The sequence below is a fragment of the Jaculus jaculus genome, chromosome 14, assembly GCF_020740685.1.
Source record: "Jaculus jaculus isolate mJacJac1 chromosome 14, mJacJac1.mat.Y.cur, whole genome shotgun sequence".
In the NCBI taxonomy this organism is placed as follows: domain Eukaryota; kingdom Metazoa; phylum Chordata; class Mammalia; order Rodentia; family Dipodidae; genus Jaculus; species Jaculus jaculus.
Genome location: NC_059115.1, coordinates 14,889,570 through 15,032,950, shown reverse-complemented (window position 1 = coordinate 15,032,950; position 143,381 = coordinate 14,889,570). Strand labels below are relative to the sequence as shown.

The 143,381-nt window shown below is 45.8% G+C and overlaps 4 protein-coding genes across 4 annotated transcripts in view; 2 read left to right on the top strand and 2 right to left on the bottom strand.

Moving 5' to 3' along the window:
- Positions 1-30,274: 30,274 nt before the first annotated feature.
- On the top strand, positions 30,275-36,883 carry LOC101614953 (natural cytotoxicity triggering receptor 1). Its single transcript, XM_004672676.2, has 7 exons — positions 30,275-30,308; positions 30,385-30,420; positions 30,588-30,872; positions 33,924-34,202; positions 34,643-34,690; positions 36,532-36,579; positions 36,711-36,883. Exons 1-7 carry the CDS (start codon positions 30,275-30,277, stop codon positions 36,881-36,883), a joined length of 903 nt encoding a protein of 300 aa, XP_004672733.2.
- A 17,973-nt stretch (positions 36,884-54,856) lies between these two features.
- LOC101615243 (NACHT, LRR and PYD domains-containing protein 7) lies at positions 54,857-87,127 on the bottom strand. Its single transcript, XM_045133335.1, has 13 exons — positions 87,074-87,127; positions 77,726-78,014; positions 74,674-74,760; positions 72,441-74,013; positions 71,644-71,664; positions 71,025-71,051; positions 70,710-70,862; positions 65,412-65,585; positions 62,210-62,380; positions 60,994-61,164; positions 58,741-58,908; positions 55,832-56,002; positions 54,857-54,998 (listed from the first exon to the last, which is right to left on the bottom strand). The coding sequence occupies exons 1-13, from the start codon at positions 87,125-87,127 to the stop codon at positions 54,857-54,859; spliced, it is 3,201 nt and encodes a 1,066-aa protein (XP_044989270.1).
- Positions 87,128-96,741: 9,614 nt separating this feature from the next.
- Positions 96,742-139,522, top strand: LOC101615521 (NACHT, LRR and PYD domains-containing protein 7). The gene is made up of 10 exons (XM_045133334.1): positions 96,742-96,919; positions 100,695-100,708; positions 104,606-104,909; positions 120,803-122,375; positions 123,336-123,506; positions 125,388-125,555; positions 128,141-128,311; positions 128,994-129,164; positions 134,942-135,112; positions 139,384-139,522. The coding sequence occupies exons 1-10, from the start codon at positions 96,742-96,744 to the stop codon at positions 139,520-139,522; spliced, it is 3,060 nt and encodes a 1,019-aa protein (XP_044989269.1).
- A 2,165-nt stretch (positions 139,523-141,687) lies between these two features.
- The window catches only part of Gp6 (glycoprotein VI platelet), a 32,115-nt gene continuing 30,421 nt past the window's right edge, over positions 141,688-143,381 (bottom strand). The window contains exons 7-8 of the mRNA XM_045133333.1: positions 143,157-143,207; positions 141,688-141,911 (exon numbers count right to left, since the gene is read on the bottom strand). Of these exons, the coding sequence (XP_044989268.1) occupies positions 141,688-141,911; positions 143,157-143,207 (275 nt within the window). The remainder of the gene's footprint in view (positions 141,912-143,156; positions 143,208-143,381) is intronic.

Here is a 143,381-nt window from a genome sequence, read left to right as displayed (position 1 = left end):
GGGAGGCAACCAAGGGCCTGAGCTGATCCTGGTGGTGGTAGGTGGAGGTCTTGGGTCCAGTCTACTTAGTGGACAGTGTCAGGGAAACTTTGAGGAGCTGCTTGTGCAGCTGGAGGGACAATTGGAGAAGAACCAAGATCTGGAGCCATTGAGAGGGTCTAAGGTGTATGGCTGAGCAAAGGAGTTTGTGGGGTGGGAGGTTATATGAGGAAGGTTAGATGAATTGGGAAGCAGGTAGTTTAGTTGAAGGGTGCGTTAAGGATGGGCTTCAAGAGTGGTGATGCCTGCAAGGCTTAGATGGAGGGACAGGAGAAGAACAGGGAGCTTATATGCGGTGGGGGTCAGAGAATTGGCTGAAATGTGAATTGAATCTTCAGTTCTCTTCTCATCACTTCAGCCTTTGGCCCATCTCTGGGGCCAGGACTAATAGGGGCATGATTGGGCAAGGTGGGCAATAAGCGCAGGTCCATTTGGCAGGAGAAGGAAGAGGCAGAGAAGGCTGGGGTAAGAGTCCTATCCCCTCTACTAGTCTGTCTCCTCTTCTCAACTGCACCTCCATCCTTCTCCTCTGCCTGTTCATCTTCTGATATCCTCCCATGAGTGTAAGCACCCAAACAGGGGATCAAATGGAGACTCCGAGCATGGGCAAGGCTAAGCAAAGAAGAGATTTGGGCTGGGTCCAGTGAAATAGGAATCAGGACTGGACAGCTGCATGGGTGCTGGCATGTTTGGGGAAGAGTCAGGGAAGGAATTGAGAAAAATGCACATGTCCCCTGAAGTGGTGGTGCACACCTGTAATCGCAGCACTCTGGAGTCAGACGTAGGAGGATCACTATGAGATCCAGGCCAACCGAGCTCCCCACTCTGGATTCTGTGCCTCTTCTCTCTCCAGACCCTTGCCAAAGTCCTGGGTCTTGTCGAGAACAACATTGGGCACATGGCACAGCTGCAGGAGGCCCTGGAGTTGCAGGGAGTGGAAATGCGCCAGCTGCGGGAGCACCGGGCATCCCTGCTCGGGCAGATGAACCAGCTGGAGCAGGATCTGGCCACTGCTCAGCACCAGCTGAATGATACCAATGAAGCCAACTGGAAGCTGCAGCAAGAGCTTAAGAAGGTGAGACTGGAGCCCCTGCAGGGCTGCCCACTGTCCCCCTGCCCAGGTTTCCCAGCTCTTGGCCCAGAGGAGATGAGCTCATGAGCTCCTGAATGATGTGGAGCCTCGATGCAGTGCCCAAGTTGTTTGGATTCTCTTCTCTGAAGTTCAGTTTGCTCACTTGTCAAATGTAAGGTCCGGCCTCGGGGAAAGAGCATAGTTAGGGTCTTTGTGGCCCTTATGCCCAAGCCCTTCTATGCCCCTGTCTCTTCCTCTCCCAGAGTGAAGAGAAGAGGCATGAGTTGGTGGAATTGCTGGAAGAGTCTAACGTGAAACGGCAAGTGATGCTGCAGAAGGCAGAGCCCGTGCCTGAAGTTGAGGCTCAGCTGGCACAGGGAGCAGAGGCTCTGCACAAGGTGAGTGGCGGGGCCTGCCTGTCAGGGGCGGGGCCTCGAGACAGGCAAAACAGGAGTGTGAGGTGGTCCTGGTGAGGTTAGTTAGAGGTGTTGGGTCCAGTACACAGAGTGAGCAGTGTCAGGAGAACCTTGAGGAGCTGCTTGGGCTGCTGGAGGCACAGTTGGAGAAGAACCAAGAGCTGCAGCCATTGAGAGGGTCTGAGGTGTGTGGCTGAGCCAAGGAGTTTGTTGGGAGGGAGGTAACATGAGGGAGGTTAGATGAATTGTAGGCAGGGAGTTTAGTTGCAGGGGGGTCAGGGAAGGGTTTCAATGAGGGGTGGTACCTGCAAGCTTATATGGAGGGCAGGTGAAGAAAAGGGAGCTTAGATGAGGTGGGGGTCGGGAATTGGCTGAAGTGTGTATTGAATCTTGAGTGGTCTTAACATCACTTGAATCTTTGGCCAGCTCTGGGGCCTGGACTGATGGCGGCATGGGTGGACAAGGTGGGCAATAAAGGCAGGATCATTTGGCTGGGGAAGCAGGAGGCAAAGGAGGCTGGGATAATAGTCCATATCTCCCCAACTAGTTTGTCTCCTCTTAACTCCTCCTCCATCATCCTACCCTATCTTTTTATATTCTGATTTCCTCCCATGATTATGAGCACCCAAAAAGGGGGGTCAAATGGAGACTCCAAGCATTGGCAGGACCAGATAAAGAGGAGATATGGGCTTGTTCCAGTGAAATGGAATCAGGAATGGATAGCTACATGCGTGCTAGCACGTATTGGGAACATTCGGGGAAGGAATTAAATGCACATATCACCTGGAGTGGTGGTGTAATCGCTGCACTCTGGAGGCAGACATAGGAGGATCACTGTGAGATCTACGGCAACCCAGCTCCTCACTCTGGGTTCTGTGCCTCCTCTCCCACCAGACCCTTGATAAAGTCCTGGAAATTGTCGAGGACACCAATGCACGTATGGCACAGCAGCAGGAGTCCCTGGATTGTCAGCAAGAAGCAATGAGCCAGCTGTGGGAGCACCAGGCATTCCTGTTCAGGCACATGGATCAGCTGGAGAAGGATCGGGCCACTGCTAACCACCAGCTGTATGAGACTAACAAAGCCAACTGGAAGCTGCAGCAAGACCTCAAGGAGGTGAGGCTGGAGCCCCTGCAGGGCGGCCTGCTGACCCCCTGCCCAGGTGTCCCTCTCCTTTGGCCCAGAGGTGATCACCTCATAAACTCCTGAATGATGTGCAACTTCGATGCAATCCCGAAGCTGTGTGGATTCACTTTTCTGAACTTCAGTTTACCCAAGAGACAGAGAGAACCAGAAGCTTGGAGAGAGAGAGATTTGGAGTGCTAAGGCTCTGCCAAGGAACTCCAGATCCATGTGCCACCTTGTACATCTGGCTTTATTTGACTAGTTGGAAACCAAATGAGGGTCCTTCGGCCTTGAAAGAAGGCACCTTAACAGCTCAGCCATCTCCCTGCCCTTAGTTATTTTAAAAATAAGTTGAGCAAGGCTTGATGGTGCACGCCTTTAACCACAACAATTGAGAAACAGATGTAGGATCACCACCGTAAGTTTGAGGCCACCCAGAAACTGCAGTGAAAACCAGGTCAACCTGGGGTACACTGAGACCTTCCTTCACAAAAACAAAGTAAATAAAATTAAGTAAAATAAAGTTAATTGAACAAGGGCACTATACCTTTGCAACCAAATATGTTTAATTGCCAAGTCATCTCTGCACCCATAAAATCAGATTTATGACCGGCTACATGGCCCTCAGTACTTGATTTATATGTCACTGCAGGTACATTCTCCTCTTTCCCCACCACAGGCCCATTCTCTATCTAAATTGAACGCATGTGTAAGTGTGTATGTATTTTTGTTTTGGGGGTGTAGTACTGGGCATGGAACCCAGGCCTATAAACTCTAGGCCCATGCTCTGCAATGAGCCACACCGCCAGCTCCTCACTGCCACGAATGACGCTCTACTGCTGAGCCACTCTTCCAGGTTTCAACTGGAGGAGGGTACGCACCTTTTATAGCTATACCCCAGTCCTGTTAAAGTTTTGTTTTGTTTGTCGAGATAAGCTGTAACTCTAGCCCAGGCTGACCTGGAACTCAGTTTGTACCCCCAGTCTGGTCTTGAACTCACAGTAGTCTTCTGAAGTGAGCCTCCATAGTGCTGAGAATAAAGGTGTGTGCCACCACACTCAGCTCCTCCACTTTTAATTTTTCATGTTTTTTTTGTTGTTGATGTTCACTTATTTATTTATTTGGGAATGACAAACAGAGAGAGAAAGAGGTAGAGAGAGAGAGAATGGGTGCGCCAGGGCCTCCAGCCACTACAAATGAACTCCAGATGTGTGCACCCGTTTGCGCATCTGGCTTAAGTGGGTCCTGGGATATCAAGCCTTGAACCGGGGTCCTTAGTCTTCACAGGCAAGTGCCTAACCGCTAAGCCATATCTCCACACCTCCTCTACTTTTTCTGTTGAGACAAGGTCAAACTAAATTGCCAGTCTGGCCTTGAACTCACCCTGTGGCCCAAGATAGTGTGCATATTCACTCTTCCTGTCTCAGGTTGGTGAGTTGCTGGGATGCTCGCGAGTTGCTGGGATGTCAGACCTCTGCTACCATGCCTGGATTTTTTTTTAAGTTCATTTATTAATATCCGTGCAGAGATTAAATGAGAATGGGCTGGCTAGGGCCTTTTGCATATTTGTGCATATATCTTTATGTGGGAACTGGAGAATGAAATCAGGACCATGAGGCTTTGCAAGCAAGCCTCTTTAAGTCCGACCCATCTCCCCAGCCCATGTCTGCATCCTTGCAGTGATTGAATGGCAAGATAGAATGATCTCTTATTTTTCTTCCTCCTTAATGATTTTGCCGATGGTGGGAATCTGTGGCCCCACTCTAAGACTTCTCACAGAGACTCCATGATGTCCCATCTCCCAAGAGACCCTGGGGTTCCCTTGTGGGTTCTACACCTGTGCTCAGCTAGTGTCTCTCTCGAGGGTGCTGCTGTGCAGATGCGAGGGAGCTTTGTTTTACGGCAGACACTGTGTCATGTGCTAGACTTGTGCTGTGGCCAAATTGTGGCTGGAATCTTCACATCCTTGGGATGTTTGAACCTTTTTTATTTGTTAATTGTGACTGGTTGCCTGTACGTACTGTGGCCTGGAATTTGGATCCCCGGTACTTCACCCTGTAAGTGCTGGGATTACGGGCATTCACCACCATAGTGCCTTGTACCTTCATCCAGAATTGCTTTAAAGTGGCAACACTCAGCAAGGCAAGCATTTCTTTTTCCAGAAAGCCTAGAGGGTTCCTTGCCTGGGGTTGTCAGCCTAGGCTACCCCAGGGCCTTCTGGGAATAGTGGTCCACCTAGACCAAGGAGTCCAGGTACTGACAGGTGAGGGCCTGCCTGGGGGAAAGAGCATAGTCAGGGTCTGTGTGACCCTTATGCCGAAGCCCTTCTACTCCCCTATCTTTCCCTTTCCCAGAGTGAAGAGCAGAGGCATGTGTTGCTGGAATTGCTGGAAGAGTCCAACATGAAACTGCAGGTGATGCTGCAGAAGGCAGATCCCTTTCCTGAAGTTGAGGCTCAGCTGGCACAGGGAGCAGAGCCTGTGCACAAGGTGAGGGGCGGGGTCTGCAGGTCAGGGCGGAGACTCCAGGGAGGCAACCAGGAGTCTGAGCTGATCCTGGTGAGGTTAGTTAGAGGTTTTGGGTCCAGACCACAGAGTGAGCAGTGTCAGCGGAACTTGAGGAGCTGCTTGTGAAGCTGGAGGCACAACTGGAGAAGAACCAAGAGCTGCAGCCATTCAGAGGGTCTAAGGTGTGTGGCTGAGCCAAGGAGTTTGTTGGTTGGGAGGTTTCATGAGGATGGTTAGATAAATTGTAGGCAGGGAGTTTAGTTGCAGGGGGGTCAGGGGAGGGCTTCAATGAGGGGTGGTGCCTGCAAGGCTTAGATGGAGGGACAGGTGAAGACCAGGGTGCTTACATGAGGTGTTGATCGGGGAATTGGCTGAAGTGTGTATTGAATCTTGAGTGGTCTTCACATCTCTTGAGCCTTTTTCCACCTCTGGGGTCTGGACTGAGAAGGTCATGAGTGGACAGGGTGGGCAATAAAGGCAGGTTTATTTGCCTTTGGATGGAGGAGGCCGAGGAGGCTGGGATAAGAGTCCATGTCTCCTCAACTAGTCTGTCTCCTCTTCTGAACTGCATCTCCATCATTCTCCCCTACCTGTTTATCTTCTGATATCCTCCCATGATTGTGAGCTCCCAAGGAGGGGGATCAAATGGAGAGTCTGAGCATGGGTAGGCCCAGGCAAAGATGAGAATTGGTCTGGGTCCAGTGAAATGGGAGACAGGGTTGGACAGCTACATGGGTGCTGGCATGAATTGGGAAGATTCGGGGAAGGAATTATGAAATGCACATATCACCTGGATCGGTGGCGCACACCTGTATTCGCAGACTCTGGAGTCAGAGGTAGGAGGATCATTCTGAAATCCAGGCCAAACTGAGACTACGTAGTAAGTTCCAGGTCAGCCTGGGCTAGTGAGAGAACCTACCTCAATAAACAGAAGAAAAGGCCGCACACCTTTAATCCCAGCTCTTGGGAGGCAGAGGTAGGAAGACTGCCATGTGTACGAGGCCACTCTCAGTCTCCATAGTGAATTCCAGGCAAGCCAGAGCTAGAGTGAGACCCTACCTTGAAAAAAAAAAAAAAACAGAAGAAAAATGAGTTTTGGCTGAAGAGATGTCTCTGAGTTAAATGCATTTGCATGCAAAGCCTATGGACTTGGGTTTGATTCCTCAGTGCCCTGGTAAGGCTGGAGGCACAAGGTGGCGCGTAGTGCATGCATCTGGAGCTCACTGGCAGTGGCCAGAAGCCTTCTCTTTCTTTCTCTGTCTCCTGTCCCTCGTTGTATATGCATTTCCTTGCAAATAAATATATGAAATATTTTTAAAAGAAAGAAAGGCAAGTGGTGGGTGGGGAGAAAGGCAGACAACTGTTAAGAATCTGGCTGGGGGGCTGGAGTGATGGCTTGGTGGTTAAGCGCTTGACTGTGAATCCTAAGGACCCCGGTTCAAGGCTTGATTCCTCAGGACCCACGTTAGCCAGATGCACAAGGGGACACACATGCATGAAGTTTGTTTGCAGTGGCTGCAGGCCCTGGCAGGCCATTCTGTGTCTAACATTTTCTCTCTGTGCCTGCCGCTCTCAAATGAATAAAAATAAAAATTTTCTTACAAATAGGAAAAAAAGAATGTGGCTGGGACCAGGCATGGTGGTGCACGCCTATAATCCCACCATTCAAGAGGACGTGGTAGGAGGATCACTATGAATTCGAGGCCACCCTAAGAATACATGGTGAATTCTAGGTCAATCTAGGGTATAGCAATGCCCAACCTCAAAGTACCAAAACAAACACATACACACAAAAAAAACAGTGTGTCTGGGCAGTACCTCAGTGGTAGAGCACTTGGCTCTCATGTGTGTTTAGTCTTTGGTTGATGCAAAGCAGCACGCAGCCTTACTATATTGCTGTAACCTGGCTTTACCATTCACAGGACTGAAACTCCTTGAATTTTCTGGGACAATATGCCCTACTCCTGCACCACAAGCAGAGCCACACCCAAGGGCTTCTCCAGCCCCAGGGCTCTACAGTCATTGCCTTATGGCCCTGGCTTCTTCTAAATATTTCAATTAGTACTCAAAACCAGAAACAACCCAATGTTTCATAGTAGACACCATTAAGGGGAGTCTCCATTATAAGCCTATAAGTGAATTCTGCATGTGTGCATCTCTCTCCAGAATCCTGTCCCCAAGGAGGAAGCTGGGTATCCACCACCCTTAACAGTAGACACCCCACCAACCACTCTCTACTGTGCTCATCATGATGGAAAGACCCAGGCCTTGACATGGGTGGAAGACACCCTGGAAGATGCGGGACCCTCCCATGAAAGGTCAGCAGGGGTGAAGGTTGAGAATATGGAGGGTGACCTGGGAGGGGGTGAGGACATGTAGGGACAATGGTATCCCAGAATTTGCCCTTTCTCTACTTGCTCCCCCAGGAAGGGAACCCCAGATGCCCTCCACAAGGATGGTAAGAAGAAGGGCATGAAAACTTACCTAAGGAAACTCTTTGGAAAGAAAAAGAAGGGGAAGATGGGACTTCCAGGGCAGGACAGCTCTTCTTTGGGTGAGAAATTCCTCTTCTCCTCCCAATGTCCCTCCTTTCCCTCCATCCCTCCCTTTTTCCCATATTAATTGTACATTCATCCCATTTTTCTTTCATTTTGAAATTGAGACCCTTTTGTCTCATAGTCTTCAGTGCGTGGAAACCAGATGTATGCTACCATTCCTGGCTATAAATTCAACCTTTTTTGTTTTTCTAATATTTATTCGCTTGTGTGCAGATATGTGCATGTTTGTGTGTCAGAGCACCAGGTCCTCTTGGCCTCTGCAAATGAACACCACCCGCTTGTGCCACATCTTCCCTTTTGTAGTTGTTGTTTGTTTGAGGTAGGGTCTCACTCTGGCCCAGGCTGACCTGGAACTGCCTCTGTATCTTTAGGCTGGCCTCAAATTCATGGTGATCTGTGGAGAACTCTGTCTCCCCAGTGCAGGGACCAAAGACGTGCACAAGCACACTTTGTTAATTTTTTGCCTTTTTGCCTCTGGTTTTGGAGGCAGCTTGGGAACGGAACCTGGCTCAGCAGGCTTTGCAATCAAGTGACTAATGGTGAGCCTTCTTCTCTGCCACTCCTGTTTCTTTGCTTTTCCCAGTACTGTGGATTGGATTCAGCGTTTGCTGTGAATTAGGCAGGTGCTCAATCCACCCCTCCCTGTGGATTCCAGTCCAGCACTCTACCCATGAGTGACATCTCTAGTCCTCTTTACACTTTTGGCTGTTCATGTGGTTTCTAAGTTACCGTGGATGGACTTGAACTCAACATGGTGCCCAGGATGGCCTGGATGACCTTGAGCTTCGGGAGCTCCTGCCCCTGTGTCGTGAGGAGCTGAGATGGCAGACCTGTCCCTCCCGTTCCCTTATGTCTTTCGTTTGTTGTCAGAAAGGGTTTTACTTCGTAGTTGAGTGGCTTGAGCTTCTCGCAATCCTCCTGCATCACATTTATTTTATTTATGATTTTGCTTATTTATTGCTAAGAAACGACAAAGAAAGAGAATGGGCATTCCAGGGTATCTTGCTACTGCAAGTGAACTTCAGATGCATGCATTCTTGGTGCAGGTGGTTTTAACATGGCTACTGGGCAAATGAACCCAGGCCATCAGGCGTTGCAGGTCATTGAGCCACATCTGCAGTCCACCCCATCTTGCCACACATTTATCTGTGTGGTTTTTGTTTGTTTGTTTGTTTTGTTTTGTTTTTTCAGTACTAGGACACAGAGAAAAGAGAGAGCGAGAGAGAGCGGTAGGTGAGCAAGTCCAGGTGGTGACGTAGGGAGGGACTGAAGTCCAAGTCCAGGGGAGGAAGCCTGGGGTTGAGGCCAGGGTGACGAAAACCATGAGACTCCGACCCTGCGGTGCTCCCTGTCACAGCTACCCATGAGGTGGAGGCTCTTGGTCTACCAGGCTCTGTGTCGTCCTGAGCCAAAGAGCGAGTTTAGAGGAGCCTGGAAAACTCAGTGAGACACTGCCTCAAGATAAAAAAACAAATCTGGGGAGGTGGCTCACCTGGTAAATTTCACATCCATACACTAAAGTAAAAGCAGGGGCAAGAAAGCTGGTTGAACCAAATCGGTGAGCTCCAGGGGCAGGAAGGTCCCGTCTCTAAATATACGGTGGAGTGGGAATGAGGAAGACAGCCTACGTTGATCCCTGGTTTCCAGGTGCCCACACCTGCACACACACCAGGGCTGGGCAGCTTGCTACCGGGCAGAGCTCCTCTCCAGGACCCAGTGAGGACTAGTGCCATGGCTCAGCGGGTGACTGCTCGCTTGCCAGTACCGAGTGTAAAAATAAAATAAAATATGACAATTAGAAATTCCTAGCAGGCATGTTGGTGCACACCTTTAATCCTAGCACTTGAAATGCGGAAATAGGAGGATCACTGTGAGTCCGAGGCCAGTTTCAGTGAATTCCAGTCCAGCCTGGGCTAGAGTTAGATCCTACCTTAAAAAAAAAAAAAAAAAAAAAAGCCCGGGAATGGGAGAGTCAGCAGTTAAGGCCCTTGCCTTCAAAGCCTAAGAACTTGGGTTCAGTCCCCAGTCTCATGTAAAGCGAGATGCACAAGGTGGCACATGTGTCAGACGCACAAGATGGTGCAGGTGTCTGGAGCTCCTTTCCATAGGCCAGAGGCGCTGGTGCACACAGTCTCTCTCTCCTCTCCCACCCTCCCTCAAACAGTATTACTTTTTAACTCCTAGGTAAATACAAATATATATATATATATATTGGTTTTTCGGGGTAGGGTTTCACTGTAGCTGAGGCTGACCTGGAATTTACCATGTCTTCTCACGGTGCCCCAAACTCAAGGCTTTCCTCCTTCCTCTGCCTGCCATATGCTGGGATTAAAGGTGTGTGCCACCATGTCTTGCTTAAAAAAAAATAATAATAAAAATACTGAAGACATGGCTCAGTGATAAAGGTGCCTGCTTACAAGGCCTAATGACCCAGGTTCTATTCCCCAGTACCCACATAAAGATAGATGCACAGTTTTGCATTCATCTGGAGTTTGCAGCTGGTATAATGCCTTGGCACACTCATCTTTCTTGCTCTCTCTTTCTCTCCACTTGTAAATAAATGAAAAATATAAAATTGCTAAGGAAGTCAGGTGTGGTTCCCCCAAAACCTCCCCAAAATCCGAAGGAGTCAGACAGCCTGGCACATGCCTTTAATCATCTACTCCCAGCACTTGGGAGACAAAGGTATTAGATTGAAGTGAGTTCAAGTCCAGCCTGGAGCTACAGAATGCAATGCAGGTCAACCTGGGCCACATTGAGACACTACCACCCAATAAAAAACAAACTAAAAGCAAACATTCCTAGGTAAGTCATAGGGTGGGTTTTAGGCTGAACAACTGCTGCTTTCCTTCCAGGGCCAATTTCAGGCCAATCCCGGGCTGATGAAGAGTCAGGCCGGACCTGTGAATTTTATATTGCCTATCCAGGTGAGGATTGTGCCTGGAGACCCAGGGGATGTGGGGTGTCATGCTGGATAGTTCCCTTCCATAAACTGCTGGGCCTGTGTGCAGGTGACCTCAGGGTACTGAAGAACTCCCCGGGCTGGGGCGACTCTCCATCCTGCCCCAGCACCACTGCGGGGAACAGAGCCCAGGGCTCTCCTGAGGATTGAACCACCTGCCCACCGGCGGAGGGCGTGTCCCCTCCTCCCAGGAGGACTTTCCTGGACCTGCCACCAGAGGTGGACTCCTGGGAACTTGGCAGAAGAAGAGATGAAGAAATCCCTCCCCAAACTTCTACCTCCCTTTTCTCTATTGTAATTTATTGATCACTTTTAGGAAGGAGGCGCTGGGAGCCCAGGTGGACTCCAGGCAGCCAGCCTTCTCCCTGTGCCTCTCAGCCCCGCCCCGCCCCATCCCCAGGCCTGTCCCTGGGGTCATTGTCACTTGGGACCCCTGTCCCTCTCCGTGTGCCCGGGTCTCCAACCACGGTGACCCTGTCTGTGCCCAGCACTGACCTCCTGGTCCAACCTTGGATCCAGGGTTTGGGTGGAAAAAAATACCCTCTTTCCACTCTACAGCTGAACAACGTGATGTGGGGAGGGTGGGCGGCAGGGATCCTGCGCACCCCGACTCTCAGTTGGCTTTGACATTACTACTACAGCTACCACTGATAAAGAACTTTTTCAAAAAGCTGCGTTGACTGGCTTTCGTGGTCAAGACCAAAACTCTCCTCCCCACTCGTTCCTCAGGGCCACCAGCTAAGTCCAGTCGCCACCCCCTTCCTCCATCCCGTGAAGATGGACCCCTGGTCTGACTCTGAGGTTTCGGGGAGGGGGCCAATTCTTCAGGGAGGTAATCATGGCTCGTGGTAAGGTGTCTAAGGGCCAGGGAGGAAATTGCTTTGCAGGCAAGTGTCTTAACCACTGAATCATCTTTTTTGAAGCACATAGTATGATGGAAACTTTGCAAATGAGATGTGTGGACAGCTGAAAGTTTAGGAAAACACAATCAGTTTGTCAGAGAATAGGGAAATGAAATAAGTATGAAAACTGAATTCCACTATACATCCATTAGGAATTATTTTAAAAAATTGAATGTTTCTAGAGCACCTTGGATGAGGTAACAAATTCATAGTTGTTGTCTTTTATTGTTGGGGGTATGTTATATAGGGTAACCAATTTAGAAACAGTCTGGAAGTTTCATTTAAAATTCAATGTGCAGCTGCCATATTTTCTAGTCTTTTCTATATTGTCTTAGAAATTTGTGGCTATGTATGCTTTCATGCAAACGTACATAGTCTATTGATAGTATCCCCTAACTGGAAGTAATCTAAATATCCATCCAGATGTAAGTGAGGCCTGGAGAGATGTCCCAATGTTTGGGGTGCTTGCCTGCAAAGCCTAAAGTCCCAGGTTCGATTCCCCAGTACCCGTGAAAAGCCGTATACATATGGTGGTACATGCGTCTGGAGTTCCATTACAGTGGCTGGAGGCCCTGTCACAGCCATTCTATCACTCTTCATTTCAAATACATTTATAAAAATAAAAATATTTAAACAGCTGGCCTGGAGAAATGGCTTAGTGGGTAGGGCAATGGCTGTGAAGCCTAAAATCCCAGGTTTGATTCTCCATGTTCCACATAGGCCAGATGAACATCTTGACACATGCATCTGAAGTTTGTTTGCAATGGGTAGAGGCCCTGGTGCGCACATTCTCCCTCTTTATCTTTCTCTCGCTCATAAGTAAATAAAAATTAAAATAATTTTTAAAAAATTTAATAATTTGTAGATGGATAGAATTTCTGCATCATAGAGATTATTGTAATTATACAGCTCCTGCTCAAGACATACAAAGGGTGTGGTGGTGGCATACACCTTTAACCCTGGCACTCACTAGGGAGGCAGTTATAGGAGGATCACTGTGAGTTCAATATCAGCCTGAGCTAGAGTGAGATCCTAACTTGAAAAACCAAATAAATACATAAATAAAAAGGCAGAGAGGAGTTAAATGACAGGTGAAGGATGTATGGTTAGGGAGATTGATAGATCATTGGTAGATAGATGAGAGATAGATGGATGGATGGATGGATAGATAGATGGATATAGATGGGTGGATGGATGGATAGACAGATAGATAGATGATAGATAGATAGATAGATAGATAGATAGATAGATAGATAGATAGGAACGCACACATACAGTCAGTGGATCTCTCCTTAGCCTGGTAGCTTACCAACTCAGCTAGACTAGCTAGTCAGGAATTATCAGACACTCCTCTCCAATATCACCTCCAGCCAGGTCTCCATCTTCTGGCATCAGGATGACAGACGTGTGCCTCCACATCTGGCCTTTTTATGTGGGTACTGGGGATTTGAAGTCAGCTCCTCACATGTGGGAGGCAACCACTCCATCAGCCATCTCTCCAAGCCATTACCATCCTGTAGTCCACGTGGCCATTACTGGGTGTGCAAATCTTACTGAATTTATCATGCTCAAATTCCATGTGAGAAAAGCAAGTATGTCTTATTCTTGGAAATTATGTGGATATTTTTGTTAAATTATTTATTTGCAAGGAGACAGAAACAGAGATAGAGAGAGAAAGAGATACAGAGACAATGGGTGTGTCAGGTTCTCTAGCTGCTGCAATCAAACTCCAGACACATGTCCCAGCTTCTGCATTCAGTTTTACTATGGTACTGGGGAATTGAACCTGAGTACTTAGACTTCACAGGCAAGTGCCTTACTAATGAGCAATCTGTCTTTCCCCTAATGATTTTTTTATTGGTATTTTTGAATTTCATCGTTCATTCGGGTCACTTGTTAAGTGTAGATTTTTTCCCCAAAATGTCATAGAAGATTTGGTAGCATAGGGTAGAAACATTTCACTTTTATACATAAACTCTGTAAAGTGTCTCGTGAAGCTTTAGAAAGATACTGTACGGAAAGTGTAAGAAAAAGCAAAAGACAACATCAGACTTGATCTCTACAGACAGTCTGTTTATTGAGAGAAACAGCAAACAGCGAGGGGCCTCAGCTTGCCCACGGGATGAAGGCTGAAGCACTGGCAAGGCTGGGGTGCAAGCTTATAAGGGGATCTTAAGAAAACCAGACTATACCAGCTTCAGGTCTAAGGGAAGTAGACAAGGAAACCTAGGTATCAGAATAAACGTTTCTAGCAAAATTGTCCATGGAGGATAACCCACCGGACGGTTTCTGCTACCTCACGGTTTTCTGAGCTGATGAAGGGTTAGCTTATCATCAGGGAGAGGACAGGCCTGCCAAGGCCATGCTGCTAAAGGTTTTACTGCTTGTTGGTCTTAGGGACAGTTATTAACTCTTTAGTTCCCTCTAGTCCCCAGGGAGATCTAAGGAAATGTTGAGGTTCTGACAATAATGTTTCCCATGGGTCTAACACTCACAGGCTCTTAATCGACCACCTTCTCATCTCATGGAAATGTCTGCGGGAGAGAATGTCGATGGGAGATACAGAAATATAAAATGAACGAAAATAACATGTAATGTCTATAATAGCTACCAAGAACATTCATGGATATCTGGTATCTATTTTCCTTCCAAATATTCAGAAGTAGCAGTATTGATTTTTCACCTATCGCCCAGTAGGGGGAGAGAGAGATAAAGCAGCTCCTGGCCTATGCTCTGCATAAATTAGTTGAAATATTCTCTCCCCATTAGGGTAATCAATTAAATTCATATATTTTTAAAACAGCATTTTATTTTCTATGTATTTATTTGAGGGAGAAAGAGAAAAACAGGCAAATAGAGACAGCGAGAGATGGGCACTGCAGGGCCACCAGACACTGCAAATGAGTTGGAGACACATGAACCACCTTGTGCTTCAGGTTTTCATGGATCATGGGGAATCGAACCTGGGTCCTTTGGCAGTTGAATTAAATTCATATATTTAAGACCCATTGTTCCCATTTTTTTATGATGATCTTTAAATCTAGTGTGAAATGTTTTCCTCAATACCAATTATTATTAATCACAATGGGGCTCCATAAGTCCGGCTGGCTCCAAAGATCAGAAAACATTTAGTTGCTTTAACAACATGGGTAGCTATGTAAACGTCTTGAGCAGTTATTGATATTCACAAAAATAAACCCCATAAGGGACATTATCAAAGGAGGGAAGGAGAATGGCGTTATCTCAACAGAGGCATGTGTGTCAACAAGTATAACTTTTAACAGATGGGCACATTATTTAATATTTCATAAAAGAAAATAACTAAATGCCTTGAAACTTAAAGGTCTTCAAGCCATGTTACCTACAAGATAGAATCTAAACTGTTGTGGGCTTACTTTTTAATCCCCCATAGGCTCACGCGTGTGAGCACTGTTTGTCCAGCAGGGGGCGATGTGTGGGAAGGCGGTGGGACCTTTAGGAGGCTGAGCCTGTCTGGAGGAAGAGCATCACTGGTGAGCTGGCCTTGAGGGTTGATTGACACACCCCACTTGCTGTTCCCCTCTGTTTCCTCCTGGACTGGATGAAAAGAGAAAGCCACCTGAGCACCAGCAGGAAGCCCAGTGTGGGAAGGTGTTGGGACCTTTAGGAGGTGCAGCCTGGCTGGAGGAAGTGTGTCACTGGGAGTATGGGGGGGGCGGTTGGGGTTGATTTTTCACACACCACTTTGTTTCCCCTCTGCTTCCTCCTGGACTGAGTATGGGGTTTGGGGGAGGGAGGAATGTAAAATCAATGAAAATAAAATATATCAAAGTGATCAAACAGATATAATCAGTGCTTAGAGGAAAAATTATGGCTGCAAAAGCCCATATCAGGATAAAAGAAAAGCCAGGTATGGTTTTGCATGCCTATAATCCTAGTTGAGATAGGAGAATTGTATGTTTGAGGTCTACTTGTCTACATATTAAGACCCTGTCTCAAAAGCTGATGGAGGGCTGCAGAGATGGCTCTACTATTAAGGCACTTGCCTGCACAGCTTAAGGACCCAAGTTCGATTCCCTGGTACCCCCGTAAAGCCTGATGCACAGAGTGGCACATGCATATGGAATTTGTTTGCAGTGGCTGTGGCCCTGGCATGCCCCTTCTTATGCTCTCTCTAATAATTTATTTTGTACTTTTTTATTTTTTGGATTTTTAAAATAGGGTCTCATTCTAACCCAGGCTGACCTGGAATTCACTGTGTAGTCTCAGGCTCATCTCAACCTCACAGGGATCCTCCTGACTGCTGGGATTGAAGGTTTGAACCATCATGCCTTGATTCTATCCCCAGTAAATAAATTAATAAAATAAATAAAGGAGGAAGGTGGCTCAGCAGTTAAGCGCCTGCCAGCCTTGGTTTGATTCCCCAGGACCCACACAAAGACAGATGCACCAAGTGGCACTTGTGTCTGGAGGCTGGAGCTGCAAGAGGCCCTGATGCTCCCCCATTCCCTCTCCCTCACATAAATGACACAATACCGAGCAGGAGGGGGGAGTCTGGGGCAGACGTGGAGGAGGGCGGGGTGCGCTCTGGGGGAGCGGGGCGCTGTGGGCGGGGCGGACGGGGAGGCGGGGCTCATCAGCTCTCCCTCTGCAGCACAGGACATCGCGCTCCCTCGCTTGTTCTCCTCTCACCGGGTCCTTCTGCTCAGCGTCTCCCCGACTCCAGTGACCACGGAGGCTGCAGGGGAGGCAGGTCCGAGGTGAGCCCCGCGGGTCCTGCCCCACCCCGTCCCCGGGACCCGCGAGGCCTCCGCGCAGCGCTGGGCGGCGTCCCGGGCTGTGGAAGGTCCGCGCACCGCGCTCTCGCTGGGCGCCGCCACCTCCGAGGTCCGCGGGGTTGTCCAGCGGGGCAGCGGCGTCAGGGCGGCGGCGGACATGCGCAGTGGCTCCGCGGACACGGACCGGTCACGGGCGCGACGGCGGATGGAGGCGGAGGTCAGTGGACAGCTGGGCCGGGAAAGCGTGGGGACGCGGAGACGGGCGCAGAGCTCACAGGCTTCTCCAGCGTGGCGGCCTCGGCCTCGGCCTCAGGGTGGACAGCACTTGGGCCTCGGCCTCGCGTGGGGCCGAGTCTGCGCTGGGCCCGGGCGGCCCATCTTCCGAGGGAGGAGCTGGGTGTCCATCTGAAGAAAGTCAGGGACCGCTGACCACTGCTGGCCCAGCCCTGACCTCCATGGTCCATCCCTGGCACCTGGGTCAGGCCCCGAGGTGGCCTTGGGTGGGAAGGGTTGAGGGGTCGGCTCAGGACCGCGGCTTCCTTCTCCCAGAGCATCGCACTTGCTCCTGCCCTGCTGGCTGAAGATGATCCCGCTCCTCGCCCCGGGCGCCCTGCTGCTTCCCGAGGGCCTGGGGGAGGCAGGGCCCATGCTTGGGATCACCCAGAGCAGCGTGGGATGGGTGCACCTGCCCAGTCCACCAAGGCACCTGAGAGGAAGCGTCAGAGACAGAGAGAGACAGGGAGAGAGAAAATGAAATTGAATGGGCAAACCAGGGCCTCCAGCCCCTACAAGGGAACTCCAGACACATGTGCCTCCTGTGCATCGGGGCAATTGAACTGGGGTCATGAGGCTTGTCTTAACTGTTCAGCCATATCCCCATCCCTATTACACAATTTTTGGTGAAAATTGACACTTCAGGCAAAGGGGGAAATGGTAAACTAGATCAGAGAACAGTTCTCATTGTTAGCCTAACCATTCCAATTGTTTTCATCCTAAAAGGGAAATCACATAGTTATTATTAGTAGTTTAGTATTTCCCATTTTAAAAGATAGACTATTGTGTCATATATATGTGTGTGTTTATGTATCATTGTATATACAATAATAGCTATAGCACTGAGGTTGAAAATAAATCTTAAATTAAATTTGTGGTTGATTGATAGTGTTTGTAGAATTATTAAATAGGTTTATGATTCACAGACTGACTTAGAATTTGTACAACATAGGTGAGCAATGCTTATTGTGAAAGCTAATCCATGCTTTACCTATTAATTCTTAACTTTCTATCTCCAATTTTCTATCACCTTACTAAAACTTGATTTTTGTTTGAACATAAGTATAAGACAGAGAAAATTTCAAAACAGAGTGGCATGTTAATGAAGAATAATAAATTACTTCTAGAACTATTACAAAGCATTAATAGAATCTCTTCAGTATGTGGTTGAAATATGACTGCTCAGTTATGTGAAGGAACAGAATATATTTTAAAAATTTATTTATTTTTATTCATTTATTAGAGATAAAGGGAGGGAGTGAGAGAGAGAGAGGGGAAGAATGAGCATGCCAGGGCCTCTATCCACGGCAAAGGAACACCAGACACATGCGCCACAATGTGCATCTTTCTTATATGGCACCTGCAGAATCGAACCTGTGTCCTTAGGCTTCACAGGCAAGCGCTTAACCGCTAAGCCATCTCTCCAGCCCTATTTTTACTTTTGAGACAGCATCTCATGTAGCTCAGGGTGGTCCTGAACTTATTAGTTAGCTAAGAATGGCCTTGAACACTTGATCCTCTAGCCTTAGCCTCCTGAGTGCTGGGACCACAATCATGTGGCACTGTGCCTTACGTGTATATTTAAAGGAGCTTGCTTGCAAAGCCCACTGGTGGTTTTGAGCGGAAGTGACATCGCAGCTGGGAAAGCATGGCAGGCAGCAGCCTGGGTGCCATCACCACATAGCCGGGAAGGGAGGGTCTGAGTGGGCTAGCTCTGGACATGCAGTGGGCTGGAATAATAAGCCTCAAAGTCCCCCCCAAATGACACACCTCCTCCACCAAGACTCCACCTCCCAAAGGCCCTACAACTTCCCAAAATTGCCACCAGCTGGCAAACATTCAAAACACATGAGGCTATGGGAAGCATTTCAACTAAACCACCATAGACAGTCTTATAGAAATAGAATTAGTCAGGCTAGAGTAATGGCTTAGTGGATAAAGAGCTTGCCTGCAGAGCCTAAGGACCTATGTTCCATTGCTCAGGACCCACATAAGCCAGATGCACATGGTGGCACATGTGTCTGAAGTTCGTCTGCAGTGGCTAGAAGCCCTGGTGTGCCCATTCACTCCTGCTCTCTGTCTCTCTCACAAACAAAATTTTCGTTGTTGTTGTTTATTTTTATTTATTTCTTTGAGAGCGACAGACAGACAGAGAAAGAAGCAGATAGGTAGAGAGAGAAAATGGGCGCGCCAGGGCCTCCAGTCATTGCAAATGAACTCTAGACGCATGCACCCCCTTGTGCATCTGGCTTAATGTGGGTCCTGAGGAATCGAGCCTCGAACTGGGGTCCGTAGGCTTCACAGGCAAAAGCTTAACAACTAAGCCATCTCTCCAGCCCAAATAGTTTTTTTTTTTTTTAATGTAATTAGTCAGTGAAACTACCAAATGAGGCAAAAGAACAAGACATAATCTCTCCATAACCACTTCCTACTCTGAGACTCATCATTTGACTCACCTTTGGCCTTGGGCTTTCATACTGTAAGTATGATGCCTTTGAATACCTGAGCTCGCTCAGGAGGGGGTCTGAGTAGGACGCATTGTAGCAAGTGGATAGGGAAATGAGTCCCCCACACCAGAGCTATGGGCGTGGGATGGAACCGTGCAAGGCCAACAGTCATTCATTGACCTCCTTCATTTACGTCTCTAGACTCCAGGAACCAAGGTCACACTATGGAGAACTTGATCCTGATGGGCATGATGGGAATGGTCTTCTTGCTGCTCCTGGCGATATTTGCTGAAAACTGGTCCAGCCAGGGGACATCGTCCAAGGAAGGCTGGAAGGATGTGGCTACCCACAGCCAGAACAAACAGGAGTGTCAGACCTACTGGCTGTAGCTCAACAATTTGGCTCCCAGAGTTCCAGTGTGCAGGATGCAAAGCCCTGGGAGGCTTCTGTTCTGCAATGATGTGAATACACCTAACACTACTGAACTGTGTGTTTCAAAAAGCTAAAGAGGGCTGGAGACATGGCTCAGCGGTTAAGGTCCCTGCCTGTGAAGCCTAAGAACCTAGGTTCATTCCCCAGAACCCATGTAAACCAGATGCACGTGGTGGCACATGCGTCTGGAGTTTGTTTGCAGTGGCTAGAGGCCCTGGCATGCCCATTCTCTTTCTCTGTCTCTCTCTCTAGTAAGTAAATGAACACATAAAAATAAAATATCAAAAAGCTAAAAGAATTAAGTCACTCTCATAAAGACCGATAACATATCTTCTGTTACATGTGTAATTTAAGGAGGGGGAGGAAATAAATGTAAAGGAGGAACTGTTAGGATCATGGAAGGGAAGTGGCAGGGGTAATAGAGAGTCATAGAGGTGAATATGATCGCAGAACAGTATATCCATGTATAGAGATGCTGTAATGAAAGCCTTACTTTGTGTAATTAATATATGCTAATAAAGATGAGGAAGAAAGTATGGAGAGACGGATCAGCAGTTAAAGGTGTCTGCTTACAGAGCCTGATGGCCTGGGTTCTATTCCCCAGTACCTATATAATGCCAAATACACAAAGTGGCACATGTATCTGGAGTTTATTTGCAGTGGCAGGAGGCCCTGGAATGCCATTCTCTCCCTCCCCCTTTTTCTCCCCTCTCTTTGCAAATAAATATTTTTTTAAATGATAAAAAAAATTCAAAGAAAGGAATTTTTATAATTTGCACCATAAAATAAATAACTAGAAACTATAGGCAGTTATTGGTTGCTTGGGAGAACATTTTCTAAGACTATTATTTAAGAGAGATAGACAAAGGCAGAGAGAGGGAAGGAGGAAGGGAGAGAGAGAGAGAGAGAGAGAATGGCCTCACTAGGGCCTCTAGCCACTGCAAAGGAACTCCAGACATGTGTACCACCTTCTGCATCTGGCTTATGTGGGTCCTGGAGAATTGAACCTGGGTCCTGCAGTTTTGCAGGTAAGCACCTTAACTGCCAGGTTATTTCTCCAGCCCCAGTGCGAGAATATTTTCTGCATTGCTATAGCCACTTGTAGGACCCACAAATTTGGGTAAATTAACCCCCACATGTGCTCATGTAGGCAACCTTAATTAAATTCAGTTCTTTATGCCACCACATACAAAGGGAAAAAAGACTTCAAATTAGAAGGTCTAGTTGGAAGAAAGGATTAGCAGAACAGGAGAGGGGACAGAAAAATCAAGGTAAGATAATGATAAGGGATAAATACCAAGATACAATATATACATGGATAAATGAAAAAAAAAAACTGGGGAGATAGATAACTTTGTTCTGATTTAAATATCACATACTGTGTACATGTGTTGAAACATCACCAGCACCCCATAGAAAAGCAATTTGTTGTTGCTGTTTTTTAAGTTTTTAAATTTGTGTGTGAGGCATGTGTTCACTTGCCGTGGTACATGTGTGGCAGACACAAGACAACCTTGAAGTGTATTTGCCCTTCTTTCTTCTTGAGAGCAGACCTCCCAGCGGAACCATCTCCCCAGCCCCTCCTTTGTTGGTTTTGAGACAGAGACTTAGGTACGGCAGCTTGGTGTCAACCTCACTATGTAGTGGAGGATGACCTTGAACTTCTGATCCTCCTGCCCACTCCTCCTAGGTGCTGAGATTACAGAGTGCACACCATACCTGGTGCTAGGTGTCAAACCTAGGGCTTCATGCATGCCAGCTAGGCAAGCCCTGTACCAACTAAGCTACATCCCCAACCCAAATATGTAACACTATTTTAACTTTTTAAAAAATTAAATTATTTTTCTTTATTTGAGAGAGAGCGAGAGAAATAGGCGGGGAAGAGGGGCAGAGAATGGGCATGCCAACGCCTCCAGCCACTGCAAACGAACTCTAAATGCATGTGCCGTCTTGTGCATCTGGTTTATGTGGGACCTGGGGAATCGAACCTGGGTCCTTTGGTTTTGTAGGCAAGCACTTTACCCACTAATCCATCTCTCCAGCCCTATTTTAACTTTTTATTGACAAGTTTTATACCTGAACACAATGTTATTTGATCATAACCCCATCCCATTACCTTCTTTTGTCCCCCTCACCCTACCTCTCTCACTGAATCCCCTTTTTTCCAATTAGTCCCTCTTCTGATTTGCTGTCTCTTTTCATGTTGCCCAGCTACATCATTCATGCCAAAATGCTGATGGGCTCAGTATTGTGCAGGTCCTGTAGAAGTAATGACTATTTTAATGTTTTTATTAATATGACAGTTTAAAATCTACTTAATTCTAAACTTTTTTTGAGCCAGGTGTGGTGGTGCACACCTTTAATCCCAGCACTCAGGAGTCAGAGGTAGGAGAATCGTTGTGAGTTCGAGGCCACCTTGAGACTACATAGTGAATTCCAGGTCAGCCTGGGCTAGAGTGAGACCCTACTTCAAAAAACAAAAACAAAGAAACAAAAAATATTTTTTTTGAGGTTAGGTCCAACAGACCGTCCTTTTTTTTTAATGTGCGCACACGTGACAGAGAGAGAACTGGTGCTCCAGGGCCTCCAGCCACTGCAATTGAACTCCAGACCCATGCACTCCGTTGTGAATATTTGTGACATTGCACACTTGTGTCACTGCAACTGGCTTACGTGGGACCTGGAGAGTTGAACATGAGTTCTTAGCCTTCACAGGCAGATTTCTTAAGTGCTAAGCCAATCTCTCCCACCTTACTTAATTTAAAATTTAAAAGTGGTGGGCTGGAGGGACATTTGCCTGCAAAGCCCAAGGACCTGGGTTCAATTCCCCAGGACGAACGTCAGCCAGGTGCACAAGGGGGCGCATGCATCTGGAGTTCATTTGTGGTGGCTGGAAGCCCTGGCATGCCCATTCTCTCTCTCCCACTTTCTCTGTCAAATAAATAAATAAATAAAATAGGTGGTTTTATGTTGTACATATTTCATGACAATTATACCTGTACTTTGTGGTTGACAGAGAGAAAGTGGACTGGTGTTGCCTAGGGCTGCTGCTGAACACATTCTAAAATTAGATTGTGGTTAAAAAACATTGCGCCACCTCTGAACATATGCTATGCCTAGTTCTTGGCACCCCAGTAACCACCAAGGAGAACCAGGCACGCATGCAAAAGCAAGGAGCTTTATTTTGGGCTTAAGCTCAGACTCTTGACTTCACCAGCACAGTGGATCCGCACAAGAACCCTGAGCAGCAGTGGGGCGGGGTTTTTATAGGGATTTGAACAAAGAAGTAGGGGAATGGTTACGTGATTGGAAGATTTAAGCAGTAACTGCACCTGTATTTTTCTGATAGGCCTAGGATGCTGGTGGGCAAAGCTCATGGGCAGGAGCCTAGGGATATTCCAAGCAGATTAGGTAACCTTTATTGTGATTGGCTATGTGTAGTTGAGGAACTTTAAGCAAACTTATGAGCAAACTTATCTATGACCACAGGAACGCGTGGTGCAGACAGTCCATTCCCTTATCAGGAGACTGACCTTGCTGGGAAGCAGCAACTTAGGGCTATTGATGCTTCTGAGGCCTATCATTGCTTCCTGAGTCCCTCACATACAGTTTAAATCACTGAACTCTGTGCATCTGGAGTTCATTTGCAGCAGCTAGAGAGCCTGGTACACCCATTCTTTCTCTCTCTCCCTCTGTCTCTCTCTCTCTCTCTTTCTCTCTCTCTTTCTCCCTCTCTCTCTCTCTCTCTCTCTCTCTCTCTCTCTCTCTCTCTCTCTCATAAGTAAAATTCAAAAACCCTGCAGAAACATAAAAAGCATACTTCAACATGACAGGGGCTATGTGTGACAAGCCTATAACCAACATTATGCTAAATGGTGAAAACCAAGAGTATTTCCTCTAAAACTCTCAAATGAGAAAAAGTATAATCAGTCTCTGTACTCTTATTAAATGTGGTGCTTGAAGTATTAGCTAGACCAATAAGAAAGAAATAAGAGTACAAGTAGGAAAGGAGGAAGTGAGATTATCTCTATTTACAGACATTGTCCTTAAAGACTTCCTCCGAAAACCTTTAAGACCTGATGCACACTTCCAGCAGAGGAACAGGATGCAAAATAAGCCACTTTTCTATGTGCCAACTAAGCTAGAGAAACTGCTCAGTGGTTAAAGGTGCTTGCTTTTCTATGTACGAAGTAAAATTAATTAAGATAGCTCAGTAGGTAAAGGTCCTTACTTGCAAAGCCTGACAGACTGGGTTCAAATGCCTAGGCACCCACCAATCTTAAACAGAAAGAGCAATGCTGGCGGTATCACAATGCTTGATCTGAAATTATCATGGTAAAAAACAAATTAAAAAAAACAAAAACAAATAACAAAAAACATCATGGTGCTGGGACACACACAGACACACACACACACACACACAAATAAATAAATAAATAAATAAATAAATAAATAAATAAATAAATAAATAAATAAAACATCTGTAGACCAAACAAATAGAATTGAGGTCCAGAAATAAATCCACACAGCTACAGGTTTTGACAAAGTTGTGAAAAACACAATGATGGATTTCCACATGTAGATGAGTGAAACTAGTTACAATGTCTCTCACCCTGCACAAAATCAAAATGGATTGAACACCTTAATGTATGTGGCATCTAAAACGCTCACACTGCTACAAGAAAGCATAGGGAAACAGTTCAAAACATGGGTATGTACAAGAACATTCTGAAAGGGACTCCAGTGACATGGGAAATAATCCCAAACTAATAAGATAACATGAAATTTAAAAGCTTCTGAGGGCTGGAAAGATGTCTCAGTGGTTAAGGCATTTCAAAGCCTAACTACCTGGATTCAGTTCCCCAGTACCCACACAAAGCCATATGCTCAAAGTGGCGCATGCATCTGGAAATCGTTTGCATCAGCTAGAGGCCCTGAAGTGTCATTCTCATTTTAATATTTTAAAATTTAATTGTGAAAGAAAGAGGAAGACAGAGAATGGACATGCCAGGGACTCTAGCCACTTCAAATGAACTCCGGATGCTTGTGCCACCTTGTGCATTTGGCTTATGTGAGTCCTGGGGAATTGAACCTGGGTCAATTAGCTTCACAGGCAAACACCCTAATTATGAAGTCATTTCTTATGCTTTTTCTCTTGTTTTAATATTTTTAATTTAATTGAAGTTTATCTCTCTGTGTGCCTCTGTGCTTATAAGTAAATAAAAATATTAGATATTTTTAAGAGCTTCTGAATAGCAAGAAAAAATGGGCTGATTAATTGAAGACTTCTCAAAAGAACAAATACAAATGCCCAATAAATACTTGAAAAGATTTTGAGCATTCTTAGCCATTAGGGAAATAGAAATTAAAACTGTTTTGAGATTCTATCTCATCCCAGAAGGAATGACTCTAATCCATATAACAAATGAAAGATCTGGAGAGATGAATCAGTGGCTAAAGACACTTGCTTGCAAAGCCTGAAGGCCTGGTTTTGATTCCTCAGGACTCACATAGAGCCAGATATATCTGGCTTTTTTTTTTTTGTATACAAAGTGGCACATGCATCTGGAGTCTGTTTGTAGTGGCAAGAAGCCCTGGTGCACCTGTTCTCTCTCTCTCTCTCTTTGTCTCTCCCTGCCTCTTTCGATCTCTCTCAAATAAATTAAAAAAAAATTGGTGCATGAGTGGGACCCTACTTCAATAAAGAAACAAACAAATAAATAAACAAATAAAAGATAAATGGTAACAAATGCTGTCCAAAATGCAGGGGAGGGGAGCCCTTATTTTTATTGTTGGTAGGAGCATAAACTTGTACAGCCACTATGGAAATCAGTGTGGAGTTTTCTCAAAAACCTGAGATTTTCCAGGCATGATAGCACAGGCCTTTAATCCCAGTACTCAGGAGGCAGAGGTAGGAGGATCGCCATGGGTTTGAGGCCACCCTGAGAGTACATAGTGAATTCCAGGTCAGCCTGTGCCAGAGTGAGACCTTACTTCACCCCCCATCCCCCCACCCCAAAACACCCTGAGATTAGCACTACCATATGACCCAGCTATTCCATCCTGGGTATTTACCCAAAGGACAAGTCAACAGCCACAGAGCTTCTTTCTTTCTTTCTTTCTTTCTTTCTTTCTTTCTTTCTTTCTTTCTTTCTTTCTTTCTCTTTTTTAAAAAAAACTTTATTTATTTATTTATTTGAGAGAGAGAGATATAGACAGAGGAAGAGGCAGAAAGAAAGAGAATGGGCACACCAGGGCCTCCAGCCACTGCAAACGAACTCCAGACACATATGCCCCCTTGTGCATCTGGCTTATGTGGGTCCTGGGGAATCGAACAGGGGTCCTGAAGCTTCACAGGCAAACACCTTAACCGATAAGCCATTTCCTCAGCCCCCATAGAGATTCTTTCACACCATGTTTATTGCTTCATGGTTTACAATATCCAGGAAATGGAACCAGCCTAAATGTCCATGAGCAGATGAATGGAAAAATAAAAATGTGATATACATGCACAATGGCATGTTATATCACCGTAAAGCAAACGAAAATCATGACATTTGTAGGAGAAATGGATGCAACTGGAAGTCATTAAGCTAAGCAAAATAAGCCAGACTCAGATATGTGGGTATGTGTATTTATATATTGTCCAGTTGGTGGGCACAGGCCTGGAATTGCAGAAACTGACTCTTGAATTTGTTTGCCCCACAGGGAGCTGGCTGCTCTTTAGAGCAGAGGCTAAAGGAAGGAAAACTAACCCTTGGGGTCATTTACCCAAGCGCAGGCTAGCTGCTTCTAGGAGCAGAGCCCCCCAAAAGAAAACTGGCCCTTGGAGTTACTTCAATCAAGAGGGAGCCCACAGCTTCTGCTCTGCTGTTTTGGCAGATGTGCCTCTGTTGACAGACACTCATTGATTTTTTTTTTACTAAAGTGCAAAAAGCAGTAATACGTGAACAATTTGAATATCACATGGCAAAAGGCAAGGAACCTTTGGACTTTGAATAATCCTTAAACATTTGTCAAAGGAAGGGATTTAGGGGTTAGTCTCTGTTGATCCCCACCCCACCCCCATTCACGAAGGCAATCCCACTAAGTCCACCCATTATCTTCAGCTGATCTGTGGCAGCTCTGTGGGCAATTCGTTACTGACCACGTTGTCTCAATGCTGTGGTCAACGCTTCTCACACATGCACGCTAGTTCTGGGCCGCTGAGGAAGAGCGTATCTTAAGATCAGTCAGCATCTCCAAACACCAAACACCGCTTGTCAGTATTGGTCATCTGTGCTATTCAGGCCAAAGGTCCACCAAGGCAGAGGAAACCCAGTCGCATTGTTCTAAGCGGGGGAATTCCATGGTTGTAAGATTAACTTCAGGGCAAGTTACAAGTCAGGTATTTAGCAGATAAAGCAGCTCACAGCAATATTCTCAGAGAAGTTATTTGTAAGTTCCACATGACATAGCCACCTAGTTCACTCCCACAATATATGAGTGCAGGTCACAAAAGTAGAAAGGAGATGATGAGGTTGGAGGAAGCAATCGCAAGGGAGGTGGGAAATTGAGAAGGTAATGGGATACATGCCAGAAGGAAGCCTGGAGAGAGGGCTCGGTGGCGAAAGGTGCTCGCTGTCAAAGCCTGATGGCCCAGGTTCAATTCCTGGGCCCCACATAAGCAAAGGTGCCAAAAATGGTGCATGCATCTGCAGTTGGTTTGCAGTGGCAAAAAGCCCTGAGATGCCCATTCTTAATCTCTCTCTCTCTCTCTCTCTCCTCACAAATAGATAATAAATAAAAAACTTATAAGAAAGCAGAATGGTGTACTAACATGGAAAGGAAGGTAAGCAACCAGAGTGGGGGAAGAGGAATGAATGAATGACACAGATGTATGAAGATCTCATGATGAAACCCATTATTTTGTATGCTAACCAAAAAAAAAAATTAATAAAATAGAATAATGGAATTTTACTGAAACAAGAGAGCAAATCTTTGAAGATTATATTAACATTCGACTCTGATGACATTGTGAAGCTTATCCAAGTGCCTTCATGCTATCCACAGGGGAGTCAAGATTAAAAATCCTTCCCCCGTGAACTTCTTTCCTGCCCTCCCTGCGAAGATTCTAGAGGTTTGGTCTATTAACCCTTGTCCTATCCAGGCTGACTCCTGTCCCCTCTGTCCTGAAGGTCTCTTTTTTAGGCTAGTTTTGAATGAAGACTGGGTTTTCAAATATGACATCTTAAATCACTTAGTGACTATTGATAACACCAGCAGTTTAGAGGAATAATGAATTATTCTATCGTGTTTAAAAATAATTTCGGAATTGCTCATGAAATTACTTCTTCTAGCTGAGAGTGGTTGCTCACACCTATAACCCCAGCACTCGGGAGGAGGCGGTAGGAGGATCACATGATCACACGTTCAAGGCCATTTTGGGCTTCAGAGTTAAGTTCAGGTCTTCCTAGGCTAGAGAAATCCTGCTTCAAAAGAAAACATTTCTTACTGTAAAAGCAGCCACAGTATAAGCAGGTGCTGTAGAAACATGTCCCAAGTTCAGCACTGCTCGCTTTTCTGATTCCTGGACATAGTTTTGTCACCAGTCCCTTTCAGTCACAAGGCTGCTGTATCTACCCAGCTTTGCATCCTTTGGCCTGGTGATCTAGTTAAGGGCTTGCCTGAAGTCACAGGTAACTCCAGACTGTGCCTACTTCTTGCTGTGGCCCATTTTTTATCTAGGAAGTAGTACTTGAGGCTGTGCGCTGTTTAAGGTGTAAGGTTCTTGAGTTTGGGTTAAACGGCTGTGCTGGGGATGAGTATATATGCTCTACCACCGAGAGACATCTAGCCCCTGCTTTGTTTTATCTTTAAAGGTTTAGAGAAACTTTATTAGCTTAAGAAAAGAAAATGGGGCTGGAGAGATGGCTTAGCGGTTAAGCGCTTGCCTGTGAAGCCTAAGGACCCCGGTACGAGGCTCGGTTCCCCAGGTCCCACGTTAGCCAGATGCACAAGGGGGCGCGCGCGTCTGGAGTTCGTTTGCAGAGGCTGGAGGCCCTGGCGCGCCCATTCTCTCTCTCTCCCTCTATCTGTCTTTCGCTCTCAAATAAATAAATAAATAAATAAATAAATAAATAAATGAAAAGAAAAGAAAATGAGGAAGTATAGAGAGCTCCCACTATGAGGGAGACGAGAAGGGGTAAAGCCCCTGCATTTTTGCAACAGAATTGATCCATAGTTTAGGCTGCTCTGGAACCCACAACCCTCTTGCCTCTCTTTCTCCAGTGTTGAAATTATTATTGTGTGCTACCACGCTTGGCATAAATTAAATTTTATGATACCATATTAGACATAGATAATATATTTATAGAACATTCAGTTTTATGATAAAAGGTTATTACGCTGGTAGGATCTGTCTGTGAATTTAATTTGTTGTACAGTATGCTGGTCATGTGATACTTTAGGAGAATGTTGAAGAGTAAAGGATACTAAAGACAGAAAATAGGTTTTTTTCCTTTCATATCTCCTTTTTGTATTGCTAACTTTTTTGAGGCAGTGTCTTACTCTAGCCCAGGCTGACCTTGAGCTCCTTCTGTAGTCTCAGGCTGACCTTGAACTCATAGAAATCTTACCATCTCTGCCTCCCAAGTACTTGACTTAAGGGTGTATGCCACCATGCCTGGTTTAGTTTTATTTTATTTTTTTTCTTTTCGGCTTTTGTTTTTGTTTTCTGGAGGTAGAGTCTCACTTTAGCCCAGGCTGCCCTGGAATTCACTATGTAGTCTCAGGGTGGCCTCGAATTTATGGTGATCCTCCTACCTCTGCCTCCTGAGTGCTGGGATTAAAACTTGCCTGGAAGTTTTAATTTTCTTAATGATATAGTAGTATGTATAATCAATCGTAAATATTACATAAAAGTTGGGCAGCATAATACTTGGTATATTATTTGTAGTATTTGAAAATTGCTTGTTTCTGTTTTGTGGTGCTAGGAACTGAACCAGGGCCTTGTGCATACTAAGCAAGTGTGGTAACCACTGAACTATATCCCTAGCTCCTGCTTAAACTTCTGAGTGTTGTTGTGTTGCACATACAAAATGGACAGGTTGCACAGTGTACATATAATATAGTTTTTTGTTTTTTTTTAATTTTTTATTTATTTATTTGAGAGCGACAGACACAGAGAGAAAGACAGAGAGAGGGAGAGAGAGAGAATGGGCGCGCCAGGGCCTCCAGCCTCTGCAGACGAACTCCAGACGCGTGCGCCCCCTTGTGCATCTGGCTAACGTGGGACCTGGGGAACCGAGCCTCGAACCGGGGTCCTTAGGCTTCACAGGCAAGCGCTTAACCGCTAAGCCATCTCTCCAGCCCTACATATAATATAGTTTTAATCTATTCTGCTTACTAAAAAAAAAAAGATTACCAATCCTATTTGATGAGATCATCAGGCCTTTTGCTCTGTGGACCACCCTCACCCCTTGCAACCCTCCCCCACAGCCACCCCCCAACGCCCTGGGCAGGACTTCCTTACAGAATTCAGAGACTGATCCAGAAAGGAGTCTCAAGCTAGGCAGATGATTACCAGAAAAACCTTTTAGTTCCTCTGTGTGGTTAAAAGTGGTACAAGAACTGTGCCCTTGCCTCAGGCTCAAAGTGTAAGGACAGCTATGAATCTTTTTTTTTAAGGGGTGTGAAATCTCCATGGTGATTGGTGCTGGGCCTCACCTGCCACATCCTGTGCTTCTGCCTGGCCTGGTGGACCCCGAAGCCACAGGATGCTCATCGTGGTCCTCACCTAAGCTATGCTGTGGACACTCACCGCCCTGCTCGGCCTTGGTGAGAGTCCTGCGTGGAAGGGAGGTGGGGCTCGGGGGTGAGAGGAAACATCGTATATCTTTCTGCTGTTTTCCAGGGCTGTGTCTGGGCCAGAGGACCAGCACCCTAAATCGTGAGTCCTTCCTTCAGGTCCCCAGAGCCTCTCTTGCCCCTGAGAATATCTGGGGACAGAGGCAAGCCCTTGGCCTTATGGGGAAGGTGCTTCGGGCTCATGACTGGGGGAGAAAAGTGGGGTGGGAAGGATTTCACTGGGAACTCCAGCTTTTGTTTCCCTTGCAGAGTCTCTCTCAAAACCCACCGTCTGGGCCAAACCGAAAAACATAATCCCAAAAGGAAAGCCGGTGGGCATCTGGTGCCAGGGCACTCTGGAGGCTTCTGAATATCAACTGTTTTTGGAGGGAAGCATTGTAGACTTGAAGAGACCACAGCCACCTGGATCAGTGAGCAAAGTCATGTTTCTCATCCCAGCCATGTCCTCGCACACTGCAGGGCGGTACAGCTGCATCTATCAGAGTGGGGAGCTGTGGTCAGAGCCCAGTGACCCCCTGGACCTGGTGGTGACAGGTAAGTGTCCCATTTTCTAGGTATAGAGCCAGGGTTGCAGGAATCATAGGAACGCCCATACTCGTGGATCCAAGATGCTCTTCCAAGCCCTCCTCAGACACTGCTCAGCTCGGCAGTTTGAGAAAGAGGTCAACCATAATCAGTTCCCAGGAGGGTCAGCTGCAAGCTCATCTGTGCTCCAGGAGCAGACACGCCTTAGATGAAATTGTCTAGGAAACAATTCTGTAATGGGTCACTGTTTGCCTGATAAGTGTCCTCAGAAGTACCTGTGATGAGGGAGGGCGGCTGGAGAGATGGCCCAGTGGTTAAGGCCCTTGCCTGCAAAAGCCTAAAACCCCAGGTTCGATTCCCCAGTACCCATCTAAAGCTAGATGCACAAAGTGGCACACATATTTGGAGTTCATTTGTAGCAGCTAGAAACCCTGACATACCCATTTTCATTTATCCTCTCCTCTTTCTCTGAAGTAAATAAATAAAATAAAAATATTTTTAGCTGGGTGTGGTGGTGCACACCTTTAATCCCAGCCCTCAGGAGGCAGAGGTAGGAGGATTGCCATGAGATCAAGGCCATCCTGAGACCACATAGTGAATTCCAGGTCCGCCTGGGCTAGAGTGAAACCCTACCTCGAAAAGCAAACAACAAAAAAAAAATTATTTACTTGTTTGAAAGACAGAGAGAGAGGGAGAGAGAATGGATTCGCCAGGGTCTCCAGCCACTGCAAACAAACTCCAGAAGCATGTGCCGCCTTGTGCATCATATGGCTTGAGTGGATCCTAGGGAATCAAACCTTGGTCCTTAGGTTTCACAGACCAATACCTTAACCGCCTATCAATTTCTCCAGCCCCAAAAGTAATTGTTTCAAAAAGAAAAACCTGTGATGAGTGAGGAAAGCAAACCTGGGCGGGAAGAGTTTGACCTGTGATGGAGTTTCACCAGCAAACTCAGCCAAGCACATGGTTCTCAGATATAATCGAGAATTGGAGGCCCCTGAAGGGCTTGTAAGAGCACAGATAGCTTTTGCACATGCATGTTCATGACAGCATTAAAGGTGGAAACAATGCAAGTGTCCCTTGGTATAAATGGACAAAGAAAAGATGATATTTCCATGCAGTGGAAAATTACACATGTTTACAAAAGAAAAAATGCTGGCAGGAGCTGTAGCATCGCTGAGCCTTGAGGCTGTCATGCTAATTGAGTCCATCAGCCCCAAGACAAATATGTTCAATTCCACTTATCTGAGGTACCCAGACTAGTCACCTTCAGAGAGGCAAAAAGTAGAATGGTGGCCGCCAGAGCCTAAGCGAACAGGTGAAGGGGAGTTGGAAAAAAAAAAAAATAGTGTATTATTTTGCTTGTTTTTGACATTAAAAGAGTTGTAGAGATGGATGGTAGAATGTTGATTGTCAAGTGTACATTTAAAGGAATGTCTCACATGGTAAGTTTTATATCATATGTACTCGGCCACAATGAAACAAAACCAATTGTTTAAACTACAAAAGGCAAGCTGGAGAGATGGCTTAGTGGTTGAGGGACTTGCCTGAAAAGCCAAAGGACCCAGGTTCAATTCCCCAGGACCCATGTAAGCAAGATGCACAAGATGGCACATGCATTTGGATTCTTTTCTTAGACGCAGGGTCTCGCTGGAGTTCAGGCTGGCCTGGAATTCACTATGTAGTCTCAGGGTGATCTCGAAAGCATGGCAATCCTCCTACCTCTGCCTCTCAAGTGCTGGGATTAAAGATGTGTGCAACCATGCCTGGCTGCATCTGGATTTTTATTGCAGCAGCTGGAGGTGGAGACGCTGGTGCATCCAATCTCTATCTGCCTTCCCACTCTTTCTTTCAAGTAAATAAATTTTTAAAAAAACTTAAAAACTACAAAAGACATGGGCTAGAGACATGGCTCAGTGAGTAAAGTGCTGCATGGGTTTGATGGCCAAAAAACATATTTAAAAAGCCAGGGGGCTAGCGAGATAGCGCAGTGGGGAAGGTGCTTGCCTGCAAAGCCTAGTAACCTGGGTTTGATTCTCCAGTACCCACGTAATACCAGATGCACAGCATGGCACATGCATTTGGAGTTCGTTCACAGTGGCTGGACTTCTAGTCTGTCTGTCTCTCTTCTTGCTCTCTCTCTCTCTTTCTCTCTGTCTCTCTCTCTCTCTCTCTGTCTGTCTCTGTTTGCAAATAAATAAATAAATAAATAATTTTTTTTCAAGGTAGGGTCTCACTCTAGCCCAGGCTAACCTGGAATTCACTATGTAGTCTCAGGGTGGCCTCGAACTCACAGCGATCCTCCTACCACTGCCTCCCGAGTGTTGGGATTAAAGGCATGTGCTACCATGCCTGGCTAAATAAATAAATTTTAAATGCCAGGTATGGTAGAATGTGCTTATAATGCCAATTCTGGGGAGATGGACTTGCTAGACAGCCATTGTACCCTACTCATCAAGTTCCAGGACAATGAGAGACCTTGTCTCAAAAACAAGTGAATGGGCAGGGCGTGGTGTCACAGGCCTTTAATCCCAACACTGAGGAGGTTGAGGTAGGAGCATTGATGTGAGTTTGAGGCCAGCCTGAGATTACATGTTGAATTCCTGGTCAGCCTGGGCTAGAGCAAGACCCCACCTTGAAAAACAATAAAACAAATAAACAGTGAATGGCACCTTAAGAACAACACCGGAGGTTGTCTCCTGGCCTCCACACACATGTGCACGTATGCTGTGACTATTCTGTCCCTGGGCTTCTGATTCAGAGGTTCTAGTTGGAACCAAGGCATGTGCAGTGTTCCAGATGATGCTGATGTTACAGGATCCAAGGATCAAAGTCAGAGCCCTTGGCCTGAACACAGATTCACAGTCCCAGAATGGTGAGCTGAGAGCCTCTATCCTGAAGGAGAGAGTATGGATAAACCCGTGATAAGTGAAGTCTAGGAAACACAAGAAGGGGTCCAGGTCTGAGAGGCTCATGTCTGGTCTTGGGGACAGGGAAATGGGAGACTGTGGAGGCAGGCTATAACAATGCTTCCTACCTATCAGCCCTCTTCTCTCACAGGATTATATGATACACCCAGCCTCCAGGTGTACCCAGGGCCTCAGGTAACCTTGGGGGAGAATGTGATCTTCCATTGCCACCTGAACACTGGAACCAGAACATTCTTTCTGCTCAAGGAGGGAAGATCCAACCCTGTACAGCATGGATATGGGAATAGCAAAGCAGAGTTCCCCATGGGCCCTCTGACCAGAGCCCACAGAGGGACATACAGATGTTTTGGCTCCTATAACGATTACATATGGTCTTTCCCCAGTGAGCCTGTAGTGCTTCTGGTCACAGGTGAGGACATCTTTGTTTCCCTCCTATCTTTCTTTCTTTAATTTGTATTTATTTATTTATTCATTTGAGAGAGACAGAGAGAAGCAAATAGAGAGAATGGGCATACCAGGGCCTCTTGCCACTGCAAATGAATTCCAGATGCATGTGCTACCTTGTGCATCTGGCTTATGTGGGTACTGGGGAATTGAACCTGGGTCCTTAGGCTTCACGGGCAAGTACCTTAACTGCTAAGTCATCTCTTCAGCACTGTTTCCCTCATATCTTGGAGCCCTAGGGGAATGTCTAACAGTAATGAAGAGAATAGCAAAGGGGACCCATACACTTCTTAGAGACCCATTTGGCCACCCAGAGAAAAACTATTTAAGAGGCAGAGAAAAGAGTTCAGAGAACAGGGGAGGAGGCCTTGAATCCTTAATTTTTAAGGTTACTTCCACTTCTAGGGGATGTTGAGAACAGCAGCCTTGTACCTACAGACCCTACTTCTTTTGGTGAGTCATTTCTAAATTCATGAGGAAAGGGGTGAGGAGACAGCTCAGTCAGTAAAGAACTTGTCACACAAGTGCAAGGACCTGAGTTCGATGCCTAGCTCCCATGGAAACAGCTGAGCATGGGGGCACACACCTGTACTCCCAGCCCCTGGGAGGCTGGGGATCCCTGGCGCTTCGTGACTTGCCAGGCTAACTGAATCAGCAAGCTCCAAGTACAATGAGAGACTTTCCTCAGAAAGTAAGGTGCAGATGGGCTAGAAATGGCTCAGTGGCTAAGGTGCTTGCCTGCGAAGCCCGAGGACCCATGTGGCATTCCCCAGATCCCATGTAAGCCAGATGCACAAGGTGATGCATTAAGCAAGGCTGCCCATGCGCACAAGGTGGCACGCACATCAGGAGTTCGATTACAGTGGCTGGAGGCCCTGGCGCACCAATTCTCTCCTCTCTGGTCTCTCATAAAAAGAGGCCAGTCTATTGAGCTTGCCTCAAAAAAGAAAAAAAAAGAGGAAGAAAATAAGGTGGAAAGTCACTAAGGAAGACACCCAACATCAACCTGTGTCTCCTAGATAGGTGTGTACAAACATGCAGGAGGACCTTCACACAAACGTGCACACACAGTAAAAATCATGGGAAAGATCAAAGCACCCAGGGGCACTAAAATGTACTATTTTCTCAGAATGTGTGATAATATGGAAGAAGATTGAGTGGGTTAAATTGATTTGGAGGGAAGATGAAACATGCTTGACCATACTGGGAAGCTTCTGAGATGGAGGCATTTGAGAAACTGCCTGGAGGAGTGGAGGGAGGGAAACCCATGGCTATCTGGAGAAAAAAAATGGCTACAGAGAAAGGGAACTGCCACAGCCTAAGGCAGGGTAGTGACCCAAGTGGTACAAAGACAATAAATCAGTGTTAGGGAGGCAATAATGGAGAACGTGCGGGGGGGCGGGGGGGGGAGCTGGGGCAGTTCATTTCAGACCCTGAATGAAAACAGCATGTTTATGAACCTGGCTCTGTGTGAAGAAAGGGAAGTGATATCGATGATATAAGGAAAATGAGCCCCCCATGAGGATCTGCCTGGAATAAAGTCACACATGTGGGCTGGAGAGACGACTCAGCAGTTAAACTGCTTGCCTGCAAAGCCTGACAATCTGGGTTTAATTCCCAAGTACCCACATAAACCAGATGCACAAAGTGGCACATGCAACTGGAGATTGTTGGCAGTGGCTCTGGTGTGTCCATTCTCTCTCCCTCCCCCACCCCCGTGTGTGTGTGTGTGTGTGTGTGTGTGTGTGTGTGTGTGTGTGTATCTCTACTTGTAAATAAATATATCACTCCTTTTCTAAAAAAGACCCGTATGTATTGATCCTAGTGGTGAATGCATCCTTGAGTTAGCCTGTTTATTCCACCCAGCCTGCCAGGTGAAGCCTTTGGGATCTGGAATTTTCACTGGGGATCTTGGGAAGCCATGGAAAGTCACGGGACTTAACCAAATAAAGAAGGGCTGGGGGGGGGGGGGGGCTGGAGAGATGGCTTAGCGGTTAAGCGCTTGCCTGTGAAGCCTAAGGACCCCAGTTCGAGGCTCAATTCCCCAGGACCCACATTAGCCAGATGCACAAGGGGGCGCACGCGTCTGGAGTTCGTTTGCAGAGGCTGGAAGCCCTGGCGCGCCCATCCTCTCTCTTCCTCTATCTATCTGTCTTTCTCTCTGTGTCTGTCACTCTCAAATAAATAAAATATAAAATAATAAAAATGAAAGAAAGAAAGAAAGAAGGGCTGGGAATGAAGAGTCCAACGCCATCCTCCCTCCGTTCCTCATTTCTTTCTTTCCTTATCCCCAGAGTCCTGGGATCCCTACCTTCTAACCACAGGATCAAGATTCCAGAAAGGTAAGCAAACAGCTGGAATCATGGGCCGAGGAAGTTCACGGGGCACAAGATGGACGTAGGAAGGCGGAGCGGGTGGACGGGGACAGAGGAGCGTCTTTGTGCCCGTCAGTCATCATCACCCTTTCTTCCAGACCCCGTCTTCTGGGATCACACGACCCAGAATCTCATTCGGATCGGTCTGGCGTTTGTAGTCCTGGTGGCTCTGGTGTGGCTCTTGGCTGGAGAGTGGCTCAGTAGGAAGAGGGCCCAAAAGGAAGACAAAAGAGGTACAAATCGGCAGTTCAGGAGAAGGGGGGGAATTTAATGTTCCCTTGCAAATCAACCAAGAGGTTCAGTGTCTGTGGGGGCACTGGAAGCAGCTCCTCTAACTAGGGCCTTGTGGGCTCCATGCTGGACCTGTAGAGGGGATCCGCCCCCCTCACCCCATCCCCCGTGTGGCAGTCATCCTAGAGGAGGTGGCGTGTTGAAGCTGCCAAACTTCTTCTGGAAACAAGTTTTCACTATCTCTGCAAGATTTTAAGTACTTTAGGCATATTTACTGCAACCCATACCTTTCACGCTCTGGTCTTTCCTGTAAGCTTTTCCTCTTAACAAGATTGTCATAACACTATGTCCTTCCTACTTTGGTCATCATAATTTCCACTTCCTTTCTCTTTAGGGTGCCGTTCAAAGTACCAACCAACAGTTAAATGGGCATGTACCAAACAGTTCAGAAGTCATTATAGCAGGCAGCAATCAGCCCGAAGAAATGGACAGTATTAGAAAAATAGTTTACTAGCCGTGCATGGTGGCGCGCGCCTTTAATCCCAGCACTTGGGAGGCAGAGGTAGGAGGATCTCCGTGAGTTCGAGGCCACCCTGAGACTATGTAGTGAATTCCAGGTCAGCCAGGGCTAGAGCAAGACCCTACCTCAAGAAAAACAAAGTTTACAGATAACATGGCAAATGTTCTAGCTGCTTCTCAAGCAAACCTAGGTCTCCGCTCTCTTGCCCACCCTGGACTTCAGTCTTTTCTTCTTCATCTACATTTTGATTTGTTTAGGAGGGTCTCTGAGTAGATGCTATCTCCTCCAAGAAAGTTTCCCAAATCCTCCCAAATTGGCAAAGCCTTCAGAGCCCTTTCCATTTCTTTATAACAGCACCCAAACCCTGGCAGTACATTTTACCACCTGCACTGTGAGAAATAAATCAGTATCCATTTAATCACTGTGTTCAGGGTTTCTTCTACTATTAAGGCAGGTATCAGGAGTCAGCATTTTAAATAAATTGGAGCTGGCTCACAACTTGAAACTTCTTCTTCTTTTTTAATATTTTATTTACTTATTTACTTGAGAGAGAGAGAGACAGAGAATGGGTACAGCCAGGGCCTCCAGCCACTGCAAACAAACACCAGATGCATGTGGCCCCTTGTGTATCTGGTTTATGTGGGCCCTGGGGAATTGAACTGGAATCCTTTGGCTTTGCAGGCAAATGCCTTAACCACTAAGCCATCTCTCCAGCCCACAGCTTGAAAATTCTAAGCCGTGACATGGAGTCTGGCTCAACACCCCTCCTCTTTGAGGTCACCTACTTCACTGACTCATTAGTATGCTCATGGTCTTCCTCGTTCTTCTACCACGTCATACAGGTCAAATCCATTTTCCAAGTGTGTTTTCTGTTATGTGTCAGGGGTATGTCTAATCTCAGAGAGATAGCAGGAAGCCATTTCATTGGTGGTGGTGAATTTTTGTTGGTTGGTTTAATGGATGTTTAGTTGTTGCTGTTTTGTTTTGTCTTTTGTTTGTTTTGAGATAGGGTCTTACTATGTAGCCTAGGCTAGCCTCAGACTCTTCAACCCCTGGCTCAGCCTCATGAGAGTGGAGATTATAGGTGCCTGTCTTAACATAAAAATTTAATGAGGGAAAGAATAGCAAAAAAAAAAAAAAAGATCCTAGCCAGGCATGGTGATGCACACCTTTAATCCCAGCTCTCAGGAGGCCAAGGTAGGAGGATTGCCATGAGTTCAAGGCCATCCTGAGTCTACATAGTAAGTTTCAGGTCAGCCTGAACTAAAGCTAGACCCTACCTTGAAAAACCAACAACAACAACAAAGTCCTAAGCTTGGACATAAATGTCACCATTGCATTGCATGGTAACTATTAATAGTCCTAGTACTATAGACAATTTGAAACTGTCACCCATCACCAGGTGTTTGCAAAGTAAATTCTCCTGTTTTCCACATATACCAAGTGTTTTGAGGTCCAAAATTTCTATCTTAGTGTCAAATTTGAATCTTCCAACACAATCCCCACCACAAGATTAGCTGGATTTATTTGGAGTGAATTTATGACTCTCCAAATTTTTCTTGTTATAGTTTTGGGCAAAAAAAAAAAAAAATCTAGAATCTTAAGGAAAATAGGGTATGAGGTACAAGATTTTGTCCCTACATTTGGATGCCCGCACTTGCGCTGGTAAAGGACCTTCCTCAAGCGAGCCAGCCACCGCCCTGTACTGCCTTCACTCACTCAAATCTAAATCTCTCAGATTTGTCGTGGAACAAAGCCAAGTGACTGTGGGCTGCATTTACCTACCAAAACGAGAAACCAACGGTGAATTGGGAGAAAAGTAGATAAGGGGAAAAAAAAAAAAAAAAGCATTAGGTGCCAGTTCCCCAAGCTGATAAGAAAAGTAACTTGAGGCTGGGTGGGTGGCACACCACTTAAATGCTGGCACTTGGGAGGCAGAGGTAGGAGGATTGCTGGGAGTTCGAGGCCAGCCTGAGACTGCAGAGTGAATTCTAGGTCAGCCTGGGCTACCGTGAGACCCTACCTCGAAAAACAAAGTAGGTCGTCCTTATATGAAAATGAAGGCGGTATTGTGAAGTTAAAGCCCAGAAAGCAGTGATGGAAGAGATGAGGCTGAGGATGCAAGACACGCCATGGTGGAACTTAGACTTCATCCTAGAAGCAAAAGCTAGAGCAGTGACTGTAGAAGCCTAGGACCAGATTTGGTCATGTGTGTGCATACATACATGTGCATGTGTGTGCGCGCATGCTTGCGCGCGTGTCTGTGATAATCCCTGAGTGATGTGAGAAACTGGGAAATGAGAAAGAGCATCTATAGCGTGGATGGTGAGGAAGTGCCTACCGTATTCTACATGAAAGTGGAGTGCCACATGCAAAACAGACTATGGATGCTTCTGACCCCATCCCGACACGCCGCCTCCTTCTTTCCTTCTTCTTCCTCCTCTTCTTCTTCCTCCTCTCCTCCTTCTTCTTCTTTTGCTCCTTCCTCCTCCTTCTTTTTCCTTCTTCTTCCTCCTCCTGCTGATACCTTCTCTTGTTCTCCTACTCCTTTTTTTGCTTGGTTACTTTTTCTAAAAGAGGAATGACCTATTTTTAATTAAACACTTTAAGTTTAGTGAAACTTTTGTGATGATAAATCTTTGCAGAAGTCAGATTTATTTTATTAGTATATATGAACTGTACAAATGGGTCTCATTATGACATTTATATAAGATACTTTGACCTTTTTTTACCACCTCCTATAGCCTGTACCTAGCTGCTTCCTCTTGATCTGCTTTCTATTCCTTAATAGTCCTGCTTTAATGTTTGTTTTTTTTTTCTTTTTTTCAAGGTAGGACCTCACGTTGGCCCAGGCTGGCCTCAAACTCACAGTGAATCTACTACATCTGTCTCGAATGCTGGGATTAAAGGCGTGCAACACCATGTCTGGCTTTTCCATGTCTTTTATTTTTAATCACAATTCAACATATGTGAAAAACTACATCATACTTGTCTTTCTGCATCTGGCTTATTTTGCTTAACATGATCGTCTCAGTTCGTCCATATTCCTGAAAATGATATGATTTTCAATGGCCGCATGACACTTTGTTGGGTACATATGCCGCTGTTCTTCATTCCCTCAGCTGACAGACACCTTGGCTAATCCCATGACGTGGCCATGGCAAACAGCGCAACAATAAATATGGGTGTTTGAATGCCTCGAAGGTCTGTTGTCTTTGATTCCTTTGGATACATTCCCAGGAGTAGAATGGCTGGGTCGTGTGGTAGAGGGAGCAGCGTGGTCAGTGAGTGTGAAGTCTGTAGACTGAGGATTCTAGGGGATCCTCGTGTTCCTGCACGTCTGCCCATTGGCATAAGTATCACAGCTGATGCCTCAGAGGTACAGGAAGGAGGTAAGTTTGAGGCAGAGTTGGACACACATTAATGACCTATCTTCCCAAACTAAGGATTTATATTTTGTTTTTATTTATTTATTTACTTTTAAAATATTTTATTCTTATTTATTTGACAGAGAGAAAGGGAGGGAGAGAGAGAGAATGGGCACACCAGGGCCTCCAGCCACTGCAAATGAACTCTAGACATATGCGCCACCTTGTGCATCTGGCCAACGTGAGTCCTGGGGAATGGAACCTGGCTCCTTTGGCTTTGCAGGCAAATGCCTTTACTGCTAAGCCATCCCTCCAGCCCCCCCCCCCTTTTTTTTGAGGTAGGGTCTTGCTCTATCCCAGGCTGACCTGGAACTCACTATGTAGTCTCAGGATGGCCTCAAACTCATGGCAATCCTACCACCTCTGCCTCCCAAGTGTGGGGATCAAAGGTGTGCACTACCATGCCAAGCTAACCCAAACTAAGAATTTTTATGCTTTTCTCAGACATGTCGGGAATATAATTGACAAATAAAAATAGAACAGGATCTGGAGAGGTGGCTCAGAGGTTAAAGCACTTACCTGCAACGCCCAACACTCTGAGTTTGACTCCCTAGTCCTACATAAAGCCAGATATCACATGCATCTGAAGTTCATTTTCAGCAGCTGGAGGCCCTGGTGAGCCCAGTTTCTCTGTCTCACTTCTCTTTATCTTTCTCTACTTGCAAATAAATAAATAAAATTTTTTTTTTAAGTGGAACAGGGTGGGCAGGAGAGATGGCTTAGCAGTTAAATGCTTGCCTGTGAAGCCTAAGGACCCCGGTTCGAGACTCGATTCTTCAGGACCGACGTTACCCAGATGCACAAGGGGGCGCACGCATCTGGAGTTCGTCTGCAGTGGCTGGAGGCCCTGGCATGCCCATTCTCTCTCTCTCTCTCTCTCTCTCTCTCTATCTGCCTCTTTCTCTCTCTGTCGCTCTCAAATAAATAAATAAAAATGAACAAAAAAAATTTTTTTTAAAGTGAAACAGGGTCTGGAGAGGTTGCTCAGTGGTTCAAAGTGCTTGCTTGCAGAGTCTGATGGCCCAGGGTTTGATTCTCCAGTACCCACAAAGTGGAACATGTGTCTGGAGTTCATTTACAGTGGCAGGAAGCCCCGGCACACCCATACTCACTCTCTATCTGCCTCTTTCTCTCTATCTCTGTCTCTAATAAATAAATAAAATAATACTTTATAAAATAGAACAGGGCAGGAGAGAGGCTTAGTAGTTAAGGCATTTGCCTGTGAAGCCAAAGGACCCAGATTCGATTCCCCAGGACCCATGTAAGCCAGAGCAACAAGGTGGCACACACATCTGGAGTTCGTTTGCAGTGGCTGGAGGCCCTGGCACACCCATTCTCTCTCTCTCTCCCTCTTTCTCTATCAAATAAATAAATAAATAAAAATAAAATATTTTTTAAAATATCCAGACTACTCAGGCTAGCATAATCGGTTAACCCTGGGTTCACCCAGAAATCCCGTCTCAAAAAATCAGGTGGAAAGCATCTGAGGAAACATCTAACATCAACCTCTGGCCTCCACATATACACACATGCATGCACACTCACGCCCATATGTATGCCCACACACATACAAACATGCATATACATGTGCATGCATACCATACATACACAGACATATACACACATAAAAAAAATAAAATAGACAGTGTGTTAGTTTGAATATTGTCCCCTGATAGACTCAATTTTTTTTTAAGCTATAACATGGATTTCTAGCCCCTTGGCTGGAAGAGGTGTTACTGTGGGCACATCCTGGGGTCCACTCCTAAGGTGTTACTGGGGGTGCATCTGAATACTGTGGGCAGATCCTGGGAATCCATCCATAAGGTGTTACTGGGGGCAGATCCGCATTCCAGCCTAAGGGTAGGCAGAGTGCTTGAGATCTGCCTGGGCTCCCTGCTATTTTGAGGTATTGGTGGTGATATTTTTTTCTCTCTGCATGGATCTGTGAAAGGGGAAAAGCTTCTTCCACCATTATGGAACGTCCCCTGGATCTGTAAGCTTCAAATCAAACCCTTCCTCCCATAAACTGTGCCTGATGTGGAAGTTCATCCTAGCAACGTGGAACTGACTAGGACAGAAAGGAATGGAGAAAGACACCCAATATTGATCTCTGGCCTCTACATGTGCACACACAGAAGCACTTGAATGCATGCACACATACATATACAAAAATGGACTATCATCGCAAAATTCCAGAAGGCAATGCAGCATCATGCCATACACTGACCCCCCCCCCCAAGAACTTACCCATCTTCTAACAGAGTTTGTGCCCTCTGACAAGTGTCTCTCCCTCTGCCAACCACCATACTCTGCTCCTGTTAGTTACTTCATTGTGATAAAACACCTGAAAGAGAGCTGGGCATAGTGGCGCACGCCTTTAATCCCAGCACTTGGGAGGCAGAGGTAGAAGGATCGCTGTGAGTTCAAGGCCACCCTGAGACTACAGAGTGAATTCCAGGTCAGCCTGGGCTAGAGGGAGACCCTACCTCAAAAAACCAAAACAAGCAAACAAAAACACCTGAAAGAAACAACAAAGGGGAGGAAGGATCCATTCTGGATCGTGGTTTGAGAAGACACAGCCCATCATGGTGGGGAAGACATGGTGATGTTCATGGCCACTCACAGCTGTGGCAATGGAAGCAAGAGGCTGGGTTACATCATGGCAGCAGTCAGCAAGGACAGAACTTAGGTCAGAACCAGAGCTGGGTCTAAATCCCCGGACCTCTGAGTGACCCATTTCCTCAAGTTAGGGACTTCCTAAAGGTCCCTTCCAAAACAGTACCACCAGCTGACCCTATGGGGGACATTTTATATCAAGCCCTTAACAGCTTCTATAAATCTAACTCATTTTAAAATTTTAACATCTTACTTTAGACAGAGAGAAAGAGGGAGAGAATTGCACCAGGGCCTCAGCCACTGCAATTGAATTCTATACGCTTGCACCACCTACTGGGCACATGCGACCTTGTGCTTGCCTCACTTTTGTGTGTCTGGCTTGTGTGGGATCTGGAGAATCGAACATGGGTCCTTATGCTTTGCAGGCAAGTGCCTTAACTGCTAAGACATCTCTCTAGCCCCCTAACTCATTTTATTTATCTGGGGGGGAGGGGATAAAACTTTTAATATATTATACTCTATAACTTTTATTAAATGATAAATTAAAAAATTATCCTTGGTATATTGGGCCTTGAGAGGCCCGGATGTGAGGCCTAGTGGAACTTCCGGAGCCTAACTGCCTCAGCCCAGCTATGACTCAGCAGGGGCCCAAATGGCCTCTGGCCTGCTACTTCCACACAGGAAATTAGAATTCCTGCCCATGGGCACTTAGACCTCAGCAGGGGGCCAAATGGCCTCTGGCTGCCACTTCCACAAAGGAAGTTAGAGTCTCCACTGGTGCAGGCTTGGAACCAATCATCTCAGAGGTCGCAGTATGCTATGGGCCCTTACATCTCACCCCACCCTGAAGTCTCCGCCTTCCTTCCCAACATTATATAAATACCTGCCTGCTACAATAAAGTGAGTCCCTGCTTCGAAAAGACTCCCCAGTCAGTGTGGTTTTTCTCCGCATTATCCTCCCTCAACCCCTAGGGAGGAACCAGCAGGCCTGGTTCTTCCCTTCGCACTACCTGAGCGGGAAGGAGCCCAACATTGGTGTTGATGGAGTACTTGCAACACAAATGAAAGTCACTGGCATATATGATGCTCAAAGCACAGTGTTGCGAATTTGTATATTAGTATTTTAACACATGCAAGTTTATACAGAATTTAAGAGAAACATTTATGCTAGGTTTCATGCTCTTGCCTATTCGGAAGGCTTAAGCTGGTGCTATAATCATCCAGAAAGATAAAGGTACCATAAGGAATTATAAACAATCTTCTCTTGTAAGGTTAAGTTACATGAAAGTCGGGTACCGCAAACACACAGAGTGTCAAATGTTGTAAAAAAAAAAAAAAATGATTCAGGAGATCATTAAATAAATTCATTAAAACAGTGTTTATGCTAATTGAGATACTACAGGTTATGATAGTGATCACCAAGATACAGTCAAATGTAAAGAAATCATGCAACAAAAGGTGTAACTATGTAGCTTCAACAAAAAGAAAACCCTTTGGCGTGATTAGGAGCACACATGCGTTGCACAAGTGGGAAAAAACTTAGATAACAATACAATTTCATAAAAGAATAGCATTGTACTAGGAACTCTGCCAATTTTTAAAAAATCTTTAACCACTTAAGACAATCAACTGAATGCAATGCCATTCCTACAGTTGAAATTGTCCTTAACTTCTGTCCCAGAATCTGGAACAAACAGGTTAGGGACTCTGGGCTTGAGGAACTTGAACTCACCAGTCCAGAGTCTCCAGTCACACACCTCATACTGGGAGCTCCAGGACAGCGTCCCTGTCCCGCTGACGCCCACCACAAGTTAAGAAAAGAATCAGTAGTTCATTGTCAATATTTAGCTGAATTCTAAACTATTCCTGAAACTGGGGTTTGCATCATGCACTCTTTGAACTCTGAACAAGAAAGTTGGACATAATGGGCTTCAAGAACTTGAACTCACTGGTCTCTGAGCCTCCAGTCAGACACACCTCATACTGGTAGTTGTGGGACAGTGTCCCCGCCCCGCTGACGTCCACCAGGTGTCCAGGAAAGTGGCCCCTCAGGCAGAGAGCAGCCACCCAGTGGGGACACCCTCCTCCTGAGCAGGGGAACCCTAACTCACTTTGGATTCCTCATGTAAAGGAAATCAGATAGCATGAGTCTTCTGTGTCTAGGTTATTTCATTTATGTCTCTAGGATCAACTATGTGGCTGCAAATGGCAGAATTTTGTCTATTGTTAAGGCTGAATGACATCCCATTACATGTGTACACTGCATTGTCTTGACTCTCATTCATCGATGGACATTTAGGCTGCTACTGCGTGTTGGCTGTTATGAATATTCACGCAGTAGAACTGGGAGTGTTGACATCATTCCAGTTCATGAAATAAGCCCGTCACCTGAGCAGTGCAGGGAGAAGTGACTGAATTGAACCACCATTAATAACTGTGTTGCTGGGACAACATACTTCCATTTCCACCCCTGCTTACCAAAAGAAATGGAATGCCCTTCTGTTGTGGAATGATGTCCTCCAAGCGTGACGGCCCTTGTCATCTTCCACAGCTGTGACCACTCACGAGATGCCTCAGCATCAGATCTGTTGATATTCCCTCACAGAACGAAGGGAGAGGCGCTGGATCCTCACCAGACATGTCAGCCACTCCTTCCTCACACCTCTGTGTAATTCTGCTAAGTGTGGCCACATGCTCTTGGGAGGTTCTAGAGATTATAGTTGGTATGTGGAAGGCTAACTGACAAGGACTCCATGTATGCAGGTATGGGGAAGTCATCTAAGCTAGGGTGAGGTGTTTTGGTGATGTGGCTGCTCTGGAGTCACCCACACTCCTGTAAGTAAGCCCAGTAAACTCACAGGCTTACCAAGCGAGGCTCACGTGGAAAAGCTTCTTTGGTCTATTATTGACCTTTTTAAATTTTTTTTAAAATTTTTTTGTTTACTTTTTAATTATTTGAGAGCAACAGACACAGAGAGACAGGCACATAGAGAGAAAATGGGCACGCCAGGGCCTCCAGCCACTGCAAACGAAATCCAGACGTATGTGCCCCCTTGTGCATCTGGCTAACGTGGGTCCTGGGAATCGAGCCTCGAACCGGGGTCCTTAGGCTTCACAGGCAAGTGCTTAACCGCTAAGCCATCTCTACAGCCCTGCTGCCCTTTTTAAGGGGAGCATTTATTCAAATCTCCCCTGGCAAAGTTCAAACGCCACCTTCTTGATAGTATAAGAAGGGAAGATCATCCTGAGGATTTGTTAATGATTTATAAATAATTACTATCCTACCACAAAGCGTGCCTAGCTGTCCAACTCTGAAATCACCAGCATCTGGCTTATGTGCATAGTAGGGAATTGAACTGGGATCCTTTGGCTTTGCAGGCATTCACCTTAAACACTAAGCCATCTCTTCAGTCCCATGCAATGATGGACATCAACTGGGGAATATTTTAGTCCTTTAAAGCATATTTGGCAATGTCTGGGGACTTTCACTGTGGTAAAATGCACATACCATCAAATTTTCTACTTTACCCCTTTTTTTATTTTAAATTATGTATTTATTTATTTATTTGAGAGCGACAGACACAGAGAGAAAGACAGATAGAGGGAGAGAGAATGGGCGCGCCAGGGCTTCCAGCCTCTGCAAATGAACTCCAGACGCGTGTGCCCCCTTGTGCAACTGGCTAACGTGGGACCTGGGGAACCGAGCCTTGAACCGGGGTCCTTAGGCTTCATAGGCAAGCACTTAACCGCTGAGCCATCTCTCCAGCCCCTACTTTACCCCTTTTAAGGTGAACTTTTAACTGGCTTTTTGCACTCACCATCACATGTTACCATCACAACTATCTATTTCCTGGACTTTTATAATCATCAACAATAAAATTCTACTTGTTTGCAGTAGCTGGAGGCCCTGGTGTGCCCTTTTCTCTTTCTCTCTTTCTCTCTCTCTCTTCCTCTCTCCTGTCTGTCTCTGCTTACAAATAAATAAAATATTAAAAATGAAATTTTAGCCAGGTGTAGTGGTACTCAGTTTAAATCCTAGCACTCAGAAAGCAGAGGTAGGAAAGGAAGATCTCTGTGAGCTCAAGGCCAGCCCAGGACTACAGAGTGAGTTCCAGTTCAGCCAGGGTTAGAATGAGACCTTCCCTCAAAAAAATAAAAATAAAATTCTATAGCCATTAAATAAATCTGAGGGTAGAACAGCTTAATCCAAGAGGACAGGAAAAGGAGGGAATTGAAGACATGAAAATGCCACACAGAAACCTGCTTCTTTGTTAGCTAATTACAACAAAATTTAAGAAAAGGAAAAGTCACTCTGAATTTCCCCACCTAGAAACCACTAATAAGTTTCTTTTGCATTTGAGTACTTCAAAACTTTTGGTCTCACTGGCTCTACCACCTCTTAGGCAGAAACCACACAGTGCAGATAAACATCTTGCCATGTACAGGCCCTTGAAGTTCATCATACTGAGGCAGAAACCTATGCTGTAGAGGACGAGCAAGTGTTTCTTGTCTGAAATAATGCTCCCAGGATGACGCCATGAGTTTATCTCTTCCGGTAAAGAGAGCTGTTGTTAGAAGCTTCCGTTTCAGGTTTGGGAGATGGCCCAGTGGTTAAAGGCCCTCGCTAGCAAAGCCTGCCAACCCTGAGTTTGATTCCCCAGCACCCACGTAAAGCTGGACACAAAGTGACACTTGCGTCTGATCCCCAGGGACATTCCACAATAGGAGGTAGAGCCAGGAGAATCCAAAGCCCAGGGACCACCAGATTGGCGTGTGTTTGTAGCTGCAAGGGGTCTTGTCTCAAAGAAAGTGGGAAAAGATCAGACGCATCGAGGTTGTCCTCAGACCTCCACACATGTGCTGTGGGATGCGTGAGTGCACACGCGCACGCACACACACACCCCCATGCACACACACAAAAAAGAAACTTTAAGCCTCAGCATGGTGGCACTTAGTGGTCCCTATTTCCCACATCCTGTATTCCAGCACCTGGACTGCAGGCTTTCCAAATGGTGCTACTGAAATTTGAAGGAAGACCTTCTTTGCTGAGAATGGGGGATGCCGTCCTTCACAGCAGATGTAAGCAGCACGTGCCTGGACCTGCGCCTGGTAATGCCAACAGCACCCTACTTGTGCCAACCAGAAACCTCTGAATATGGTGCAGTTTTTCATGGACATCAAACTCACCCATTGTTAAGAAATGACCTAAGGTGCCCTAAACTCACCCCATGTCCCCTTTCCCTGGTAATGGGAGGAAGGAGGAGGTATCAGAGGCTTATTGAAAGAAAGCTACTTACTCCTAATTAAAAGAATAAAATTTTCTGGGTATAGTGGTGCACACCTTTAATCCCAGCACCCTGGAAGCCAAGATAGGGTCATCATGAGTTCAAGGCCAGCCTGAGATTACGTAGTAAATTTCAGGTCATGGGCTACAGCAAGACCCTACCTCAGAAAAATAAAATAAGAATAATAAATGTGATGGACTGGAGAGACGATTCAGGGCTTAAAGGAGCTTGCAAAGTCTGACAGCCTAGGTTCAATTCCCCTCCCCAGTACCCACGTAAAGCCAGATGCACAAAGTGGCACATGCATCTGGAGTTCATTTGCAGAGGCTTAAGGTCCATACTAGTTCTGCCTATAATATAAAATTTGAAAAAACTGGAATTTGAGCTTGACCTCTGGCCCTATATGGAGACAAGACATGCTAAGCTATCCAAACACAAGATCACGGTCCCCTCCCTTAATCCAGGGCTGGGGAGGTGGCTCCGTGGTTAAGACTGCTCTCTACAAAAGCATGAGGGCCTAGGGGTCCTGAGACCACCTGAGCCTCCAGAACCCATGCAAACAGCTGGGCATGGCCACACACACATCTGGAACTCCAGTCTTATGGGTAGCAGAGACACGAGGATCGCTGGAACTCAAGAATCGCAAGCTCTGGAATGTGTAGGAGACTCCATCGCAAGGAAAGACAGGCAAGTGAATGGTGGGGAGAGACACCCAGTGTTCTCCTCCGGCCGCTGCAGGCAAGCCCATGGAGTGCCCCGTGAGCACAGACACATGTGTACACCACACACACGTGCAACTATCTGCACATATACTTAAAAGTCAATCCTACAGCCTGGTCCCTTGATCTCCCTGGCCTAGAGACCATCCTTCACCTAAAGACATGCTAAGGTCGTGGAAAGATTATCCCTTAGTGAGATAATACACTTAAACCCACAGAAGCCCCTCCATCGAGGCACACACAGATCTTCACTGCTAACCCTCACACTTTTCTAGGTCTCACTCAGAAAGGACACTTCCTTTTGTGCATTATCACTTCTTTGGATTCTGGCCAAAAGCCTAAGTGCGCCTGCCCGGATCCTCCGGGCTTCCTGCTTCTCTGACCATTCCACCCTCCCTGTCTCACCACACACACGCTCACCAGGCAGCTGCTTGCCCACATCCAGGGCCCAGCCAGCCTACTTTACGGACCCTGACTCAAAACCCTTGACTTTCTCCCTTCTTATTATCTGTTCCCCTCCTCCCTGCAGCTGCCAAGATTTACAGCTTGCCTTTATGGTTTCTTTTTTCTTTTTTTTCTTTTTTGGAGGTAGGGTCTCACTCTAGCCCAGGCTGACCTGGAATTCACTATGGAGTCTCAGGGTGGCCTCAAACTCATGGTGCTCCTCCTACCTCTGCCTCCCGAGTGCTGGAATTAAAAGCATGTGCCACCACGCCTGGCCGCCTTTTTTTTTTTTTTTTAACTCACAAACACTAATAAAAATGTTGAGATTTTAAAAAGTAAGATATTGAGGATGGAGAGATGGCTTAGTGGTTAAGGCATTTGCCTGCAAAGCCAAAGGATCCTGGTTCAATTCTCCAGGACCCACGTAAGCCAGATGCACAAGGGGGTACATGCATCTGGAGTTCATTTGCAGTGGCTGGAGGCCCTGGAGTGCCCATTCTCTCTCTCTCTCTCCCAAATAAATAAGATGCCCTAAACTCTATGCTGTTTTGTCCAAATACTTTAAGATTTAATTTTTGCCTAGCTGAGTTACAAGATAAGCCACCCACTTGGCATCCTCATGAATTTTCTTGGTCTAGCTTTGGAGCCTGTGCTATATCAAGCCATTAAATCTTCTTAGCAATTAATAAGTAGATACCTTGGGGGATAAAGGTAACGTTATGGGTATAGCGCAAAGGTAACATTCTTTGGTTAGAGAACCTTCTCTTTTCAGATGGCGGTGGCCTTGAGATGACTCAGAAGACACCATGGTGCTGAGAAGCAGTGACAGAGGAATGCTCAGCACTGCAATATCTCTATCACACCTTCCAAGGCTCAGGGTCCATTGCGGAAGAAGTGGTAGGAAGAATGTAAGAGCCAAAGGAAGGGTAGGACTCCTTACAACTTGCTCCTCCAGACACAAAATGGCCTGGATATCCATGACCTCACAGTGCCTGACACTACCTACTCAAGACCATCATAATAGGAGGGAAAGATGATGACATCAAAATAAAAGACTAATTGAGAGGGGGAGGGGATATGAAGGAGAGTGGAGTTTCAAAGGGGAAAGTGGGGGGGAGAGAATTACAATGGGATATTGTTATCATGGAAGTTGTCAATAAAGAGATTTTAAAAAAAAAGATAACATCTTCTCAGGCTGCCTGAGGCCCAGGGACCAAACCCCAGCATCACAAAAGAAATACCATTAAAATATGCAGAAAGTCTAAGCCTGGAGTCTCAATCTAAATTCACTATCTGAATCTTTGTCTGCAATGTAATTTTAGGTTCCCCATGGGATAGCTTTAATTCAAATAGAACCCAAAATTGTGACTCTCTCCCATGTCAAATTTCTAAGTCTCCATTTCTCCAACATATTTTCCACCGTTAGGAACTATGAATCTGGCTTCTCTGCCTGCATCCCGCTGTAGTTACTCCAAACCCCAATTTAACACCAAGTAGAACTCTAAGCACAGGAATCTGAAGCAAATGAGACTGTTTGCCTTGCTATGGGCCCACTGAAGATGGCTATGTGACTGCTAAGCTTGGGCCTGCACGCAGTCATCGAGTGACTTAAGCCACTCCACCTCCATCCTGGAGATGCACATTGTTCCAGGCTTTCCACCTACATCACTAGGGATCGGTCAGAACATCAACGCAGGGACATGTTCAAAGTGCTGTGCCACCTACTAAGTTATGGGAAAATGTGAGGATGTGGACTGGTTTGTTGCCAGGGCCTGGGAATGAGTTCTAAAAATAGTGACTTGGAACTTTGTTTCCTAAAGAAATTTCTAAAATGGCTTTGAGGTTTTTTTTTTTGTTTGTTTGTTTGTTTTGTTTTGTTTTGTTTTGTTTTAATTTTTTTGTTCATTTTTTATTTATTTATTTGAGAGCGACAGACATAGAAAGACAGATGGAGGGAGAGAGAGAGAATGGGCGCGCCAGGGCTTCCAGCCTCTGCAAACGAACTCCAGACGCGTGCGCCCCCTTGTGCATCTGGCTAACGTGGGACCTGGGGAACCGAGCCTCGAACCGGGGTCCTTAGGCTTCACAGGCAAGCATTTAACCGCTAAGCCATCTCTCCAGCCCTTGTTTTGTTTTTTAATGTAGGCTCTCACTCCAACCCAGGCTGGCCTCAAACTCAGCGCTCCTCCAATCTCTGCCTTCCAAGTGCTGGGATTAAGGTGTGTGCCACCATGCCCAGTATTTGATAGGTTTTCTATCAGCAGAAATGGGATTGTAAATAACTTTCCAAACAAAAGCTTGTGACCCTTTTGGACAGAAAAACTTTTTTTTTTTTGGCAGTTGGCAGTGGTTACTGGGGAGACTCAAAACTCAGAGTGCTGAGAAGTGACAGTTGAGTACTCATCTCTCAGTGAGACATCTGTCACATAGTCCAAGGCTCAGGGAACATCGAAGAGGTGGTTTGAAGAATGTAGGAGCCACAGGATGAGAGGAAGAGTTTTGAAATGCTGTCTTCCAGGCATAAAGTGGCCGTTGCCTTTGTGACTGTCATTACCTACACAAGACATGCACAGCATTGAGCCCAACATGTCCCCATAGATGAAAGGCAATGAAAAAGATGACAAAGTAGGATGGGTTTTGAAATGATTATGATCAAAATACATTGTGTCTACGTACGAGTATTGTCAGTAAGCTTTAAAAATTGTGAGGGAGGGCTGGAGAGATGGCTTAGCGGTTAAGCGCTTGCCTGTGAAGCCTAAGGACCCCGGTTCGAGGCTCGGTTCCCCAGGTCCCACGTTAGCCAGATGCACAAGGGGGCGCACGCGTCTGGAGTTCGTTTGCAGAGGCTGGAAGCCCTGGTGCGCCCATTCTCTCTCTCTTCCTCTGTCCGTCTTTCTCTGTCTGTCGCTCTCAAATAAATAAGTAAAAAATTAAAAAAAAAAAATTGTGAGGGAGAAGGACAGACCCAGAAACGGACTCAGACATCATTGAAAATGTTAAGTCAACAGTGACAGTCAAATGTTTCTCCGAACTGGGTGTGGAGGCACACATCTGCCACCAACACTAGGGGAACGGAGACCTTCATGAGTTCAAGGCTAGCCTAGGCTACACAGCAAGCCCTTGCCTTGGGGGAAAAAAAAATCAGTTGCAGCCGGGCGTGGCAGCGCACACCTTTAATCCCAGCACTTGGGAGGCAGAAGTAGGAGGATCGCTTTGAGTTCAAGGTCACCCTGAGACTACATAGTGAATCCCAGGTTAGCCTGAGCTAGTGAGACTCTACCTCGAAAAATCGAAAAGAAAAAAATCAGTTGCACTTCCTGAGCAACGAGATAGGTTACAGCAGGTTTGATAAAGCTATGGCCCTTGGGCAAAATCTGTCCAGCTGCCCATTTTTTTGTAAGTGAAGTTTTACTGGGACATAGGTTTTACCCATCGTGATTGCTTTCACGCTACAAGGACAAGATCCTTGTGGTCTGCAAGCTTGGTAACTATCCAGCCTGCTGGGGGAAAAAAAAAAAAAAATCAAGTTGCCAAGGCTGGAGAGATGGCTTGATGGTTATGGCATTTGCCTGCAAAGCCAAAGGATCCAGGTTCAACCCTCCAGGACCCACATAAGCCAGATGCACAAGAGGATGCATGCATCTGGAGTTTCTTTGCAGTGGCTAGAAGCCCTGACACGCCCATCCTCTCTCAAATAAAATTTTTAAATGTTGCCAAGGAGTTGGAGTGATGGGTCAATTGCACCAGCATAAGGACCCAAGTTCAGACTCCCAGCACCCATGTAGAAGCTGGGCACAGCGCTGCACACGTGTAATCCCAGCTCTGAGCAGGCAGAGAGGGGAGAACCCCCTAGGGCTTACTAGACAGCTAGTCTAGGCAAATCAGTGAACTCCAGGTGTAAGGCTGGAGAGGTGGCTTAGCGGTTAAGGTGCTTGCCCACAAAGGCAAAAGACTAAGTACCCACGTAAAGCCAGATGCACGAGGCGTAGAGGTCTTCATTTGCAGGGACTAGAAAGCCTACTGCTCCCATTCTTTGCCCATTGTTCTCACCCAAATAAATTTAAAATAAGATGGTGAGCAGTTGAGGGAGACATCCAGTTTAAACCCCTGGTCTCCTACATGCACCCTGATAAAAACACAAACACACTAAAATGTTGCTAAGTCTTAGGTTGGAATATAAAAGTTAAGTCCTAGGTTAGATTATGAAACTTGTAACAAGGGCTGGGGAGAAAGTTCAGCACCTGCCACACAACCCCGAGGAACCAAGTTTAGATCCCATGTAAAAGCTGGCAGCTGGGCTGGAGAGATGGCTTAGCAGTTTAGGCGCTTGCCTACAAAGCCAAAGGACCCACGTTCAATTCGCCAGGACCCAGTTAAGCCAGATACACAAGGGCAGCGTGCATCTGGAGTTCGTTTGCAGTGGCTGGAGGCCTTGGTGCACCCATTCTCAGTCTCTCAAAATAAGTTTTTAAAAAGGCAGGAAGCTTTGGCATACACATATTTGCACTCATATGAGCATGCACACACATACAAATTCAAAAAAATGAAACTGATTTAGGGACAACAAAAACACTAATCTTCAACAAGGAGGGGCCAAGGGGAGGGGTAAGTCATGGATGACCCAAACTGACTGTATTTGCTGGATACAAAACTAAATAAAAATAAAAAATAATACTAATCCTGTAGATTCATCAGGCAACTGTTAAACCAGGCTAAAATACCCAAGTTAGGGAAATAATAGAATTCGACACTTCTGTAAGGACTTCCTGGTTATCCTCTTTTCCTAGGCTAAGCCTAACATTGCCAAATTTATAGGCTTATTAATTACATTGTGAATTATAGGCTTGTTAATAGATGCAGTTTCAAACAAAGTGCTTTAACTTTTATTATGCTTGTGAGGATACACTGATCAGAAGTGGGTGTGACATGCAGAATTCACTACAAAGCAGAGAGGGAAAAAAAAAAAATACATCTCAGGGGCCACCATGCCCAGATGTGGAATCAGAGGATCTCCGGGTGCTCAAAGAAGTCATGGTAAGAGGGTGCAGCCACGCTGGCAACATCAATCTTCAGGCTGGGATTATTCTCCTTCACATCCTTCAACAGCGTCTGAATTTTCGCATTCGATTTATCTATCTTCAACCTGGAGGGCCAGAGAACATTCATGTCTCCACAGTATTGTCTGTCGTTTCCCAGGAAATTCATGCCCAACTGCTCCCCCACATACACACCCGGAAGAGAATCTGTTTAAGGATACTGCTAAATAGAAAATTTGGAGATCCAGAAAATGGGTTTTCTTGTGAGAATCAACTCCCCCCCCCCCGCACTGTTGAGCCACCTCTTCAACACCATAATCTCTCAAATGAAAATGAAGCTGGGTGTGGTAGTGTACACATTTAATCCCAGCACTCAGGAGGCAGAGCTAGAAGAATCACCATGAGTTCGAGGCCACCCTGAGACTCCATAGTGAATTCCAGGTGAGCCAGGACCAGAGTGAGACCCTACCTCAAAAAAGAAAAAAAAAAAAAAAAATGACTGAAGAAAATTTCAAGAATCCTTGGAAGTAGCTTGCATAAAAGCAAAGAACATGAAGATGGATTACTTAAGCTACTGAAGTGATACATATGGTTCACACAACAGAAGAAACATCTGTAGGATCAGTTTCGAAAATGGACACCTGAGAAAGTTCTGGAGATACAAGTCTACTTTATTCTCCTTGGGATGCAGTGAGATAACTGTGCCTGTGAGCATGAATGTGCCCTCACACACGCCGTTGGCATTTCTAGCGCTGGGTGTTTTAGGAATGCTGCGCATCACTCAATTCTAAGGAGAGGGTTTTGGGAAGGTGGGGAATACAGACACCCCCTAAGGGAGGAGGATAGGCTCGATGCCTTCTCGTGGTGTGCACTGCCACCCAAGCTCCCCAGAGCACTATTCTCTGTGGAAAAGTTACGGTGTCAGACAGAAAGGTCATACCTGAGTGTCTTCAGGGGCCCACTGTTATCTTTTAACGCCTCCAAGATCTCTGCCACTCCAGTTGGTCCCAGGCAATTCTGTCCCAGGTCCAGAGTTTGTAGCTTCTGGTTGCTCGCAAGGGCAGATGCGAGCTCCTGACAATACAGAGGACTGAGGGAACATCCCCAGAGCCTGTTGGGGAAGAATATACAAAAAAAAAGGTCACTCAAGAAAACCCTTGCTAAGGATGTACCGCCAGATACCACTTTCCTGGAGCTCCAGCAAGGAGGAAGCGAGTGGGAGAGTCAATAATGGATCTTCATGGAGTTTCCTTCTGTTGTTTTCATTTTGTTTTGTTTTTGAGGGTTGTTTGTTTTTGAGGTATAGTTTCACTTTAGCCCAGGCTGCCCTTGAACTCAGCAATCCTACCTCTGCCTCCCAACTGCCAGGGTTAAAGGCATGAGCCACAACACCTCATGGAGCTTTAAAAAAAAAAAAAAAAAGTCACATGGAAGACTGGTACTGACCATTATTCGTAATTACACTTGCCTCATTCCGTATGGCCAACCAGAGAGGGAAGTGTGTAAATTCTACTTAGTGGTCATAGAAGTCCTTGGGAAAATGATTTTTTTGAAAGAGGCTAAAGGAAGGTAGATCATGAGCTACTGTGCTAGTTGGGGAAGAAAGGCAATGTGGCTGAAAAAACATTTGCTCTAGGAGAAAATGGGTTTAGGTCAAGTTGGGTGTTGTATAATTCTTACTCGGGAGGCTAAAGCAGAATTGCCATGAGATCCAGGGCAGCCTGGGCTACATAACCAAGCCTTGTCTTAAGCCCTTAACCCAACTCACCCCGGAGGGCTTGCCTAGAATCCACCAGTGAAGGGCTGGGGGTGTGGCTGGGCAGTAAAACGCTTGCTTAGCATACCTGAGGCCTTAGGTTCCACCCCCAGCACCCAAAGTACAAACCAGTGCTCGCCTATGAAGTACGTGGTTCACAACTAGTAAGTGAAATCCCCAAGACGCTACGGGATATTCACTGTCAAGATGTGTAGATTTTATCTGAGACAAATTTGGAGTCTTCAGAAATAAAAGTGATGTGACCTGGCATGCAACTTGAAATGTGATAGGTTAAGTAACTAGAGCAGGTGTGGTGGTCCATGCCTTTAATCCCAGCACTCAGGAGGCAGAGATAGGATTGTCATGAGTTTGAGGCCAGCCTGAGACTACATACTGAATTCCAGGTCAGCCTGGGCTAGAGCGAGACCCTACCTTAAAAAAAAAAAAAAAAGTGCAACACTTTAGGTAATGAATAATTTAAAAAAACCTCAATATCAAATCAAGTCAATTTAGAGATTATAGAACAAGCCAGGTGATAAAGGCTTTCTACATGTGCTTACAGTAAAGGGGACAGATGATGGCTGGTGCCTCAGAGGGACCAGAGGCCAGCCTTAGACCTTTGAAAGGAGATTTTAAAAATGGTTTTAAAGCTGGGCGTGGTGGCACACACCTTTAATCCCAGCACTTGGGAGGCAGAGGTAGGAGGATCGCCATGAGTTCGAGGCCACCCCGAGACTCCATAGTGAAGCCCAGGTCAGCCTGAGCTAGAGTGAAACCCTACCTAAAAAAAAAAAAAAAAAAAATGGTTTAAAGGTGAGTTAAGTAAGTGCCTCAGATCCTTAGGGTTATCAATTGAACTTGATTGTTTTGATACATGACATGTTATTCCCTCCACATCCCCCACCTCTCCCCACCCCGAAAGTCCCTGGAAACAAAGTTGCCTTTGCCCATGGATGGTAGAGAAGATTCTGTGGAAGAAGATATGCGTTCCACCAGCTTGTATTCAATTCCACTCAGGCCTAGCCCACAAGAGTTCCCTTTGGCACAGCCTGAACTAGATGAGAAAGCATCCCACACTTTAGTGTTTTCTCTCATCTCTGCCAAACTAAGTCATTTTACCACCTAGGTTTTTGTCAGTATGGTTCTGGCTCCAAGGTAGTCTGCATCAGTGAGATGCATTTGGCTGAATGCCAGAAGGGAGAAGTGGCATTTTATTTAAGTTCTCATTGATGGGACGAAATGCCTGACAAAGGTCAGTTTGGGGGATGGAGGGCGTGGGGGCAGGAGCTGCTCACATGCAGGGCAGTGAGGAAGCAGAGTGATGAAGGCTGTTGCTCAGCCAGCTGTCCTTTCCATGTAGTTCAGGATCCTGGCCCATGAAATGGTACTGCCCAGTTAAATTGGCTCTTTCCACCTTGATTAACCTACCAAGGTAATCCCTCATAGATATATACAGGGCTAACCTAATCTACATAAACCCTCAGGTGATTGTTTTTTAAGTAGATCTTATTTACTTGAGAGAGACAGAAGGGGGAAAGGGAGTATGAATGGGCATGCCAGGACCTCCAGCTATTGCAAATGAACTCCAGATGCATGTGCCCCCTTGTGCATCTAGCTTACGTGGGTCCTGGAGAATCGAACTGGGATCCTTTGGCTTGGCAGGCAAATGCCTTAACCACTAAGCCATCTCTACAGCCCGAGGTGATTTTAAATCAGTATAAAACATCACAGGCATAGACCTCACCTCTCCACCATCATTACCACAGAGCTCAACTATTTATGAGGTCACTGTATTTACTGGGCATAGCATCCCATCCACAGTGGCCTGTATACTAAACAGAATAGGCCCTTTGTTTTCTGCTCGTGGAATCCCAGCATAAGCAGTGCATTCCTGAATTCCACCTCACCGGGAGTCATTCACACCTACACACCACATCTCCAAGCCCTCCGGACAACTTGGCAAGTACCTACTTACCTAGAGTCAGTCTCTAGAAGGGTTTGGCTCCTAAGAGAACCAGGATAAGATACCACTGCAAGCAGATATTTAGAAATCCAGATTACTGAGCACTTTTCATCTGGACACCCATACCTACCCTAGGAATTTTAGATTAAAATTTGGATTCCTTAAGGCATCACAGAACATCCACAGTCCGATAGCTATGGGATTCAAACTTAGGTCCAAGTGCGTCAAGCTGCCATCTCCATGGAAGAGCTTTGAGAGATATTTGCAGCCATGGCTAGATATGTTGCACTGCTGTAACCTACAGGTAAAAATAAAATAAGAGATGCAGATAGAATGAGCACACCAGGCCCTCTGGCCACTGCAAATGAGGTCCAGATGCATGGGCCACCTAGTGCATCTGGCTTACATGGGTCCTGGGGAATTGAACCTGGGTCCTTAGGCTTCGTAGGCAAGTGCCTTAACCATTAAGTCATCTCCGGCCCAGGTTTCTACTCAAAATCCAGAAGACAATACACAGCATAATGTTTCTCATCTTTGCCTAGCTCAGAATTTTATTTATAAATTAATAAAAGTAAAAGAAAAATTCCTTAGCCGCAATAAAAAGTTATGTCTTCCCTCTGACTTGCACTCTTGGCTCCTGCACAACTTGCAAGTACTGTGGAGATGGTAGATTCTCCTGTCCCCAGTGTTTGTTACAGATTAGATAACCTTGGGTAGGTCGGAGGGGAGGGGGAGATGGGGGAAGGGTCTTAGGAATTTAAGCTCATTGACTTAGAGTCATAAGGAACTAATGTTTCAATTTGGAGGAGACAGTCTCTTCACAGTCAAGGTCATCACTGTTCTTTGGGGTGGTCCTCCTGATCATTTCTGCCTTGGAGGGATCTCATCAAGCTAGTAGCTTCCAAGCAGGGTTGCACAAAATAGAATACACTTTAACTGAATGTTTTTTCACTTAGCATGCATAGAGGGTTAAACCAACCTTTTCCTACCACCTTTTATAATCCTTTAAAAAAAAAAAAAAAACAAGACAAAACAAAACAAAAAAACAGCTCCTAATATCCGGGTTTTCCTGGAGTACAAAGGCTGTCTTAAATGCTAAGAGCTGGGGCACTGGGTTCAGACAACCAGAGATGGGTTGGGTCTCACTTTTATTTACTTACTTATTGCATTATTTAAGTAGTGAGGTTCCATCTGTCTTTCCCGTTATATTTCCAGATCTTGAGTTTAATTAGCCTAGCAAAATTACGACACATTGTTTCGTTTCACCCCCCAAAACAAAACATTGTTCAACGGCTCTGCTTCACATTTAAATGTGGTAGATCTTCCGATAAGCTTAGACCTCCTTATATATTTCTAAGGCCACAGAGGAGAAGAATGGAGACATGGAACCTTCCGGCAAGTGTATCTCCAGCCAGTCTTCAATCTGTGCCCAGGCATGGCTTAAGATCATAGAACCTAGGTGACATTAGTGTTCAACTTCTATAAAGAAAAAAAATCGGGCTGGAGAGATGGCTTAGTGGTTAAGTGCTTGCCTGTGAAGCTTAAGGACCCTGGTTCGAGGCTTGATTCCCCAGGACCCACGTAAGCCAGATGCACAAGGGAGCACATGCATCTGGAGTTCATTTGCAGTGGCTGGAGGCCCTGGGGCAACCATTCTCCCTCCCTCTCTCTGCCACTCTCAAAAAACAAACATTTAAAAAGAACAAAATATCCCCCCAAACCTCACAGTATTTACCATCCAGCCCTTTATATTAGTAACATTTTATTTGTTTTTCCAGGTAGAGTCTCACTCTAGCATAGGCTGATCTGGAATTCACTCTGTAGTCTCAGGGTGGCCTTGAACTCACAACAACTCTCCTATGTCTGCCTCCAAAGTGCTGGGACTACAGGAGTGTGCCACCACATCGAGCTTCAAGTAGTAACTTTGAAATTATTTGCAAGCACAGAAAGAATGAACACACCAGAGCCTCTAGCCATTGCAGACTCCAGATCATGCACTGCCTTGTGCAATCAGCTTCCTGTGAGTACTAAGGACTTGAACCCAGGTCGTTGGGCTTTGCAGGCAAGCATCTTAACTGCTGAGTCATCTTCCCAGCTCTGAAGTAGTAACTTCTATAGGCTGTGCCTTAACTATTCATCAAGGAATGCTGTGTCATGTCATCTTTAGAACATATGCACCCCCCCCAAAAAAAGATCTGAGAACTAATTGTTTACCCCAGGTCCCCACAATAGAGAGGGTCTAAGAGGATGAAAATATTAATAACCATCTGGATTCTGTTTTCATAATTTTTGCTAGGTTTCGTTTCATTTGAAAGGAATTTCTAGGTACCTTCATGTCTGCCGTGTTAGAATCCAGTTGCAACACATACACACAGGGACTTACACAAGGATCTGTAGTTTAGAGCCAGGGTAGCACAAACCCTCACACAGGATCTTCACTCCAATATCCCCGAGGTTGTTCTTGGCCAAGCTCAGGTGTGTTAGCCTCTGGTTGACCATCAATGTGGAAGACAGGTCCTTGCAACAGGCATCTGTAAGGTGGCAGTTCTCCAGCCTGGGAATCACAAGATGAGGAATGTGACAAGGACACTTCCAATGCTCCACCTTCTCCAATGGGTAAAGTACTACAGTCTTTAATTCCCTCCCCCACACACACACACACCTGGTGACTGATCACATGAGTAAGAATGGGAAGGTCAAGATGCATGAACCCTGCCCAGAGGTCAAAAAGGACACAAGTTCAATAGTGGGACACAGCCTTGGTGGGAAACCAACTGCTCTTGATTTGGCTAACTGATCCCCTCAGTGGTACGGGACTCATAGCTAGAGCTGGGAAACAAGTCAGAACCATATCCAAACATGAGCTCGCTCTCCATTATCAAGCTACTACCAATTGTGGGCTACAAGCAGGCCTACACCTATCAAATTCTCTATAAAAAAAAAATAAGGGTTATCCCATCTGTCTTGGTGCTAACTTTACTCTCCATTGGAGAATCTGCTTTTTCAGATAGATGCAGATCCTAAGGTGAGAACCACCCCATCATACCTCAAAAGGGACCTGGCTGAAACTAAGAATAGCTGGCAAAACAAGCACGGGTGCTGTTTCCTTGTTGAACTGGATACCAGTACAAGGGTGAAGGAGACCAACACAGAGAAAAATCAACTCCTACCAAATCAGAGAGCCAGAGACCCAGAGGCCCCCAACACCTCATCACTGAAGCAGACCAAAAATGAACACAACATGGCTCAGGGAAATTTTGTAGAAGAGGGGGCAGAAAGAATGTCAGAGCCACATGTTGGGTCATGATATGCAGAGACATTTATCATACCTGGAACTGTGGGCTAACTCCACAATGCACGACCCATATACCTCAACAAGGAGGGACCAGGGGGAGGGGTAGGACATGGACGAGCCTAACAGTGGTACCAACTTGACTGTTCACTGAGTACAAAATTAAAAAATAAATAAATTTTAAAAATAAGGAAGTGTTTGCATCCATGAATGGTTCCATGCGGGATGCCCAGCAAGTCTGGGGTTACCATGTGCCCCAATCTCCAGCCTCCGAAATCAGAGGCTCCACAGGAGAGGAGATACTTACGACAGCCTCTTCAGGGAGCACCGTGGGTACCTCAGGGTCATGCACAACATCTTTGCACTGTCATCCTGCAGGTTGTTGTCCGTGAGGTCCAGGCACGTCAAGGACTGGTTGGAATGGAAACTCAAGAAGAAATCATCCCATTGCTGAGTGGAGGCAGAGTAAGATTTCAGCCTGTGGCACAAACATCATAAAGACTCTTCAGGGAGGACAAGGACTCCGCTTGTGATTAGTCTCTTCTCTAAAAACTGCCTTGATTTGCCTCGCACCTCTCACGTGTCCAACTCTGGCCTGAACTATTAAGCGATAATGCAGTCTTTGATCCAGTCAAGTAATCTCCATGGCCATTTGGTCCACATCTAGCCTCATCTCAAAAAAAAAAAAAAAAAATTTCTAGGGGCTCAAAGTGCTTCTTGTGTAAGCATGAGGACCTGAATTCAGATTCCCCAGCACCCATAGAGTAGCCAGGCTGGGTGTAGTGGGATATGCTTATAACCACAGCACTGGGAAGGCAGAGAGGATCCCCGGGGCTTGTTGGATCTGTAAGCTCCCTGATCAGAGAAAACTTGTTTCAAAAAAACGGGCTGGAGAGATGGCTTAGCCGTCAAGGCATTTGCCTGCAAATTCCAGAGGACCCTGGTTCAATTCCCCAGGACCCACATAAGCCAGATGCACAAGGGGCTGCCCGTGTCTGGAGTTAATTTGCAGTGGCTGGAGGCCCTGGCATGCCCATTCCGTGTGCCAAATAAAGTATATTTTAAGAAAAAAGATGGTGGGGTCTAGGGAGATGGCTCAGCAGCTAAAGTCACTTGCTTGGTCTGTTGACCCAGCCCCCATGTAGAGCCAGATGCAAAGTAGAACACAGGTCTTTGTTCATGTTATGATGAAAGCACTCAAAGTTATATATATCCCAAGTGCCAGGACAAGGCATTTCCAACTTCACATACAATGGTTATGTTGTGCCCATTAAGTTGCCCTTTATGGGTTATGCTTATGCCTATAGATAAAAAAAGAACAAACAAACAAACAGTACTAAAGAGAGCAAGTGAGAGAGAGCTAGAGAACTGGCATTCCAGGGCCTCAGTCACTGCAATTGATCTCTAGACTCTTTGTGCCACCTAGTGGCCATGTGCATGTGACTTGTGTGGGATTGAGAGAGCCACACACATAGGTCCTTAGGCTTCACAGGCGAGCACCTTAACCACTGAGCCATCTCTCCAGCCTTGTTCTCACCTTCGGCTACAGAAGCATTTTTGCTGATAGTGAGTACTCAGGAAACTCAAAAGTGCTGAGAATAAGTGACCGTTGAATGTCCAGCATGAAATGAGGTCTCTAGCATACCCTCCAAGGCTCAGGTAACATGGCGGAAGAGGAAACGGAAAGAACGTAAGAGAAAGGATGGGGAGGGGCTTTTTGGAATGCCGCCTTGTGGACGTGAAACCACCATTGTTTTTATGACCTCAGCCACTGTCATGCATTATGGTTGATGAAGGTAATAAAAGCCATCAAAACAGAAGAGGGACTAGCTGGAAAGACAGCATGCAGCGAAAGGGTTTTGAGAGGAGGGGGACAGAAGGTAATGGGAGAGTTATGATCAAAACACATCATGAGCATGTATGAAGATTGTGAACAAACAAGGTTTTTAACCCAGTGCCCTGGTTGCTATGGAACCAAGTTGAAGAGGAAAGGAGTGGACTCCTTCATGACCACGGAAGATGTGTGACATTGTCAGAGCTGCTTGTGATGGGTGCCCCTCAGACCAGAAAGCTACCAGCAGCCAGGATCCCTGATCTTCCCAAAAAAACCACTCAATGGGCAATTTAAGTAAATAGTTTCTCTGAATCACAGGAAGCCAGGCAGGCAACATGTATTTTGAATCATTATGTCCAAACACAAAGATGACAGAATTCTGGGCAAGATATTACACGTGGGGCTAGTTATCTAATGCAGAACGTAACCTAAGGCTCCATCCAAGTCTACCTTTAAAAAAAAAAAAAACAAACAAACAGCTCCTTATTTGGAATTCTGTCCAGTCAGTAATTTTTTTAAGTCACCACTTGCTTTGGACACTTAGGAATGCAATGACCATGAGGGCCATCCCAAAGAATAGCAATGACTACGTGGTCCACCTAAAACAGGAGCAGAGACTGAAAAAAAATTTAGTGGTTAAGGCATTTGCCTACGAAGCCAAAGGACCACAGTTTGATTCCCCAGGACCCAGCTAAGCCAGAAGCACAGGGTGACACATGCATCTGGAGTTCGTTTACAGTGGCTAGAAGCCCTGGCATGCTCATTCTTTCTCTCTTTATCTCTCTATCTGCCCCCTCCCCGCCCGTCTCTCAAATAAATACAAATAATATTTTTTTTAAAAGGAGCAATTACCATCACACCCTTCCAGGAGGTAGTGATGACCCGACTACTACAGTTTATTTCTGTAAACATTCCTTCCTGGAGGGAGGTTTGTAAGACTCTGGAAGTAAACACAATGTACAAGCTCCTGGAACATTCCACCTCTTAAGATTATGTAAGCAGTAACAGTTTACTGGGAAGAGAAGATTCTCCAGCTGAGCTGTTTGAATCGTGTAGGGAGCTAGAGAGATGTAGCTTCCACGAGTCACCCAGTGATACGGTACAAAGGCACTGCAAGTCCTCAGACATATGCCAACTAATCCCAATAAACTTAAAAACATCACTCGGTGAGCCAGTAAGTTTATTTATTTGGGGGGGGGGGGAGGTAGAGACAGCAAATGGGTGTGCCAGGGCCTTCAGTCAATGTGAATGAACTCCAGATGCATGTGCCACCTTGGGCAGCTAGCTTATGTGGATCCCGGGGGGAAAACAATTGAACCCGAGTTCTTTGGCTTTGCAAACGAGCACCTTAACCGCTAAGCCATCTCTCCCAGCCCACCAAGTGATATTTTGATGGAATCATTTCTCCGGTCTGTCCTCAGTGCCTCCTATCTCGTGTGAGTAGCTATTTGTTCCTACATCCTCAGAAAAGTCAGTGAGGTTCTCACCCCCCCCACACACACACACCCGAAGTAAAGCAATTACCATGAGCATCACCCATGTTACACCAATGACCATGTGTGTACCACCACCCCAAAGGGCAATGGCGGTAGAGACCATGTGGACTGCCTCGAGGCAGGGAGCACACGGTATCTGCCCGAGGTCGGTGGTGCCCAGCAGCGGGCACGGGCCCTACCTCAGGAAGGCCAGGTTGCATTTCTCATGCTTGAGCATCTCGCCCAGCAGCATCAACGTCAGCGTCTTGCTCTCCTGGACGTTGCCCGACACCGTGAGGTGAGACAGTGTCTTCTTGCCAATGAGAGCCAGGCAGAGGTCTCGGTAAGTCGTGGTTGGGGAGACGTTTCTGATCCTGGGAAGGAAAACCAAAACAAAGGTGGAATTCTGTCCCCAGTGTTCAGTCTTTATGCTGTTTGGAGGCAGGTACAAGCAACATGGCAATTTGGCAGAACAAGATGTGATAGGGTTTTCTTTTTCTTCAACCTCCTCAGCCTTTACCAGAGGAAAGGAATGAACAAACAGTACTTCACATCAAACAGGTTGGGGGAAAAGTGATCACACATTTCTAGGAACACATTTTCAGAGGATTCATGTGGAAATGTCCTACAATGGGTGTCCTACTGCTGAGGAAAGCTGAAGACAGACTTCATTTATTTATACACAGAAGAGCACACCACACAGATATGCAGTATGGGTGCATCTTAGTTTAACTGAATTCATAACAAGAAACAAAATGTCAACTTGGTTAGTTAGGGTTAGGCTATTCTAGCATCTTGAGAACTCCCTCAGCTTAACATACACAAATAAACTACCTGTACTTGAAGACAGACCCTGGAAAGCTTTACTACTAGGGAAAGTAACTAGCTGGCCCATATTCTAGTGTTTAAATTCTGTTTCTATTACTGCTAGATTCCTTCTACGTCTGCCACCTGCACAGACGCTAAAGAGACTCTAAAGAGATGTCCCATCACATCTGTCTCCTGGTGTTCACTTTTACGTTTTTTTGAGGAAGGGAGTAGAGAACATGGGCATGCCAGGGCTTTCAGCCACGGAAAGGACTCCAGACACATGCGCCCCCTTGTGTACATATGCTACGTGACATGCTTGTGTCACTGTGTCTGGCTATGTGGGACCTGGCGATTTGAACCAATTCTTAGGCTTGCCAGGCCAGTGCCCTAACCGCTAAGCCATCTCTCCAGCCCGTCTTTACTTTTTTAAGTAGTGTTTTATGGGCTGGAAAGATGGTTCAGTGGTTAAAGGTACTTGCTTGCAAAGCCTAATTGCCTGGGTTTAATTCCCCAGTACCCATGTAAAACCAGATGCACAGATGGTGCATGCATCTGGAGTTTGTTTACATCACTGAAGGCCTTACTGTGCCTCTCTCCTTGCAAGAGTGTTTTTTTTTTTTTGTAAGTGTTTTGAGAGAAAACTAAGTAGACAGAATGAACGTACCAGGGCCTCCTGCAAAACTGTCCATCTTGCTTTTTACAGGATTTCAGTCAACTTTATATTGCTGGGATGAACCTCCAGACCAGATACTTTATAGGAGGAACCTAATTTATTTTAAGCCTATAGATCCAGGGGAAGCTGGCCCTTCCTCAGATCCAAAGAGAGACCACCAGCAGCCGCATAAGCACGCACAGACCTGGAGCCCCAGAACTCTGCATCTCTTTCTCTGGAATTCAGATATGCTCCCAAACACACTGTAGGGCTGGAACTTAGGTTCTACCCACAGCGATGCCTCCAGCCAGGAAGCTGGACATTCCAGCTGTAGCTTGAATAAAACTTAAGAGCCTGGGGAACATCTATTCAAGCTACCCCACGTGGGCACTGGGGAATGGAACCCAGGCTATCGGGTTTTATGAGAAAGCACCCCTGACTGCCAAGCCATCTTCTCCAGCCCTAGTGCTCATTCTTAAGTGACCCCCTATCCTTGAACGTGAGTGAGACCCAAGACCTTCTCCTAGCTGAGCAGCAGTAAGAATGAAAAGAGCCAGGTGTGGTGGCGCACACCTTTAATCCCAGCACTCGTGAGGCAGTGGTAGGAGGCATGCCATGAGTTCAAGGCCATCCTGAGACTCCATAGTGAATTCTAGGTCAGCCTAGACTAGAGTGAAACCCTACCTCAAAAAGCAAAAAAAAAAAAAAAAAAAACCACCATGAAATGGTGATACCATCTTCCTGGAGTCTCCCCATATCTACGTGTCTTAAAGAAGTGAAAAGCCACATTATGAGTTCACTATGGCAGAAGCATATTATAGACATAGATGGGTGGGGGTGTAACTCAGTGAGGGCTGCGGTGTGGCTCAGTAGCACAGCATCTGCCTAGAACCTACCAGTCATGCATGGGCTAGGGCTGTGACTCAGCGATAGAGCCCTTGCCTAGTTGTGCAAAGCCCTGGGTTCCATCCCCAACACCACATGAAGGGGCTGTGGGCAGTGGAGACCCCAGACCTGCCAACCGGCATGCATGGTTTTCAACAGCACTTGTGCTTGGAAGCAGGTCTTCCCTTATCATGCTTTGAGCATGACCTGTGTTTTGCACACAGGGAGGATAGGTTCCACAGTAGAGCCCAGGCTCACTTCAAACTTGAGACAACTATGTTCCTGTATCAGCCTCCTGGGTGCTGGCCTACAGGAATCTGCCACCACAGCCAACTCCATATTTTTTGAAGATGGCCATCTTTTTTGTTGCTTTGTTTTTTAATTTTTATTTATTTGACAGTGACAGAGAAAGAGGCAGAGAGAGAGAAAGAGAGATAAAGGGTGCACCAGGGCCTCCAGCCACTGCAAACGAACTCCAGATGTATGTGCCCCCTTGTGCCTCTGGCTAAGGTGGGTCCTGGGGACTTGAGCCTCAAACTGGAGTCCTTAAGCACTTGCCTGTGAAGCCTAACCACTCCTCTCCAGCCCAAGATTGCCATCTTTAAAGACTTCCCATTATAAATGGGAGCCTATGCTCTCAGCTTCTCTCCCAATCAATTTGCTTTTCCCTATGTTCCTCCTACAGGGCCTCTCCTCTCTGTGGGCTTGCGTTTGCAATTTCAGTGCTGGAGCTGTCCACTGAAAGTGAACTTGTCCCGTTAAGAGTCAGTGGAGCCGGGCGTGGTGGCACACACCTCTAATCTCAGCACTCGGGAGGCAGAGGTTGGAGGATCGCCATGAGTTCGAGGTCGCCCTGAGACTCCATAGTGAATTCTAGGTCAGCCTGGGCTAGAGGGAGACCCTACCTTAAAAAAAAAAAAAAACCAACAAAAAAGGAAAATATGAAAAGTCAGCCAACAAGGATTGTGACATTAGCTCTGAGACATATGCAGGAAAAATGCCATAAATGAACACATGGTGTTATGAGATGTCTCAAGCCAAGAAAGAGGGAAAAGGCCTGGTACATTAACTTCAAAGGTAGGAATTCTAACTGATGGGGTGACGGTGGGGAATAGACGCATGGACTCCTGATGGACGTAGCATATGGCAATAGGATCTGGAACCGGACAATAGAGGGCTTGGCAGGTTGAGGTGAACTAGCCAACAGTTCTGGCTTCCTGGTCAACATGTCATTCACATGCTACTGCTCCCTCCCAATCCCTAGTGTTTCTCACCTCCTCGTCAGCTCCACCTCTAAGCAGGGCGTACTCCTTACATGTTTGCAGGTTAGGTGTCTTGCTAAAATGGACATCTTAGAGGTTTGAGTTTATGTGACAACAAAGGCTACCAAGCAGGGGAAAACAGGTGCGGACAGAGTTTCTCAAAACACACAAATAGAACTACCATGTGAACCCTCTTACCCTCCGCAGTGTATACCAGAGGAGATTTCGATCCGTACCACAGAGATTTGTACATCCATGTTTATTGTTGTATTATTAAACAGCTAAGTTATGAAACCAGACTAGGTGTCTGAATGGACAAAGAAAAATGTATATATGCACAATGGAGTTTTCATCAGCCATGAATAATAAAACTTGGGGCTGGAGAGATGGCTCAGGGATGAAAAGCACCTGCCTGCCAAGCCTAAAGGCCTGGGTTCGATTTCCCAGTCCCCACATAAAGCCAGATAGGCAAAGTGGCACGCGTGTCTGGAAGAGTGTACGGTGGCTTGAGGCCCTGGTGCACCCATATGTACTCACGTTTCCTGCCACATTCTCTCACACGCACCCAAATATAAGCTAAGAATGAAATGTTGCTATTTGCAGGAAAGTAGCTAGAGCTGAAGGTTATGGTAAGCAAAGTAAGCCAGGCTCGGATGTAATATGTGAAATACCTGTGTCTGTGCATGCATATACATGGCAGGGACGTAGAAAAGAACTACTGGGGAAAAGATAGGGAACCAGAAGGGGGAGGGGACAGTGAGGAGTACATGTGATCGAAGTCCACAATATAGAAGGAAAATGCCGTTATGAAGCCTACTATGTATGATTAAATAAAAAATTAGTTGGAGAGATGGTTTAGCTGTTAAAGCTCTTGCCTGCAAAGCCTAAGGACCCATGTTCAACTGCCCAGAGGTACAAGGTCACACATGCGCACAGATAGTACACGTGCGTCTGGAGTTAGAGTGTAGTGGCTGGAGGGCCTGGCATGCCAATTCTCTTGCTCTTGCGCATTTAAAAAAAAAAAAAATAAGGACCAGTCTGTTGGACTTACCTAAAGTAATATTAAACAAGTTTCCTTATATTTAGCATGGCTATAACACTTAAGGAGGATGAGATAGGGAAAAAAAATTCCATCCACACATACCAATTAATCTGCCTTATTTCACTTAGAACAATGTAAAACACCAGGTACTCTAAGAACATGTAGCTCATAGAACTCGAGTAATCAATATTGGAATGATACATTTTATTCATTCATCTGTTCATGGACACCTAGGCTGGGCCGATGGCTTGGCTATTGTGCCTAACAAGAGTAATATGGATGTTCAAGTATTTCTGTGGTATGATAGAATTCCTTCTGATTTATACCAAGGAGTGGGCAGAAGTTTCAGAAAGGAAGCCACTGGTGACCACTACACACCTCGATTACCAGTTATATTTCCCCCATTCCCACTACCCAGCTCTCCACCTATGCCTGTATTTGTAATGGCTGAACTTAAAAACAAAAAGAACACCCTACAGTGGACATTAATGACTATAAAGTCACCAAGAGTCTCAATAAAGTCCTCCTACTGGAGCCAGGCATGGTGGTGCATGCCTTAAATCCCAGCACTCGGGAGGCAGAGGTAGGAGGACTGCCAAGAGTTTGAGGCCGCCTTGAGACTCCATAGTGAATTCTAGGTCAGCCTGGGCTAGAGTGAGACCCTACCTTGAGGAAAGAAAAAAAAAAAAAAAAAGACAAAAGTCCTCACATTGGGCAAGTTTAAGGAGTTTTCAAATATTCCAAGCACCTTGCGAGAGTTTGGTCAGGCATTCAATTGTCACTCACATACTAAGCACCAAAGCTTGGCCATGCCTCAAGCCTCTATCACAAGACTTGTTTTACTCACACTACTTTCTGCAGGCGGCAGGAAGCATAGGTTATATAGTCGCAGAGAATCCTCACTGTAATGTCATTCAGGAAGCTTTGGTTGATTTCCAGAAGGCTCAGGTTCTTGTTGCAACAAATCACAGAGCACAGATCTGTCCACAGGCCAAGAGAGCTGGAGCAGGTTGGGGTCCTACAAGAAAGCCACAGACGACAGCCCCCATTAGAGTCATGGCATATGGTGGGTCTCTAGGACACCAGGGGATCCTGGTGATAAGCAGTACCTTACGACCTACTACTAATTTTTTTTACTTTGTCTTGGTCATTACAAGTAAACAGCAGCCTATTTTCAGTGGCCCAAAGCCTCCTATAACGTGTTGGTTGGCAGGGGGTGGAAGGAGTCAGTTTCAACAATGGGTTCATGTCCTTCTGACGAGAACTTAAGACTCAGCCCAAACACCTGTTGGTTTTAAAGATTATCATAACATCTCATGAGATCATAATGCTTAGCGAAGTGAGATGGCTCATGTCTTTATTCCCAGCTACCCAAGAGGCTGCAGTTCAGAAGTTCAAGGCGAATCTGGGCAACACAGCAAGACTCCATCTCAAAACAACTAAAGTTTTAACTAACACTTAAAATATGGCATCATGTACCTAAATTTTTGTGATAATACTAGATCTTCATTAGATTTTATGACAATAAGGGAAGAAATATGACTAACTCTACTGCTAATCTCAAGAGTTTCCTGGCTTGAATATTTAGCAAGAATGCTTAGCCGGCCATCTAGTGCTGGAAGGTGCTACATGCATTGCAGGGGAAAGTGGCCAGCATCGCTGAGCAACTTGATGTCTAAGCGACTCAGAGCCAACAACCCAACGTGATGCTCACACAAGTGCAATAGTGGCACAGAGCCATGGTGGGTAACCACTGCCCTTGGATTGGCTAACAGATCCACTCAGTGGACAGGAAACCACATCTGGAACTGGGAAACAAGTCAGAGTCATATCCAAATAATGATTCTGCTTTCCAATATCAAGCTCCCACTAATCTTGGGCTACAAGAGGGCCTACACCCATAAATTCTCTTTAAAACTAATAATGGTTATCCTATTTACCCAGTGCTGGCTTCACTCTGGAGAATCTGCTTCTCTTTCACAGGGGAGAAGGACCCAAGGAAATGAACAACCCAGTATACTCCACCCCGGCCCCAGCTGAAACCAGAGGAACTGGGAAAGTGAGCAAGAGTGCTGCTTTCTTGGTGAACCCAGTATCAAAACAAGGGTGAAGGACATAGACCCAGAGGTCACTCAACTCCTAGCAAAGCAGAGATCCAGAAACTCCCAAGAGGCCATCACTGAAGTGGACTTTAAAAATGCACCCAACATGGCTCAGGGAATTTTGTGGAAGAGGGGGCAGAAAAATTGTTAGAACCACAAGTTGGGACACTGCACAGAGACATTGCCTCTCCCTCATAACTGACTCCCAGGATGTATGTCCCACAATCCCCATGGGGATGATCTGCACCCCCAGTGAGGAGAGCCCCCCTTGGGAAAAGGGGCAGGGATGAGGAAAAGGATGGTACCAACATGTGGCGTTTACATATTAAATATGTCCATAACTAATAAAAATAAACTTTAAATAAAAAAGACTGCTTAGCCCAAAGGCAGGTCTGACCATGAGCCGCACAGACTTATCCTAACGGGACAGTGGATGAAGCTGAAAACAGGAAACTTGAAAATTCAGTAGTTCTTACCTCATACCCTCAAGGTAGGACTCCAGAGGGATGTCATTGTCTAAGAAGACCCCCTTGGCAACCTGTATGGACAGCCTGTGCAAGCCTGGACAACTCTTCAGGCAGAATGAGGAGTACATGAGGTCCGCGCTGGTTTTCAGGTGCAGGGACAGCTCCTCGAAGGGAGCCATGATTTCCTTCACGAGCTCCTCCTCCTGAGATTCATAGAGACAGGCGAACACCTCCCTCAGGTCCGTCAGGGAGAAGTAGGGCCTGTCCTCCTCCAACTTATACTGCAGCAATTCCTGCTTGATTTCCATTGCTGTTTGGCAGCCAAAGGTCATCTCCAGCTCTTTCATTCGCTGCTCATTCAAGAGCCCGAACAAGAAGAGCCCCACCTGGGCCAGGTTAGGGTTCTTGACTCTCTCTTCCCTGGAGAACAGCTTCCTCACGTCACCAATGTCCCTCTGAGCGCTGTCCTCAGCTTCCTTCTCCCCGCGCTTCAGAATGTAGAAGATGGCAGCCAGCAGCTGTTGGATGCTGAGGTGGACAAAGGAGAAGTAGTCCTCATCCCTCTGCAGGATGCGCTTGTTCAGAAAGCAGGAAAGGTCAGACTCCTTCAATTCAAGTTTCCACAGGTCTCCGTCATGGAATACGGACATCTGTGTCCACAGGCCCTGGGCAGCCAGGAGACAGATGGCCTCTAAGGAGGTCCGGAGTTGCTCGCTGCGGAAGTCACTAGAAGGCACCTGGCTGCAGAGGAACTGTAGGAACAGGGAGGTGCAGGTCTGACAGGTCAGAGCCAGGTCGGCCTCCCTCTCCATCTGCAGCTCCAGACACACGCAGGCCACCCAGCACACGGCGGGAGCCGAGCCCATGCGGAACAGGGCAGCATTGCCCTTCACGGCCTCGAGAGCACGCAGTGCCCGCTTCTCATCTCCGAAGTGTTTCAGGAAGTATGCGTGCCTGTCCTGCTCCGAGAAGCCCTCCACCTCTAGGAGGAGTGGCTGGTCCACCAAGATGAAGAGCTCCTGCAAGGCCTGGGGCCGGGTGGTCACCAGCAGCTTGGCTTTCGGGACCATCTTCCCCTTGAGCAAACTACTCAGGAGGATGGGCACTGGCTTCTGCATTTCCCAGTCACCACAGATGTCATGGATCAGCGCCCCTGCAGGGACCCTCAGCTCATCAAAACCATCCACCACGAAGAGGACTTCCTGCGCCTGCATTACGACCTCCTTGATGTCAGCCTTCCACTTGGCACAGTCCTTGGAGATCAGCTCCGCGAAAGTGCAGGGCGACATGTGGTTCAGATCTCTGCACCTGAGGTAGAAGGCGTATTTGAAAGGCTGGCCCTGGCTGCCCTGTATCCACTCCTGCAGACATTTTCTGGCCACCGTGGTTTTTCCAACACCCGCAGGACCATACAGTATCACCGTGTGTGGCACCGGCTTTGTGGCTGTTTTGGGACTCAGGAATGGTATCAGCTTCTGACTTCTCTCTGTGACATACTGGAAGTGTTCATCTCCCTTCCAAAATTGGTTTTTGTAGAGTAGAGGGAGACCTTCCACTATGTTTTTCTGTCTCTCCTCTTTGCCTGGAATGATATTCAACGGGAAAATTTGAGTCATGGGTGACCAACCTCGCCTTAAAGGTGCATTGTGTGGGCTGGAGAGATGGCTTAGCAGTTAAGGCACTTGCCTGCAAAGCCAAAGGACCCAGGTTTGATTCCCGAGGACCCATGTAAGCCATATACACAAGGTGGTGCATGCTTCTGGAGTTTGTTACAACAGCTAGAGGCCTGGCATGCCCACTCTGCCTTTCTCTCAAATTACAAGGAAAAAAAAAAAATGTCCTGACTGACTGCTGTTCTCACAACTCATAACCAACAACTGCATGGTGAACACCAGCAACCCCACTAAGGGGGGGGGGCACCTCAGTGGAGTGGAGGCAGGGAGGAGGAAAGTGATGGTGCCAATACATTATGTGTTCATACGAAGTTTCTACTTTAAAAAGTACACTGAGTAAAAGAGTAAGGGTGGCTGGGCATGGTGGCACATGCCTTTCATCCCACACTTAGGAGGCAGAGTAGGAGGATCACCATGAGTTCCAGGTCATCCTGAGACTATAGTGAATTCCAGGTCAGCCTGGGCAGGAGTGAGACCGTATCTCGAAAAACAAACAAAAAAGTATAAAGGTGGGGAAAAAGGATGATTTAACCTGCATGTTCCCAAGTTCTATAGAACAAAATACTCACCTGGTTTTTCATCTGCCCTTTGTGTCTCCAAGGGCTCCTCTATGATTTCTAGCACTGGGTCCTCTGCTTCTGGTGTCTGTGAACCCTCTGGAAAAGAGATACAGATGTAACCTTGACACATGGGATTATTCTCACCACTTATATCAGGCATTACTTTTTATTGGCAAGGGAAGAATGAAAGAATGGGCATGCCAGGGCCTCTCCACTTCATATAAACTCCAGATACATAGGTACCACTTCATGCATCTGGCTTTACATAAGTACCAGGAGATCAAACCCAGGCCATCAGGCTTTGCAAGCAAGCACCTTTAATGGGGGAGCCATCTCTCCAGCCCATGGATATTATAAGACTTCAAGTAGAGCATCTCTTAATACATTTTTAAAATACTTAATTTTTATTTGACAGATTGGGTGCACCAGGGCCTCCAGCCACTGCAAACGAACTCCAGATGCGTGCGCCCCCTTGTGCATCTGGCTAATGTGGATCCTGGGTCCTTTGGCTTTGCAAGCAAAGGCCTTAACCTTTAAGGCATTCCTCTAGCCCTTAATACATATTTAATTGTAAATGTGCATGTCAGTGCCTCTTGCCAATATAAATGAATATCCAGCACATTTACTTTGTCCGTCTTGCTGTATGCGGGTACTGGGAAGCCAACCTGGGCCAGCAGGCTCTGCAAGCAAGCACCTTTAACCAAGCCATCTGCCAAGACCCTTGAGTCTAGCTTTTACTTTTTTTTTTTAACTTCTTAAAGATGTTTTTATTTTTATTTGTGTAGAGAGAAAGAGGCACAGAAACAGAAATAGAATGAGTGCACCAAGGCCTCCAGCTCCTACAAGCCAACTCCAGACGCATGCACCACCTCGTGCTTACGTGGGTCCTGGGGAATTGAACCTGGGTCCTTTGTCTTTGCAGGCAAGCGCCTGAACTGCTAAGCCATCCCTCCAGCCCAAGTCAATCTTTCAAAATAAAACACATAAGATTAAACACTTAAGGTCTGGAGAGATGGCTCAGTGATTAGATGTGCTTGATCTCAAGGACTGTGGGCACAGATTCTACTGCCCAGCACCCAGGCAAAGCCAGATGCACAAAATGGCTCATACATTTGGAGTACTGTTTGTAGCGGCAAGAGGTATTAGTGTGACCATTGTCTCTTTTTAAAAAAATATTTCTTACCTCAAGAAGAAAAAGAGTTAACACTTAAATGTGTTATTGAAGTTGTAGTTCAGGAATAGAGTGTCTGCCTAACATATACAAGGCCTCCAGCACTGCAAAATAATTAAGTGTGCAGTTCCAAAGTATTGGTATGTTTACAACTATGTGGGCATCATCCTCTCCTAGAACTTTCTTAATCACTACCTATTACCTCTCGGAACCACTCAGTCTCCATGTTATCTCTGAATTTATCTACTAAGGATACATCCTATAAATGTAATGCTAAAATAGGTAGCCCTGCATGACCAACCTCCTTAGCATGCTAGATCTTCGTGTTGTATACACCACTCATTGCTCTATTTCTTTCTGTGGCTGGATCATATGCCAGTGCACGGACTTTTCTCCATTCATCTGATGGGTGTGTGGGTTGTGTGACCTTCTGGGTAGAAGAACACTGCTAATGAACATTCTTTCACATACAAGTACTTGCTTCAATTCTGTTTAATTCTTTGGGTATATTCCTAGATAGTCATGGTAATTCTGTGAATAAGCCCTGAACTGTCAGAAAACTTCCAATTTAAGATATAAGTCAGACAACCTCTAGAGTAAAGCACTAATCTTCCCAAGCGTTTATATGTTGGATCTTAAGCCAAAATATGATACATTTGGAAACAAGCAATGAGCTTGCAGTGCTCAGCTATCAAAACTCAGGAGCTGCGATTACACATAGGTGGCACCACAGTATAGAATCCCAATGGTCAGTGCTTGCTGTCTTAACATGAGGACCCAAGTTCGGATATCTAGCACCCATGTGAAATCAAGGCATAACAGCCAGGTATAGTGGCCGACACCTATAATCCCAGCACTGGGGAGGCAGAGATGGGATCTCCAGGACTTGTTGGCCAGCTAATATAGCCAATTAGACATTCACTCATCTCAAAATAAGTTGGGGAGATGGTGAGATTTCTCAGTGGTTAAGGTACTTGCTTGCAAAGCCCAAGGAACCAGGTTCTATTTCCCAGTACTCACAGAAAGCCAGATGCATAGTGTGGCACATGCATCTGGAGTTTATTGCAGTGACTACAGGCCCTGACATGCCAATTCTACCTTTTCTTTCAAAGAAGTTGGAGAGCAATTGAGGAAGACATCTGACAAACCTCTGGCTTAAACACACACACACACAAAATAGAATAAAAATCCATTAAAACCTTAATATTTGATAACTCCTACCTAGGAGATGCTAGGCCAAAGTGTTTTCTTTAATGCAATGAAGTTGGTTGTATTGTATTGGACAGGAAGTGACCAATCAATGCCAACTTGACTGTTAACTTACTAGGAATTTTAGAATATTCCTCAAGGCATTAAACACACACAGCTTCTAGAAATGAGGAAAGTCAGAATATGTACACAGATCGTAGTGTTAAGGAGACATGTCTTCTAGTGCACCGTGGAGTCCTGGATGGGATGTGGAAACAGGTTGCTAGTGTAAGGACTAGTGAGATCCAGGGCCTCAGATTTCACAGAGCAGCAGATCCATGCTTGCTTCTCCATAGGGACAAGGCTAAGAACATTAGTAGCTACTGGGTGAAGGGCATATGTGCCTTCTTTGCACTGTCATTGCCAGCTCAATAAATCCAAGAGTGACTGCAAACAAAGTTTGAAGTGACAAAACAGGACATAAAGGAAATACTAAGAATGTGTGCATTGCTACTATCAATGATTACACTAGGCAACAAAGGAAGACACAGCAGAAGAGTTTGCAATACATGAGAGGCATAGAACGGAGTAGAATCTACCAGTGAGGCAAGTTTTCCACCTGTGTATACAGATACCTGATACATGAAGTTGTAATAACATTCCTAACTTTAATAAACCTGGGTCTTGCCACACTGTACTCACCCAAGATTTGAGACAACTGCATGAGGTTCATCTTCTTCAAGATCTGCAGAACCACAGGCCTCAGGCTACTGCTTGGCAATATGTTGGTGAGAAGTTCTGCCAATTCCATGCCACTGGCCTCTTTGACCTTGTATGAGGAGGTTTTCAGGTCATCCCCCACTTCAGGAAGTGTCCATAGCAGAGATTTAAAACTTTCTAATTCGTCTCTGTCCAATTGCTCTAGAAGGGTTTTCAAGTTAAACTCCGGCTTCAGAAATGTTATCAAGTTCAAGGATGGGTCCTCAGATTTCTGAATTAAAGACCAATGTGGAAGAGAAAAAAAATCAAACTGGTTATTAATTAACATCCTTAAATGAATTAACAGTAGTCTTAGGGCAAGTACAGGGGTTCTCACTGATCTACCAACAATGGCAGTGTATTACATCACAAAATTGATAAATCTGGGCTGGTAGTGTGGCAGAGATTGACAGTGACTGGTGAGGGGCGAACTGAGACGAAGATTGACCAAATGAGACACAAAGACCAGTAAAGAGACCAGCCAAGGCAGACACGGAAACTGACCCAGACAGGGACACCAGCAAGCACGCGTACGCACACAACCAGCCAAGACTGAGACAGCACAGATTAGTAACAGCCCATTCCTGCATCTCCAAAAATCGGAAGCATCATGTCAGGTGTGTGGCTGCACAGAGAGGTGGGTGGAATATGGGAAAGCATTGGAGAGCAACAGCAAGAAGTCAAACACTACCCAGCTTGAGTCCAGCGAGTATTGTCAATGATGCAATTGTTCCCTGAAAGCAACAGGTGAGATGCCAGGAAGAGGGAGGCTCCCCACTGCCCTGCCAGGCCCAGTAGGGGTATAAGCAAAAACAGCAAAGGAACAAGCCTGCAGGAACTATGAAAGCACAGAAGCAGGCACTCTTTCAAACAAAGAACAACTTAACATGGGAGAACTACACCATGCTGTACGCAGACACCGGCAGAGGGCCAACTAGACCAGACTTAGAATCGCCATGGTCAAGTATTTCTGGTCATGTTGGATGCATTGAGGTGGGAAGACCCATGTTAACTGCGGGCAGCAGCATTCCATGGGCTGGGTTCCTAGGCTGCAGAAGCAGGAGGAAGCCAGCTCTGTATGCAGCATTCACTCTACTTCCTCGTTGCAGATGTGACACTGGGCTGCAGCTTCCTGCCCCTGCCACGCTCCTCTCTCCACCATACTGGACTCTCTAAACAGCCAAGACAAATTCTTTCCTACTCTACGCTGCTTCTGATCAGGTATTTTGTGCCAGCGATGAAAAAGCTAACTGAAAGCTATCTTAGAAGTCGTATTGTCAAATATCTTGGCTGGAGAAAGCAAAAGATCCTCTATTCTAATGTATCCAACTCCCAAGGCCTCCTTTTCTCCACTAGCTAAGCAAGTGACTACCAAGAGTTAGCGTGGACCCTGGACACCCACTTTGGCTCACACTTAACAGTCATCTATGAGGTATCAAGTGCATGCCACAACACAGAAGGAAGCTGAGAGTCATTATATCAGGAGAGCTATACCTTGAGCTCTGAACACGCGTGTCTGTGTATACAACATGCATTACCTGTAGATATATGCACATTCTATATTATACCCAGAACTGAAGGTCAGCTGACTAAAGGTGTCTACTTACCCTTCTCTCTTGTGGCACTATTCACAACAGCCAGTTTATGGCCTCAGTCATTTGTTACTGGAGATCTAGGCTACGAAAATGTGGTACACACTGGAGTTTAATATCTTATTCATTTGATAGAGAGGGAGAATGGAAGAGGGAGATAGAATGAGTGCTTCAGAGCCTCCAGCCACTGCAAAGGAACTCCCGATGCATGCGCCACCTTGTGCATCTGGCTTACATGGGTCCTGGGGAATTGAACCTGGGTCCTTAGGCTGTGCAGGTAAGAGCCTTAACCATTAAGCCATCTCTCCAGCCCCATAGTAGAATTTTATTCATCCCCAAGGAATGGGCACTGATGGGACAGACTGGTCCAGGGGTAAGGCAGTGGGGCATCAGGCCTGAAGCAGTGAAGCACACAGTGGCAAGAGGACCCCAGGGCAAGGCTACACAGGTACCCTTCACAGCAGAAGTAGCTGGTGCCACCTTGAAAGAACTCCTGTCGAGTTGAGGCTTTAAATTGGACTCCCAGGAGCCTCGGGGAAAGTGGAATTCCACAGCGGGAGTCTGCCATCCAACCCAGAATCCGCGTACAGTATGGTATTCAGTATCCCTGCCTGCACACCTCACTGGGGCAATCAATTCAAGATCACGGGGCCAGCTATCCCAGAGACATTGTCAGACCATCATAGTCAGTACCACAGTCAGCTTTCCCCCGGAACACCAGGAGAACCATAAGACAAAAGCCATGAGAAAGGGGGGAACTCATGAACCAGTCAACATATGTACCCCAACATATGCACAGGAGAGATAGTACTTCACTATGACGACACTATAAGCCAACAGCCTCAACATAAGACAAGGCAAAATAAGTGTCAGAAAAATATTTTACAATACTGTTTTTTCTCCCCCCACCCCAAGGTAGGGTCTCACTCTGGTCCAGGCTGACCTGGAATTCACTATGTAGTCTCAGGGTGGCCTCGAACTCTTGGCAATCCTCCTATCTCTGCCTCCTGAGTGCTGGGATTAAAGATATGTGCCACCACACCTGGCTTAAAATACTATTTTTAAGCAGTTTCAGGGCTGGAGAGATTGCTTAGTGGTTAAGGCACTTGCCTGAGAAGCCCAAGGACTCAAGTTCAACTCTTCAGAACCCACATAAGCCAGACACACACATGTGCACAGGTGGTATAAGCTTCTGCAGTTTGACTGCAGTAACTAGAGGCCCTGGTGCACCCTTTTGCTCTCAAAAAATTTAAAAAGGTTCAAAGACCAAGTTGAGGACTCAGATAATGAATTTAGTACAAGATATGGAAAGGAAATGTAACAGATTTAAGACAAAAAAAAAAAAAGAATTACTCAAGTGGACAAAACAAAATGAAAACTGGGCATGGTGATGCATGCTTTTAATCCCAGCACTGATGGAGGATCACTAAGTTCAAGACCAGTCTGGGGCTATAGGTCAGCCTAGGCTAGAGGAAGACCCTACCTTAAAAAAAAAAAAGGGGGGGGTAGGTGGAACAAAACGTTAGCCAGGAAATCCACCAATGAAATAAGTACCAAACCAATCTGGAGGAAGTAAGTTGATCAAGTGAACAGCACAGCAAACAGCAGCATTTTTATTCAAACAATAAAATATCGGTGATTGAGAACAAGGCCTAGCCAGTATACATTGAGAAAATTTACAAACGAACACCAGCAATACTTGCAAGAAGCCTCGGCTCTGTTTAGAAGACTGGGCCACCGAATTGGTGAGATAAGATGAGCTGAAATAAAACCCACTGGCTTAAAAAAGCTTTGCAATAAAATTAGAACAAAAAAATTCCCAGGGCTGGGGAGATTGTTTAGTGGTTAAGGCACGTGCCTATGGACCCAGGTTCAATTCCCCAGTACCCATGTAAAACCATATGCACAAGGTTGCTCATGTGTCTGGTTTGTTCATAGTGGCTGGAGGCCCTAGGGCCCATTTTCTCTGCCTCTCTGATAAGAAAAAAAATTCCCAGACCTAGTAATATAGGCATCCAAACATGGATCATTTAGAGCTCCAAATAGGTATGACCAGGACCTTTCTGTGACATACCAGACAAGACATCAGAAATACAAAGAAACACTGAAATCTCTAAAGGAAAAAAACCACCAATTAGCATACAGAGGCAGAAACAGCAGAACATCACACATCACATCTGTCAGCAGCAACCCTGGAAAGCAAAAAAGCACTAAATATATCCTGAGCCTCGAAAGAAATTGTCAGCCAAGTTTGCTACACCAGCAAAAGAGCTGTTAAAAGGGGGTGGGGGGTACTGGAGAGATGGCTTAGCGGTTTAGTGCTTGCCTGTGAAGCCTAAGGATCCTGGTTCGAGGCTCGATTCTCCAGGACCCACGTTAGCCAGATGCACAAGGGGACGCATGCATCTGGAGTTCATTTGCAGTGGCTGGAGGCCCAAATAGGCCCATTCTCTCTCAGCCTTCTCTGCATATTTCCCTTGGTCTGTCACTCTCAAATAAGTAAAATAAAAATACTTGTTAAAAGACTAACACCAATTAAGGCAATTCATGACAACTAAGCCAGGCATACCCATAAGTGGGTACATACACCTGGAGTTAATTCACAGTGGCTGAAAGACCCTAGCGTGCTCATTTCCTCTGAAATAAAAATTTCAAAAGTACGAAAAAGAAATTATGAACTAAATTTTGGTGCCCCTGCTTTCATGAAACACCAAAAGCTTAACTGATCAGCTGGATCTGAACTAGACGCAATAATACAGCAGAGGTTATTGAAGTCTCCAGTCTAGATGGGCATTCCATGATTAGGCAAAGCAGCTCAGAGCTAAGTCACAAGTTGTATTTCACAGATGCCTGCTGAGCATTCCAACAGATAGGGAATGTACATTCTTCTCAGCGGCACACGAACTGTCTAAACTTAGTCACACTAAAACTGATCATGTGATAAACCATAAAGAAAGCACTAATACTAAAACAAATTCATACATCCTTGCATTTTATTAGACCACAATGGCATAAAACTAGAAAAATTAAATACTTGAATACGTCTGAACAGGAAGTCACTGAAGTATATAAATTTAAGAATTCCTGAAGTAAAAAAAAAAAAAAAACAAACCTACAGGAACTTATAGTACATTGGCAAAGCAGTCTAAAAGTAAAATTTCAAGCTAAGCTGTAAGTGCTCACATTAAATAAAATTGGAGGGTGCTGGAGAGATTGTTTAATAGTTAGGGCTGTTTCCTGCAAAGCCTGACAATCTGGGTTGGATTCCCCAGTACCCACATGAAGCTGGTTGCACAGAATTGCACATGCGTCTGGAGTTTGTTTGCACCAGCTAGATTTCTCTCTGCTTGCAAATAAAATATTAACTAAAAAAATAAAAAGAAAGTCAGCAGGGTGTGGTGACATACATCTTTAATCCCAGCACTTGGGAGGCAGAGATCTTCATGAGTTCGAGGCCACCCTGAAACTACAGTCAATTCCAGCTCAGCCTTGGCTAGAGTGAGATCCTACCTCAAAAAACTGAGAAACAGGGCCGGGCATGGGGCGCATGCCTTTAATCCCAACACTCAGGAGGCAGAGGTGGGAGGATCGCCATGAGTTTGAGGCCACCCTGAGACTACCCAGTGAATTCCAGGTCAGCCTCAACCAGAGTGTGACCCTACCTCAAAAAAAAAAAAAAAAAAAACCTGAAAAAAAAAAAAAAAAGTTAAATTAAAAAGTCAGCCAGGCATGGTGGCACACACCTTTAATCTCAGCACTTGAAGATAGGAGGATCACTGTGAGGCCAGCCTGGGACAACAGAGCAAGTTAAGGGTCAGCGACACTCTTCCTGGGGTAGGAGAGAGCAAGTTGTCTCAATAACCCAACACCACAGCTCCCTTAGGGCTCTAGGACAAAAGGCTGCCCCGCACACAAATACCAAAAGATAGCAAGAAATAAAGATTGGGGCAGGAATTCATGAAACCAAGACAAGAACAGTAAATAAACAAACAGTAAATAAGATTAAGAGGTGTTTGAGAAGATTAACCAGACTGACCAATCCCTAACCAAAATAAAAGTGAAACAACCCAAATATAAAATTAGAGATTTAAAAAAAAAAAAAGGGGGGGGCTGGAGAGATCACTTAGTGGTTAAGGCACTAGCCTGCCAAGCTAACAACCTGAGCAACCCAACTTGGATTCCCTAGTACCCACAAAGCCAGATGCACAAACTGGTGCGCATCTGGAGTTTGTTTGCAGCAGCTGGAGGCCCTAGTGTGTCCATTCTCCACCCACCCCCTTTTGCTTGCAAGTAAGTATAATTTTTTTTAAGGAGGACTGGAGAGATGGCTTAGTGGTTAAGATGCTTGCCTGTGAAACCTGAGGACCAAGTTCAATTCCTCAGGACTCACTTAAGTCAGATGCACAAAGAGGCACAAGCACCTGGAATTTGTTTGCAGTGACCCTGGGCCACCCACATTCATTTTTCCTCTTTCTCAAGTGTTAAAAAAAAAAAAAAATCTTTAAAGGAGTTGTTACAACAGACTCCAAGGAATACTTTAAAAACTTAAAACTAGAGAATCTAAAAGAAACAGGTAAGCTTCTAAACACGTAATAACACTAACAAGCCCATAACAAGGACACTGAAAACTAAATGTCCAGGCCTGGATGGATTTACCACTAAATTCTATTGAAAACTTTTTTAAAAACTTTGAGAGGTGAAAGAATAGGTGCACCAAGGCCTGATAAATGAGCTCCAGATGCAGTGCACCACCTTGTGTAGGTGGCTTTATGTAGGTGCTGGGGAACTGAACCCAGGCCTTCAGGCTTTGCAAGCAAGAGCCTTGAACTAGTAAGCCATCTCTCCAGCCATCTATCAAACTTATGAGGAAGTTCTAATTGTTATGCTCAGAATACCAACATTTTTCTAAACAGAAAGGAAAGTAACTACCAACCTAATTCTGTGAAGTATAACTCATACCAAAACTGTATCATGACTCAAGATGACTACAGACCTAATGAACACACAATGCAAAAACTAGTAAGATATTCAGAAATCAAATTTAAGATCACATTTTTAAAAACTCCATCACAACCAAGTTGGTTTCATACGGGGATACAAGGTTAGTTCAAATTATAGAAGGCAATAAATGTAATACAGCAACCAATGGACGTCAAGAAAGAAGTCACATGATCATCTCAATACAGAAAAGGCATTTGACAAAATTCAACACACCGTCAAGATAAAAACCCTGAAAAAATACTCATACCACAAGGAACATACATCAACGCAAAGGCTATATATAACAAGCCTATAGGCAATGTTAAATGCAGGAAACCTGAAACCACTTTCTCGGATATGGTCATGGGAGAAGAGTGTCCGCTCTCCTACATAGTGCTCAATTAGTTAGAATGAGGAACCCATGTGACTGAGGGAGGTTTTTTGTTGTTCTTTTTTTTTATTTATTTGAGAGCGACAAACACAGAGAAAGACAGAGGCAGAGAGAATGGGTGCGCCAGGGCCTCCAGCCACTGCAAACGAACTGCAGACGCGTGCGCCCCCTTGTGCATCTGGCTAACGTGGGACCTGGGGAACCGAGCCTCGAACCGGGGTCCTTAGGCTTCACAGGCAAGCGCTTAACCGCTAAGCCATCTCTCCAGCCCTGAGGGAGGTTTTAACAGGGGAGGTGGGGAAGGCAAGAGAATCAAGTGGAAGGAGAAAACGCTGTAGATGGGGGGATACAGTGGGGAAAGGAGGGTAGCGATGGCAGAGGGGGTGAACTATATGAAATGAGAAAGTCCCTGATGTAAACCTACTTCTTTGTAAACTGATTTTCAAGAATGGAAATTACAACAATTACCTTCAGAAATTACTGTGTTGAGTAAAATAAGCCAGACTCATACATGGCATTTTTTTTCTCTCATACGTGAAGCTTAGATTTAAAATTACATATGTGTGTATGGAGGGAGCTCATGAAGCTTGAGGAAACGAGAGAGGGGAGAGCTTAAGGGGAAGAAGGAAACACGGCATAAAAGGAGAAGGGGAACCATTTGAGGGGAGGAAGGAGACCAGCCGCAGAAGAACCGAGAACACAGGGTGATGACACCTAAGTAGGAAGATGTCACAAAGAAACCCATTCCCTTTCATTCTAACTTTAAAAATACATTTTGAAGACGTGACCATATTCGAAGTTCAACGGTACTCAGAGTTAAGCTCTTCGGGCCACCCAAGGGTGGCCCATTGATACTTGTGTGTGGGGGTACAAGCCGGGCAAAAGGAGCAGGAGGAATTGTCTAGATACATAGAGCTATGCATGTCCCTCTTTCGGATCCCAAGCAGGGAGTACTGAAGCCCATGGCTTCCACTGCTGTCCCTGAGGTACGAACTGCACCAGAAAATGATTTTCTTCTGTGTCCCACCAGCAGCCTCATGAGAGCTGGAAATACAAAGGCGCCTTCCCACAAGCACAGGTGCCCGGGATTGCGCACATAGCTGGAACTTCAGAGCTCAGACCTTCCCTCAACTCCTGCCAATGCAAAACAGGTGTCCAAAAACTGAACCAGGCAGGGGAGATGGAAGCCAGTAACTGAAGTCTATACAGAGGCCAGAAAAAGGAAAAAAAAAAAAAAAGCCATATATATAGTCGAGGCTAGCTTTGAGAAGGAAAGCCTCTCGTGCAATCACAGCGGCCACAACCTGGGTTGTCTAGCTTTAATTTTGGAGGGAAGGGCCAACCTTCCCTCTTCCCCAAATTACTGAGATATTAAAAATATGCAATTTTGTTTACATAAATGTGAGATTATGACACATACACTTTTAAATCATCACCCAAACAAGCTAAATAATACATCCATCTATCCAGTTTCTGTGCAGAGAACCCTCTGGAACTCAGGCGAAGGACAGAACAGGTTAGACCCGATTGGCTGGAAATTCCTAGCCTTGTACCAGTGTCTCCCACCTCCCCCAGGTCATGGTCCCTAATAACCCCTCTCGTGTTTCTATTTCACCTTTTTTTTTTTTTTTTTTTAAAGGAGAGAGCAAAGAGAAGGCTATGAGTCACTAAAGATAATGACTAGCAGTGATTAACTTAGCTGCTCTCCCTCCCCAGGGGAACACAGCGTGCATTCAGGACCTCACTGTGATTATCAACACCCACACCGAGGAAGGCGCACAGTGGAATGGGGACAGAAGATAGGGGACATGTGGGAATGTGACCAGTTTGCAGTACAATCCTATTAACTTCCCAGTTACACACACACACACACACACACACACACACACACACACACACACACACACACTTTAGATACTGATCCAGGCGGTAACAGCAAGATAGAGGCAGCCGAGGCTGGAGAGATGGCTTAGCAGTTAAGGCATTTGCCTGCAAAGCCAAAGGACCGAGGTTCAACTCTCCAGGACCCCCGTAAGCCAAGGGGGTACCACAGGCATCTCGAGTTCGTTTGCAGCGGCTGGAGGCCCTGGCACGCCCATTCTCTCTGTCGCTCTCAAATAAAAAATAAAAAGTAAAAACTTAAAACTACATTATGGAATCACAGAGCGGCTTTCGTCTCCAAGTCTGTTCTTAGGCGAGGAGCGTTCAGCATCAGGTCTGTAAGAAATCTCTTCCTGAAGCCCGAAAGCTTGGAAAGGTCCTATGGTAACTCCCAACCAGTGAGCGCTGCCCACCTAAGAGAAACCAGGCACAAAGCCCAGTACTCACCCCCTGGGCATCGGGACCGACGTCCGCCCTGTACATTGCCTGCGTCAGGGACATGGCTGCGCAAGGACGCGCGCACTGGCCTGGAGCGAGCCGGCTGGGACTGAGCCCTGCCTTCCTCCCCGCCGCCCGGGCGCAACTGCCACGGGGCGCTGCCCACCCCCTGTTAAGTAGGTGGCTCGGAGCCACTTAGGTCAAGCACACCTGGCAGGCTCCTCCCAGAGCCTGACTGGATTGGCCTGGGGGAGGAGGATTTGAAGGAGCGAGGGGGAATTTGCAAGGCCCCCCAGGTGATTCTAAGACGCAATTCCTTTCCCAGGCCACCTGAGTCACCAGGAGCATGGTGCTATTATGCGAAGGGTGGTAGAAAATGTAAATTTTATTTATTACGTAGCCCAAGCTAGCTAGAAACTATATAACCAAGGAGGAGCTTTATCTCCCCAGTGCTATAATTACAGGTGCGCGCCACCACCCCTGGTTTAGGGCTATGCTGGGATCAAACTCGGGGTCTCACGCACGCTTGACTCTACCAACTGAGCTACATCTCCAGGTGGGCGGGTGTCAAGTCCAAAATCCCCGCCATTCCCAGACTGAAACACAGGAGTATCTTTGTGAAAATATCTGGCCCTGGTTTATCTTGGGAAACCACTTGGAACAATGGGCAAAGATGAACAGGCCCCCTCCAAACACACCTGAGTGAGTCTGCGATAAGGAGGTGACTTTGGGAAAGCCCTAGGCAATCGTGCCTTGCAAGGAACTTGCTGTCACCGGGAGCAAGCCAGTGGTGAGACTTGGGATTTTTAGCCCCACCTCCACCTGACCTGGCGGGCTGGAGTCCTTGGATCACCCGTGGTCGGGGTCGGTGTGGTAATCAACCATGCCTACCTAAGGAAGCCGCCATAACACAGGACTCAGAGAGGTTTTCTTGTTAGCAAAAAATAAATAACACACACAATACATGCTGGGAAGGTGGAGTACCCCAGCACCCTGAACACACCCTGAACTCTGGCTGGAGACCTTTCTGAACTTCACCCTGTACCACACAGTGTTTTCATCTGAATTCCTTAGAGCATGGTCTGTAATTCGTGAATAAATGCATTTCTTTGAGCCAATCTAGCCAGTTAGCTGACCTGAACGCAAGAGGGCATCATGTAATGTAAGCTAGCACAGCCACTGTAGAATTTAGCGTGGGTGTCCCTCAAAAAACTGAAAACAGCGGGGCACAGTAGCACACCCCTTTGTTCCCAGCACTTAGCAGGCAGAGGTAGGAGGATCCCTGTGGGTTTGAGACCAACCTGAGACTACAGAGTGAATTCCAGGTCAGCCTGGGCTAGAGCTAAGCCCTACCTGGGCGGTGGGGGGGGGGGGGACTTAAAACAGGGCTGAAGGGGTGGCTTAGCAGGTAAGGCACTTGCCTGCAAAGACTAAAGACCTGGGTTCAATTCCTCAGTACCCACGTAAAGCCTGATGCAGAAACTGGCACATGCAGCTGGAGTTCATTTGTAGAGGACCTGCTGTGCCCATTTTCTGTGTGTGTGTGTGTGTGTGTGTGTGTCTGTCTGTCTCTGTTTCTCTCTGCTTGCAAATAAGTAAATATTTTTAAAAAATGAAAATACACTTACCATATGACCCAGCTATTCCACTCCTGGGCATATACACAAAAGGATTCTATCCTGCCACAGAGATATATGCACATTCATGTTTTTTAATTTTTTAAAAATTATTATCTATTTATTTATTTATTTGACAGAGAAAGAGAGAGAGAGAGAATGGGCATGCCAGGGCTTCCAGCAAATAAACTCCGGACATTTGCACCTCCTTGTGCATCTGGCTAACAGTGGGTCCTGGGGAATCAAACCTGGGTCCTTTGGCTTTGCAGGGAAATGCCTTAATCGCTAAGCCATCGCTCCAGCCCCACTTCAGCATTTATTGCTACTCTATTCACACTAGCCAAATTATGAGATCAGCCAATGTTTCATATACAGTGGAGTGTTATTCACTCATACGGAAAGACTAAATGTTGTCATTTGCAGGGAAATGTCTATCTATACCTGAAGATCATCATATTAAGTGAAATAAGGCAGACTGAGAAAGACAAATATGGTTTACCTCGTACTTGAATATAGATTTTAAAATTAAAAAGACACAAAAGTACAAGAGAGACTATGAGGATAAGATTCGCCGGATATTAAGCATGCACTCCATAAAACTTCACGGTGGAGGAGAGGGGGAATAATACTAGAATGTTTGTAAAATAAATAAATAAATAAATAAACTTCACCATGGTGCTAAAGCTCTTAGCATTATTGTTATCTTACTTGGAGCTGGATATTTCTTATATTTGTAAAATGCAAAAATTATCCCCAAAACAGTAACAAACAGCAATGCTGAATATAGCCAGCATTCCCACCCTCCATAGCTCATCACCCTCAATACCTGCCCAGCTGTTTCTCCGCCCATCATTACCAGGTGATGTCTCCCAAGCCTGAGCGGCCTTCAGCAAGAATTCTAAATTGACTTAATGACCATCCCACTCACCCCTGATGTTTCCTCTTCGCTGTTCTCCACCCACTGCCTGCCAACCACGTTCTTGCCTCTAAGTCCACACACACCTACCTTTGCTGTATTTCCTTGTCTTGATGGCCCTCAATAGCCTTACTTATGGGAGGATTATTTTTCATTTTCAGTTAACATACAGAATTTGACGCACCCTTAATTCTGGCATTTTCAGATACAGTTTGGTTTAGTGGCTTCTCCACCTAAGCTCCAGTCTTCCTCCTTCCCCTGTAACCTTCCTGCTTCGGTTTACACATCTCACGTGCCCTTTTGCCCTTCCCCCACTCCTTCCTAAGCATCTCTTCATACCCACGTTTGGTTGTCATTCTAGCTTTATATGTTTTCCCCACTATATGACTGCATATAGATATTACAAGCTAGGATCCACATAGAGAGAACATGCGATTTGGGGCTTTCTGAAAAGTTGGGGTAACTTCACTTAATGATAATTCCTCCCATATCCATCCACTGAATGATTCTATTATCTCTAACAGTTTTGAGGACAGAGGCCTCAACCTGCAGCATCTGATGTTGCCTCCAGGTCAACCGTGTCAGAACTGAATCAAGTCAGATGGCACCCAGCTGGTGTCTTTGAGCTACCGAACTGGATCTTGCTGGGGAGAAACCCACACACTTTTGTGATCAGAGGCAAAGGTTTTCCTGTTGCATGTGAGAACAGGAAAATTAGTTCAACATTCTTGTGTCTGAGTAAAGGTTTCTCGACTTCAGCCCTACTGACCTTATGGGCTACATAACTCTTTCCTATAAGACATGTCGGGCAGTGTAGGGTGCATATCAGAGGCCCTGGCCTGTTTCCCTAAGTGATGGCAAAATGTGTCCCCAGCATTCACAAATGTGCCCTTCAAGGAAAGTCATCCCTGGTTGAGGACCACTGAAGAAGCTGTTCTTTCCTCATATCTGTTACACAGAGCTAAGGAAAGGGGAACCTCCTTCCCTGAGTCCCAGCAGACTAGGCAAAACCAGACTGTAGTCACCTGTGCTATGTGCTACCTAACCAAATTGACGTGTGTGTGTGTGTGTGTGTTACTTTTGTAGTCTTCTTGGGGGGTGGGTGTTGAGGTATGGTCTCACCCTAGCACAGGCTGACCTGTAATTCACTATGTAGCCTTAGGGTGGCCTCCAGGTCATGACACTCCTCCTCCCTCTGCTTCCCAAGTGCTGGTGTGTGACCCAATGCCCAGCTTTTTTTTTTTAATTTCCTACATATATACAATATATTTTGATCATATCATTCCAATCACCCTCTCTTATCCCCCTCCCACTTCTGCTGAACCCCTTTTTTTACCAATGAATCCTCCTCCTTCAGTGGGGTTGTCTATGCTCCAGTGAATCACCCCCCACCCATGCAAACAACACTGAAATCAGCCTGTCTCAAATTGTCTTTTTTGTTGTTTGCTTGTGTGTTTTGTTTTTTTTTTTTTTGAGACAGAATCTCACAATGCATGTAGCCCATCAAATTGAACTTTGAAACACTTTAGTTTTTAAACAGAACGCATGAGATCGCAGCCTGCTGTAGTTTTGTAGTAAGTCTCAACTTGGAGTGTGGGCCTGATGTGCATGAGGTCCTGAGTCCGCACACACTAAATGTCGAGGGACACCAGCTAGATATAACCAAGTACATTCAAAGTGGTAGTTTCTAAAAGGAGAGAGAGGAGAGAGGGAGGAAGGAAGTAAAACAAACAACTTTAAAACAAATGTTAAAAAATGTACAGTGGGGGCTGGAGAGGTGGCTTAGTGGTTAAGCGCTTGCCTGTGAAGCCTAAGGACCCCAGTTTGAGGCTCGATTCCCCAGGACCCACGTTAGCCAGATGCACAAGGGGGCGCACGCATCTGGAGTTCGTTTGCAGTGGCTGGAGACTCTGGTGCAGCCATTCTCTCTCTCTTTCTCTCAAATAAATAAATAAAATATTTTTTTAATTGACAGGTGTGTACTGCCATTCCAGGCTTAAAATATTTATTTCGTATTTAAGTTTTTAACTGTATGAAGTTTTCTTTTTAAATTCTATTTTGTTAATTATGCCCTTTGCTATATGAACATATATTATGCATGTTGGTCATGTTCCCATCAGGTTATACTCTTAGATTTCCTCACTCTCCCACCTCCAATTTATCAAACTCTTTGAAGCCAGGATTCTGATACCAAAGTCCGGTGACTAGTAATACACTCAAAAATACACAAAAACATACAAGAAGTCAGTGTTGTGGGTTAAGCTGTTTGCAAACAGCTGAAAACGTCCCAAAATTGGGATGACTAAACCCAAAATGGAATCACCTATGCTAATGCTCCAGGTGACCAAACTGAAACTAAATTATTCATCTGACCTTCCAAAAAGATCACGATAAGAGAAATAAGAAATTTCCCAAAGAAACCAGATTCATTTGGCCATATTAATAAAATTCCCTCTGCATTAACTTTTCAAAAAAAAGATCACCTTAAGACAGGAGATGTGGCTAAATGATAGAGCACTTGCCTACCATGCATAAGATCCCAGGCCGGGTCGCTAGCACCATAAAACATTGTACATAAAATTTCCAAAATATGTCTGTAAGGTGGGTATTTGAAATGTGCCATTGAAAACTTGAAATTCAAAAATAATGGAGAACTTGACCCCCAAAAAAGGGGGGGCTAGCAGGATTGCTCAGTGGCTAAAGGCTCTTGTTTACAATGCCTGCCAGCCCAGGGTCCAATTACCAAGCTGCACACAAAAGTCAGATACAAAAAGTAATACAAATATGTGGTATTCGTTTGCCATGGCAAGAGGCCCTGGCATGAACACACTTGGACACACAAATATACACACGTGCAAATAAATTAATGAAAATTCAGTTTAAGGAAAGAACTTGCCAAAAGTTTTAGAACTAAACAATATATGATAGCTGCTGTCTGTAATCCCAGCACTCAGGAGGGTGAGACAGGAGGATTGCACTGTGTTGAAGGACATCTTAGACTACAGAATTCAGGCTAGCCTCAACTACAGAGTGAGACCCTATCTCAAAAAAAAAAAACAAAAAAAAAAACAAACAAACAGTTTCACAACTGTCAAAGTCTAGATCAGAGAGATTCAAACCTATGACAAAAATGCTTCTCTAAAGATAAAGTGGGGACTATAGAGATTGCTCAGTGGTTAAAGACACTTGCTTGCAAAATCTGACAGCTCAGGTTCAATTCCCCAGTGCCCACATAAAACCAGACACACAAAGTGACACATGTGTCTGGAGTTCATTTACAGTGGCAAGAGTCTCTGGTGTACCCATGCTATCTATCTCTGTCTCTGTCTCTCTTTCCTTCTCTCTCTCAAGTAAGTATGTTAACGATAAAGGATTGTTTTCTCCAAGGCCTCCTGGCTATAAATATCCCTCAGAGATATCAGTAGGAATCTAGTAGTTTGATTAATAAGTAAAAAACATGACTGCTGTTTTCCTCTCTTTTTTTTTGGCCACAGTCTATGTAAACCAGACAGGCTTGTAACATGAAATTATCCTCTTGCCTTGTCAAAGTATTAACATGTTGGGGCTACAAGTGTGTGCCACCCTATCCTCCATGACTGTGACTTTATTTACGGACAATTTCTTTTATTTATTTACAAGTAGAGAGAGAGAGAGCTCATGGGCCCACCAGGGACTCTTGCTACTGCAAAGGAATTCCACACGCATGTGCCACTTTGTGCATCTGGCTTTACATGGGTACTGGGGAATCGAACTTGGGACAGCAGGCTTGGTAGCAAGTGCCTTTAATCACTGAGCCATCTTCCTACTCCGTATGAACAATTTCTGCATGTGTGTAAAATGTCTTCATCATCATCCCCTCCTGTCTCTCACTCGTGTCTCCCACCCCCAGGCCCCTTCAACTGAACCCTTTTCTCCCTCCAGCCAGTCTATTTTGATATCTTTCTTCATTTTATTTTTGCCTTCTGTCATCATCCAAGATGATATGCTGATGGGCCTGAGTTTATCCTCCCCCACCTCATCTCTCTGTCCCCCTTTACTCACTGTACCTTTTCACCCCAGGACACCCTTCCACTTAAATACCTCATGTGTTCCATTGTCTTTCCCATCCCCCTTCCCTTAAAGCCCCCCTTTTTGTTAGTCTCATGGGCCCCCTTCTAGGTACCTGACCTTTACCTACCTTTGCCTCCTCTTAGATACACACAATTTAATCTTCAGATGCTGAGAACCACATGAGAGAGCACATATGGAATTGGGCTTTCTGGGTCTGGGTTATCTCTCTTAATATCATATTTTCCAATCCCATCCATTTTCCTACAGATTTCTTTGGGGGGGGGGTATTGTGTCAAATTTTCCTTATTCAGTCATCAATCGATGGCTATCTAGGCTGATTCCATTCCATAGCTATTGTGAATAGAGCAGCAATGAGCATGATTGTGTGTGTACTATTGTCATAGGACATGGATTCCTTGGGGTATATATGCCCAGAAGTGGCATATTTGGGTCATACAGGTTTTGTTTTGCTTTGGAAACAAAGCCTTGTTGTGTATGCAGTCTAGCCCGGCCTCAAACTTGACAGCCTCCTGCCTCAGCCCCTCCAAGACTGGGGTCACAAGCATGTGCTACCACACTCAGTTCATTGAGAGGGAAGATTTTAAGCTAGTTTTGGTTCTTTGACTGCTCTGTAAATAGATTTGGGTGGTTGTTTTTAATAGTAACGATGGTTCACAGAGCCTTGAGCAAGCACCTTGTTACTAAGCTAAACCCCTCAGACCTTGAGTTAGTTTTAGAAATTGTGTTTTTTCTACAATTTCAAATTACTTAGGGACATGGTTTATAAAATATTTTAAGATATTTATTGGAGAAAGTGTGGGGGCGGGTGTATGGGCATGCTGGGGCCTCTTGTTGCTACAACGAACTCTAGATGCATGCGCCACCTTGTGTATCTGGGTACTGGGGAATCAAACCCAGGGTCAGCAGGTTTTGCAAGCACCCTTAACCACTGAGCCACCTCTCCAGCCCTCATAATATTTTATTATCGTATATTCCTTACCATGTAGATGAGTTCTGTGCACTGATACTCTTTCTTAGCAACTAGGAAGATGGCTCAGTGGTTAAAGGTGCTTGCTACCAAACCTTGGAGGAACCAGTCTCTCATTGGTAGTGCTGGTGTGGCCTCGGACTCTCAATGCTCCTCCCTCCTCTACCTCACACGTTAGGACTGCAGTCATGCACCATTGCACCTGGAAAATAGTGATATTGCTCTGCCTTTTTTTTTTTTTTAATTTTAAATTTTGAGAGCGACAGACACAGAGAGAAAGGCAGATAGAGGGGGAGAGAGAGAGAATGGGCGCGCCAGGGCTTCCAGCCTCTGCAAACGAACTCCAGACGCGTGCGCCCCCTTGTGCATCTGGCTAACGTAGGACCTGGGGAACCGAACCTCGAACCGGGGTCCTTAGGCTTCACAGGCAAGCGCTTAACCGCTAAGCCATCTCCCCAGCCCTGCCTTTTTTTTTTTTTCCCAGTGTTGTCAAAAGAACCTGGGATCTTGAGGACACTAGGAGGTCCAGCATTACAGCTTTAACTCTCTACCTACAAAACTCACCTCGCAGATGGAACACTGGTGAACTCAGCCCGTCCTTCACGTCTCTTGATGTTCGTGTCACTTGTATCTAACATGAAATGTGGACGGACGCACTCAGTGTGGCCCCTAAAAGGGGTCAGCTGACCACTGCTGGAGGTTCCAAGCAGAGGTTCAGCATTGCTGTGACAATCTTCTGGGCACTTGTCATTTTTATTTTGTTATTGTTAGCGTACAAAATAGTCTGCTCTGGGGCTGAAGAGATGGCTCAGCAGTTAAGGTGCTTGCCTACAAAGCCTACCAACCCCGGTTCGAGTCCCTGGTTACCCACAAATAGCCAGATGCACAAAGTGACGCATGGGTGTGGAGTTCGTGTGCAGTTACCCCCCCCCTTCTCTCTCTCTCTCTCGTGTGTTTTATTCCAGTAGTCTTGTGCACAAATGTGGTTCTGATAGTCACCACTCCCATGACGCTGTTTTCTCCCTCCTCCCCCTGGTCCTCCTCCCTCCCCCAAGAACTTCCCTTTTTGCTTTCATGAGATGTGTGTGTGTGTGTGTGTGTGTGTGTGTGTTTAAATCTAGATTCCCATCTAAAAGAAAGCCTGTAATGCTTGTCGCCCTTCTCTCCCTTTAGTCCCTTCCGGCCTCCTCAAACGGTCCCCACTTCACGTTTATGGCTCATGAAGGAAGCCCCACTCCTCCCTAGGGAGCTGTTGGCGGTTAACAGGTGCTGGAGGAGAGGTAGTCATGGCCTTCAGTGGTGCAGCCTGTCCCCAGGCAACCCTACTTAGAGTCACCGGCTCAGAAAGAGAACCGTGGGATGCGAGGAAGACTGGTTGGGATGAAGAAGGAGTTGGGGAGTTTGTGGAAAGGGGATAAGAGGGTTGTGGGGGAGATGTTTTCAAAATACGTCATATATGTATAAAATATATCTGAGTGAATATGGATATATGTATAGTTACAAATATATGTGTAAAGTAGATAACATACATATAAAATTGTAAGAACCTACTGAAAAATAGAAGAGGGGCTTGATTCAGTGGCTAAAGGTGTTTGCTTGCAAAACCTGATAGCCAGCGGTTCAATTCCCTTAGTACCCACATAAAGCCAAACGCACAAAGTGCATTGCCAAGAGGCCCCAACATGCCCAGGCTCCCTCCCATTGCAAATAAATAAATTAATATTTTTTAAAATATTATTTATTTATTTATTTATTTGAGAGCAACAGACACAGAGAGAAAGACAGATAGAGGGAGAGAGAGAGAATGGGCGCGCCAGGGCTTCCAACCTCTGCAAACGAACTGCAGACGCGTGCGCCCCCTTGTGCATCTGGCTAACGTGGGACCTGGGGAACCGAGCCTCGAACCGGGGTCCTTAGGCTTCACAGGCAAGCGCTTAGCCGCTAAGCCATCTCTCCAGCCCAATTAATATTTTTTTTTTAAAAAAAAAAAAAAAGAAGGCCCATGTTTGACAGACATCTGACTTAACAGTAGGATCTTCAGGTAACAAAAGGACATCCCAGATGGGTTCGTTTAACCCGCAGCCCAGGTTAAGACCCGCGGGGATGGATGGAGGCAGCGCGATGCTGGGCTGAGGGCGTCTCCGCCCGCCCCGCCCTCGGCGGGCAGCGCTCCGCGAGGGGATTGGCTCCCGGGGGACCAATCACAGAGCTCGCGTGGAAAGAGAAGCCCGCGGTCCGCGCCTCCTGCGCCCGAGCCCTGGAGCTCGCCGCGCTGACTTGCGGAGGTGAGACAGGACCGTTTCTTTGCTCCTCCCGAGCTGTAGCTGGCGTAAAACTCCCTTTTCCCTTTAAAGTAATAATAATTATGATGATGATGATGATTATTTATTTGAGAGAGAGAGAGAAATAATGGGCGCGCCAGGGCCTCCAGCCACTGCAAACGAACTTCAGACGTGTGCATCTCCTTGTGCAGCTGGCTAACGTGGGACCTGGAGAATCGAACCTGGCTCATTTGGTCACTTACAGGCAAACGCCGTAACCGCTAAGCCATCTCTCCAGCCCCCTTTTACTTTTTTTATTGAATGTATGAAGTATTGCTGGGTCTTCCACTCAAACTGTTGTTGAAATTGATTTTTTTTTTTTTAAGGTAGGATTTTGCTCTAGCTCAGGCTGACCAGAAATTTACCATGTAGTCTCTGGGTGGCCTCGAACCCACAACGATCCTCCTGCCTCTGACTCCCGAGTGCTGGGATTAAAGGCGGGCACCACCACGACCTGCGAAATCGGGTCTCGTCTCGTATGGACCAGGTTGGCCTCAGACTTGCTATGTAGCCTAGGATGACCTTGGCTTTCTGATTCTACTGCCTCTGCCTCCAGAATGTTGGGATTACAGGTATGTGCCTCGCGCTCTGTTTATGTGGTGCTGGCGCCCTCAAATTCGTCTTGGTGCAGAGGTTGTAACAGGCTTGCGCAGGCCCCTCTCCAATGACTCCTGCCAGGATTTCTTACCTTTGAGGCAAGTGTCAGGCACTTCTATTTAGAGGCTCAGATAGCTGACTCTGGTGGTAGTAAGAACTTCACGCCTCTATAACTTTCTACTCTCTTCGGGACTTAGAACACGTGTGGAAAGATAGAATCCTGTCAGGCAAAACCATAAGACACCAAGTTCTGCAGCCATCTGTGTGTGTAGCTTTGGACATGTTGAATAGTTTTGTTCTCTCGTTCTCTCTCCTTCCTTTCCCCACCCAAACCATCATGGAACTTAATATCCAGTCCAAATTTGCCTCCATCTCCTGGCAGTCCTCCTGCCTCAGCCGCCCCAGGGCTGGGATTATAGACATGAGTCACCACAGCCAGCTACCTATGCGTCTTCTCTGAGCAGAAGGCATGGCCTTCTGTTCTGTGACAATGAAATCAGTCTAGGCCAATTTACAGGACTTAAGCAATGGTCTATGCTGGTTATTGCCCACACGTGAGTCACCTCGATTTCCTTGATGCATGTTTTTTAATACTTTTGACAAACTTCATGCATGTTTATGACGTATTTTTGTTGTTGTTTTTTTGAGGTAGGGTCTCAATCTAGCCCAGATTGACCGGGAATCATTTGTTAGTCTCAGGGTACCCTTGAACTCACGGTGATCCTTCGACCTCTGCCTCCCAAGTGCTGGGATTAAAGGCATATGCCACCACACTCAACAATATACGATGCATTTTGATGTTCCTACTAAAATCCTTCTTTGCATTTAATTCATCCTACTTTGATGTCTTGGATATTTTTTTGTTGGAGGGGGTGTCTTACACACTTAAATTAGCCTCTCTTGCATGAAAATAGATGGGAGGTTTTATTAGTGGTTTACTAGTGATTATACTCCTGATGGACCCCAGCAGTTGTCAGTTTCCACCAGCGACTCTGGGAGGTGAGCCCTCTTCCCCCTAGATGGATATTTTACCCTCTCTGAGGTTCAAGCCATTCACCTGTGTTCTGAGTCCAGACTCTGTCAATTGTTCATCAAGCTTTCCCTAAACACGCTGCGGTCATAATTTCATTTAAGCAACCTGCACTCAATTTTTTGGTGCTTTCTACTTACACTTTGTGGGTCTGACCCACCTGGGCACAGCTGTCCCAGCTGAGAGTAGTCAAAGCAACGGGTGTCCACCGTCCACACCAGGACCATTCCTTAGGTGACCAGTACAGTGAGCCATCCTGCTACCCCATAACATGTCATCTGTCGGTTATCACATGACAGGAGGAAGCAGGAGTTCATGCATCACTATGAGGAGGTCCTCCATGAGATTTTATTTTCGGATACGCTCGTTTCCATCAAGTATCTACGTCCTGGGTGATGCACACAGCTACCAGCATCCAATCTATGCTTCTGCATCCTGGTAGATTCTTATGCTTAGACACCTTTGTTTTAGCGTGTTGTTGCAGGGTCTTTATTGAGTGTGGTGGTGGGTATGAAACCCAGGACCTTACACATGCTAAGTACATGCTCTACCCGGGAGCTACATCTCCAGCAGTCCTCTCTTAGGGAGAGCCTGACTTCACTTCCCAGCCGGCCCACTTTTCTGAGCTCTAATTTAAAGAGCAGAACTTTTCCCCCTTTCTATTTTCTTCTTTGGATATCCACCAAATTCTAAGTATGCTTACCCTGGAACTTTCTCACTGTTTTCTCACTAAAATCTTCACTCAAAAAAAAAAAAAAAGCCAGGCGCAGCCCTCCTGCATACTAGGCAAGCCCTCTACCGTTGGGCTACATTGCTGATCTTTCTATTTATTTGCACTTTTTATTTTCAGTTTTACTAATTTACCTAGGCAGAATTTATTTCGTGCAGAGAACGAGCAAGAGAATGAGAAAACACGCACCAGGGCTTCTATGTACCACATTTTCATCTGGTTTATGTGGGTACTGTGGAATTGAACCCCCATCCTTAGGCTTTGTAGGCAGGTACCTTAACTGCTGAGCCATCTCTAGCCCCCAGGCTGACTTTGGACTATAGCCCAAGTCATCCTTGAACTTGAAATCCTCCTGTCTCAACCACCTGAGTAGTTAGAATTACAAGCCTGTATCATCAGGGCCAGCTTTAAAAAAATTTTTTTTTAAATTTTGATTTATTTTACTTTTTTTTCCCTTTTGTTTTTCCAGGTGGGGTCTCACTGTGGCCCAGGCTGACCTGGAATTCACTATGTAGTCTCAGAGTAGCCTCAAACTCCTGGTGATCCTCCTACCTCTGCCTCCTGAGTGCTGGTATTTGTATTTATCTGAGATAGAGAAGCAGATAGAGAGAATGGGCATGCCAGGACCTTCAGCCATTGCAACCAAATTTCAGACATAAGTACCACCTTGTGCATCTGGCCCACATGTGTCCTGGGGAATCGAATCTGGGTCCTGTGGCTTTGCAGGCAAGCACCTGAACAGCTCAACCATCTCTAGTCCCAGCTTTTTCTAGCTCTTTATCAGTATCTTCTCTGATAGCCCTTCTGGTACCACGCCATCCAAAATGGCATCACTTTCTCACTCTACGGCCTCCTGAATTCTAGGAACGTGTTCTTCTATTGACTTGCACCCCCACCCTGTTCTGAGTTCCTATAGTGCATTTTTTATTAACTTACTTGAGAGAATGAGAATATATGGGTGTGCCAGGACCTCTAACCATTACTAGAAACAAATTCCAGATGCGTGTGCCCCTTTGTGCATCTGGCTTTATGTGGTACTGGAAATTGATCCTGGGTCCTTAGACTTTGCAGGCAAGTGCCTTAACCACTAAACCATCTCTCCAGCTCACTTAAAGTGTACTTTAACCCCACCTCCCCAACAATACTAAGCTTTATGTATAGTGGGGACCATTAATATTAAGAGACTGGCCTTCCTAAAACTATTGGAATGTGAATGTAAAGTTGAATTAACTTTGTCCAAATGAGAACAATGTAGAAAGAATAAGGTAGCTTATGGTGGTCAGGAAAACAGTCTAGACCATGAGCCAATATACTGGCCATGTGAAGCTGGTATCTCACTTCTCTACTAAATCCATGAGCACTTTGTGGCCCTTTCCTGACAGGTTTCCATAATGTGGTAAATTGTTCTTTCCCCCCCGCAACCCCCCCCCCCCGACAGGGTCTCTCCATGTAGCTCAGGGTAATCTCAAATTTTCAGTCATCCTGCTTTGGGCCTCCTAAGTGTTGGACTGGCAGGTGTAGGACATCAGAGCCAATGAATTGCTCTTCTATTAAGCACATAGTTCCACAAATAAAATGCATGCCATTACAGACAGGAAAGCCAAGATTTGCAGTGATCTCCTATTGCAGGTTGATCAAAATATAAGCACTGATGTTTTGGTATGCACACTATTTTCCACTTCAGGTTTCTCTCATTGCTTAACGGTAGTCATATTACTCGATGTTCCTATCATAATTACACACTGAGTATTGCTAATGACCACCAGCTTTGAAAACCCCTCAGGTTTTTGGCCCATTTCAATCTGTCTCCTAGCTTAAGTATTTTTTTTTTTTTTCCGAGGTAGGGTCTTACTCTAGCCCAGGCTGACCTGGAATTCACTATGTAGTCTCAGGGTGGCCTTGAACTCACAGAAAACCTCCTGCCTCTGCCTCCCGAGTGCTGGGATTAAAGGCCTCTAACTTAAGAATTTTAACCAATGTACTGACTGTATCCATTTGACTTTGATTAGAGGTATGAATATTGAAATCACAGGTTCTGGATAAAACTAGTGCATGGCTGAACACTGATGCTTGCTTAATCCCAGTTGGCCTCCCCCTAGCATCCTTACACAAGTGGATCTTCATTCCACACTGAGCACCACGCTGGCATGTGAGGCATCCTCCCTGGGCATCCCTTTAACTTGTTTATTTCCTGACTGATTTGTACGTTTTGACTTTTGGAGACCGTCTCACATAGCCCTAGGGTGACCTCAAACTGGCTATGTCTGGCCTTCAACACCTGTTCCTCCTGTTTCCTCATCCCAAGGGTTGGGATTACAGGCAGGTACCAATATGCCAGGTTTTATTTTGTGGTGCTGGGGTTTGAACCCAGGGCTTCATGTATGCTAGACAAGTGTGCTCTCAACTGAGCAACATCCCCAGCCCATGCCAACATTCTTTAAAGGGGAAGATGGATGAAATCTGAAAATTTGAAAGAAGTTATTCAGATAAATGCTTTTACATTGTAATGTAGGTTTATGTTTTCCTTTTCTTTTCTTTTTGAGGCAGGGTCTCTGTTTCCCAGTGGGTCTTGAACTGTTTGGTTCAACTGAAAACTCCTGTCTGAGGATCTTGAGTAGCTGATGCTATGGGTGTACCGTCCCCCATGCCCAGTTTTAAAGCAGATGCTTGGTCTGTTAAGTCTTAATCCTTCATGTCAGCTTTTCACTTTTTCCCATCAATGTGCGCGTGTTAACACCCAGGGACTTATGCATGCTAGGTAATGGCTGTAGCACTGAGCCACATCCAAGCCCTCAATGCTTCACCTTTTTAAGAAAATGATGTTTTATTACCATTATTAACATTTCGTATGGACACATCATGTGTTGGTAACCTCTTTTTCCTCATCCCTGCCCCCATTCTGTTGGGAACACTCCTCAGTGGGGTTGCAGGTATTCCTCATGAGGTTGTAGTTTCTGTGTTGTGGGAGCAGTAGTCAGTTATTTTGTGGGGTGAGCAAGGCCCCTGAGCATGATGTCTCAACCTGTGGCTCTTAGAATCGTTCTGCCCCCCCCCTTCTGCAAAATTCCCTGAGCCATGGTAGGTGAGCTTTAAGTCTACTTCACTGAGGAGCTCTTAGGAGCCTCTAAATCTGGTAGGTGTTGAGTATCCTCAAGGTCTGTCTCCTACACTGATTATCAGGTTCACCATGGAGGCTGCACTCATGCTTGGCCTTTTGGCTAAGATCAAGTGTGGTATCTATTCTTATCAGTTTAAAAAATATTTTTATTGGGCTTGAGAGATGGCTTAGTGGGTTAAGCACTTGCCTGTGAAGCCTAAGGACCCCAGTTCAAGGCTCGATTCCCCAGGACCCACGTTAGCCAGATGCACAAAGGGGCGCACGTGTTTGGAGTTCGTTTGCAGTGACTAGAAGCCCTGGCGTGCCCATTCATTCTTCTGTCTCTTTGTATGTCTGTCTGTCTCTGTGTGTGTGTGTGTGTGTGTGTGTGTGTGTGTGTGTGTGTGTGTCTGCCCCTCTCTGCCCCCTCTGCACCCCCCCTCTGCCCCCTGCCCCCTGCGCCCCTTTGCGCCTCTCTGTCTCTGCGCCTCTGTCTCTGCGCGCCTCTCTGTCTCTGTCTCTGCGCGCCTCTCTGTCTCTGTCTCTGCGCGCCTCTCTGTCTCTGTCTCTGCGCGCCTCTCTGTCTCTGTCTCTGCGTGCCTCTCTGTCTCTCTGTCTGCCTCATTCTCTTTCGGGGCCCCGCCCCTCTCTCTGTGGGCCCCTTTTCTCTGCCTGCCCATGCCACCCCTACCCCCCCCACCCCCTCTGGCTTGCTCTCTGCCTGCCTCTCTCTGTTTTGTGTATATCCACCACATTTTCTTTATCCATTCATCTCTTTTTCAATACTTATGTGTGGGCAGTGAGAGAGAATGGGTATGCCAGGCTGCTTGACACTGTATACAAACTCCAGATGCATGTGCCGTTTTGCACTTGTGGCTTCACATGGGTACTAGGGAATTGAACCTGGGCCATCAGGCTTTGCAAGCAAGTCTGTTCACTGCTGACCCACCTCCCCAGACTTACCATTCATCCCTTGGTTGACCTCCAGGCGATATTCTTCGTTATAAGTACCCTGAACTCACTTTAACTTTGTTTTCAACATTGGTTGTTCACTCTCCTTACAATTGTAAGACCTAGTCAAAAAATGTATAAAGGAGCCGGGCGTGGTGGCACATGCCTTTAATCCCAGAACTCAAGAGGCAGAGGTAGGAGGATCACTGTGAGTTTGAGGCCAGCCTGAGACTCCATAGTGAATTCCAGGTCAGCCTGGGCTAGAGTGAGACCCCACCTCGAAAAACCAAAAACTAAAAATAAAAAGTAAAGACGAACAAGGGAGAATAACTATCTCAAACATCTTAAAGGGGAAATATATGAGATGATGGTCTGTGGATACAAGGTGTTTGTTATGAGCAAGAACTGAGGGTCGGATATACCATCTGGTGTCAATAGTTACTGTGGTGACGGTAGTTATTCTGCTTGAAGTTTGCTAAGATAGTAGACCATAAATATTACTACTCCAAAACCAGACAACCTATTCTAGGGGGTGGCTGTGTTACCTAATGTGATTGCAGTAATTATTTCACAGTTTGTGTGTGTGTTTAATCATCACATTGCACAACATGAATGTGTAGCATTCTGTCTCCTATATCTCAGTGTCATTGGGAAGAATGAAAACATATATGTGTATTTGGTGTGTGCAACTTAGTAAAACAACTTAGCAACACCCTGACGCCTATAAGATAAGTGTACCCACCCGTTCTATGTCAATGCATTCAAGCTCCAGGTACGCTGGCTGTAAAACGCTCCCCTCTCCTAGATTAATGGCAAACTGAGAGACATACTTCAAATAAATACCAAGGTATTTTCAACCCGAGATTCTAATTTAGTACTCAGAACCCCTTCCGGTAACTACAGGTCGGGTTGTTATGAGGGTGAATGCCACAGGTTCCATGAACTTGCTTGTACATTAAACTTACAACCAGCTGATGATCTCCCAGGGCAGGGGGTGTGACTGTAGAGATTTTTCCACGTGCCCTCAGAGCTTCCCATGTTCTCAAAATACCCTAAGACACTCAAAAGATGAGTTTCATATCAGTCCAAGAACAGAGCTCTCTGTGAACTGAACCTTTGTTGAGAGTTCTGGAAGGAACAGGGAAAAAGTGCCGATGCCATTGTCATGGTGCTGGGATGACCAGTGTTCAAGACAGAAGGATCACTTGCTGTCTCTCTCCGCCTCTTCCCTCAATTCTTCCACAGACCCGAGAGCTGAGCTCTCGTGAGGACGACATGGCATATCCTCATGGGCTCAAGTTCAACCTGCTGCAGATCCTGAAACAATTCAACGCCAGTGAGTTCAGCCGCTTCAAGGCCTTTCTGCGGGCATATCCCCTGCCACGTGGTCTTCACTTTCCCCAGTTGCAGACCGAACTGTCCAATCCAGAACAGCTACTGGGCATCCTCCTCCAATGCCCCAGGGACTGGGTGGGGATGGTGACCATCCACATCTTGGAGAAGATGTGCCGCAGTGACCTGGCAAAGAGAGTGAAGGATGAACTCAGAAGTAAGTAGGAACCAGGCCATGTGGTGTCCTGCAGGAAAGGAGGGGTGGTCTTAAGGATTTCAGAACTAGAGAAATGAACACATGTGATGCCTCACGTATGTCATCCCAACACTGTGGGTGAGGCAGGGTGCTGAGGCAGGCGGATTGCTAGGAGTTCTAGGCAAGCCTGGACTACATAGTAAGACATAGTTGTCTCAAAGGGGGGTGGCTGGAGAGATGACTTAGTGGTTAAGGTACTTGCCTATGAAGCAAAGGACCCAGGTTCAATTGCCCAGTACCCACATAAAGCCATATGTACAAGGTGGTGCATGCGCTTGGAGTTCATTTGCTAGAGGTCCTGGTGTGCCCTTTCTTTCTTTCTCTCTCTCCCTCCCTCCCTTCTCTCTCTCTCTCTCTCTCTCTCTTTCGCTAATAAAACGTTTTTTGAAAAAATAAGGCTTGGGGAGCTGGAGGGATGTCTTAGCAGTTAAGGCATTTACCCGGCAAAGCTGAAGTACCTAGATTCGATTTCCCAGGACCCACGTTAGCCAGATACACAAGGGGGCTCACATGTCTGGAGTTCATTTGCAGTGGCTGGAGGCCCTGGCACACCCATTCTTTCTCTTTCTGTCTGTCATTGTCAAATAAACAAAAATAAACAAAATTTTTAAAATGTCTATAGGCATTTCCACATATTCCTGCTGAAATAAAATCTTTTCAGTGGCAAGCCATTGCTTTAGACCAGTTCCCCTGGTAACGGTTAAATATACTGACCTCTAGGTAGTATCATGGAAGGGAAATAAAAACAAAGTGTAAGGACACATATGCGTGAAGATGCCAGGATGAAACCCATTGCTTTGTATGCTAACCTAAAAACAGTAATGTTAAAAAAAAAAAAAAAATGCCAGTAGTAAGAGACTGTGAAGAGCAGTAACAAAAGGTTGGGGCTCAGAAGCATGCAAAGTGCTGATACTCTTTTCTTTTTCAGATACCACTTTGAGACGGCTTTTCGGAGGGGCCCCTCTGGCATTAAGTAAGTTGCCTCATTTATGTTTATTCATGTAAGGTTTGGGAACTCAGTTTTTTTTTTCAATATTTTTATTTAAGGAGAGAGAGAAAGGGGGGCAGGTAGAGATAAAGAATGGGTGCACCAAGACCCCCAGCCACTGCAAAAGAACTCCAGACATGGTCCCACCTTGTCATCTGACTTATACGCAGGTCCTGGGGAATCAAACCTGGGTCCTTTGGCTTTGCAGGCAAATGCCTTAACTGCGAAGCCAAGAGATTTCTTTTAATGAGACAAGCTTCTGTACTGAGGACCAGAGCCACCTCTGTCCCCTGCTGCTGAGGAGGGGCCTGTGCTGCGGGTGGGCGCTGGGTAAGATGCCATAAATGTGAATGACACCAAATCTTCTAGGTGTCAGTGAGTGTCTGTGCACATGGGAAAGAGTGAGCTTTCCCTTGACTCTGCAAAACCTGGGGACTTCTAGTCTTCGAGGAAACGTGGGGGTGAGGAAACCATACTAGCTTGAAGGCCAAATGAGGCTCCTGTCATTGTACAACCAACAAGCCACAGTCGTCTTTACTTTAAGTGATTTTCAAAAGGAAGGAGAAAGGAGGCCGGGGAGATGGGTTTGCCACCCACATCCATGGGCACACACAGGCACAGAGAGAGAGAGAGAGAGATGCCTCAGATAGCATACTTGCCTTGGTCAGCACAGGAAAAAGAAGTGGTCTCAACTCATTGCAGACACGTCAGGACTTAGAGTAGAAAGGAGGATGGAGAGAGGACGCCACCCTCTGCATGTCAACCCCAGCACGGTGCTTTTGTTAAGAAGCACATTATGTGGTGGCGCACGCCTTTAATCCCAGCCCTCGGGAGGCAGAGGTAGGAGGATTGCTGTGAGTTCGAGGCCACCCTGAGACTCCATAGTGAATTCCAGGTCAGCCTGGGCTAGAGTGAGACCCTACCTCGAACCTCCCCCCCCCCAAAAAAGCACATGAGGAAATCATTAATGAGCTTACATGTGAAAGGTACATCAAGATACAATGACTTCTGGGCCAGGCATGGTAGCATGTGCCTTTAATTCCAGTATTCAGGAGGCTGAGGTAGGAGGATTGCTGTGAGTTCAAGGCCACCCTGAGACTACATAGTGAATTCCAGGTCAGCCTGGGCTAGAGGGTGCCCCTACCCTGAACAAACAAAACAAAATAAGAAGATACAATAGCTTCTTTGTGCCTTATGTTAGTAGTAGACATTGGGGCTTTAGTAAGAGCTTGAACAAGATCACTGTGACTTAAACTCAGCAAACAGAAAACAGTGTTGGGAAAGCATGACTTGTATGGGAAAAGCATTGAGGAACTTTAGGACTTCACGGGGTCAGCAGCTCACCTGACAATACTTGGCAGTGTTCTCTTGGGAATGCTTTCCCCTTCCACCTGCTATGCAGGACAGAGGACATAGTCTTGATGGCCCCTGGAGTCCTGTCACGGAATCAGTGTCCAACAAAGAGGAAAAGAATGTTCCATTAAAAAAAAAAAACCAAGGAAATTAAATTTAAACTGTCAGTCAATAAGTTTATAGGACTGTTTGGCTTTTGGTTTAGTGAGACAGGGTCATGTTATGTAGCCCACACTGGATTTGAACTCATGAGCCTCATACCTCAGCCTCCTCAGTGCTGGGAACCCAGGCATGTATCACCACCATGCCCAGCTCTCAGTAAGGTTCTACTTGCGCATAGCACACCTATTTGCTTTCATTAGCTGTGGCTGCTTTTGCACTTCCTTTGGTGCATGTCTGTTTGTGGTATATGCTTGTATGTACAAAGAGGCCCACTCCCTGTGTACACACATACGGGGGCTACAGGAGAACATTGGGGACCCTGTGATATCACTACTCTTCCACTTTTTTTAAAATTTTTTCTTTATTTATTTGAGAGCGACAGACACAGAGAGAAAGACAGATAGAGGGAGAGAGAGAGAATGGGCACGCCAGGGCCACAAACAAACTCCGGTTGCTTGCAGCACCATGTGCATTTGGCTTACATGGGACCTGGAGGATCGAACCTGGATCCTTAGGCTTCCATAGGCATGTGCCCTAACCGCTAAGCCATCTCTCCAGCCCAGTGTTCTCTTCTCTTTGCATTACCTGTATACCTAAGAAGAGTATGTCTTGGGCTCAAGGCAATAGTAAACCAAAGGATGATCTGGGAAATTCTTCCATGACCATCTGTGGTGAAACTCGGATGTGTTGGTGGGTTAGTGATCCTACAATGTCAGTGGATGGTCTAAGACTGCTGATGCTTTAACCACCTTATGGTAGGTGTCTAAGTAAATGTTCTGAGGAAACCAGGAATAGTGAATTTCCTTTAAAATGTTAATTGGCAAAGTTTAAGTATATCTAAGATGTACAGCATCATGATGGTAACCCATGTGGTGTAAATTTGATCCCAAAAGTAGATTCGTGAAATAGATTGGTTCTGTGTGCATGTGTGTGTGTGTACATCCACACATTCACTCATTTGGGGGGATGGTCTTGCTATATAGCCCAGGCTGACCTTGAATTTACAATCCTGTCTCTGCTTCCCATGTGCTGGCATTGTAAGCATGCACCACCATGTCAGGTTGCTTGGGCTTTTTTTTTTTTTTTTTTTTTTTCTTTTTGGTTTTTTCGAGGTAGGGTCTCACTCTAACTCAGGCTGACCTGAAACTCACTATGTAGTCTCAGGGTGGCCTCGAACTCATGGCGATCCTCCTACCTCTGCCTCCCGAGTGCTGGGATTAAAGGCATGCGCCACCACGCCCGGCACTGTCTTAAGCTATCTCTCTCTTTCTTTTAATGTGGATGCTAAGGATCTAAATTCAGGTCCTCGTGCTTGCAAAGCAAGAACTTTCCCCACTGCGCCATCTCCCTAGCCTCACATTCGAACCCCTCTTCTCCCATTGTGTCTCCACGCTATTCCTCTCCTGTTGGGAATCCAGGCAGTTATTTCATGAGCCTTTCTGTTGCCTTTGGGATAAGCAGCTGCGTTTCCCGCGTCTTCATGCTATGTAAAGCCGGGCACTGCACAATATTGTAGCAGACGATACTGGCCCAATTCTAATTCCTCACACCTGATGACATCACAGCTGTCCTAACATAGTGGAAGGTGTTATTTGGGACACCACCAGTATTCAGACGTAGTGCAAAGTGGTGATACTGGTGTAAGTGAACCTGACACACTGCCAATGATTCAAGAGCACACCACAGGCAATTATGGCCAAGTGCATATTTGGTAGTGGCATAAATGACCGTTTGGCTGATGCATGCATCTATTATACATTTTTTTTTTTTTTCGAGGTAGGGTCTCACTCTAGCTCAGGCTGACCTGGCAATCACTCTGTAGTCTCAGGGTGGCCTCGAATTCACAGCGATCCTCCTACCTCTGCCTCCTGAGTGCTGGGGTTAAAGGTGTGCGCCACCACGCCTGGCTCTATTATAAATTCTATCCATCGAGTATACTCCTTCTACAGATGAGTTTTCTTCAGAGCTCCACTCTCCCCTCCCCAGTTGGCAGTTAATAGTGACTGAGGGCAGATGGACCATGGTCTTCAGTGGTAAAGCTGCTGGAAGGGTGCCCACACTTCAGCAAGGAACTCCCACCCATTACGGTGCAAGCAATCCTCATGTAACTCGGTATATCACCGAAGAAAGGCGCAAAAGTAGGAAGGGGTTCATTGGGAAGAAACGTTCTAGTGCGAGAGAGAGAAGACGGGGGGATAGAGGGTGACTAAGATGAATATGCTATATGAAATTCTCAACATTAAAAATGCAGGGCTAGAGAGATGGCTCAGTGGTTAAGGAGCTTGCCTGCAAAGCCCAAGGGACCCAGGTTCGATTCCCCAAAACCCACATAAGCCAGCCGCACAAAGTGGTGCATGTGCACAAGGCTGTGCATGTACACAAGGTGGCGCTCGTGTCTGGAGCTCGATCGCAGTGGCTAGAGGCCCTGGTGTGCCGATTTTCTCTCTCTCGTGCTCTCACAAAAATAAATCGCCGGGCGTGGTGGCGCACGCCTTTAATCCCAGCACCCGGGAGGCAGAGGTAGGAGGATTACTGTGAGTTCGAGGCCACCCTGAGACATAGTGAATTCCAGGTCAGCCTGGGCTAGAGTGAGACCCTACCTTGAAAAACCAAATAAATAAAATGCAAAGTTGGAGGGGAGGTTTCATACAATGCTATGTATGAGCAGCCTCCTGAATCCGGTGCTTACTACGCATCATGATTACCCTAGGAAGCTGCATTTATGATGGACTTCTCCATTGAGGGACAGTCTGTGATGCCCAAACACCACAAAACCATCCATGATGAATTGCTCCAAGTACGTTCACCTCGTTAAACTGCACATGCTTGTACCCTCAGCTATGTAGGGATTCTCTTGCCAGAAAGGGAATATACACCTGATACACTTTTGTTTGTACATCCACTAGCTCCTTAACATCTTCTTTTGCATAATCTGGGTAAAAATTCTAAGGCTGGGGCTAGAGAGATGGTTCAGTGGTCAAGGAGCTTGCCTGCAAAGCCTAAGGACCAGGGTTTGACTCGCCACTACCCACACAAAGCCAGATGTACAAAGTGGCGTATGCATCTAGAGTTTGTCTGCAGCAGCTGGAGGCGCTGGGGCACCCATTCTCTTTTCTATCTTTGCTTGCAAATAAATTTCAAAAAAAAAAAATCTAAGGGTCAATGATTGAACTTGCACTGCTGCCAACCCCACTCTGTCCTGGGAAGAAATCTCAGTATACTTGCCAAGACAAACCAATAATGTCTCTCTCTTTCAGGAGTAGCATGGGTAACAGAACCGTGCCCGAGCTACCCAGTAAGGCAACAGGAAGACACACCAGGTTGGTCTTAGAGTTATTGTTGTGAGCTAAGCCAAGCCACCTCTTCCTTTCTGCCTTTGCTCTTCCTTCTTACAATTTTTATTTATTTATAAGAGAATGGGCATGCCAAGGCTTCCAGCCACTGCAAACAATCTCCAGACACATGCACCACCTTGAGCATCTGGCTTACATGGGTGCTGGGTCCTCAGGCTTTGCAGGCAAGCGCCTTAACCACTAAGCCATCTCTCCAGCCCTTTTTGATTTTTTTAATGTATTGATAACCTTCATAAATATACAGTCACCCTGATCATTATTCCCCCACCATCCTCCTTTGTCCCCCATCTCCCCTCCACTGAACCTCCTCTTTCCAAGTAGTCTCTCTTCTATTTTCTTTTTTATAGGATTTACTTGTTTTAATTAAGTAGAAAGTTTGCATGGGACACATCATGTGTTGGTACCATTGTCCCCCCTCCATCCCACTAAGGGCCCTCCTCAGTGGCGTTGATGGTATTCACCATGAGGTTGTGGGTTATGAGCTGTGAGAGCAGCTGTCAATCACTATTGTGTGTGGTGGGGGGTGCAATGCCTCTAAATATTCCCTCCCCCCCCCCATGACTCTTAAAATCTTTCTACCCCTTCTTCTATAAAAGTCCATGAGCTGTGGTGGGTGTATTTTAAGTCTCCTTTTGTGTTGAGCTCTCAGCAGCTTCTGGGCTTCTGCTTTGCTGTGGGTTGAGCGTCCTTAGTATCTGTCTCCATCACCCTGGTGCAGGTTATCAGGCTCATGGTGGAAGCAGTACTCTTGCGCATCTTGCCACTTCCTCTGCGGTCTCACCTGGGCACCTAGCTGGTGTGCCAGGAGTGGTTCATCTCCTGCCAGGAAGTCAGCTGTCTGTTCTTGACTTGTTGATAGATTTTTGGTTGTCCTGTTTTCACTGCCTTCTGAAAAAAAAAAAAAATCTTCAACAGAGAGTGAGATGAGCACAGGTTAAAGGGGATGTGTATTGTTAGAGAAATTTTGGTGATGATAACCTCTCTTTTGGCCTAAGACTGGTGGGAGCTTCTCATTGGAGTCTATAGTCTTGGTCACCATAAGATTCTGACCTGGTTCCCAGTTCCAGCTATGGGTCCCTGTCCACAGAGTGGATCTCTAGCCAATTAGAGAGCTATTGGTTACCCACCTAGGCTGGGTGCCACTATTACAAAAGTGTGTACGTCTTGTCAGGCTGATTGCTTTTGACTAGCCGTGTCCCCTGCATGCTCACAACCCAGTTGGCCATTTTTCCCAGCAGCACATGTAGCACCTTGCAGTACTACACAGGCTAACCATCTGGGAAGTGGCTTCCTTCCAGATTCCTGCTCCATCTCTCCATGGTCTGTGTTGCCAGCAATAGGATCTTACTCTTTCCCTCATGTGGGCAATCAAGTGCTTTGACAGAAGCCTGTCCTGTTTTGAGGACCTTCTAGGTCTCTCTGACCAGTTCAATGAGGGTTGTAACCAATTTCTGGTACTGAGACTTACAAGCCAGAGCCAAATATTTTTTGCTTTGGCTTCATCCCACCCTGTCCAGGGCCATTTTTACCAGAATATCCCCCCATATTCCTACTGAGTATTATATCTTTTAGTCTGATATCCAGGAAGGAGGTTTCTATGGTACCAATTCATTTTGGCTTTAGTTTTGTGTATATCTCCCCCCACTCACCCATCCCCCCTTTCCCCAAACCCTTATCATCTGTCCCTCAATTTCTTCATCAGCAGTGCCTGCAACTCAAGCTGTTCCAGGTTAGGAACCACATATGAGGGAGAACATGTGGTGTTTGTCTTTCTGTGCTTGTGTGTTTGCTTAGCATCTGTTCCGAGTCCATCTATTTTCCTACAGATTTCATTTCATTTTTTCTTATGAGTAGAATTCCATTATGTGTGTGTATCACATCTTCATTATCCATTCGACAAATGATGGGCATCCTGATTCCAGTTTGTAGCTATTGTGAATGGAGCAGCTATAAACACGGTGCAGTAAATATCTCGTAATGAAGAATGGAGCCTTTAGGGTAGATATCCAGTAGAGGAATAGCTGGGTCAGTGGTAGCTCTATCTTCTTCTTTTTCAGGAGTCTCCATGCTGATTTCCATAATGGTTATACAAGTTTACACTCCACCAGCAGTGCCTGAGGGTTCCTCATTTCCCACATCCTTATCAACATTTATTGTCAGTTGGTTGTGTGTGTGTGTGTGTGTTTTAATGATTGCCATCCTGACTGGAGTAAGGTGGGATTGTATAGTTGTTTTAATTTGCATTTCCCTGATGGTTAAGGATGTTGAACATTTCCCTGAGTATTGGCCATTTGTATTTCTTACTTTGAGAATTCTCTATTCAGTTCTCTGCCCCATTTGAGTGGATTGTTTGATTTTTTATTTATTTATTTAGTTCTTTGTGGATTCTAGATATTAGGCCTGTGTCAGTGGCATAGCTGGCAAATATTATCTCCCATTCTGTATATAGTCTGTTGGCTCTGTGTATGGTATGTTTCTCTGTACAAAAGCTTTTCAGCTTTGTGGTTGAGTGAGTGTTTATTTCCTGGGTTACTGGAGTATTTTTCAGGAAGTTCCTCCTATTTTTTTTTTTTCCAGTAGTTGGAGAGTTTCAGGGCTTATGTTGAAGTCTTTACTCTATTTGGAGTTGAATTTTTTTGTGTGTGCATAGTGAGATAAGTGGGTCTGGTTTTCTACATGTGGTTATTCAGTTTGTCCAGCACCATTTGTTAAAGGTGCTGTGTTTTCTCTAGTGTATGTTGTTGGCTCCTTTGTGAAAGATCAAGAGGCTGTAGTTACTTGAACTAAAGACCCGGTCTGCAGTTCTATTTCTTTGGTCTATGTCTGTTCTTACACCAGTACTATGCTGTTTTTATTACTATGGCTTTGGAATGTAGCTTTAGATTGGGTAAGGTGATACCTCCAGATGTGTTTCTTTCTTAAACTTTTTTTTTATTTATTTGAGAAACAGTGAGAGAGAGAGAGATTGAGAGAAAGAGAACGGGTACACCAGGGCTTCCAGCCACTGCATAGAAACTCCAGACGCATGTGCCACCTTGTGGATCCAGTTTACTTGGGTCCTGGGAAATCAAATCAGGGTCCTTTGGCTTTGCAGGCAAGTGCCTTAACAGCTAAGCCAGCTCTCCAACCCCAGAGATGCTTCTCTTGCTAAGGATATTTTTGGCTATCCAAAGCCTTCTGCCATTCCCTCTATTTTGATGTCAAAGGTGAGGGAGCAGGGCAACAAATGACAGTGTGTTGATGAGCCAAATACGATGCAGATCTTCGAGAAGTAACGACAGCCACTATGAGGTGATGCATGCCACTTTGTGCCTGGAAGACAGCCAATGCCCTTCTCCCCATCCTTTTGCTCTTACATTCTTTCTGCCATCTTTTCTTTTATGACTTCTGTACTCCTTTCTTTATTTTTTTTTAAGTTTTTTCTGATTTTTTTTTAAATGTATTTGAGACAGAAGGGGACAGAGAGAGAAAGAGAGAGAATGGGTATACCAGAGCCTCTGGCCACTGCAAACAAGCTCCAGGTGCATGTGCCACCATGTGTATCTGGCTTATGTGGGACCTGAAGAATTGAACCTGGGTCCTTAGGCTTTACGGGCAAGGGCCTTTAACCACTAAGCGATCTCTCCAGCCCATGTACAGCTCCTTTTAAGACCACCATCTCTTCCATCCTGTTTCCTCACCATTTCTGTCACGTTAGTTGTCCCAAGGAAAGTGACTTCCTTCCAAACATGGGAAGTGAGGGCAAGTGGACAATAGAGAGATCAGAATTCCCTTCCTGGAAAAGAGTATTTTGTGCAGCTTCTGTTGGATTTTTTTTTTCCATGCTCAGGTAAATTTAATAGCATCCTGCTGGCTATGATGTCTGTTGTGGCATGAATTCAAAATGTCCCTCATATGCCTATGAGTTTGAAAACTTGGTCCCCAGATGGCAGCATTGTTTGAGACGGTTGTGGAACCTTTATGAGATAGAGACCTGCTGGAGGAAGAGTGTCACTGAGGGTAGCCTCAAGGTTTCATAGCCTGGCCCCACTTCCAGACACATGAGCCTATGGGAGATGTTTAACGTTAGCCTTCTTTCTATCTCTGCAGGTCTCGGTGTTCTGCACGTAGGTGTTTTGTGTCTGATGCACTTGGCATAACTACTCTACGGTTCACCCATGTTCTCACCTGTGTTACTGACTCGTTTTGTCACTGGGTACTGTTCCAGTGCATGCGCATTCCTCCTTTGGTTAACTCATTTGTCAGGAGATGTGCATTTGAATTATTTCTACATTTAAAAACAATTCCATACTTTTATGTTAACTGAACATACTCTCTAGTATCATGATTTAGGGCTTGAGTAGAAAGCTAATAAATCTGGGCTAGAGAGATGGCTTAGCAGTTAATGCGCTTGCCTGTGAAGCCTAAGGACCCAGGTTCAATCCTCCAAGTCCCACATAAGCCAGATGCACAAAGTGGCACATGTGTCTAGAGTTTGTTTGCAGTGGCTAGAAGCCCTGGTATGCCCATTCTCTCTCCCCCACTTTCTTTCTGTCTCAAATAAAAATTAATTAATTTTAATTTATTTATTTTAATTGTTCAATTATTAATTTTTTACTTTAGTTATTTTAATAAATTTATAAAAATTTACTTCATAAAGAAAGCTAATGTAATTGTCAGTATATACTTATTGTACATAGTCTTGGATTTCATATAAATAATTTATTTCAGGTGTATCGTGTGCTTTGGGTACACTCACCCCCCTCCTATCATTTCTTTTTAAAATATGTATTTATGTGCAAGCTGAGAGAGAGGAGACAAACGAGCAACAAGGCCTCTTGCCGCTACAAATGAACTCCAGATACATGAGCCACTTTATGCCTCTGGCTTGACATGAGTACTGAGGAATAGAACCTAGGCTAGGCACCTTTGCAAACAGTATCTTTAAGTCCTAAGCCATCTCTCCAGCCCACTGTTTCTTTCTTTTCATTTTCCCTGCCCTCTTTCATGAATCTCCTTGGTTTTCTTAGTTTCCCTCTCATGTCACATATGTGGTTTGTTCAAATAGCTTTAAGACCCAATATGCAATGTTTGTATCTCTGTACCTAACCTCACTTACTATGATTTCTATTTTCCTCATCAATTTTGCAGCAAATAACATATCTTTTGCATGGCTAAATAAAACTCCTTTGGAGATAATAGATGATACTTAGAGAGGGAAGGAGGGAGGTAGACAGACAGACGTACACATATCATATTTTATGTATCCACTCATCTGTTTATGTACACTGAGGCTGATTCTATATCTTGGCTTTAATTTTTATTTTAGAGAGACAATTTGTGTGCCAGGGTCTCAGCCACTGTAATCGAACTCCAGACATTTCACCACCTAGTGGGCACATGCGACCTTGTACTTGCCTTGTCTTTGTGTGTCTGGCTAATGGGGTATCCCGGGAAAAGTCGAACGTGGGTCCTTGGGCTTCGCAGGCAAGTGCCTTAACCACTCAGCCATCTCTCCAGCCCAACTTGGCTATTTTTCATAGTTTTGGAATAAATATGGATATATAAGTATCTATGATTAGATATGGACTCCTTTGGATGTGGAATCCTTTGGATACATACTCAGGGGTAGAATAGCTGAGTCATACAACAGTATAACAGCTTTTTAAATTTTTTGAAGCCGGGTGTGGTGGCGCATGCCTTTAATCCCAGCACTCGGGAGGCAGAGGTAGGAGGATCACCATGAGTTCAAGGCCACCCTGAGACTACATAGTGAATTCCAGGTCAGCCTGAGCCAGAGTGAGACCCTACTTCGAAAAACCAAAAAAAAAAAAAAAAAAAAAAATTTTGCAGAAACTCTGATTTCCATGGTGGCTGCACCAGTTTACTCTCCCACTAACAGTGAATAATGATCCTTCTCTACCTTACATCCTCGCCAGCATTTGTTGTCATTTGTTTTCTTGATGGCAGCCATTCTGACTGGGATGAGATGTAATCTTAATGTACTTTTGCTTTGCGTGAACATTTTTTCATGTTAGCTATGTATGTTTCATCTCTTGAGAACTATCTGTTCATTTCATTGGCTCTCTTAACACTTGGATTGCTTTTTTTTTTTTTTTTCTTCAGTATTTTGCCTCTTGAGTTCCTTATATGTTCTGGAATGAAATCTTAGTCCTCTGTCAAATGAATCACTGGCAAAGCTCTTCCCTCATCCTATAGATTGTTTCTGAAGAGTAAAGGAAATAAGTATAGAAACTCTTCATTCATGCAATCACATTTGTCAATTCTTTTTAAAATTATTTTTATTTATTTGAAAGACAGGGAGAAAATAAATGGGCAAGCCAGGTCCTCCAGCCACTGCAAATAAACTCCAGATGCATGTGTCACCTTGTGCCTCTGGCTTACGTGGGTCCTGGGAAATCACACCTGTATTCTTTAGCTTTGCAGACAAGTGCCTTAACCACTAAGCCATCTGTCCAGCCCACATTTGTCAATTCTTGGTATTTCCTGAGCTATGGAGTTCTCTTCAGAAGGTCTGTGCCTATACATACCTACACCTTGTAGTGTTTTCCCTTCTAAAAATTTCAGGGTTCTGGATATGTTTCTACTTCTTTGCTGTTTTGTTTATCTGTGTTTACATGGCTACTTGGAAATCAAACCCAGGCATGTAGGCTTTGCAAACAAGTGCCTTTAACCACTGAGCAATCTCCCCAGCTACAAATAATACTATTGGGCTGGAGATATGGCTTAGCAGTTAAGATGCTTGCCTGCCAATCCTAAGGATCCAGTTTTGATTTCCCCAATGCCCATGTAAGCCGGATGCATGAGGTGGCACATGTGTTTGGAGTTCATTTGCAATGGCTGGGGAGGCCCTGGTGAGCCTATTCTCTATCTGCATCGTTCTTTCTCTTTCTCAAATAAGTAAATAAAATACTTTTTAATTTTTTAAAAGCCAGGCATGGTGCTGCACACCTTTAATCCCAGCACTTGGGAGGCAGAAGTAGGAGGATCACTGTGAATTTGAGGCCAGACTGAGACTACATAATTAATTCAAGGCCAGCTTGGGCTAGTGAGACCCGATCTCAAAAAACAAATAAAATAAAATTTTAAAGAATAATATCAACCATACCTTGTTTCCCCCTATTATCCATCTTAGGTTTTATTGCCTGGGTCTCTGATAATGATAGATTAAAGGGGGAAAATATAGAAGTTTAGTAACATATGCTTCTTCCTTTCATGAGAGATACCCAGGGAATGAGTAATTGTCAAAGAGCTTTCTTAGAATTCTGACTTACACAGGATCTCCAACAAATAACAATATATTTTAGAAAGTGGGGAGATAAAAGGATATCAAGCCACAAAGGGTGACAACAATGGAAAGGGAAATAAATAAGAATGAGCAAAATTGGCCATGGAGGATTCCTCTGAGCTGTCTCCAGGCAAAGGCTGCCCTGTGATGTTTCACCTTCTCCCTGTAGAGGGTAGGACAGCTTTGTGAAGTATGCTTTGTTTTGAAGCAAACAAAAGGATGAAAGCTTTCCCTGTAGCTACTGATTTGCCAGTATTGGTCAACTTAATCCTTTTATTGAAGAAACAGATTTTGAGGGGTCAGATTCAAGTCTCCTGTAGCCCATGCATAGACCAGTCTTCATAGAGATGCATTTTCACTTATTACTGGGGTGGTTTGTGTGTAAAATGTCCCCCTTAGGCTCATGGGTTTGAATATTTAATCCTCAGTTGGTGACACTGTGGGATCTTCAGAAGGCAGAGCCTTGCTGGAGGAGGTGTGTCACTTGGGGATGGTCCTTGAGGTATTATAGCCCCGCTCCATATAACGTCCTCTCTATTTGTCTGTTTCCTGTTTGCCAATGTGACAATGTGATATCGACTTCCCACTTTGGCTTGCCATGCCTTTCCTGCCATGATGGACCCTTCTGCCCTCTGGAACTGTAAGTTGAATTAAACCCTTTTTCTTCCATAAGCAGCTGGTGGTGGTATGTGGGAGCTATGGAACATTCTAGACAAACAACACTGTGCTACTTATGTATTCAAGTGTGTGAGCAGCAACAATGAGCTAACACAGATACCATGGAGATTTATGTCCTGGTCTTCTGGCTCTTGTTCTTGTCCAGTAGGAAAGACAGAAGAAACTCTGCTGTAGTAAGTTACATTAAGGGGTTTTTTATAGTTTTTTTTTTTTTAATAGACAAGGTCTTTGTTATATAACTCAAGCTGGCTTGGAACAAGCTATATAGCCCAGGCTGGTCTTGCACTCACAATGCTCCTGCCTCAGCCTCTCAAATGCAGAGGTGACAGCTATTCTGCACCATGCCCAGCCTGCACTGGGCTCTGCCAGAACAAGTAAATGGCTCCATTAATGGCTCCCCAAAACAGAGGGGCTGGGCTCAGTAAGGGAGCGGGGTGCCCTGGTGTTACTGTGCAAACTACCCACTATAAGTGCACTTGGTGAGCCTGGCTCCATGGAGCCTCTGGCCAGCACACCAGTTTGAGCATCCAGCTCACTTTAGTCTGTGACTGGAGACATTGCAGGAACACATGGAGAAGGCATCACAACCCAAGGTAAGCTAAGAGAGCTTTAGAATATAAAAATTAACTTCGTATTGCTCATTCCTGGAATGAGATCGCTCTGGAGATCTCCCCACACACACCCCTTTCCTCACTTAAAAAAAAATTTTTTTTTTTTTTAAGGTAGGTTCTCACTGTAGTCCAGGCTGACCTGGAACTCACTCTGTAGTCCCAAGTTGGCCTTGAACTCACAATGATCCTCCTACCTCCGTCTCCTGAGTGTGCTGGGATTAAAGGTGTGTACCACCATGCCTAGCTTTTCAGTTTTTTTAATATACTTTATTTTTATTTATTTGACAAAGAGAGAATGGGCACACTAGGGCCTCCAGCCACTGCAAATGACCTCCAGACATGTGCGCCCCATTGTGCATCTGGTTTATGTGGGTCCTGGGGAATCAAACCTGGGTCCTTAGGCCTTGTAGGCAAAATGCCTTAACCATTAAGCCATCCCTCCCTCCAGCCCTCAATTTTTTTTAATTAGCATACAAAGTAATATGTCTCGAAACTGCCATAATGAAACCTGGCTTGTTTTTGTTAACCCTCCTCTCACCATTTCCCCCACCCCTCTTATTCCCTTGTGCCCTTAACCCCCTGTAGCCTTCCATGTTTCAAGATACAGGCACAAAGCCGGGCGTGGTGGCGCACGCCTTTAATCCCAGTGCTCGGGAGGCAGAGGTAGGAGGATCGCCATGAATTCAAGGCCACCTGAGAATTCAGAGTAAATTCCAGGTCAGCCTAGGCCAGAGTAAGACCCTACCTTGAAATAAAAAAAGATATAGGCATAGATGGACAAAATTTTTCTGAACAAATCTCTAAATAGACCTAAGAATTGACAACTGGAATTACTTGAAATTAAAAGGAAACTATTAGCAGAGCAGTGAAGACCAAATGGGAGGAAACCTTTGTATATTTGGGATATACAAAGAACTGGGAAGATTAAGCACTAAAAAGAAATCCACCAGCCAGTAAATGGGCTAGATGAGCAGACAGTTCTCAAAAAAAAAAAAAAAAATGCATGGCCAACAGATATTCTTAAAGTATTCTACACCCTTAGCCATAGAGAAATACAAATTAAAGCTAGGTTGAAAGCTGGGTTTGGTGGCGCACGCCTTTAATCCCAGCCCTCTGGAGGCAGAGGTAGAAGGATCACCGTGAGTTGGAGGCCACCCTGAGATGACCCAGTGAATTCCAGGTCAGCCTGGGTTAGAGTGCGACCCTACCTTAAAGTAAATAAATAAAACCTACTTTGAGGTTCCCACTCACTCCAGTAAGAGTGGGTGAAGGACTACAAATGCTGGGGGAATGGTGGGAGATACGGAGAAGTGGGAACCCTTGTTCTTCCTTTCCTTTTTTCCTTCCCTGTCGGACACAAGGTATTTATGGCACAATGCATAACCGACTGTTTTGTCCACCCCTACTTCCAACCACTAAAGGTGAAGAAGAGAAATACAGACGTGCATTGGAAAACAGACTTTATAATTTATGGAAGGACAACTTTTGGCCTGGAAACAGTGAAAATGTCCATGTTGTCACAGAAGGATACAAGGCTCTCCTCCCACTCTGTAACCCTAAGAAAACAAGAAGGCCAGCTGGTCACACACTGGTGTTACACGGCCCAGCCGGCTTTGGCAAAACCACACTGGCAAAGAAGTTAATGCTGGAATGGATGGAGGGCATCCAGGGCCAGGTGTTCCAGGGCATCTTCTACCTCAGGTGCCGAGAGCTCAATCACATGTCGCCCTGCACTTTTATGGAGCTGATCTCCAAGGGCCATCCCGAGTTGGAGAATGACATCCAGAAAATCTTGCAAACGGCGGAGGAAGTCCTGTTCGTGGTGGATGGTTTTGAGGAGCTGAGGGTCCCTGCAGGGGCGCTGATCCATGACATCTGTGGTGACTGGAGAATGCAAAAGCCAGTGCCCGTCCTCCTGAGTAGTTTGCTCAAGAGGAAGATGGTCCCGAAAGCCAAGCTCCTGGTGACCACCCGGCCCCAGGCCTTGCAGGAGCTCTTCATCTTGGTGGACCAGCCACTCCTCCTAGAGGTGGAGGGCTTCTCTGAGCAGGACAGGCACGCATACTTCCTGAAACACTTCGGAGATGAGAAGCGGGCACTGCGTGCTCTCGAGGCCGTGAAGGGCAATGCTGCCCTGTTCCGCATGGGCTCGGCTCCCGCCGTGTGCTGGGTGGCCTGCGCGTGTCTGGAGCTGCAGATGGAGAGGGAGGCCGACCTGGCTCTGACCTGTCAGACCTGCACCTCCCTGTTCCTACAGTTCCTCTGCAGCCAGGTGCCTTCTAGTGACTTCCGCAGCGAGCAACTCCGGACCTCCTTAGAGGCCATCTGTCTCCTGGCTGCCCAGGGCCTGTGGACACAGCTGCCCATATTCTGTATAGGAGATCTCTGGAGACTTGGTTTGAAGGAATCTGACCTTTATCCCTTCGTGCAGAAGCACATCCTCCAGAAAGATGGGAACTGCTTCTTCATCCACCTCAGCATCCAACAGCTGCTGGCTGCCATCTTCTACATTCTGAAGCCTGAGAAGGAAGATAGGGACAGGCCCAAGAGGGACATTGGTGATGTGAGGAGGCTGTTCTCCAGGGAAGAGAGAGTCAAGAACCCTAACCTGGTCCAGGTGGGGCTCTTCTTATCCGGTCTCTTGAATGAAAAGCTAGTCCAAGAGCTGGAGATGACTTTTGACTGCCAAACATCAAGGAGGGTGAAACGGGAACTATTGCAGTACAGGTCAGAGAACAATAAACCCTTCTTCTCCCTGACGGACCTGAGGGAGGTGTTCGCCTGTCTCTATGAATCTCAGGAGGAGGAGCTTGTGAGGGAAATCATGGCTCCCTTCGAGGAGATGACCCTGCAACTGAAAACCAGCGCGGACCTCATGTACTCCTCATTCTGCCTGAAGAGTTGTCCAGGCTTGCACAGGCTGTCCATACAGGTTGCCAAGGGGGTCTTCTTGGAAAACAATATGGCGATGGAGTCCAAAGCTCAGGATGACAGGTATGAATTCTGCTTTGTCCTAGTGGTTCTTAGTGGTTCTTCCATTCTTGGCTTCATCCTGTGCTCTACAGGGAAAAGGCCTTTAATCCCAGCACTTGGGGTAGAGGTAGGAGGATCACTGTGAGTTTGAGGCTACCCTAAGACTACAGAATGAAGTACAGGTCAGCATGGGCTACAGCAAGACCCTACCTGGGAGGGGGTGAAGGTTCATTTTTTTCACCCATTTGTCTGGGTTTTTTTTTTTTGAGGGGGGTCTTTTGATGATAACCATTTTGTCTAGAGTGAGAGAAAAATCTCAAAGTGGTCTGAATTTACATTTCCCAACAGATGAATAAATGATACATATAAACAATGGAATTTTATTTAGCCATAAAGAAAAATGAAGTCATGTCATTTGTGGGAAAGTAAATGGAATTAGAAATCACTAAGTAAAAGAAGTCGGGCTCAGAAAACCATGTCTTCTCGCATAGGCAGATCCTAGGGTTTAATTTTTATATGTGTGTGAGGGTAAGCCATGCAACTATAAAGGAGACCATGAGATGGGGAAGACTATATCTTAAGAGAAGAAAATAGGATAATAGAGGGCTGGAGGGATGGCTGAGTGGTTAAGGCACTTGCCTGCAAAGCCTAATGACCTGAGTTTGATTCCTCAGTCCCATATAAAGTCAGATGCACCTTGTGCATTGCAGCTGGAGGCCTTGGCATGCCTATTCTATTTGTCTCACTTCCCTCTCTTCTTGCAAATAAATAACAGTATTTTTTTAAAAGGATATTAGAATACATGTGTCAGGAAAACAGAAGGTGGGCTGTTGGGGAGAGAGAGGAGGGTGGATGGGAAATATGGTGTAGAGGAGGAAGACTAATAAGAATTGAGTGTGTATGGAAAATTCCATAACAAAACCCACGACTGAGTACTCTAACTGGAAAAGCTAATACAGTTTTGAACCCTCCTCTTTGAAGGCCCCAGAATGATCAGCGCCTGCTTTCTTTGTGGACAGACCTTTGCTCCGTGTTTGAGTCATGCAAAAAGCTAATCTTTCTGGACATCAGCCAGAGCTTTTTCAGCAGCTCATCACTTCAGATTCTTTGCGAAAACCTGACCTCTGCTCCGTGCCATTTGCAAAAAGTGGTGTAAGTATGAGCTGAAATCCCCTAGAGGCACAACCAGGTGCTCATGATTTCAATATGGAAGAAACTGTCAAATCCCTTTGCTAGACTCCAACCAGGTATCCAAGACAAAGGAATTAAGATGGTTCAACCCCTAAATTTGTCTAGAGGAGAATTCTATAAAGTTATTTTATGGCACAGTTTTTTTTGTTGTTGTTGTTGTTGTTTTGTTTTTTACAAGGTAGCGTCTCACTCTAGCCCAGGCTGATCTGGAATTCAGTATGTAGTCTCAGGGTGGCCTTGAACTCACAGCAATCTTTCTATCTCTGCCTCCCGAGTGCTGGGACTAAAGGCAGGAGCCACCACGCCCGGCTTACAGCACAGTTTGATGTTCATTTTGGCATCGGCCGCGCCCTGTGAGAACATCAAGCCCCTGGGGCAGTTTGTGTCCATCTCTGGCACCCACTGGGTGCTATGCAGAACACATTTCTCAAGTTCTTTGACTCTTGAGGCTGCATATTTTGTTGTTGGTGAGAGGGGTGTTGTCCGGTGCATTGGGGAATGCTGAGCTGTGTCCCTGAGCACCGTCCACCAGGCGCCAGCAGCACCCTGTCCCCCAGTCGTGACGAGTCATCTGGGGACTGCGGAGATAGCTGATTCAGTAAAGTGGAGTTTGAGTCCCAGAACCCATTAAAAAAAAAAAAAAAAAACTGGGCACAACAGTGCGCTTGTAATCACAGCACTGGGGAAAGAGGCAAGCAGAGCCTGGGGCTTACTGACCAGCCAGTCTAACCAAATGAATGGACTTCCAGGGATTACAGGCAACAAGCATGTGCTACCACATTCCAGCTTGTTTGTGGGGCTGGGGGCTGTGTTTTGTTTTTGTGGTATTATGGAATAAGGTCTCACATAGTCCAGGCTGGCCTCCAACTCACTAAGTATCTGAGCATGCATGGCATCGAGCTGCTGATCTTCTTGCCTCCACCTCCGGGTGCCGGGATGACAGGTGTACTCCATCATGCTGAAGAGGGTAGACTTTGCGTCCTCACGCAAAACTAGAATGGATAGCTTATTTCACATCACGTGATGATCTTCAGGTCAGTTCCTTTTCCTGTGCTGGTTAAGTGAAAAAAGCCAAACTAAGACAAACAGGTATCACTTATTTTCTTACAGATACAGATTATATATACACATATATATGTACATACATACGTACAAACACATACATATGCCATGAAAGTAGCAGAGAGACAATTTGGTGAAAGAAACCAAATAAAGGGACAAAAGAAGGTAATAATGAATGACTTTGGTCAAAATGTGATATATGTGAATGGATATATCTTTATGAAATCCATCACTATGCTATTAATACAAACTAGTAAAAGTATATTGTACTGGTATATTCTCATGACAAATGGGTCTATGTTCAATATAGACTATTTGAAGTATGAAAATGGCTTTTACTAATGTCAATTTTATATAAAGAATATCATGTAAAAATAGACTATGATATATTTGCAGAGAAAAATGAGATGTCTTACATTCAAAATCGGTATACTGCCTGATCATTTCTAGGATACAGGATTGTAGCCACTAAATCTTTCTTAAGCCTTTAAAAGTAAAATAAAATGTTGCTATGTAAAATGGTGGATATATTAATTAGCTTGATTGGGATAGTATTTCACGAAGTGTACATCTATCAAAATAACATTGTGTGATATACATATATATATATATATATACATATATATATATATATAACTTTATTTGCTAATACTTCAAAGAACAGAGGAAGGATTTATTTGTGAGGAAGGAGAACCCTATAACATTTTGTGTGTCTTTGTTTCTATTTATGTGCAGCAGGGTTGTAGAAACTCAAGTTCTCCCCTGTGCTCTGTTCCTTAGCCTCAGAAACATTTCTCCAGCTGATGCTTTCCAGAATCTCTGCCTGGCTTTTAGTGGCTGCGAGAGCCTAACACACCTGACCCTCCAAGATAGCAACAACCAGATCTGTGTGCTTCCTTCACTGTGTGAGGTGCTGAAGCACCCCAAATGCAACCTACAAAAATGCAGGTACAATCTCCACATCCCTAAAAGAAAATTCTCATTCTCATGGTATAGACCAAGCTCAGGACTTCCTGCAGCAAATCTGCCTGTTAAGGGGTAAAAAAGATCTTTTATTAAGTTTTATTTTTAAATATTTTGTTCTTATTTGAGAGAGAAAATGGGCATGCCAGGGCCTTTAGCCGCTGCAAGTGAACTCCAGACACATGCACCACCTTGTACATCTAGCTTTACGTGGGTGCTGGGGAACCAAACCTGGGTCCTTGGGATTTGTAGGCAAGTGCCTCAAGCGCTGAGCCATCTCTCTAGCACCTTAAATTTTATTTTTTAAATATTTAATAGAGAACAAGCACACAAGTGCCTCCTGCTGCTGCAAATGAACTCCGGATGCATGTGCCCCTCTGCACACCTAGCTTTCCATGCGCACTGGGGAATCAAACCCAGGCCATCAGACTTTGAAAGCAAGCACCTTTAACCATTGAGCAATGTCTCTAGCCCAAGATTTCTTATTCCTTAACAAAAAATTTGCCACCACTCTGGACACATGAGCCACAGTAGAACATACATGGGCATCTGTCATTGCCTTCCCTGAGCTCTGAACAACTACACATGTACAAAGAAACTTCTAGAGTCTGCATACTGTCCCCTGTCATGTCATTTCCTCATGGTTCATATTCCTCCATGATTAAGAGCACCAGACAAGGACCCCACATAGCAAACAAGGGCCCTTCTTGGCTTTCCCTGGGTTGACAGTAGTCTCAGAGTGGCCTTGAACTCACAGCAATCCTCCTACCTCTGCCTCCCTAGTGCTGGGATTAAAAGCATGTACCACCATGCCTGGGCTTAAGGTTATGTTTTTGTTAGAGCTCAGAAAAGTGGAGAGATTTCGTAATAAATCAACTCTCATAAATTTCATTTGCAGCGAGTGGTTAATAATGCCCAAAATGGAAGAAGATTCCATATAAACTCAATTTATGTGTTTTGGGAAACAGTTGTCACTAAATGTTCTAAAGCTCCCATTTATTTGGTTCCATTTGTGACTTCAGCCCCAACATGAAACGGGCTGGGGGGGATGGGAAACCAAAGCCTGGTATAATGGCACACACCTGCGATCACAACACTGGAGAGACTGAGTCAGGAAGATTGCAAGTTTGAGATCAACTTGAGTTCTACAGTGAAATTCTGTCTCAAAAAAAAAAAAAAAAAATCAGAGGACAAGGGGATGTAGAAGGTGAAGCTAGGCAACTTGACTGCATTTTCACTCACCAAATGGAAAAACCATGACTTAAAAGAAAATCTGGCCATGTATGCTGACACACGCCTCTAACCTCAGCACTAAGGAGGCTGAGGTAGGAGGATTGCTGTGAGTTCAAGGCCAATCTGAGCCTAATTCCAGGTCAACTTGCGCTAGAGCAAGACCCTACCTTGAAAACGAAAAAATCTGGAGCTGGACCGGTGCATTGGCTCAGTTGGTAAAATACTCTCTAGCATGCTCAGAGCCCCAAGTTTGAACCCTGGCAGCGCCTAAATTGAGAATGGAGGTGCGTACTTGTGATCCCAGCATTCAGAAGGGGAGGCCGGAGGGTCAGAAGTTCAAGGTCATTCTGGCTACTTAGCAAGTCTGAGGCCAGCCTACGCTGCATGAGACTGTTTCAAAAATAAATTTAAAGCCAGACATGCACATCTTTAATCTCAGCACTTGGGAGGCAGAGGTAGGAGGATCGCCATGAGTTCAAGGCCACCCTGAGATTGAGTTAATTCCAGGTCAGCCTGGGCTAGAGCAAGACCCTAACTCAAAAAAAAAAAGAAAGAAAAAAGAAAAATTAAAAATAACAAAGAAGGGCTGGAGAGATGGCTTAGTGGTTAAGCGCTTGCCTGTGAAGCCTAAGGACCCGGGTTCGAGGCTCAATTCCCCAGGTCCCACGTTAGCCAGATGCACAAGGGGGCAAATGCATCTAGAGTTCATTTGCAGTGGCTGGAAGCCCTGGTGCACCCATTCTCTCTCACTCCTTCCCTCCCTCCCTCTACCTCTTTCTATCGTTTTCAAATAAATAAACATTAAGAAAAAAACAAAGAAATCTAACTCCAAAGGCCATGAAGATATAGGTAATGATTGAATGAAAAAGTCCTATTTTACCTAAAAGTATCCATGAATAAAGTGTGGGTACATTGTTCCATGACATACAATTTGATTGGATTTCTGCATAAATGGTTCTGAATCTGTGGTCCCTGGGCTCAGTAGCCACCACATTACCTGGGAACTTGTTAGCATGCTAATTCTTGGATCCTACCCCAGATCTTCTGAGTCAAATTCTGGGGCCATATTCCCAGAAACTGATTTACATATGACTTCCTGTTGGACACGGAACCCCTTTCAAACAGATCGCTGGACTCTGCACCTCACTTGGAGTCAGAATGATGTCAGGTCTGTGTCCCTAGTTGGTTCCTACAGGGTGCTGATGCTGCTGGTCCCGGGGCAGATGCCACCACTACCACTGCCTTCAATGATTTGGGCCACAGTGGGTGATGTAGACCAGAGATAATTCTGTGGTCTTTGGAACCTCAGCTAAGACTGGTCCTCATTTGTCCCATAGGCTGGGATCTTGTTCTGCCACCACTCAACAATGGGATGATTTCTTCCTGACCTTGCAACTCAACCAGTCCCTGGTGTGCCTGGGCCTGGAAGACAGCAAGCTGACGGATGAGGGTGCCAAAAAGTTGTGCAACACTTTGAAGGACCCACAGTGCTTCCTGCAGAGGCTGTTGTAAGTATCTCCTCTCTTCTCCGCTGTGGAACATCTGTTCGAGTCTGAGGCCATAGAGAGGGACGTATGTGACCCCAGACATTCTAGGCACCCACGTGGGTTCACACGGATGCAGACACCTGCTTTGAGTTGTCTCTGGCAGGTGGCCCATGCGTCTGGCTCGCGCCATTCTTTTATTCTTTAATTGAGAACTTTGATATGTGAACATGCAGTCATCTGATCACATTCTCATTCCATTATATCCCATTATCCTCTTTGTCCTCTCTTGCTCCATCTCCTCTGAAGGACTTCCACTTTCAAGGTAATCCTTCCTCTGTTCTGTTGTCTCATTCCTTTTATCTTCCTCTGTCCTCCATGTCAAAATGTTGATGAGTTCAGAACATGCTGTTCTTGGGGTGATCTGTAACCACTATGGGGTCATGAGTGCAGCAGCTGGTTTATGTAAGGACAGAGCCCCAAAGCTCTGTCCACACTCCATAGCACTTACACTCCTTCTGTCCCCCGCCCCCCACCTTCCACAGTGTTCTCTGTTGCTCCCCTCAATCTTGTTCCCTCATGCAGTCACAATCATGAGAGGCAGAGTGGGGGGGGGATCAACAAGGGCTTCAGGAGACTGGGGAGAAGGCTGAGCAGCGGAAATATGCCCGCCACGTAGCCAGCCACCTGTGGGAATCTTTTGCAGGTTGGAGAACTGCCACCTTACCCAAGCCTTCTGCAAGGAGCTGTCTAACACACTGATGGCCAACCAGACACTGACACACCTGAGCTTGGCCAAGAACAGCCTTGGAGATGGTGGGGTGAAAGACCTGTGTGGGGGCTTGTGCCACCCCGAGTGTAAACTACAGACTCTGGTGTAAGTCCCTCCCTGCGGGCTGCCTGCGCATGCGTGAATGTGCACATGTGCGTGCATGTGGATATTCAAGTAGGACATGTATGAAAGTCTTTTATGATTCCTCTAAATATCTGAAGTATGATGCTAATGACTATGTAATGCCTATAGCCTGCGAGGACTGAGAGACGGTGATGGGATATAAGAGTTGGCATCTGGGTCCGTTGCAGAAGAGGTGATGGAAAGAATGTAAGAGTCAAAGGAAGGGTAGGACTGCTTACAATGAAATCTTCAGACATAAGCTGGCCTTGATATCTATGACCTCGCAGGGCCTGGCACTACTTTCAGCAGACCCTTAGAGTAAGAGGAAAAGACGATGACATCAAAATAAGAGACTAGGGCTGGAGAGATGGCTTAGGCTTCACAGGCAAGCGCTTGCCTGTGAACCGCTAAGGACCCCGGTTCGAGGCTCGGTTCCCCAGGTCCCACGTTAGCCAGATGCACAAGGGGGCGCACGTGTCTGGAGTTCGTTTGCAGTGGCTGGAGGCCCTGGTGCGCCCATTCTCTCTCTCTCCCCCTATCTGGCTTTCTCTCTGTGTCTGTCGCTCTCAAATAAATAAATAAAAATTTAAAAAAAAAATAAAAAAAAAAATAAGAGACTAATTGAGAGGGGAAGGGGATATGATAGAGAGTGGATTTGTGAAGGGGAAAGTAAGGAGGGGAGGGAATTATCATGACTTGTTGTCCATAATTATCAAGAAAAAAGTTCATGAAAAAGAGTTGGCTGGGGTGTAGCTCAGGGCTTTGCCTCATATTAGTGTGGGCAAGGCCCTGGGCTTAATACCCTCAGTATCCCCAAATAGAAATAAATGGTATGAATATTTCTATAGCTGGGATTAGGAAGGTGGCTCAGTTGCTAAAGTGCTTGCCACACAAGCATGAAGACCTGAGTTCAAATCCCCACCCAGCACCCACGTAAAAGTCAGGCATGGCGGTACATGCCCGCCCCTGGGGCAGTGGAGACAGGAGGACCCCTAGCACGTGCTGGACATCAGTGGGCTTCAGGTTCAGTAAGGGACCCTGGTCTGAAATTAAAATGGAGAGCAACTGAAAACATCTGTTTAAAGTCAACTTAAAAATACATATACAGTTGGGCTGGAGAGATGGCTTAATGGTTAAGCGCTTGCCTGTGAAGCCTAAGGACCCCGGTTCGAGGCTCGGTTCCCCAGGTCCCACATTACCCAGATGCACAAGGGGGCGCACGCGTCTGGAGTTCGTTTGCAGAGGCTGGAAGCCCTGGCGCGCCCATTCTCTCTCTCCCTCTATCTGTCTTTCTCTCTGTGTCTGTCACTCTCAAATAAATAAATAAAAAAAAAAAAAAAAAATACATATACAGAGTTTAGGAGGTGTGGCTGGTTTTCCAGATCTGACTTCTTTGGAGCAAGGGAGACATTGATAAAGGGCTTCATGTAACCCAGGGCTGGCCTTGAACTCCCTATATCGCTGATGATGACCTTGAACTTCTGATCTTCCCTGACTCTACTTCCTGAGTGCTAGGATTACAAATCACCTGCCACCATACTTGGCCTGACTCCTTTGAATCCTGTATTCTAAGAACAAGGCAGCATAAAGTGCGGACAGTTGAATATTGTGCTGGCAGTGAAAATTGTTCACAAACTCAATGTGGTCCTGTTGGGCACACTAGAACCATGGGATACATTTTAGGAAGAAAGGGGGCTGCACGGATTGTTTCTGTCTGCAGATTCTAGTTGGTGTTGACCTCTGGGCTGCTATAGTCACCTTCAACATTTAGACGCCGTCACCTGTAAGTGGGGCTCACTGATGTAACGTGTACTCAGTCATCCAGCCTCAGCCTCCCCAGTGCTGTGGTTACAGGTGTGCACCACCGTGCTTGGCTTGCCAATTGAATATTTTTTTAATTTTTTTGTTCATTTTTATTTATTTGAGAGTAACAGAGAGAAAGAGGCAGAGAGAGAGAGAGAATGGGCGCGCCAGGGCCTCCAGCCTCTGCAAACGAACTCCAGACGCGTGCGCCCCCTTGTGCATCTGGCTAATGTGGGTCCTGGGGAACGGAGCCTCGAACCGGGGTCCTTAGGCTTCACAGGCAAGCGCTTAACCACTAAGCCATCTCTCCAGCCCCAGTTGAATATTTTAAGAGGAAAAATTGTATTTTGGCCTCTACAATGCAAGCTGGCATGATAGTCATAGTGTCAGCCTCTACTTTGTAATAGAGATGCTCAGAGCTTTGAAAATCCTAGAACCCAGCCACACCCTGGTAGTATTGTAGTGCCCTAGTTTTAAGTTTATTAGCACACAAAGAATTAGGTTTCGTTGTGGTGCTTTCAAACAATTTATTTCCCTTGCTCCCTCTTGCTCTTCCCTATCCTCCCCTGCAAACATAATCTCCTCTCTGCTTTCATGTTTTCATGTTTCCTTTTGTCCAGCTCGCTCTGCTCATTGTCACCTCTTGTTCCCCTCTCGTGGCCTCTGCTCTTAAATCAAAGCCTTACCCAGTCTCGCATCTCCTTGTTTACACACATACAGACATTAAAAGGTCAGATGAGGGCTGAAGAGATGGCTTAGTGGTTAAGACGCTTGCCTGCAAAGCCTAAAACCCAGGGCTCATTTCCCCAGTACCCACATAAAGCCAGAAGCACAAAGGGGCGCATGCGTCGGGAGCTTGTTTGCAGTGGCTGGGAGCCCTAGCACACCCATTCTGTCTCTCTTCTCTATATCTTTCCCTGCTTGTAAATTTTTAGAAAAATTGAACGTTCAGATGTACATATGAGAGACAGCATGCAATTTTTGCCTTTCTGGGCTCCTGTTACCTTACATAGTATACATCTTTCCAATTCATATGCACTCCCATTATCTGCTCTTATCCCACTTCCACTAAAACTGTTCTGCTTTCCCACAAATTCTCTGCCTGTTTTCGTCTTTTTCAAAAAAATATTTTATTTTTATTTGAGAGAGAAAGGAGGGAGAGAGAGAGAGAGAAGGAAAATGGGCACGCCAGGGCTTCCAACCACTGCAAACAAACTCCAAGGGGGCTTGTGCCCCCTTGTGCATCTGGCTGACGTGGGTGCTGGGGAATCGAACCTCAATCCTTTGGCTTTGCAGGCAAATGCCTTAACTGCTAAGCCAGCCCTCCAGCTCCCACTGGTCTTTAGTCAAGAATGGTTATAGGGCTGGAGGGATGGCTTGGCGATTAAGGCATTTCCCTGCAAAGCTAAAGGACCCAGGTTTGGTGTGAGCCACTATGCCTGGTTTAACGCAGCACACTGGAGATCCCCCCCCAGGGCTGTGTGCGTTCTAAGCAGGTGCTATGCCAGCTGAGCTGCAGCCCCAGCCCCAAGCACCAGGATTGTTTCATTTTAGAGTGTGTGTGTATGTTATGAGATATGTATGTGGGAGAGGGAATGTGGAACCAGAAATTGATATTAGGCCATGCTTCTTTTTGAGTTATTTTTTTATGTAATGGCTTGTCTTTGTGTGTTCATGTGCCCAAGCCTCTTGCCTCTGTAAACAAACACCAGACACTTGCACTACTTTTTTTTTTTTAATGTAGGCTTATGTGGGCAATTGGAGAGTTGAACCTGGGCTGGCAGGCAGGCAGGCTTTGCAAGCAAACACCTTTAACCACTGAGCAATCTTCCCAACCCCGTAGGCCATGCTTTTAGATAGGGGCTGAAGATCCAAACCCAGGTCCCCAAGCTTGTGCAGTATGAGGATCTTGTCCCACAGAGACATGTCCCCATTCCCAAAATTGGAACTTTTTTGTTTGTTTGTTTTCAAAGTAGGGCCTCGCAGTAGCCCAGGTTGACCAGGAACTCCCTTTGTAGTCTCAGGGTGGTCTTGAACTCATGGAAATCCTCTTACCTCTGCCTCCTGAGTGCTGGGATTAAAGGCGTGCACCACCACGCCTGGCTAGAATCGGTACCTTTGAGGCTCCATCTTAACTTCACTTGCACTGCTGTGGATGTACGTGAACAGTCATCAGAATCACAGGGAGGGAGGGGCCAGTGGCTGCTGTGATTTGAGGTACTTAACCTGCTTCCCGGAGACTGGTGGTATCAATGGTGATAAGCAGCTCTCTAGAACATGAGGGTGTTACTCCCAGTGGTTAGTGCTTACGTAGCACGGGTGACGCCCTAAACTCTACCAGACTTGACTGCGAATGAACTCCAAATGCATGTGCCACTTTGTGCATCTAGCTTTATGTGGGTGCTGGGGAATCAAACTCGGGCCATCAGGCTTTACAAGCAAGCATCTTAACCACTGAGCTCTCTCTCCAGCCCTTTATGTATTTTTTTATTAGCATGCAAAGCATTAGGTTTTGCTTTGGCATTTTTTTCAAACACAATTTGCCTCTGTCATTTTCTTTCCTCTCTTCTCCCTCCCCCCCAAACCTTTCTTCTTCCCATTTAATCCTCATCCTACTTGCCTCGGTTTGGGAATTTTGTGTGGTGGTTTCTTTAACATTTTATTTATTTACTAGCAAGCAAGAGAAAGGAGGAGAGATAGAACATGGGCACACCAGGGTCTCCAGCTGCTGCAGAGCAACTCCAGACACATATACCACCTTGTACATCTGGGTTATGGGGGTCCTAGGGAATCAAACCTGAGTCCTTTGCCTTTGCAGAGAAGTACCTTAACTGCTAAGCCATCTCTCCAGCCCTGGTTGGTTGGGTTTTTTTGTTTTGTTTTGTTTTGTTTTTTGTTTTGTTTTTTGAACCACCGAGTTAAATTATGGTTTCGTCCATGATTAGGGGTTGAAGAATGACTGTCACTGGAGAATGGGCAACCGTCCAGTGACCACACCACTCCCATGACACCCTCCCAACAGTCACTGGTTAGCTGTTGTCACCATACAGTCCCCCCATCGACCCTTCTTTTTCACTGGTGGGTAAGATAAGTCAAAGAGTGAGGGCAGCACCTCATGGAAGACCAAGACATTAAACTGAAATGAAGGAAATCCACGGTTGTCAGACATTGGTCATGTTGGAGGACTCAAGTTCTGACTCTGGGAGGTGTGGGGATCCCATGAACCCCTCTATCATCCATGATGAAATATTGACAGGCATATTCTTGTGCAGGGAACAACATCTGATAGGAATTTTAAGATGTAGCTGGGTATGGTGGCACACGCCTTAATCCCAGCACTCGGGAGGCAGAGGTAGGAGGGAGTGCTGTGAGTTTGAGGCCACCCTGAGACGACACTGTGAATTCCAGGTCAGCCTGGACTAGAGAGAGAGCCTGCCTCAAAAAAAGAGAGGGGCTCGATTGCTCAGTGGTTAAGCCACTTGCCTGACAAACCTGGTTCAATTTCCCAGGGCCTAAGTAAAGCCAGATCCACAAAGTGATGCACGCGTCTGCAGTTTGTTTGCAGTGGCTAGACACCCTGGTGTACCCACTTTCTCATCCATATTCTCTCTCTCCTTTCCAATAAGTAAAATATTTTTTTTAAAAAGCAGTATAACAGCTGGGTGCCTTTAATTCCAGCACTCAGGAGGCAGAGGTAGGAGGATCACCATGAGTTCGAGGCCACCCTGAGACTACATAGTGAATTCCAGGTCAGCCTGAGCCAAACTGAGACCCTACCTCAAAAAAGGAAAAAAAAAAACAAAAAAACAGTACCGTGTAACTGCCTTGTCCTATCCTAAGCAGAGACCCGCCACTCTACCCGGAGTCCCAGCACCTCAGCGTGTGCCTGGAACAGGGCACAGTGTCCATCGCATTGGTGAAACTGATATGCTGATAATTTCTGGTTTTCCTCCCAGGCTGCAGAGGTGCTCCATCACTGCCATCAGCTGCAGAGACCTCTCTGTGGCCCTCAGGTGCAACCAGACCCTGACCACTCTGGACCTGAGTCAGAACTGCTTGGGATTCGATGGAATAAAGACACTGTGTGAAGGTCTGAGAGATGGAACCTCTTCTCGCCAGACACTGAGGTACAAACCTGCTATGACTTTATTTGCTTGCATATGTATGTGTGTGTGCATGTTCATATGTGTGTGAAGACACTTGTGTGCAGGTACACGTGCATGTGTGTGCACGTATGTGGAAGTCAGAGCAGTGTCAGATATCTTCCTTTAAAATTTAAAAATTTTATTTACTTGAGAGAGAAAATGGGTGTGCCAGGGCATCCAACCACTGCAAACAAACTCCAGACACCTGCACTACCTTGTACATCCAGTTTACATGGGTCCTGGGGAATGGCACCTGGGTCCTTAGGCTTTGTATGCAACCGCCTTCACTGCCTAAGCCATCTTTCCAGCCTTTAATATTTTTTAATTTTACTTATTAGCAAGCAGAGAGAGACAGAGAAAGAATGGGCATGCCAGGGCCTCCAACCACTGCAAACGAACTCCAGATGGATGTGTCAGCTTGCACATCTGGCTTACATGGGTACTGGAAAATTGACCTGGGTCCTTTGCCTTCACTGGCAAATGCCTTAGTGGCTAAGCCATTTCTCCAGCTCTTTAAAATTTTTTAAAGATTTTACTTATTTAAGTGAGCAAAAGAAAGGGGAAGATAGAGAATGAATGGGCATGCCAGGGCTTCTAGCTACTGCAAATGAGCTCCAGATGGATGTGCCACCTTGCACATCTGGCTTATGTGGGTACTGGAGAATCGAACCTGGGTCCTTAGGCTTTGCAGGCATGTACCTTAACCACTAAGTCATCCCTCCAACCCTATCTTACTTTTTGAAACAGAGACTGCCCATCCAACAAGACCTGGGGATTCTCTGGTCTCTGCCTCCCCAGCAGTGGGATTACAGGTGCATGCCCCTAGGCCTAACTTTACTTTTGTTTGTATTTTTTGAGATAGGCTCTCATCTAGTCCAGGCTGACCTGACACTCACTCTGTAGTCCTAGACTGACCTCACACTCAGTGATCCTCCTGCCTTTGTCTCCTGAGTGCTGGGATTAAAGGTGTGTGCGCCATGCAGGCAATGCCTGACTTTGACATGTGTTCTGGGAATCTGAAGTCAGGAATTCATGTTTCTGTAATAAGTACTTTACACACTGAGCCATCTCCCCGGCCCCTGACTCTGCTCCTTCATGCTACTTCCTCCATGGGGATTTTGGTGAGCATAAGACACACAGAGCACAGGAATTTGCTGTAGGCACCTTTCACCATCACTGTTCAGCTCCATCCATTGGCCTTTGGCCACCATATAAACCTCCCATCAATCCTTCTCTTGTACTGGTGGTAAAACAAGTCAAAGGATGAGACCAGCCCTTCATGGGAAACCAAGAACTGAGCAGACACGAGGGAGAGTCGTGGTTTTCAGACACTTGTCTTGTTGAGAAAAATCAAACTGCACTTCTCATAGGATGCTTCTAGCAAGACTGCTTGGCACTGGGTATGGAGGCTCACACGTGTAACCCAGCACCTGGGAGGCTGAGGCGGGATTACCATCCAGGGCCGCCGGAGCTACAGACAGGGTAGCTTCACAGCTCGGCGGGAGAGCGCTTGTGTAGCAAGTGTGACGAAAAGGAGAGAACTGGGCTGGAGAGATGGCTTAGCGGTTAAGCACTTGCCTGTGAAGCCTAAGGACCCCGGTTCGAGGCTCGGTTCCCCAGGTCCCACGTTAGCCAGATGCACAAGGGGGCGCACGTGTCTGGAGTTCGTTTGCAGAGGCTGGAAGCCCTGGCGCGCCCATTCTCTCTCTCTTCCTCTGTCTTTCTCCCTGTGTCTGTCGCTGTCAAATAAATAAATAAAAAATTTAAAAAAAAAAAAAAAGAAAAGGAGAGAACTAATGTTGGTATGCGCCTTGGAAGTACATTCCTGGCAAACCCATCACTGCTTGGCTGTCTTCTTACTCGCTCATCAGAGCAAGTTGTCAGTGGGTACTATTGTTTTTTACCATGGAAACAAAGACCCCTCCCTAGGATTTCAGAAACTCTCAGATGCAACACTTGTGGTTTGATATCTAGAAGAAACATAGAGTGATGTTTACTCAATACAAACTGTAGCCCCGAGTTCCCTTGTGAGTCAAAAAGAGAATTACTTGCATAGTAAAGTTTTGTTTTCTGCTTTCCTACGTCTTTTCGTGTGAGGTGGCCCTCCTGTGTTAATGTCAGTGAGTGAGTCACAGTCTAAGGGTCTCACAGTGACAGTAGGGGACTCTTTCTTTGGGCCAGCGAGACATTCTTTCCTGAGCTTACACATTTCAGAATGACTTACTAAAGCTGTGAGCTGTTTCCTGCATCCGATTTCTACAAAGACACAGTTCTGAGCCTTGCCCTTCAAGAATTTGGTCTTAGGACATTGTGGCTGGTTAGCTTAGCTCCCCCAACCCCACCCCCCAAAAAACTTGGTAAGTTCCAGGGATGGCTAGCTTGGCTCCCATTCAGAACTTTAAAATGACCCCAGTTTGGGTCTTTAGGTGGGATTTGGCCCCTCCTGTCTTCTTATGGGCAGGAGCTCTTCATACTATCTCGTTTTTCCTTCTCTTATGCTAATAACATCTCTCTCACCTTTAAAAAGAAAAGAATTTGGTCCTCAAACAAAAATGTAACTTGGTCTTTAGTTCGCAGCCCCAACTTTGCATTCGGGTGTCTTCTGACATGGTCCTTCACGCCTGTTATTTGTTATACCTTCCACAACATTGGGCAGACACCAGTCTAGCTGTAGGAAGAGCTGTTTTTCTTCCACCAAAAACTAACCTCCAATGATCGTAAGTAAATACAATTACATTTGGCCTGGAAGCATTAGCCTTAAACCACTTTGAAGCTCATTGGCTCTAATTTTATACAAAATTACTCCACTTGCCAGCAGTTGCACAAATGTTATGAGTCTCAAAAGTAATAAAACAAAAACCAAGAAGCAGATTATAAATGGGGATGAAGAGCTAACAAAAGCCCTGGAGAGAATGCTCAGCAGTTAAGAAAACTTAAGCATGAAGGCCTCTTGGGCCAAAGATTTGACATACAGTGAGAGATGACTTAGTAGTTAAGGTACTTGCCTGTGAGGCCTACGGACCCAGGTTCGATTCCCCTGTACCTGTAAGCCAGATGCACAAGGTGGCACATGCATCTGGAGTTCACTTGCAGTGGCCTAGAGGCTCTGGCATGTCCATTCTCTCTACCTCTCCCCTCTCCTTCCCCCTCCCTCTTTCTGTTGCAAATAATAAAAATAAAATATTGTAAGAGCTGGACATAGTTATACACGTGTCACTCCAGCCCACCAGAGGTGGAGATGAGAGGATTGCTGGGATTCATCACTAGACAGCAGCTCCAGGCTGAGAGGAACACTGTCTCTGGGAAATAATGGATGAGCACCAAGACACACATCGTTCTCTGGCCTCCACACACATGTATGTAGGGTGCACACATCTGTATACATGTGTGCATACATGGCATACACACATGCACAGAAAGAAAAGCTAATAGCCAGGCACGGTAGCACTGAATCTCCAGCACTTGGGAGACTGCGGCAAGAGGATCTTGAGTTTGTGGCCAACCTGGGCTAGACAGTATCAAGTTTGAGGCTAGCCTGAGTGAGACCATGACTCAAAAAAAGGGCTCAGGGGCTGGAGAGATGGCTTAGCCATTAAGCTCTTGCCTGTGAAGCCTAAGGAGCCTGGTTCAAGGCTCAACTTCCCCAGTACCATATAAGCCAGATGCACATAGGTGGCACATGCATCTGGAGTTCATTTGCAGTGGCTGGAGGCCATAGTGTACCCATTCTTTCTCTCTCTCTGCTTCTTCCTGTCTCTCTCAAATACATAAATAAAATATACTTATTTATTTTTATATATTTGAGAAAAAGAGGCAGGTAGAGACATAGAGAATGGGTGTGCCAGGTCCTCCAGCCACTGCAAACCAACCCCAGATGCATGTGCCCCCTTGTACATCTGGCTTATGTGGGTTCTGGGGAATCTAACCAAGGTCCTTTGGCTTTTCAGACAAGCACCTTAACCATTAAGCCAACTCTCCAGTCCCTAAAATACTTTTTAAAAACTTTATCACAAGTCAGTTCTATCTCTTTCTACCATGTCAGCCCCCACAGCCACCCAGTGGCTTGGTGTCATTGTAGAGTGAACTGAATGTCATCTTTTTTCCCCTACTAAATCAACATGCAACTTTACTTTGCAGCATAGAATCAAGAACAGTGGCCCATGAGACCTTCCAGACATGTGGGAATTTGTAATGAAGATATATTTAAAGCAACAAAAAAACCATTTTTCTCTCCCTCCCCTATTGTTACCTAGGTTGAAAATAAGCGATGTTAATGCTGAAATGCAGAAGTTTCTGGAAGAGGTTGAAAAGAGCAATCCGAAACTGGACATTCGCAGTGACCATGGTGATCCCAAGAGCAAAAGTCTATCTTCTCGTGATTTCTTCTTCTGAACCCCACCGGAATCATTCTGCCTGGAGGAAGAAAAGGGAGGGAGCTCTCTCTGATCTGTTGGTTGCTAGGCTACGTGTTATTTTATCCTTGATGTCACGTTTGTACGAGTAATGCATGCACAAGTCACTTAACCCTGTTATGTGTAATATGTCTGCATCACAAGCACATTGAGAGAAATAAAAGTGAAAGCATTCATAGAGAGATCCGTGTTGACTAATGGGTTCCCAAAAATAACCCTGAATGAAAGGATCACGGGGGGGGCGGGGGGAGCACTTAAACCAGGAAACTGAATGTGGCAATCCTGTGACACTGCTGATTTTCTGTTGCCTTGTCAGTCTGCTCAGCTCTTTCAAGCAAACCCAAGGCATTGCACATGATAAGCAAGTGCTCAAACACTGAATTGCATCCCCTAAGTAATTCTAGTATTCTTTGTTTAAGGAGGCCTCATGTAACCCCTGGCTGACCTCTAACTCACCATATTGCTGAGAATGACTTTGAATTCCTGATCCTGCTGTGTCCACCTCCGGAGTGTTGGCATCTGTCTGGAGATCCCTGTTGATCTGTATATGCTGCCTGCCCACTAGTGACTCAGTATCATCAGTACCATCTTGGCGAGATCAACTATCACAATGTCACAGGGCTTGGTTGCTATTTTACTTAATAATGACCACAAACAAGACTACCTATAGGAAAACCATGATGTAATGCTTCGGTACTATCAGCAGTTTGAGACATCCATTTGGGGTCTCAAAACATCATCTTCAAGCCAGGCATGGTAGCCATGCCTTTAATCCCAGCACTCGAGAGACAGAGGTAGGAGGATCACCATGAGTTCGAGGCCACCCTGAGACTCCATAGTGAATTCCAGGTCAGCCTGAGCTAGAGTGAGACCCTACCTGAAAAAAACAAAAATCTTCTACAGGCCAAAAGGATCTAGTGTAGTGATAATTCTATACTATGGAAGAGAAAGAGCATGTCCCACTTCCTGGAAGAAATAGGCCCATTCTAAGGAGTGAAAGATTTCTCAGGTGTGGTCTAAGAGGAGGTTAGAATAAGGGCTAGGAGAATGTTGACCAGCCTGATCTTGTGCAGGTCTCCCGAAGTTAACCACGAATACTGTGAATTCATGAATGCAAGGGGCTGTGACACGTCAGAAAGACAGTGCTCCCCTGGCTCCGCCCCATCCTCCAGCTCTTACATTCTTTCCATGTCTTCTGCAATGTTCCCTGAGCCTTGGAGAGGGTGATACAGATGTCCGCAGTGAGGCCTAAGCACGCAACAGTCGCTTATTCTCAGTACTTCGATGCTCCCAGTCAAGGCTGCTGCCCACTGCAACATGAACCTCTGCTGACCAAGGCTATGAGCAGCACTCAGCCATGGATATGAACATGAATATTGAGAAGACAGTTTGATGGACACAGCATCCAATTATCAAGAGTCGCGTCTCCCCTAAGATCTATGACCTTCCTAGACTCAGGCTTTTACCAGGTTTCATGAATTTCCTCCTGTGGACGGTGGTATTATTTCACCAAGAGGCAAGGAAGTTTTTGCTAAGGTGAAGTAGGTTTTGTATGACCAAGTAATAGAAATGTGTCTTTGTAACTGAATTGGCTTAATAGAGAAAAACTCACTGGGTGTGGTGGCGCACGCTTTTAATCCCAGCACTCAGGAAGCAAAGGTAGGATGATCGCTGTGAGTTTGAGGCTACCCTGAGACTACATAGTGAATTCCAGGTCAGCCTGGGCTAGAGCAAGACCCTACCTTGAAAAACAAAAAAGAAGGGCTAGATTTGGGGGCAACCATAGACAAACGTAGGGGATGTGGGAACATGCAAGGATTGCGTACAAAAGATGAAAGTCAACTCTGAGAATTGGAGATTTTAAAGAGCAATCTTGAATCCATATTAGAGGGTGCTGAACAAAGGCCATTGTGAGGGTCCATTCAGGGTACCACATTGTCCACAGTATGCAAGAGATCAGAAAGGAGCTGTTGCCCCTTGATGTCTGCCTTCTACCCTAATGGGAGAAAGTCTTTGGACAGAGCCAAGTAAATACTGGCTCAACTGTTCGTTGAAGCACCCAAGAAGTTCCATGTTCCTCCTCTCCGCACTAGCTCTACCCTTCTGTTATTCCTCCACGTGCTTGTTTACATCATGTCTCGGGCTCTAACGGTTTTGAACATCTGGTCGTGCCCCGTCGGGAAAGCTGTGTGATTTCTGTGTCCCTGGGAGGGGTGGGAGTGGCCTTTGCACGGCTCTGATCCTGCGTGGCAGGGGTTTCTTCCGACTGTACCAATCCTCTGCCAATAACCCTGCCAGAAATATGAGAATCATGGCTCCGAGGCATATCCGGATCAGGTTCTCCTTGACATAGTGCTGGTGGGCAAGGCCTAGAGAAAAGAAGAGAGATGGTAAGGTGCTATCTCCAGACCACACTCTGGGGCTGTCCCAGCTGTAGTCCTGATCTGAGGTCCTACTTACTGCCCTCCGTGGGCTAAGCTACCTCCTTCCTACAGGGTCTCTCCATCTCCAGCCATCAGGACTGGATGAGCCCAATTCTCTACATAACTCCTCTCCCAGAACTCAGGTATGGCTCCTCCCCAGACACAGCCAGTAGTGATTGGACTGGCTGTAGTACAAGCGAAGACAGAATGAGAGAGGGAATGTCTTCTTTTATTATTATTTTAGAGAAAGAGAGAATTGGCACCCCAGAGCATCAGCCACTGCAATCAGACTCCAGATGTTTGCACCACCTAGTGGGCATGTGTGACCTTGTGTTTGCCTCACCTTTGCGCATCTGGCTTATGTGGGATCTAGAGAGTCGAACATGGATCTTTCAGCTTTGCAGGCAAGCGCCTTAACCACTAAACCACCTCTCCAACCCAGAGAGAGGGAATGTCTTAGCTCCATGATTTGGTATGGAAATTGCAAGAGTACAACAGTCTTGTTTGGATCATGCTCTGACCATGACTCCATTTTGCAGCTGAGTGGGTGTTTTTCAACAGTGGAACCGCCCCCACAGCCATGTCCACTTTGGTGGCATATTCAGAATTTTTCATGGCCTGACCATTGCCCAGATGAGTGACCAAAATAACTGCAGGATGTATAACCAAAAATACCTGTAGATGTATGATCAAAATAGCTGTTGTTCCAAGGTTACCCTAACCTTCACTGGGCATCAATGTTATTATGGTTTTGTGGTTTTTGCATTTAAAAAACACTTTTACCCCTGAGCTGCTTCATCGAGAATTCTTTTGATGTTAGCCCATCTTGGTCTCTGGCTCGGTCGTTGACTCTCAAGTGGGCTTATACAGCATGGTGGTCTGAAGTTCTCTCACGTGGACTGTAACAGTATACCTTAACCTTCCCATTAAATCTCCCTGACCCACTATGACTTCTTTGTGATTATATTGCACCCACTTCCCTTAATGTTGTACATACCAGGGCCTGCACCTGAGTTTCATCCCTCCCAGATGGCTCATTATGTCTAGGTTAGTATTCCGAAGTACAAAATAGTTCTGGTCTCAGGCATTTCAGATAAGGGGTACTCCACCTACAATTACAAGATGGCAGGTCCATAGGGAACTACAGTAGAGGTGGGTGTGAAGGGGATGGATCTGGACAGGATCACTTACCAAATGGAGGGTTTGACCCCTCTGGAGAGAAAGTGATCTGCCTAGACATCTCTAAGAATGAAGAAGAAAAGACCAAGTTTGAACACATGGAACCCTCTCTCATGCGGAAGATGAACATATGTGCTTGGGAGGCAGAATTCCTTGGCATTTAAGAAGAGAATGGACTGGAGAGATGGCTTAGCAGTTAAGATGCTTGCCTGCAAAGCCAACGGACCCAAGTTTGAT

What these genes read in the sequence shown, in the direction of transcription:
- LOC101615521 (XM_045133334.1), top strand. Translation starts at nt 96,742, where the DNA reads ATGGAGGCAGCGCGATGCTGGGCTGAGGGCGTCTCCGCCCGCCCCGCC. An exon ending in TCCAAAGCTCAGGATGACAG is followed by an intron (nt 122,376 to 123,335) that starts GTATGAATTCTG and finishes TCCTCTTTGAAG; the next exon opens with GCCCCAGAATGATCAGCGCC. An exon ending in TGCCATTTGCAAAAAGTGGT is followed by an intron (nt 123,507 to 125,387) that starts GTAAGTATGAGC and finishes TCTGTTCCTTAG; the next exon opens with CCTCAGAAACATTTCTCCAG.
- LOC101615243 (XM_045133335.1), bottom strand. Translation starts at nt 87,127, where the DNA reads ATGTCCCTGACGCAGGCAATGTACAGGGCGGACGTCGGTCCCGATGCC. An exon ending in TCTAAACTACAGATCCTTGT is followed by an intron (nt 58,909 to 60,993) that starts GTAAGTCCCTGT and finishes TTTTACCTGTAG; the next exon opens with GTTACAGCAGTGCAACATAT. An exon ending in GGGCCCCTGAAGACACTCAG is followed by an intron (nt 54,999 to 55,831) that starts GTATGACCTTTC and finishes CTGGCCCTCCAG; the next exon opens with GTTGAAGATAGATAAATCGA.
- LOC101614953 (XM_004672676.2), top strand. Translation starts at nt 30,275, where the DNA reads ATGCTGTGGACACTCACCGCCCTGCTCGGCCTTG. An exon ending in GAGGACCAGCACCCTAAATC is followed by an intron (nt 30,421 to 30,587) that starts GTGAGTCCTTCC and finishes TTTCCCTTGCAG; the next exon opens with AGTCTCTCTCAAAACCCACC. An exon ending in CCTGGACCTGGTGGTGACAG is followed by an intron (nt 30,873 to 33,923) that starts GTAAGTGTCCCA and finishes CTTCTCTCACAG; the next exon opens with GATTATATGATACACCCAGC.